A 144,179-nucleotide genomic window follows, 5' to 3' on the forward strand; every position below is an offset into this window, starting at 1 on the left:
CAGCATAACACCCTCAAGGTCCATCCATGTTGCTACACATGGCCAGATTTCATTGTTTCTCACTGCCATGTAGTATTCCATGGTATAGATAAACCACATCTTCTTGATCCATTCATCTGTTGATGGACACTTAGGCTCTTTCCATGTTTTAGCTATTGTGGAGAGTGCTGCTATGAACATTGGGGTACACGTGCTCCTATGCCTCAGCATTTCTGTATCCCTTGGGTAAATTCCTAGCAGTGCTATTGCTGGATCATAGGGGAGTTCTATTGTAAGTTTCCTGAGGAACCTCCACACTGTTTTCCAGAGGGGCTGTACCAGTTTGCATTCCCACCAACAGTGTAGGAGGGTGCCCGTTTCTCCACATCCTCGCCAGCATCTAGAGTTCTCTGATTTGCTCATTTTAGCCACTCTGACTGGTGTCCACACTCATTTTTTAAAAAGAATCTGACGTCTAGAAGTTGATGGTCTGTATAAATCGAAATCGAAAATTAAAAACTACATGAAGAAAGGGGGAAACAAATATACAAGCTGATATATTGTTCGTAAAAGAGCCAGCCACAAAGAAAGCAATTCAGGAAGATAAACTACAATTATCAATATCTACTAATGTCTCAGAAAAAAAAAAAAAGCCCATTCCCATAGTAGTTAACGTCAGCTTCATTGTATTTGATTAAAGATTGGCCTGTACCTTTGAAGGGAAATCATCTAAAGATGCATAAATTTATTCATAACCATCTTGGCAAAAATGGCACTAGATATCAATAGCTGCATAAAGACAATCATTTGGCAAAATCAAAGATGAAAACAAACACAAGGACGCTTGGTCACAAATGCGGAACTTGAAAATCAAGTAGAGTGAAGCAATGGTGAATAAAAAAAGATTTTTTTAAAGCATGGACTTTGAAATCAGACAGACCTGGGTTCACCTTAGTTTAACACTAACCAGCTGTGTCACATAACCTCTGCGTGCTTCAACTTATGCACATTTACATCTTTGAAAGGTTGCTTTGAGAAATTGAGATAGACACCTAAGGAAACTACACCAGTGCCTAGTACAAAGAAGCCATTGGTATTTACTAATGAGCACCTACCTACAATGCTCCAGATACTATTCTAAGTGCTAAAATTACAGTGAGAAATGGGGAGAAATCTATGTTTTAGTGACATGTGTGTTGTGGTGAGGGCAAATAGCCAACAAAGAAGTAAGAGAAGAAGGAAAGGAGGAAGACAGGGAGAGAGGGAGGAAGAGGAAGAGGAGGTGGGAGAGGGATTCAGGGAGTGATATTTCCTATTAAAAAAAATATCAGAATAATTGGGTAGAAGGTATCTTCCAGCAAAGGGTAGTTACTCTACCTAAGTAGTCAGAGAAGGATTCTCTAAAGAGGTGACATTGTCTCTGAGTCTTGGATGGTGAAAAAGGAAGCCAGAGTACGTCAAGATCTTGAGTAAAAGCATTTCAATCATAGGAAATGGCAAAAAGAAAAGGCTGTGAAATAAGAACAAAATTTTGCATTTTCCAGAGACAAATTAAACGCCAACGAATGATGCGACAAGATCAGATCCAAAATGTTGGCGGGACCAGCTCAGGGAGGTCCTTGGGCCCTAACAAAGTTTATATTCTATTTTTAATTATAATCAGAAACTATGGGAGGGATTTAAATGAGAGGGGAATGATATTATTAAGTATAATCTTTAAAAATAAGATTCTGTATGATGTATTAAGAATCAGGTGGACTGTATGTGGGCGGAGAGAGGACGTAAGCAAGCAGACCAGTTAGGAGGCTATTGGAGCAGTTCAGTTAAGACACAGTGGCTCCTTGGGCTAGCCTTGGAGCAGTAAAGGGCATGAGATGTGGTTAGAGTAAGGCTATATTTGGGAGAGAGAGCTGACTTCCAAGGAATTGACGTGAAGGAATGAAAGAGATCTGTGTTGATTCCCAGATACTAGGCTTGAGCTACAGACTGAACAATAATGCCATTATTATGACAGTAAAGAGGAAGGTCAGAGCGGTTGGTGTCAGGATCGTTGGACATATAAGTGGAGATGCCAAGCGGACAAGTAGACACATAGTCTGGAGATCAGGACCACTCCTGGGAGATAACATTTGTACAAAGCATTATGTAAAGTACATTATATAAAGCATCCAATTCAGTTTTGCTAAATTGATAAAAAGAGTTTAATCCTAATAACATGTGCTACTCACTGGTTTTCATGAAATTAGGTCATGACACTTATTTACATGGCTCTTAAGCTACTTTTATTGACACACAAGGGTTGGCTTGGTAAGAACTATCATTTGACTGTGGTCAGCAGAGCGTGATAGAAGCAAGTGAGGATTCCGTTGCAGTATCTGGCACATGGTTTCCATACCAACAAAACCGTACAGCACAGAGCCCTTGATTCTAGATAAAATGCTGCTTCACTGGCTCATATCTTGTGATAGGTGTAGTTAAAATCCTTTCTTCTGGAAGGAAAAAAGAGAGAGAGAAGCACCCAGAGTGCTTTATTTTTCTCGACACACCCAATGCTCTCCAAGCTGGCCTGGCACTGACTATGATAAACTGGTTTTAGTTAGACTCCTCGGTTCTACCCTGGGAGGGTCCTGGTGCTGCCATCAGGGAGCTTCTAGTTCATGAGCGACAAGGTTAACACACATGAGACATAGGCAATGGCAATGTATCTGAGTGAGTGAAAGGGACAATCAAGTGTGTGGTTTTTGATCTGTGTTCTTGGTTGCTTTTCTCCTACATGTTTCCAGCACTGGTGATACCTTCTAGATGAGCTACTATCAGGGGAGAACAAATCATCCAAAATCAAAGAGGCCTGTGAAATTTCTAACCGCGTTTCTTAAATGCAGAGTAGGCACAATCATCTGAAAGCCAAAAGGCTTTTTACTTATAAGAACTAGATTTCTCAAAAAGAAAAAAAAACATACATGGGTTCCATGGAATTCTAAGAGCTAAGCTTTAGTGATCAAGAACCAAGTTTGGTGGACCGAGCACTTAGTTTGGACTTAACTTCCACAGAATAATAAGGAATGCCAGTCCTTTCCATCCAAAAAGGAAATGAAGATTTACCAGTGAGCAAGAGGAGGCGATTCAGAGAGGATAAGACAGGATACTTAATAAGAATCAGGTAGCTGGTGGCAAAATCTGGTCCCTCCTGTGGTCAGACCTTATGTGGAATGTGGTAAGGACATGCAATAGGTTTAGGAGACTTCTAATAGCACCTACTAAGGCAGAGCCCAAGAGGTGAGTCTCATAAAAAGCTTTGATTTTGAAAGGCATTGGAGCAACTTGGCTCTTGGATCTGAATTAGCAATGGCTGAGGGAAGTGGCTAAGCAGACAGGACTCAGCAAAGGCTTGCAAAGCCCTGCATAGCACTGAATAATGAGAAGCAATTGAGAGTTTTGAATACCCGGGCAGGTGTGTGGAGGGAGTACGGAAGCTGGTAATCAGGAGAGGTCTAGGAGCAAGCAGGACAGGAAGACACAGCAGTGTGGGCTCCATGGTTGATGGGGGTCAGGTCAGAGCCCAGAGTCCTCAGCAGCACTGCCAGCCCTCCACATCAACGGCCGGGCAGGAGGGGAGACGCTTTATGGATGCCAGCCACAGTTCTCCAGAGCCCAGAGCATGACTGCACAGTGGCCATCAAAGGCAAAGGACTGCATAAAATCCCAGATTATTATTACTATTACTTTTCATGTTTATTTATCATTGACAGAGACAGAGGGTGAGCAGGGGAGGTGCAGAGAGAGAGGGAGACACAGAAGCTGAAGCAGGCTCTAGGCTCTGAGCTGTCAGCACAGAGCCCGATCTGGGGCTCGAACCCATGAACCGGGAGTGGACCTGAGTCAAAGTTAGATGCTTAACCAACTGAACCACCCAAACGCCCCAAAACCCAGATTATTTCTGAGCCCCCTACATACTGAGGTCACTCCCAGGGGGGAAAACTCTGAATATGACTGCCTCCTTACAAAAAGAGGCAACACTTTAAACTGAAAGTGAGGAGCTATCTTAACGTAAGAGCTTTAGGTTATCCGTTATCAGGAAAAATGAAGTTTACAAATGGAACTGAGCTGCGTTTAATCACAGGAGAATTCAAAATGTCACATTCTTCATATTTGATTTGCGGCTATAAATTTTGAACTGTCTGCGTGACCTGAGTTGTGACATGCCGACAAAAAGCTCCACAGCATTTCAAAGTTGAGCGACAATGAGTGAGGCCAGGAAGGATCTGGTAATGGTTAGGAAGGAGGTGAAATGAGGTGGCCCCCACTGCAGACTGGGCCCTGTCGCGGGGGGGGGGGGGGGAGGGACACTGGGTCAGAGGCAGGGCCAGAGCTGCATAAGCAGAAAACTGCTGGGGAAGACGGGTACCTGCGATCATCAGAAGGCTCCTGTGAAATGAGAAATTGCATGCTGGGAATGGTAAGCTCCACTGCAGAGAAGTTCACAGAGTTACCTTCCTCGCCCCACCCAGGCACCTAGAGAGATTACTCCTAACGTCACTGATGGTGGGTGCCATGGGCCCTGAGCCTGCCTGCCTTCTGATGGCACCCTCAGTTGAATGGACTGAGTGTTATACATACAGAACCCAAACAGGCCAACCTGGAGCCTTTCCCAGGGCTCTGGATTTGGGATACAAGGACTCTAGTTCATTGACTCCCAAATGTTAGTGTACACAAGAATCATGTGAGATTCCCAAGCTCCAAAGCCATATGGCTAGGATTGGAGCTGAAAAATATTTGATCTTCGGGATCTCTGATCTTCAGGATGTATTTGGTGCAGCAGGTTTGAAGTGCAGGATGCTTTTAACAAGTATCCCCAGTGAACCTAAAACAGGAATGCCACTGATCACAAACTGAGAAACAGGCCTCTGGGCTGGGGGGTTCTCTAGAGCTTAAGGTGGCCATTTTTAGCTATATAAATGGTGACGCAGAAGAAGGAAGGTCTGTCTATCGAGAGAAGCAGAAGGCCAACAGCACAGAGAAGTTGTGCAGCAGGTGAAAGCTGCCTAGCCAATCACCCGCCCAACCCTTCCGTCTTGCTCGCCTCACTCTAGTAGAGACTAGAAACTCTAAACACCTGTACCCAGTCTCCTCTGAAACCAGGAAGTCATGGGACATACTTTTGGCCATTGAGAGGTACATGGAAGTCGGCTTTGTAGGGGGAGCACATTTGGGGAAAGCTTTTGCCTTCGTGATGGAAGGTAGCCACAGGGGATAGTTGCCCATCGTTGCTCTTCTTCCTGTATCCATAATCTATGGTGCAAGAGACACAAGCAGCGTCAACACAGTAAGAATACAGAGCAGGAGAAAGGCCTCCCGTCATAGAGTCAATGTGTGTTGAGAACAAGGAGGCGTGTATCAGCTCAGGAGCAACCTCAACAGGGGCAAGGGGCACCTGGGCAGCTCTGTCGGTTGAGTGTCTGGCTTCGGCTCAGGTCATGATTTCACTGTTGGTGGGTTTGAGCCCCATGTTGGGCTCTGAGCCGACAGCTTGGGGCCTGAAGCCTGGAGCCTGATTCTGTGTCTCCCTCTTTCTCTGCCCCTCCCCTGTTCACACTCTGTCTCTCTCTCTCTCTCAAAAATAAATAGACATTTAAAAAAATTGAAACAAAAAACGGGCATTCTCAGATCATTAAAAAGAGAGCCAATCGCCCATCCAAGAAAACAAATCTGATGCATCTTCCTTACTGGTATAATGAACTACTGTTAAGACATATATAATTATCCTATAGATGATGTTACTGCATTATGGCTGTGGGCAATAAGAATTTTAAGTTGCAAAAAAATAAGAAAAGAAAAGGAGAAAGAAGAAAGAAAGAAAGAAAGAAAGAAAGAAAGAAAGAAAGAAAGAAAGAAAGAAAGAAAGAAAGAAAGAAAGAAAAAAAAGAGGGAAGGAAGGTAGGAGGGAAGGAAGAAGGGTAGGAAGGACCCTCCCCCCCCCCCACTAAATTCAGTAGGAAAGGTGATTAAACTCCTCTGACGAAATCAAAAAGCACTGCCACAGAAGGAACTCAGTCTGAACGCTGGCTCAGGTCTGAATCACTGTGGTCTGTACCCCCAGGTTAAAGGACCCACCCAGGTGAAGGAGGTTTCAGCTGATCTGAAACTCTGGGACAGCACAGTTGCCTTTGAAAACCCAGGAAGACAGACTTCTTAAAAACCTTAAAAAATATGGGGCGCCTGGGTGACTCAGTTGGTTAAGCATCCGACTTCAGCTCAGGTCATGATCTCACAGTTCATGGGTTCAAGCCCCGCATTGTGCTCTGTGCTGACAGCTCCGAGCCTGGAGCCTGCTTCAGATTCTGTGTCTCCTTCTCTCTCTGACCCTGCCCTGCTCATGCTGTCTCTCTCTCTCAAATAAATAAAAAAAATTTTTTTAAACTTAAAAAATAAGATTAAGAAGCAACATCAAATCTATTGAACTTTTTAAATCGGGAATAATGAGAAGGTTTTTTAAATAGTTTTAGAACCATACTGACATTTTGTGTTGTTTTGTTTGCTTCCTAAGGTGTTAAATCGGATATTAGTTTCCTGGGCCTGCATGACAAATCACCACAAACTCAGTAGCTTAAAACAACAGAAATGGGTTCGCTCACCGTTCTGGAGGAGGGCAGAAGTCTGAAATCAAGGTCAGGCTGTCTCTAGGACCTCTGCATCCCTTGCCTCCTCCAGCTTCTGGAGTCTACAGGCAATTCTTGACACGTGACCACGTCACTCCAATCTTCACCACTGTGGTCACATTGGCCCCTCCTTTTCTGTGTGTCTGTCCCCTCTCCCACTGTCTTTCTCTTATAAGGACACTTGTGATTGGATTAAGACCCAGCTGGATAATCCAGAATAATCTCCCAGCGTCAAGACGTTCAATTAAATCAGCAAAGATCCTTTTTCCTTGCAAGGTTATATTTAGGTTCTAGGAATTAAGACCTGAAATCTTTGGGTGGTCAAAAATCAGCCTACTACAAAGTTACCAAGAAAATTTGGTATACTTGACATGTGATTATAGATCCGTTTAAGTTTGTAATAAGTGTGCAACAGTTTAGGGAGTTATATTTTTATTTATTTGGTCAGGAAGTATGTGAATATTTAAAGGAATGCTGCTTGTGAATTTCAGGGGAACCTGGGTGGCTCAGTCAGTCGAATGTCCAACTCTTGATTTCAGCTCAGGTCATGATCCCAGGGTCACAGCAGCGAGCCCTGCATTGGGTAGGGTGCTGAGCATGAAGCTTAAGCTTCTCTCCCCACTTGCATTCCCTCTCTCTAAAAAGAAAACAAAGAAGTATTTTAAATAAACAAGATTAATAAATTAGACTTTCAACAAAGTGCAAATGGTAATGAATATTCTTCTCCACACAAAAGTCTCTTGGATTTTATTTTATTTATTTTATTTTATTTTTTTTATATATAGAGAGACAGAGACAGCGTGAGCAGGGGAGGGTCAGAGAGAGAGGGAGTCACAGACTGAAACAGGCTCCAGGCTCTGAGCTGGCAGTCAGCACAGAGCCCGACGCGGGGCTCGAACCCACGAACCATAAGATCATGACCTAAGCGAAAGTCGGACGCTTAACCGACTAAGCCACCCAGGCGCCCCAAAAGTCTCTTGGATTTTAACAAGTATAACATTTTATACTTGGTGTCTCTTTGATTTACTCTGTGTGTGTGTGTGTGTGTGTGTGTGTGTGGAGGGGGTGTTTCAGGAACCCTTCCTAGACTATTCCTCATTACTGACGTAAAACATGAGGAAGAAATTGGAATTCATACACAAAGCAAACATATGTGCACACCCACCTGCTTTCCCCATTCATGATGAGAGCTAGGGAAGCGGGAGCAGGCGCGGAGCACGTGGGTCACTCACAGCAGTGGGCAGTGGGCAGCGGGCCAGCTCCAGCTACACTTATAGCCTCTGAAGTCACCAACTGCTGTTTGCCTCATAATGACTCGTGTCTTGTGCTTGTGGGTTTTGGTTCCTTTACCAGCGGGTCACAGGGCTGCTACAGAACACTGTGTTTTGTTTATTTTCACTTACCATGCTGTGTTCTGGGTTTTAAATCTCCTTTCTGAAGGCTATTTGCTGAGATGCATGTGTACAGTATGTTCGGTCCCAGGGGGCACGCGACTGAGTTCAGGGATTGCCTGCAGTTCATCAAGTTCTGAAGAAAACAAAACAAAACACAACGATTTTGCCCTAAGGCATCAGCTCCTGTCCTCAGCATATTCGATTCCTAAAATCATTTCCCTTCTTGGCACTTCTTTTCCTCCCAAGATTTCCCACCCATGCCTCCTCAAGGTTTTCTGCGTGCCTGAGCAGAGAGCTGGTCCACCTCACAGAACTTGCATAAGTTGGGCAAAGTGGGGCTCTCCGGGGGAAGTGGAGGTTCACAGGTACTTCGAGTGTCTTCCCTGCCGATTACCCTTTTGGTTATTTTGTGTCTACTGAAACCACATCCACCACTGAAGATTTTTCCTTTAGTCCTCTTTCAGTTTGCTATGTGGTCAAAATGTTGGGCCAAAGCTTTATTTCATGTTACTTTCATTTTTGAGAATGACTTTGTTGCAAACAATGCAGGGATGAGTCATAGTAACTCAAGGTCATTAATTCGATAGGTTATACCAAATGCTACAGAGTATTACTAAGTACGTTGTTGCACGGATATGGCTTTTGAGATTCAGGATATGTTATACATAAGAACTCAGTCACTTCCCTTATCACATAATCAATGCAACACGCCAGGCACCCTTTTTTTTTCTTTTCTTTTCTTTTTTTTTTGCAGAGGAAGTTGGAGGAAGATACCTTAAGTGATTTACTCTGGGTCACTAAGGGACATCCTTGTCAGAGAAGAAATATGTTCTTTTATGATGTTTAGATAATGTACAAATCACTTCAAACAGAAAAACACCTAATGCCGAATTCGTGTATTTTTTTTTTTTTTTTTTTAGTAACTAAAGCATTTACTGAATTCTCTGGAAGTTTCCCTGGACATCTTCTACTGGAGTACAAATGGGCCCCAATCCGATTAATTCTTGGAGAAGAAATGAAGTTATGAAAGGAGTACATGGCATATTTGGTTGGTTGGTTGTTTTTATTTCATCAAGAGTGTGTGGATGGATGTGAGACAGAAAGTAGGCAGCCTAGAGCATTCCATAAAATTCAGGGGGATGGGGTGGGGTGGGGGATCAGTTAATCATCAAGACACTTCTAACTGGAAAGTAACAAAATTTGTTTTTTTACTTTTAATAATACGTGTGCTTTCTAATATTAAGCCTTCCAGCTCCTTAATGCAAATGACCATAGCAAGTTGGAGGGGTGTACAGAAATAGCAGAGATTCGCAAGTCTCCGGGGAGTTTCAAGTTCCCGGTTGAGGATTATATTTTAAACACACCTTGACTGCTTAGTCACTCGCGTGCCTGGGCATTGCAGGCTTTTGCCGTCTGGCTGCAGGCTTCCTCTGTGGAAATTTCTTTTAGTGCTCTTGAGAACAATGTATATGAAATCACAAAAGTCAATACAAAGGGTAGTGACTAACTTGAAACGCCTGGAGAGAAAATGGGGAAATTTCACAAAGGTCCCACCAGGGATAGAAACTAATGCGTCTTGCAATTTTGGGAAATGATCCTATAAGCACATAAGATCAATGAAGAGGTAGAATGGGAAATTTCATTTCCCAATGGGTCCTGACAGCAACAATATCAAGTCATCCCAAAGCCAGTGTCACCAACAAATCCCCACAGACCGGACCTGCGTTACCCCGGGAAACATGACACAGGGATCCTCACTTGTGTTTGGCAGAGTGCTCTTCAAAACCATGGTTTTCAGCCAAAATAAAAGTTAGAACTCTCATATAGTAGGGTATACACATACGCATCAGTATAGATATCCTTATAGGATACAGGATAAAGAACATAGAATTATCTAGAGCCAGATCACCCGGATTGAGAACAATGCGGACCTCTGTCCCCCTGGAAATTTTGAGCTTCAGTTTCCTGTTTGTAATGTGGAATAATAATGCTCTCCTTACCGATGTTGTTGTGCAAGTTCAAATGTGGAAATCACTGTGAAAGCACTTTGTAAACTAAATAGCTGTTTATATGGAACTATTATGTCCAGCATTATAAGAAAACTGAGGATAATGGGAAAACCTATATATTCACTGATGCTATGGCCATACTTACAAAACATGCAGAGCAAGACCAAGTCTGGAGTTAGAAGTTAGGGAGTGAGGGTAAGGGGTACCGTCCTACGGGCCTCCTTATGTTATTCTCTTTGCTGGACACCTTAGAATAATGAGGGAGTCATGGGTGATTATCCACATTCCACACCCCACCCCCTTATTCCACCAGAGGTTCCTCTGGGTTAATAATGCCCTTTATAAAAATTCATTCATTCATTCATTCATTTATTTTTGTTCCAGGAGAAGTTTAATTTCATCTGGAAGAATTATATTATGTTCTTTTTTTAAAAATAGTTTATTGTCAAGTTGGTTTCCATGGAGGAGGACTTCTGTGGGGATGAGCACTGGGTGTTATATGGAAACCAATTTGATAATGATGCCCTTTCTTAGATGAAGGTACAGTCTTGATAACTGAGGCGATTAAGCCTGTAGGCATTCGAGTCAGGCTACCTAGGTTCAAATTAGGGCTCTGCCATTACTAGCTGTGTCACCTTTAGAAAATTGCTTGGTCTGTTTGCATCTCATTTTCCCCAGGTATGGAATGGGGATGATAATGGTACCTATATAGAAAATTCTCAGTAAATGTTGCTAAAGCATAGTCTGAATGACCTCAACCAGCTAAGAAGAACAGTAGTGTGTAGGGAATGTTTCCCTTCTGCTTAATACTTGAATAAGCTGATTTTCCTCCCCAGAGCAACACAGCTGCTAGTCCCCACAGTATCCCCAGGCACACCAGGCAAAGGCATCCATTCCTCAGGACACTGTTCTACCCCAGTGGGTGGGGGGAGACTCTAATGACAGTAGTGCAACTGGTATCCCCTAGAACTGAGCAGTGAGCAACCTGTTCAACCTTACGTGACAATCCTTTCTCTGAAACTCCATCTCCTTTTGTGAAAAAAAAAAAAAATCAGTTGTTGGTTTAGAACTTGCCAAACCCCTCCTAATACTGAAATATTAGCATTTTCCCCCTTTCTTTCTCTTCTACATCTTTGGACGGGCTTTGGGTCAGAGACCTCATCCCAGCCTAGGGTCTTGTACTGGACCGAGGAGAAATAATGAACCAGACACAGTGTAATCTCAGGTTCCCGGGGAGGCAGACAGATAACAAAGCACCTGTCAAGCACAGAGCCGGTGAGGCTTGCGCTTTCTGGCCAGGTTAGTACCCTTCCAACCACCTGTCCCCCCAGAGAACCCGCAGCGGGTAACATGCAGCATGAGCATTCTTCACAGAAGAGCCTCCATTTAGAGCAACGATGCTTTTGTCTGCCTCTCATCCCACTAGCAAAAATATAACAATTTGTATACGGTTAAAAACATGACACCTAAAGGCAGAAAAAGCAGTGAGAGGAAGTCCTTCCTAATGGGCAACAGGAGTAAAAAGGGACAAACAGAGCCCAAGCAGCCACACTTCCTTTCCAACCACTTAGCACTCTCAGGACCCCGGCCCAGACCCGCCCACGACACCACCACGGCTCCTCTCCGGCTTCATGTCCTCATCCTCTCTCTGGCTTCCAGCCCCTTCTCTAGCCTCCCGGATGCCCCTTCACCCTGCACTATCATAAAGGAACTGCCTTTTCTGCCCCCAAATCACTGAACAGCAATGGAGCCACCTGCCTTTTGCATGTGTCTTATTGAGGCGACCCCCTGGTTAGCCCCATCATGTACCTCTGGGGGTGGTTTAGCAGTTTACGCCTCAGCAAGAACAGGAACCAAGAAGTTCCCTTCTCACAGGACTTGTAACTTGACCTCCTTCTCAGAACAGAGATAAGAGGGATGTGGTTTTTACTTACAGGCTTAAAGGTACATCATACATTCATTTTACAGATGCCAAGAAATGGAAGCCTCAGAGAGATGGATTTTCTAAGAGCTTTTAGACAGAGAGTCTCCTAGTGTGTCTTCAAACCCAGGGACAAGTGAACTACGCCTGAGTGTCAGGACTGCCAGGAATTTCCCGAGATGTATCAAAGGGATCTCTGCACATAAACCACCCTGGGAAGACTGAGTGTGCAGATGAAGATGATACCTCAGACAAGCAGAGTGCTTTGGTTTACAAAGGACTTTCATTTTTACAGTCTCTTCTGATCTATATAATCTGATGGGGCAGTCAGGCTGTATATGATAATTTCCATTTTAGAGGTGACAAAATGAACGCTCAGGGAAGCACAAAGCGACTTCTGAAATCCCACGGCGAGCCAGGGGTGTGTGGGTAGGTGTCTTTCTGGGCTCCTAATATTCTGCTCTTTCTACAAAAGGAGGAGGGTCCGAGGTGGTGGGGAAGCCAGAGAGCAGAAGAGTGCCGTCCCCCACTCGGCCCAGGGAGTTGCTGCAGCACAGTCGCTCTGGGGACCCAGAACATCTATTAGACCCTTTCTGTTTGCTCAGGTGCACCAGCCTCAGGCCCCTACAATGAGGCTTCCTGACTGCTTTTCTAGAGAGCTCCTCTCTGAGGCAGGAGACAATCAGACATGCCCCAGGGTCCAAGGTACTCCCTCGACATATCACCCTCAGTCCCTCCTCTAGTTCAGCACGTTTATGACCCCTGCAGATATCTGGGAGGGCAATACATGATCCGCTGTCATCCCTTCCTCGGTCACCAGCGGCGTGCTCTGTGCACGCTCTGTGCCAGGCCGTGCCAGGTGCCTGGAACGTAAGACTCAGTAGGGGCGAAGTCATGAGCTCAGTGTGAAGGATGTTAAGATGGAAACAAGCAAGTACAGGTTGTGTATAGAGGACGGCCGGGGGAGGGGTGGCAAAGGAGAATGTCCCAGAGCAAACACATCATCAATTTCCTAAGCTGAGAGCAGGAAGGGGGTAGTATTATGTTTAGGGTGGCTGCCACGTCCATGTCCTGAAGAGCATCACTGCAAGAAGTGTGGGAGCCTCTCGCGGAGGAGCAGTGCCGAGCTGACCGGAAGGCAGCAGGTTCTGGAGCCTGGCACACCCGAGTTCAAACCCGGGCTCCGCAGTGCTCCCTGCACGGGGCTGGCCACAGTCCTGCAAGTCTGGCCTGTGGGCTGGTGCCCACAAAGGGGCCGTAGTAGTGCCCGTGACACAGTGCGCTGGGAGCATTAACTGCCTGGGCTTTAATGCAGGGACCTTCAGGTTTCTAACCCTGGCACCATCCCTAATGCTGGACCCTGGACAAGTTAACTCATTTACAGCTCCAGGGGCTCATCCATAAAAAAAAAAAAAAAAAAGAAGCCAAGAACAGTATCGCCTTCAAGCGTTATTGTGAGGATTAAGTGATCTCATGTGTATAAAGTCCTGGGTACAGGCCCTGGCAAGTAGCAAACACTCAGTGAATCCTAGTCAGCGTCATGCTGTCTGTGCGGCCTCTCACCGTAAGAGCGGAATTCTTCAGGGCAACACCTTCTTTTCCTTTTCACGCTGGAGTTTGCACTTCTCATGTGAACATCAGGGCAAAATAGAACTGTCTTCACGCTGCTCGCCTTCTCCTCAGTGGTACAGGAGATCAGAATACGCCGTCCCCAAATCTACCACTTTGACATCAGGATTATTTTGAGCTGAAGGCTGCTGGGAAGGAGCGGGCACAAGAGAGGCACACGTACCTCACCACAGTTGGCCACCCCTAAAAGACTAAACCCCTTTTCCCACATCCTGTCTCTTCTCTACAAAGTTATTGTTCTTGGGGCACCTGGGTGGCTCAGTTGGTTAAGCGTCTGACTTCGGCTCAGGTCATGATCTCATGGTTTGTGGGTTCGAGCCCCACATCAGGCTCTGTGCTGACAGCTAGCTCAGAGCCTGGAGCCTGCTTCAGATTCTGTGTCTCCCTCTCTCTCTGACCTTCCCCTGCTCATGCTCTCTTTCTTTCTCTCTCTCTCTCTCTCTCTCTCAGAAATAAATAAAACATTAAAAAATAATTTTAAAAAAAGTTATTGTTCTTTATTAAGATGCTAGAGAAGCCCCAATTGTAACCACCCCAGTTACTCACCACTGGTGTTCCCACATGTATACGCCACGCACACATCAATAAACTTTGTTTTTCTCTTAGTGTCAGTCTAATGTGCAGGGTTTCAGTTATAACACCTAGGACTGAGAAAACTCATCCAAGACAACTCTAGTTCTGAACTATTGTCAGGAACCGGATGCTCCCTACACCTGTGGTGGTGTGGGTCCCAAAGGTCGGGAGCATAATGTGTCCAAATCCGGGGCTTCTCTCACCTGTTTGCTTCTACATCTCCTGTGGATTCAGCATGACGCTGTCTAAGGAAGGGTGTTAAACCACAGTGGACACTGGTCTCATGACCGCTTACCAACAGTTGTCACGATCACCAACACCAGTATCACTGCTACCAGTGGGTATCCATGGAGTTTCGTTGAAGATGACCTTGAAGCAAGTTCAGTGTTTGTGAAAATAAGGACCGTGACATTTAGAGTTCTCATGTGAGTTCAAATTTAGTGTTTCTTAAATTTGGCAAGTTCTAAAGACATCGCTCTATGAGGAAGAGACAACTGGAGTCTGCGTTCCCTGGTATACAAAGCAGTGAGCTATGAAGACTGAGTGCACATCAATAGAATTTACAATGTGCCTCAAAAAGAAAAGCAATTTATGATGACTGCAAAACATCAGCAATCCCAACGTAGCTTCAAGAAGACATAGCTTACCCAGTGCCTTTGGGCTGAGGTTATTTTGTATTTGGAGCAGTGGATCAAGAGACCTGAGGTCAAAGAACTATAATATGCATTGGCCCAGGGGTGCCTGGGAGGCGCAGTTGGGTAAGCATCTGACTGAGGCTCAGTTCATGATCTCACGACTCATGAGTTCAAGCCCTACATTGGGCTCTGTACTAACAGCTAAGAACCTGGAGCCTGTTTTTGGATTCTGTGTCTCCCTCTCTCTCTCTCTCTCTGCCCTTCCCCTGCTTGCACTCTGTCTCTCACTCTCAAAAATAAGTAAGCATTTTTAAAAATATGCACTGGCCCAAATTCCAGGAGAATAAGCCAATGTCCAACTAGAATACATTCTCCTGGATCACGGGTCTCCCTCCTTTCCATCTTTGGCTCAGAGAATGGATCCTCATAAATGTTAGAGGATGATGACAGATAGTCCATGATTTAAAATAAGAAAGATTTCTGAATTAATGATTTTCTATGGAGAGATATGTGCATATGTTATATGTATGAACATATGTGGATATAGTCAGTAAATTCATATATATTTTATAAACCAGGACTGAGCTTTCTGGTATAGTGTGAGCTACTGAGAAAGTAGTACTTTTGTGTCTCTCTCTATCATTAATGGTAAGAACCATTAAAAAAAATGTATGAACCATTAGCCACTGACTTCCTCTCAGAATGAGTTCAACATGTATATTCTACATGAAGAGAGAGCCAAGCACTACTTATTTCCAGGATGACTAAGTGTGTATGTGTGTGTGTAAAAGGTTATTTTATAAGGTCACACAATTCATAGGAAATTATATCTAGGTTAATACTGATTATGCTACACTGAAGAATCACTTACTGTCTCAATTATGTATTTCCATTGTCATAGCCTTTTTTTTTTGCTGTCAAATTCTATAAGGGGCTGCTTAGCATGCACAGGTGGACAGAATTGTCTGGGGATGTACTGTCATAACTACTAGCCACAGCCAGAAACTCCTGTCCCTTAGCCACAATGTCTGCCTCACTTGAGAGGAAAAGAAAAAGATACCCTCCATAAACCTTAGAGCCTTCTCAACTCATTGCATTTAAATTCATACTTCATCTGAGTGGTCAAAAATTCATGGAAATTCATACTTCTTGAGAATATAATTTGCCTTTTGAGAATCCATATAATATCAAAATTATTCTTTCACATTTCTTTGGTGTTGGGGCAATAGGAAAGGTGAAAAAAGTTGAAATATTAAAATGCGATTTTCTCTTTTTAAATGTAGAGAAGGTAGAAACTGAGTTATACAGAAGACTGAGCTAATGTTTACTCTTGGCAAACTTCCTAAACCTATTATTAAGCCTGTGGTTTGAAAGCAGATTTTTTTAAATGCAGTTATCCCTAGGGGGCCACTATGGGTTTATAGAAGCATGAAGTCCCAAAATAAAAGTAATACTTTTTTGAGGATGGTTCAGAATGATTGCCTCTCATGCCAATGTATTTATAAGCTCACAGGTGGTGCCCCAGAGAGTGCTTTAGTGGTCCTTGTTCAAGCAATCTTCTCACCTATTTTTTGAGTTCCCCAATTTCTCTCTTCTCCTGGCTCTGTTTTCCAGTGATGATTTCTACTTTTGAGAACCCCAACATCCTATACAAGTGTGATGCTGTTTTGAAGCTATTACATCAATGGGTTTTTCCTTCCCTTTCTCCATATGTCATGCATACAATGACCATTCTGCCATGACAGTCCAGGGGAAGAGGGAGAGAGTGAGTGACACTTCAGAGGGCACAGTGTGGGGGAAGGGTCCATCAGACAGCGAGAGGAAGTAGAATGCCTGTTCATTAGGTCTTGGTGGATGATGGGAAGGAGAAGAGAGACAGAGAAAGGGCAGAAGGTTCAGACTTAGAAGTCAACGCCTTAATGGCAGAAACACCCATATGAGAATAGAAAAGACTGAGATCATTCTAGGCCTGGGATATAGTCATGTCAGCATGGAGAAGGAACCACAGCACAGCACTGGCAGAGGACAGCACTCCAGGTTTCTCATGGACCACCCAAACATGCACTGCAACTAGAAGTTTCCATGTGCCTTCTAGAGGGACACAAAGACCTTTGGTAAGGATGAAGACATAGTATATGCCTGGGTCCACAGTCTCCTGTGAGAAATGCTAGGATGATGGTCAAATGGCCACAGAGACACCATGTGGCCCTCAGATCTTGTCTCTCCACCACCACCAAGTCATATGTGCCTCATCCCCCTCACATCAAGATGCTGTGCTATCAAGATGGCAAGGAGGAATAGGTGGAACATGATGTAAGAAAAGACTGAGCAGCTGCCTAAACCATCCTAAACCAGAAGAAATAGCAATGTCATAAAATGTCAAGCTTAAAGTCAGTTTTCCCTTATGCTAAAAAATTATTTTTAAAAGACAAAACCATGACTCTCCTGTGTTAAAGATCTTATTAACTCAAGTTATGAGGAAACTGGTAAGATTTTACAGCTGATTTAAAGGAGAATTCACACACACAAGAACAGGCCATCAGGAAGACTGATGAATATGAATGAATACCAAATGAAATGAATAACGAAAATTAGTCAAGATCTACAGGGCAATTATCTCCACCAGACACAACTTGCAAGAAACATAAGCATTGTCATCAGTGTTCTACAATTTACCAGAGTTGTAAAATAGCTCGAAGTCAATGAAAGGCAGATGTAACCCAGAAGAGTTTACTAAATAGAACACTTATCTTTTTTTCCCTTTTCAAAGACTTTCACATTTTTTCCTGGAATCTACCACCAAGGAGTGGGGACTCTTGCGAAAGTTCAGATCAGTTATAGAAATTGAAGTTAAGTGTTCCTTGCATATTTTGGAAGTAATGTGTACACTTTGCAACTCTGTGAAGTCACCTTCCAGAGACACTACCACCACTAATGCCACTAATGTCCCTCTGATTTGTCCCTCATCAATGCTCTGTAGAAGTAAAAGTAACAAACTGAGCCATAGTCTCTAAGAACCTTCAGTGTTTGTGTGCAGGGAATGCTGAGCCAGGGTTGCCAGGGTCTGAACTTCGATAAAATGAGAAAAACACTTCTCCCCAACTTGAGTGCCAGCCTTATTTACGTGAAAAGATGCAAAGCCATGCTCTATAGACTTGCATCATCTTGGAGAACTGTCCTTGAGATTTTATTTGGAGCCCCTTTCCCCAGGATGCCTACTAAAGATCTTGTGGCTCAGGCCAAAGGGCTACCTGAGTGATGGAAATGATCATTAGATCTGTATTTTCATTCTTGACAATCTTAAAAGCCTTAAAAGGCATCCTTAAAAGGATCGATACTATCTATCCATCCACCCAGTCTTCCAGTTGTTCATACGAGGCCAGCACTGGGCCAGGCGTATTGCAAATCAGTAGATGTTTCCTAAATCCTATCAACTGATACCTTTCCAGGGAGTTCTGTCTCCTGTTCCAGGAAAATAGCATGACATCTCAGGGAAGCAATAAAGTGCAAGAGTCAAAGAAGTCCCAGCTTATCAGCTTTCTCTCTCTCTCTCTCTTTCTCTCCAAGCAAACTATAATCATCTGTGAAATATGAGGATGTAACTCTCATCACCTCATAACCTGCTAATGTCCATCACGCAGCCAGGTCTCAGGTTCAGGCCAATTGCTGGTAACACCGACTCTTTCTCCCACTTAGGTTCTTATTTTATTTCCACATCAGTCATGCAGATTTTATATTTCAGCTCTTTCTCACTGATTTCCTAGCATAATACTATGCTTTATCTTATTATATATCCTTTATCTCATTAACTAATATAATGTCAAAATCTTGTTAACTTATTTTTAACCTATTAACATGACTGCAGTTGGACTAAAATTCTCTTTTTTTCTTCTATCACTATATACTTGTCATGCATGATTTAATCTGTTCCTTAGTTTCTATCCCTTTCTTCTCAACTCCTGATTGCCTCCTGGATTGTTCTAGTTTGTGATTTATAACTGGGATTACCAATATTACCAAACCCAAACTCTTTGCCCTCCCCCCAGAATCTGCATCTCTTGTTCTAAGCGCCATCTCTATGACTGGTACAGCATCCCAACTTCCCAGCTTATTCATAACCTGGACCTTCTCCAGCTTTCCATTGTTCCACAAACATTGGTTTTGTCAGGTCAGTGCTCAGGGCTAGACATATAAAGCAGAGGGGCACCTAGGTGGCTCAGTTGGCTGACTCTTTTCTTTTTGGCTCAGGTCATGATCTCATAGTTTGTGATATTGAGCCTCATGTCATGCTCTGCACTGACAGTGCATAGATTGCTTAGATTCTCTGTCTCTGTCTCTGTCTCTGTCTCTCTCAAAATAAACAAATAAACATTAAAAGAGAGAGAGATAAAGGAGATAGAATGCCCTCCAGAAGTTGAAAGCCAGTGTATAAGAATTAAAGAGAGACAAATATTTAATTCAAAATATGGAATAACTCTCTTAAAATGTTTATTTCAAAAGTTGAATAGGCTATTCCAGGAAATGGTGAGGTATCTTTTACCGTACTATTTAAGCCCAAACTAAAAGACCATCCTATTGGGGTGGGAGAGGATGGATAAAATAGCTTTTTTTTTGTAAATTTTTTAAAATGTTTTTATGTATTTCTGAGAAAGAATGAGAGAGAGAGAGAGAGAGTAGGGGAGGGTCAGAGGTAGAGGGAGACACAGAATCTGAAGCAGACTCCAGGCTCTGAACTAGGTGTCAGCACAGAGCCTGATGCGGGGCTTGAACCCACAAACCATGAGATCATGACCTGGGTTCAAGTTGGACGCTTAACCAACTGAGCCTCGGGTGCTTCAGGATAAAATAGCTTTTAAGCATTGATGTTTCTGGTTACCTTTTTGGACAATGAAGAACCAAGTCCAGCCAGAATAAGGAGATCAACCCTGCAGCTGCTTTCTCCTCCCTCTCCATCTAAAGAGAGGGACCCTAGGAGTAAGTAGGTGTGTGTGTGTGGGGGGGGGGGAGTCATGGTGACTGGAGAAAGCTGATAAAAGAAGACATTTACTTAATGATTTCTATAGAACTAAAAGAGCCCAGAGTCTCCTGAGTGGCCCAGTCCATTGAGATTCAGACTCTTGATTTTTGCTCAGGTCATGGGATCAAGCCCTGTGTTGGGCTCTGCACTGGGCAACGCACTTGCTTAAGATTCTTTGTCACTCTCTCTCCCCTTCTGCCTCTCTCCCCTACTCATGCTCTTTCTAAAATAAAATAAATAAATAAAAAATAAAATAAAATAACCCAAATGACATTTCTATTTAAGGGCACAGGATTTAATTTGTATTCTTCAGCATTAAACAGATACCAGCCCAGTGCCAGTGATGTGAATTGTTTAGTGTAGACTAAATTGGAGACTGTTTGCAAGGACATAGCACAAAGCAGTATATAAACAATGAAGAGGAGTTCCCTTCTGCCATCAGTGCTGTGTTCTCACTTATTTCACTCAGAAACAGTCTTCCTACATAATTTGAGGATTAGCAAAATCTCAGTCCCTGTCCTTCTCCTTCAGATTTAAATTAAAACCTCATTTGATCTTCAGTGTAGGATGTTAGCATAATAGATTTCTGTAACATCACTCCTGGGTATTCTTTATCTGCAGTTGACAGTTGCCCTTCAGCAGCAAGGCGGTATTTGTGTGTGTTCTCCTGTGTGTTGTAGATATAATATTACTTCCCCGAGGACAAGGATTATCTTCAGATTTGCTTTAAGTCTAGCACAGAGCCAAATATATTAACAGCTTATAAAGATGTTCATAAAAATGACAAAGAGGGGACTTTCCTTTGTGTAATGCTTGTCATTTTCTAGTTTTATTCTAGTTATAGATGAGAAACACAGCATTCAATCAGGTTTTGGTCCAGTTTGTACTAAAGACAAATAGAAATACATGTAGAGACATAAATGTTTGGCTAGTTGTACGTGAAGAACTCTTATCTGGAAAGGAAGATGACAATACTAATGATGAATTCACTGAGGAAATGCATTAGATAAATCAGATTGTCATCTTTTGTTTCAAATTATGCTAAAGGGATTGGGGCATACTCCTAATCATAGTGTGTCAATCAGGAGGGTATTTTACAGGTTCTCAGATATGATAGTAATGATTGTGACTGTTTTCTCAGCAGGCTATAACCACTGATTATTTAAAAAAAAAAAAAAAAAAGATGCCCAATGTAATGATTAATTTATTATATGATCTCCAGGCCCTCGCCTGCCACTGTTTCTTTATGTACAGTACAGTCTTTACAGTCTTTGTGGCTGGCTACCTCCTCAAATGTCACTAAGGTCACTGATAATGACATTAACAAAGGACATCCAACTCTTAGGTGTTCTTCAAAGGAAGGAAGCCTGAGCCATCAGTGATACAACCCAGAAGGTGTTACTGAAGTATCACCACAGAAAAAGAGGCTGTAAACCCAGGACTAAACGAAGCAGATGAAAGAGTCCCATGGGATCAGATGGCTCAGAAGCCCACCTGTAAGTATGAGATACATGAAGCACTGGAGGGTGGCCACTCAAGTTTCTCTTCAGCCCTCCTGGCCATCCCACTGGCTTATAGCTTGACCTCAGGGCCATGAAGGTAGAATAACTCTTCTTGTGGCTCTTCTCATCTTCTCTCTCTGTACCCTTTCCTTCCATTTGGCATCCCTCAACCAGGACCAGATACGTAATTTAGGGGGTCCAATGCAAAATGAAACTACAGTGTCCTTTGTTAAAAAATTATTAAGTATTTCAAGATGGCAACAGCAAAGGATTAAAGCAAGATGGGACCTCTTAAGTGGGGGGGGGACTGTGCAAATGGATTGGTCACATATCCACGAAGCCATCCTTTCTCTCCCCCCCCAACGGACTCCCCACCAGTAGCTTCGGTTTCTTTACACTGCCCTAAGCTTCCTTAAAAAGTCTAGGGGCGCCTGGGTGGCTTAGTCTGTTGAGGGTCCGACTTTCGCTTAGGTCATGATCTCGCAGTTCGTGGGTTCGAGCCCCGCGTCCGGCTCTGTGCTGACTGCCAGCTCAGAGCCTGGAGTCTATCTCAGAGTCTGTATCTCCCTCTCTCTCTGACCCTCCCCTGCTCACGCTCTCTCTCTCTCTCTCCTAGAAATAAATAAAACATTAAAAAAAAAAAAGTCTTACCTTGGCTGCTCCAGGGAACCTGCCTTCCCTTCAGTGCCCCATAGAGATCCCTGTAAGTTATTTCCTTTTTGTAGAACCCTGTTCTCCACCCCTACTCAGCTGAACTTATTTGTGATAAGGTGCTATCACACCTAACAATTAGTAAGGAGTTTGCACTGTAGCTCAGTGCAGTCTCTGGTGGAAGAATGTCAGGTCCTAGGACTCATTTCCAGAGGAAGGTATTGAGGTGTTTTTCAATCACACAGCAGTCTCTTGCTTTTTCTCACTGTAGTTTGTCTACGAGTGTTGGGATGTTTTTAATCCATACACCCATGCCATGTTGATTGAGACCTATCACCTGACACATTGTGCTAGGTTCTGGGAATGCAAGGGTGAATGAGATTTGTTTCCAGCCATTGAAGAACTAACTGCTGCTAGAGTTAGACCCAGATCACAGAGTGGTGACACACATCAGCAAAAGACGGTGGTATATAGCAGTTTAGTGATACTGCAGAATAAAGTACAGGTGGTAAGAGGAACTACATCACAAAGAGTGCTTTGCTTGTTTTATTTTTGACCTTTTAATAGGTAAAAGTGAGCAGTTACAATATGGATATGTGCAAAAACATAACTGATTTCTGAAATTGACTCAATGCTGCCATAAATCTCACATTCTAATTGAAGCAGAGACTTTGTTTCATACTATTCAATGTACTTGAAGGGGATCAGAATACCCCAAAATATCCCACTTTGTCATATTGATTATTTTGAGCTGAAGGCAATTTAGAAACAGCAGATGCAGGAAGGACTCTCTGACCTCCCCTCACCGGGCTAAAATCCAAGTATAATTTTCCAGCAAAAAGGTACTCTTGCTGTACCAGGAAAAGGAGAATATTCTCATGACTGGAGATGGAGAGTCCATGCCAACATGAGTCTGTACAAAAAAACCTAACTAAAATAACCCTTATTTTCTATTAGTTCCCCTCGGATACTTCTTAGTCACTTTCTCACAATTTACTACCCCTAGAAGCTTAAACCTTCTTTCCTTTGCTTTGTCCCATCTCCACACTGTTTACTGTTCTTTGTTAAAATGATATGTAAGTTCCCAGGGGCCTAATTATTTCTCTGGGTCTTCATTTGTCTTCTGTAAAGGCTCCTATGCTACATAAAATTTGCATACTTTTCTTCTCTTGGTGTTTTTTGTTAGCTTAATTTGCAAGAACAGATACAAATCTAAGAGGGTGGAGGAAGAGTCTTTCCTTTTCTACATTTCTCAGCTCAATGCAAGTTTTTTTTCATCCAAATTCACATATTTTACCTCAGTCACTCTCCAGCTCAAACATAACCCTCTTAAGAGTAAGTACATGATGACTTAGAGATTTTTCTCCACATCCCTCTTCACTTACTCTTTTCTAACTTTCCGGGGGAGGGACACGGATCATATATTGTCCTGTATTAGGAAAGGTGAATCTCCTGTCCCCTATGCAGTGTAGACTTACCTGGATCCTCTCCAGATGTAAACCTCTTTACTGGTAGCTTTTGCTGCTGTGCCATGCTCGCAGGGTGCTAAGATCTATGAAGGTAATGGGGTCTGACCTCTTGGGCATTAATCAGACTCCAGCAGCCAACATTTTCAGTGACATCACACTCTTCTACCTTGGAACCTGGGTACTGCTCTCTGACTTTGCCCAAATGGGTAGATCTCAGGGAGGCTGTTATGAGGTCCACTTTCCTCAGCTCTTCTCTCAGTCATCCAGTTATGTAGGTAGAACCTCAGCCTCACTACCTGCTTCTCTGGAAGGTCTGCAGTCTCTCTAGCTATCCCTAGGAAAACAGGGTTCTAGAACATTCTCATGTTCCCTCACAACTGTCTACATTCCCTTACCTCCACTACCACCCCAGATTCTGACCCTGATGCAGAAGCCAGAGGATTCTCCTCTTTCCTGACCTTTTCCCCATTATCCCCCGACCCAACCTCATTAGGATTTTTCTTCTACTGTGAGGAGAAGAAAAACTTATCCTACATTTTCCCCAGATCTATGATCTACTTTGTAGTAAACCCCCTAACTTTGGTTTCTTAACAAGTAGAAATCAAACTGTGGGATTTCTCAGAAAACTCTGTCTCTTGAAAGCCTGATTTCTAAGACCATTGTCTTCTAATCAAGTTTAGCATCTAAACTCAATGCTGAGCAAAGTTTTTATTTATTTTTATTTATATATTTATCTTATTCCAGCTTTTACGTTCTCTTCTTCCTGGGGCTAGGTCTTCAATAATATAAAGGCTACTGAAGAAAAAGTCTGAAATACTGGGAAGGAAAAATAAATCTACTTAAGATGTCATTATGTAAAGGAGCTAGAACTTTATCCTATAAATATTAGATGCCATTGAAAGAAAAGAAACAAACAATGTGACCTTCTGATTATTCCAGATTTTTGCATGGAAGCAATTTCCAAACCATAGGAAGAGGGAATTTAGGCAGTAGTCTCTCTGAACAGAGGAGACAGATGTAGGAGATTGGAAAGACTAAGATATCTGTCAAAGCTCCAGAGAGGAAGAGGTTAAACAAGAGCTTGAAGGATGCCCTTAAGCCTGAATACTACTGAATACCCCTTGTCTGAATACTAATCTATGCAGGGTGGATTGGACTGCTATTAGCACAACTGCCTGAAAGCTACAAACTGAACAATTTCCTGAGCTACTACAGATCTGGTAGAAAGTTGAGTTCTTACCAGCGGGGGTAAAGAGGCCTCATTGAATACCCAGTGCATTCATAGTGGTCATGTCTTGGGAGTAAGGCTAAATTGTCTCTAGATTAAAAACTATTTTATATCCTTTCTAACAAAACACAAAGATAAATCTCTGAAATCAAGTTGATGATGAGTAACTTAATTTTCTACTAAATAATACTCAACATTCTGGGGCGCCTGAGTGACTCATACAGTTAAGCGTCCTACTCCAGCTCAGGTCATGATCTCACAGTTCGTGAGTTTGAGCCCCGTGTCGGGCTCTGTACTGACAGCTCAGAGGCTGCAGCCTGCTTCGGATTCTGTGTCTCCTTCTCTCTGTCCCTCCCCTGCTCACACTCTGTGTGTGTGTGTGTCTCTCTCTCTCGAAAATAAATAAACATTAAAATTAAAAAAAATAATATTCAAGATTCTTTAAAGGAAGACAACAAAATCTAAACACTCAGCAGCACAACATTCATAACCTGTAGCATTCAATGAAAAGTCATTAGATATGCAGAATAAAGCAACAACACCTAATGCCAGGAGGAAAATCAGTCACTAGAAAGAGTCCTCACAGATAACAAAATTAGCATATAAGAATTTTATAACAATGACTTAAATATGTTCATATATTTAAAGGAAAATATAAATGCAACAAGGGTATCAATACTTATACTAAATATAAAGAGTCTCTATTTTGCATTTGGATTCTACATTTTAGATTTATGTACACTCCAATTGAAAGGCAGAGATTGCCAGACTGGATGGAAAGCAAGACCCACTACAAGCTACTATAGGAAATGCCCTAAAATATAAAGACAAGGATAGATTAAAAGTAAAAGGATGGAAAAAAGTATACTAGGTCAATACTAATCACAGTAAAACTAGAGTAACTATATTCAATGTTGGACAAATAGACTTCAGGAAAAGAAATATTATCAGGAGTCAAGAGGGTCATTTGATAAGAATAAGAGGGTCCATCATCAAGGAGACATTAATAATCCTAAAAATAAGTACTTTTACAATAGAGCTTCAAAATATGTGAAAGAATAACTGATGGACTGAGAATTGAAACATTCAAATCCACAATGACAGTTGAAGAGTTCAATACTTCTCTCTTAAATACTTGATAAAGTCAATAGAAAGCATCAACGTTCTAGAAACCTTAATGGTACCATAATCCAACTTGACATAATAGTATGTTACATTGAATAACAACAGAATTCATATACTTTTTCAAGTGCACAAGGAACATTAGTCAATATAGACCGTATGCTAGGCCATAAAACAAATCTCAATATATTTAAAAGACTTTAAATCATACAGACTATGTCCTCTTCTAGTGGAATTAAAATACAAAGCAATATAAAATGATATCTGCAAAATCTCCAAATATTTGGAAATTAAACACATTTTTTAATAACTCATGGTCAAAAGAAATCACAAAGTAAGAACATAGTACAAGCAATCCATACTTTGCACAGGTTCTAATATGCATGGATTTCAGTTACCCCATAAATAATACCAGTCCCCCATCAACATGCTTCAGATTTCAGTTACCACATTTCATTTATCATAGTATATTAACTATAAGTAATTCAATAAACTTCATTGTTAGATCATCAGTCCATGAATCACTATGCAAATAACAGATGCTCATCATTGTCAGTGGCCAATCACATCACTTCTTCCAAAATTCTTTGGTGATTTGTTGCTGTGCCTCTATTACTCAGTTCACACACCTATAATAATGCTGTTTCCTTCTTGGTCTCCCACTGATAAATCACATGACATTTTACAAAAATGGATGACCCAAAGAAGGAACTGGCCAACAGAGATGAAAGTACATCAAACTAATAAAACATGATCATGTTGGAAGAATACTTTGAATCAAATGCAAATGGAAATAGCTAATGTGGGAATCTGAGTATTGTTGCTTTTTGAGAGATTCTAGATTTATAGTCTGAGGAAGGTAGTGAAAGTGACATAAATAAGGAATGTACTTATAATGAAAAGGATGAAGATGCCCCAAAGGAAAGGATACTAGCAAAAAAATGTTACATGAAAGGACTCTTGGATATTTCATACCATTGAATGTGCAAAAGTTCAAACGTTGGGAGCTGAATCAAAGTTAGCAAGTTCTGAATATGACAATTCACAGAGCCAAAGAAAACGTGATCACTCTTCATCATAAATTATACAATGACGAGGCAGCAAGCACTGTTCAAACTCTTTCGATTTGTTTTTCCTTTCAATCATGGTAATACATAAATAATATAAAATTTATCATTTCACACTTTGAAGCAGTCAGTTCTGTGGCATTAGGTATATTCTCATTGCTGTGTAGCTATCACCACCACCCATCTCCAGAACTTTTTTCATTTCCCAAATTGAAACCCTGTATCCATTTTCTAAGTTTTTTACAAAGAAGGAGACCACTTTAATCCTCAAAGTGTTTCACTATACACACTTTAATGCTTCTAAGAGTTTAAATTACAGTGTTCTAAATAAATATTAGTTCCACAATATTTTGTCATTTTCCTACACAGATATAGCAGAGTTTCTAAGGCCATGACAAAAAAATCTTCAAGGTCACAGAACGGTTGTAAGTTTTCCATTGATTATTAAGATCACTTTGCAGAATGTCAGTCTGCATGGCCATTTTTATGGTCCTTCAGTACTGTGTATAGACTAGACTGTCTGTGTATCAACATTTGTGAGGTAAAGTCAAAGTGGTCTCTAAAAGGAAAGTTGTAGTTTTATTTACTTACATTAGAAAATAAGAAAATTCTTTCAATATATCCATGTATCTAATCATCACATCATATACCTTAAAATTGCAATGTTATATATCAATAATATCTCAATAAAGCTTGGGAGGTAGAAAATAAGAAAATTCTCAAGTTCAATTCTCCAAATTTTTACCTTATAAGCTAGGAAATGAAGGGTAAATTGAATCCAAAGTAATTATAAGGAAGGAAATCATAAAGAGCAGAAATTAATGCAATTGAAAACACATAAACAACATAGTAAAATTGGTGAAAACAACCCACGAATATTATTATTATGTATTTATCTAAAAGAAATGAAAATGTTTGTCCACACAGCACCAGAATACTAATATTCATATAGGCTTCATTCACAATAACTCCAAACTGAAAGCAACACAAATGTTCATCAAGAGGTGAATGGATAAATAAATTGTGGTATACCCATTCAATGGGGTATTAGTCTACAGTAAAAAGGAATGAACTACTCATTTATGTAGCAACATGGATCTTAACATGTTAAAAGCATCATGCTATGTAAAAGACATGAAAAGGTACATACGGTACATTCTGTTTATATGGAAATCTAGAATAGGCAAATCTGATTTACATGGACTGAAAGTAGATCAATGGCTGTCTGGTTCTTGGGGTGAAGTGGAGAGATTGACTACAAAAGAGCTTAGAAAATTTTTCAGGGTGATAGAAATGGTCTATATCTTTATATGGTTGTTACTTGGGAGTCTGTATTTGCCAAAATTCATTGAATTCAACACATGTGAATTTTATTGCAAATAAAATAAATAATCATGAGGACTATTAAAGTGTAAGCTTGAAGGACATGTTCATCTAATTTTGGATTTCTATGAATCAAGTGTGTTGATAGTGCTGCAGAGGAGGTAGACACTTTGACAGTGATGCATGTTTGTGTTTATATTTGCATGTGTGTGTGCAGTGATGGTGGCAGTGATGGTGATACAGGTGAATAGTTCATTTTCCTGCCTCCCACCATTCTGGCCCAAAGGAAGTACTCCCTCCCTCACTTTCACTTACTCTTCTAATGCTTATTTTCCAACATCACATACATATTTACAACACAGAAATTCAATCAACGATAAGAAAAATGCAGCCATCTGTGTTCTCCTCTGCATTAAATACCTCTTCCACTATAGAGCTGCAGGAAAGCACATTTTCCACCCATACATAATTCACAGCCTAATGCTTTACTACAAAGTGAGAATTTCTCTCTCCAAGTTCCCAAACAATAAGCTACCTTATTCCTTTTTTTTTTTTTTTCCAGGAACTAGGTCTTTCAGGCATATTGATGGGTAATAACCGCTTCCTCCCCACCCCTCCCCTAACACACACATACACACACACTCAGTGCTGTACTTCCTGGGGGAATTCAGACCCAGTCTGAACTAGTTATGTGTCTGGCAGTTCCTCCACAGCCTGCAGCTAGAATGTAGGGCTGCCACCACCAACCAGAAGCCAGAATGGAGAGCAGAAGGACCTCAAAAACTGTCCCAGATGGTGTCCAGACAGTTTCCTACTTTGAAAGACAGCCCTGTTTTTTTCTGAGTATTGCCCCCATGGCAAAGGATCACAGACTTTATTGCATTTCATTGGTCATCTCTTCTGAGCCTAAACCTTTTGCTCAGCAAACCAATGCCAAGGAGCAGGCTAGGCAGAATCTGTCTGGCAGTTTCCCTGCCAAAGGCAGCGACCAGGCCAGGTTTCTCCAAACGGAAGTTGGTTCATGCCCTATGTTGCTGCAAACATATGCAGGCAGTGGAAGATGTCCTGGGCTCTGCCTCACCAGCAGCCTTTTTGGTTTGCTTCTGTTCATTCTGTGTAAAACCATTTGTAAAACCCAGATGCTACCTACCTCTGCTTCTTAAACATCTTCTCCACAGCCACTTCTTTTAAGTGGTTGTATGTGATATTCCAAGGTTGGATTTACACGGGCTATGTCTTGCTGGACGTTACAAACCACTGAGTGTGGCAGAAATCACAGATCATCATGTTTTTTTAAATGGTCACTTATATACAGATCAAGCACTAGACTAAGACAGACTATATCTACTCCTTTGATCCATAAAATGTTATCATTCAAATAGCAATATTAAGCTTAATCCTAAATATTCAATAATGATTCCCCAAATCAAACAAGCTGGCATGACTTCATTTTTTCCCCCTGTTTCAGATTTTGGGCCAGCATTATGTCATATGAGAAACACTAGTCTCCCCGCCTGAGGCTGAGTCAAGGGTGGGCAGTGTGCCCTTCACAGAGGCAGATAAACAATACAGAGTTCTGGCCTAAGAGGTTTCAGTGCCAGCCTATGGCTTTCAACTGGAGATCTGAACTTGACTTCTGAGACCTCTGACTCACCAATCAAAACTGAGTCCATTTAATCATTTCCAATTCCTTCTCACATGATCTTCTTGAGACTGGTTACAGATGGGCAGACAAATGACCTGTTCATGCTTAGACCCACACATTTGTCTAAAACCTCAAAAATACAAAGTTTAATCTGAAACCCAAGTTCATTTTCTCCTATTGCAGCAGAACTTAGTTTGCTCCTAGAAATGGTGGCCAGAAGATAATCAAGTGCTGAACTGAACCAAAAGTCAGGAACAAATTTTAAAACTATCTGTCAAAAAATAAAAAAGCATCTTGCACTGTTTTGCTTACTTATACTATTGGGTAAGTCTTCACCTGGGAAAACATATAAGTGGTTTCGTTTGTCAGAGCCATATCTTGGATAAAAATCTTGCCTGTTCTGAAAATAACTTACGTCTTCGAAAAACTCCTTGTATTGCCTAAAATAAAGTTTTAGGTTTTAAATACATCAAGCATAAAATGACTTAATTTTGGGGAGGCATCTGATATGAAACCTTAGCTTTGGAATGAAAAAATTTCTATCATCTTATAAGCTACTTAAATAGGTACCATTTCTCATAAACATACATTCCCATGAAGGATGGAGAAATAACTTTTATAACTAAGTAAAATAAGAATAAGTAAATATGTTCACTTCATAAAACCGGAATAATTTCTCCTCTCTGCACAGTCTATTAGGTGCCTTACGGAAGAGTCTCCTTGCCTAGGAAAATTATTAGACTAAACGTGAATGGCACTGAAGTTGGCAGCAGCTGTGAACTTAAAAGGGTTGTTGCCGGCTACTTTTTCTCCAGTGATGTGAAACATTTTCTTAAAAATAAAATATGCATTGATATTACCAGTACCTTCAAACAAGTGTCCTTGAACATCACCCGGACCGTGAGATGGCATCTAGAACTGGAGTAATTGATGGGTTATGAGGAGTGGATGGAGAAGGGAAGAGAACCCCACTCTAATCCCCACCTTTGGAAGCACTAACAACTGGTAGATCTTTCAGATCTCTTGGAAATCTAAAACAGGGGTACTGACAGCAAGAACAAAAATAACAAATAACCAGTCCAGAACTAAAAGAAGTTGCTGTGTGGCAACTCCCCCACTTAAGTGACAAAGCGATTGATAAGGCAAAAGTTCTTAATTAACCAAATGCTAATCTTGACCCATATAAATATGTGTTTGAATACATCGAACATCCATTATTAAAATGGCTCCAGATCATGTCAAATTTCCTACCTCAGAATTGTCACATAATGTTCTTAGAAATGCTACTTTTTGTTTATAAACGTACAAGAGCTTATAGCCAGTTGACAGATAGATACAATTTAGCTTTTGCCAATGATTTTCACAATTTTCATGGGATTGGATTGTCATCTAGATTATAGAAGGAAATCCAAGTAATAGTGTCTTGACTTCTAGCGTAAAACAAGAAACAGACCAGCTACAATCTCTGGGGAGAATGGTTGAATGTCACAACCAGAGCCGTAATATTAAGAATAAGGCTGACTTGAGGGGTGCCTGGGTGGCTCAGCTGGTTAAATATCTGACTTTGACTGAGGTCATGATCTTACACTTCATGGGTTTGAGCCCTACATTGGGCTCTGTGCTGATAACTCAGAGCCTGGAGTCTGCTCTGGATTCCTTCTCTCTCTCTCTCTCTCTCAAATGGATAAACATGAAGAAGAAGAAGAAGAAGAAGGAGGAGGAGGAGGAGGAGGAGGAGGAGGAGGAGGAGGAGGCAGACTTTAGTTATATAATAAATGAAGAAGCTCACAAGATTGATAGCTTGTTATAGAGTCAGTATCACATTCCAAACCAAATCCTGTTTAAGATATGCATGGTTAACTTTCGCTGCTCTGGTGATAGCATGCACTGTTTTTCAGAAATGAAAACAGTTAGGTTATGTATGAGTGTTCCCATGGTGCCAGGGTAAAGAAAAACCTAGACAGGACACTGGTACCTGTCCAGAAATGAAGAGTTGTTAGAATATGGCCAAGGAGGTCAACCAAGATCTCAGGTATATTTTAAACTCATTTATAGGTATACTTTGATGGTAGAAATGGTAGCCTCAGCCAATTCTCAAAGTGAAACAGCTTCAACCCACTCCTTTGATGAATGCCACTGCTGTTTGTTACAGGCAATATCAACAAAACTTAGAAAAGAAATCCCACATTACCAGCGTGCCTTCAGCCCCTAGTGTGATCTAGACAGGGAAACAGGGTGGGAGGGGTGGCAATGGGGTAGAAGTTCCTCTTAAACCCAAACTTCCCAGAAACATTTTGCCTGAAGTTGTAAAAGTATTGGTAAATTTTTAATGAATTTACTCAATGTTTTACAAACATTACTCTTGAGAGCTTTGTCTCCCCAGAAGCAGAAGTGTCCAGTATTGTGGGATAACAAGGCCCCCAGGGTATTTCCAACCAGCAACGAGAAGCAATATAATCATCTAGCAAAGGAAATATCATTCTTGTGCATTACCCAAGAATTGTTGCTTCGCCCAAACAGGCTAACGTAGAGTAAAGAATCTTTATAACAGGTAACTATTTTTTTAAATGTTTTCATTTTATTTTTGAGAGAGAGAGACAGATTATAAGCAGGGGAGGGGCAGAGAGAAAGGGAGACACAGAATCTGAAGCAGGCTCCAGCCTCTGAGCAGTCAGCCCAGAGCCCAACGTGGGGCTCAATCTCATGAACCCTGAGATCATGACCTGAGCCGAAGACAGACACTCAACTGACTGAGCCACCCAGGCACCCCCAGGTAAAGAATCTCTAGAGAGTGATGTCAAGACTGGCCCCCAGACAGACCCTACAAATCAGCACTTACCTTGGAGAACTCACCACTTCCCCAAATCTGGTTCACAATCTTGAGGGGCAGAAATGATGTTGTAAGTGTCCCAGGGTTGGCCAGACTTCAGATGCTGACTCATTTAAACAAAGCCTGGAAGACATGATGTATGAAGCTAGAATGCAAATTTAGAATGTGATATTCATGGTGACCTGAGTAGTCCTCTCTGTCCTTTCTGACAAGCTATAGTAGCACCAGCCAAACTGTTTGGCGAGCATGGACAACAATCAAGGTAATGGGAGCACAATAGCATTGTGTTCTGCAGCCTGTTTTATCCTCCTCCATATTAAAGATACACTTGCCAGACAGACCAAATACATAGTCACGGATAGGACATTCTTCTGGGACACACGCCTTTGCAAGTCTCCTTTTTCTCTGTGTTCATGCTGATTAATGCCTTTTCTCATTGACATTTCTTTTTTCTACTTTCCCTTAAGTTTATCAATAGGCATTCAACAGAGTTACATTCTATGGCTGTGTTGGTCTGGTGTGCTGATTTCTTTCTTTCTTTCTTAATTTTTATTTTTGAGAGAGAGCATGAAAGAGTGAGTGCACATGAGCTGGGGAAGGGGCAGAGACAGACAGGACAGAGGATCTGAAGTGGGTTCTGTGCTGACAGCAGAAGGCCTGAAGCGGGGGTTGAACCCATGAACCATGAGATCATGACCTGAGCCATTGGACGCCTAACTGACTGAGTCCCTCAGATGCCCCTAGAGTGCCAATTTCTTAATTTAAGTCATACAGTGCACTCTCAAGTTGTTGGGGGCACCTACTGAAGTGCCACCTACATTATGAAAGGAAGTATATTGAAGATATTTGATGAAAACTCTAAAACTGAAAGCTCTCCTTGAGAGCTGGTAGCTCATGGAAGGAGGCAGTGTCCAAGAATTAAAACAGAAAAGGTGTTGCCAAGATGACTGTGCATTTGGGGGTTTTTATCCTTAAGGGGATATTGGTTGTAGGGTCACGAAGGTGTGACAATCAAAGGAGGAAGAAGGAAGAGAAAAGATATAAATCAACGCCTGCAGTCTAAAGGTGGGGCAACCATATGGTAGTTCTTACTTGACAGCTTCTGACTCAGGTGCCATCTGTCACCAGACACCTATCACATTCAAGGTGCAGAGGTCTGTGCTACAAAGTTCTCAGAGAAAATGGGGACAACTTGTTACAAATGATCAATGAACTGGGGCACCTGGATGGCTCAGTAGGTTAAGCCTCCGACTTTGGCTCAGGTCATGACCTCATGGTTCATGGGTTCAAGCCCCATGTGGGCCCTGTGCTGACTGTTCAGAGCTTGGAGCCTGCTTTAGATTCTGTGTTGTCTCTCTACCCCTCCCCTACTCATGCTCTGTTTCTGTCTCAGTAATAAATAAACATAATTTTTTTTTTTAAATGATTAACGAACTTTGCTCTTTTTGCCTTGCCGGTAGGTCAGTTTTTTCCTCATTGACCTGGAATATCCAGAGATGAGGAACGCAGCAGGGAAGGGCAAGAGATTACAGAGTTCAGTAGGGAAGGAACTCAAAGAGAGTTAGGATAATAATCACCTTCCAGCCTTCCTCGATAGAGGCTTGCAGTGTAATGTTAGCTTTACAAGCTTGCCTGACATTTTTGAGAAAGAATTATCCCCATGTCTTTACCTGATAGCCCAGTAATGAGCCTGCCTGGCCAACTAGACCCCAGGGTTTTACAGAAAGTACTTCAAAAACAGGAAGTTGGTTAGTGAAGGCCAGTTTGTGTGGCGGGGAAGGGGTCTGTCTCTGACCCCAGAAAAGTGGGAAGAAGAAAGGAGGAAGGAAGGTGTGGGAGGTGGCTAGCCAGATGAATGTCCCATTTGCCCCTCCTGGCTGTGGGCCTGGAGTGGGACTGCATCCAGTCAATTCTCCTCACTCATTAAAATCATCACAAACACTGAATTAGCAAATACTGGACCACTGCTCTCTGGGGACACACATAGTTAGGTTTCTGGTCACATCTTTTTCCCTTTGAAATAGGATTTTTTGTTTGTTTGTTTAGGTGTACAGCAAAGCTGAGCAGAAAGCAGAAAGTACAGAGTGTTCCTATACTCCTCCTGCCCCCACATACTCATAGTCTCCTAGGCTATGACCATCCCCCTCCAAACTGGTATACTTGTTACAATTGATGAAGCTATAGTGACACATCAGAATTATCCAAAGTCCATAGTTTATATGAGTGGACATTCCATGGGTTTTGACAAACAGTGACACATATGCACCACTATAGGATCATACATAAGAGTTTCATTGCCTAAAAATCTCCTGTCCTTCACCTATTCATCTCTCCCTTTCCCTCACCCCCTGGCAACCACCAATCTTCCACTGCCTTCATAGTTCTGCCTTTTCCAGAATCTCATATAGTTGGAATCATGCAGCATGTAGACTTTTCAGATTGGCTTCTTTCACTTAGTGATATATATTTCAGTTCCCCCTCCATCATAGCTTTTCTTGGCTTGAAGCACATTTCTTTTTAATGCTGAATACTATTTTATTGTCTGGATATGCCTCAGTGTAATGGACTGAAGTATGTTCCCCCCGTAAAATTCGTATGTTGAACCTCTAACCCCCAATGTGACCGCATTTGGAGACAAGGCCTTTACAAAGGTGATTAAGGCTAAACAAGGTCATAAGGTCCTAAAGGTGGGGCCCTAATCGATAGGACTGCTGTCCTTATAAGAAGAAGAGACATGCTCACACAAAAGAAGGGCTACGTGAAGACGAAATGAGAAGGTAGCCATCTGCAAGCCAGGAAGAAATCTCTCACCAGTAATCAAATTTTCCAGCACTTTGATCTTGAATTTCTAGCCTCCAGAACTGTGAAAAAAATCTGTGTGTAAGTCAACCCATCCAGGGTATTCTATTATAGCAGCTGGAGCAGACTAATGAATACAGTTTATTTATCTATTCTCCTACTTAAGGACATCTTGGGTGCTTCCAAGTTTTGGTAATTAGGAATAAAGCTGCTAGAAACATCCAATGTGCAGGGTTTTCTGTGGATGTAAGTTTTCAACTCATTTGACTGAATACCAAGGAGTGTAACCACTAGATCATATGGTACAAATACATTTAGCTTTTGAGAAGCTGCCAAGCTGTCTTCCACAGTGGCTGCACCATTTTGCATTTCCACCAGCAGGTGAATGAGAGTTCCTATTGTTCTACATCTTCAGCAGCATTTGGTGGTATCACTGTTGTATATTTGAGCCATTCTAATAGGCATGTGGGAGTACTTCATTGTTGTTTTGGTTTGCATTTTCTTAATGACATATAATGTGGAGTATCTTTCCATATGCTTATTTGCCTTCCACATATCTTCTTTGCTGAGGTGTCCTGATCTTTTGTCCATTTTTAAATCAGGTTGTTCATTCTCTTGTTGTTGGGTTTTAAGAATTTTTGGTATATTTTGGATAACAGTCCTTTATCATTTATCATTATGTCTTCTCATTCTCTCAACAGCATCTATCACGGAGCAGAATTTTTTAATTCATTAAATAATCAATATATAATCCTGGTTTATGTGTATATCTGTTTAAATATACTTTATTTAATAGACACCATTGACTCATTAACACTGAACTCACAGACAACAGGTCTATAAAACATATCTGAAGGAAGCTAATTTAACACATCATTGTCTTAGTCTACTCAGGCTTCTGTAACAAAATAACACAGACTGAGTAGCTTAAACAGCAGAAATTTAATTTCCCACAGTATTGGAAGCAGGAAAGTCTAAGACCAAGGTGATGATAGGTTTCTTGTGGAAGCTTTCTTCCTGGTTTTAGATGGACACTTTGCCCTCACTTAGTCTTTCGCCCAAGTGCAGCGCATGAGAAAGAGCTCTCATCTCTTTTTATAACATTAATCAGGGCCCACGCATAAGACCTCATTTGACTTTGATTACCTTCTTAGATGTCCCATCTTCAAATATAGTCACACTGGAGATGAGGGCTTCAACATATAACTTTTGGAAGACACAAACATTCAGCTCATGTCACATATAATTTCTCCATAAGGCACTTCACAGCCTTCTCGCTCTCAGGAGTGATCAACAACACTTCAGTACCTATACTCAAGGGGCCATTTCCAACAGCAAAATCACCAACACGAAGCACAAAAATATGAAAAGTTGAGCACCAAACAGATCATGTAAGGAATACTTGCTGACAGTGTGAGTCCCGAAATAAGAAGACAGAGTGTCACCTTATTTGACCTCAGCTGAGAACGTGCAAAATGGCAACTCAAATTTCTCACCACTCTGCAAACAACCATGAAAGTGTAAGATGCTGACTTGGGGCTTAAAACAAATTTTAGTGATTAGGCGAATTCACAAATATAAAAGCAGCATATAATGAGAACTGACTATATACATTTTAGATAAATTGAAGATATCATTCAAGGGAAGGAGTGGCGCAACCTGCCCATTTGGATCTGAAGGAGAAGCTTACAGGACAGAAGGCCCATGCCAACATGTCATGGTCATCTAGGTACTTAAGAGGGTAGGAGGTCATGAGTAGACAGTAAAGGTCTAGCTGGCAATCTGGAATCTCCCTTGTTTCTCTTTCCCCACAGGATGCTGACTTTAGAGCCAGAGGATTTGCCACAGGCCTGCTGTGGCAAAGCAAGGTGACCCTCCAGCAAAGGCTGTGAGTAGATAACCAGGCCAAGAAGCTCAAGGAAGAACAGGGCCAATGAGTAAGAAATGTTCTTGAGGGGTGCCTGGGTGGCTTAGTTAAGTGTCCACTCTTGATTTTGGCTCAGGTCATGGTCTCACGTTTTGTGAGTTTAAGCCCTGCATCAGGCTCTGAGCTGACAGCATGGAGCCTCCTTGGGATTCTTTCTCTCCTTCTCTCTCTGCCCCTCCCCTGCTCATGCTTGCATGTGCTCTCTCGCTCTCGCTCTTGCTCTCTCTCTCAAAATAAAAAAATAAACTTAAAAAGTCAGAAAAAAGAAAAAAGAAAAAGAAGGAAGGAAGGATACGTTCTTGAAAAAAATTGCTAGAGCCAGAGTTCTCTAGCTGCAGATTTCAGCCCTGGGCTCAACAGGACTACCTGGACAGAGGTTGTCCCCTGGAGATATGTAGATTCATGAACCCTCATGAGACCAGGGGTTTGTCCATACCCCACAACACAACAGGGAACCAGTAAGCTATCCTCTCTTCCAAGATCACACCTACACTCTACCATTTCAAGTAGATTGTAACACAGCAGGGAAAGCCAGGCTAACTGAGCCACTGGGCAGTGACCTGAGATGGCATAAGGGACTCTTCAAATTACTAGGGTTTTAAATCCCATTGACTAGTCACCTTTTCTCCCACTTACTTACCAATGGGTGGGGACTTGGGAGGAGTGCCAATTCAGTTAAAAGATATTCCTTTTTCTCAGTATAGCTCAGCTGTACTATGAGCTGAAATACATAGTCCAGTTACACACACACACACACACACACACACACAGTTGAGTTTGTTCAATAGTGGTCATACTCTAGTAAGGGAAATAGATAATCCCTCATTCATTAATCATAATGACAAGACAGTTTATGAGCCCTCTAAGTGTTAGTTACATTGACTTCTTTTACCCAGAGGGCAGCAGTGAGCTTTGGCAATGATCTTAGCAAAGGAAGGCATCGGACGGTAGTCTGCAAGCTGATGCTAATGTCCCTGGAAGGCTGCTCCAGGACATTCAAATATGATTGTTGCTGTTTTCAGTCTTGACTGCAACAGATTAACTTTTCCGGTGCACAAACAGCAGAGCTCAGTCATACCATCTTCTTTCCTCCTCATGTGCTCTCTTACTCCACATCCCCTGCTGAGTCCCAGGCACTTGGCCTGGGCCATGTCCTATAACTGATTCTCTTAGTGGTATTGACTGCTTCATTCTGGCCTCACTCCTGCAATTGTCCAGCCATTCTTCATGTCCTTGATCTTGTTCTTGAGATTTAGAACATGCTGATTCTTTTTCACTGCTTCTCCTGCCACCACCATCCATGTACTGCCTCTCTCCCCTCTTCCGTGCCCTTGAAGTCCTGAGAGAATGCATTCAGGATCCCTGCTGCTGGCTTCCAGTTGGATTTCACTTCCTCCCTCCCTGCACCCTCCTTGCTTCCATGCAGAGTCTCTAGCAATTTGCTACATTCCTCTTTGACCACAGCCTCTCCTGGGGGCCCTCCTCATCAGTTCCCATTGCTCAGTGGGATGTAGTGACACCCCCTTGCTCCTCAGCCCACCTGTAGGTGGTAATGGCTTCCCACTGTTGCAAGTCTCTGAGTCCTTTAATACCATTATTTCCCTTCTATCTGCCCATTCCTTCATAATTTCTTCACCGAAATTTTTTCAGTTACAGGAGTTGGATTCTGCTATCTGATACTCTAAGTAACCTCCAGTTTACTATTTGTGAAACTTCCTTGAGTGGTTCACAGTTGAGTCCACAGACCACCTACTTTCAGAATCATTGTGGGTGCTGGCTAAAAATACAAATTCCAGGTACCCATCCCAGCACCCTCCCAGTCAGAATGTTTAGGAGAGCTCTGTGAAGATCAGGCTATCCTCATTTTAACCCACTCCTGGGGAGATTCAGAGCCCCACTGAAACCAAAGACCTTCATGTGAGTCCCCTGTCTGCATGGAATTGGGTAGTACCTGAGTATGTTCTTGGGCCTGTCAGTAGCTTTCAAGAACCCTCAGGTAAAGCCCCTCTTTATTCTTTAAGAATGAATCAAAGATAATTACATGTATTTCAAGTGATTTAAACTTCTAAGGGAAAGAGGTGTCTATAAATAAGATATTTTTGAGCCAAACCCACTACATGTTTGGAGGCTTGCCTACAGTGAATCCCCATCTATACTCTCAGGAACACCCAGAACACACCTGTTAGAAGGGAATTGGAATGTTCAGTCCAGTTTGCTCAGTCACGACATGGTCTCTATTACAAAGCCACCCCTGTTTCTTCTGCACTCACTGTTTGGAATTCTGAGAGAATTCAGAAGAACAGTAAACAGAGCACCCTAGTTACCATCTGGTTCAACTTACAACAAACTTTACAGAAGAGAAACCAAGCTGAAAGGGCTCACCCAAAGTCTCACACCTGAACAGTTTGTTTAGTGGATTTTTTCATAGGTTTTCTTCCTCCAAAACAGACTTCAGGTGTTGCTTACATATAGCTCGTGACAGAGGTGACCTTCTAGGTCAGGTCCTTCCTCTGACAGTTAAATTGGTGATATCAGATTAAAATGTTACTTTTTTTTTTTGAGGCCTGTATTACTTTCCTATTGCTCATAACAAATCATGCAAATTGGTGGCTTCGAACAACATTAGTTATTACCTGTACAGTCTCTGTAGATCAGGAGTCCAGGCCCACTTGAGCTAGGTCTTCTCTGCTCAGGGCTTCACAAACTGAAGTAAAGGATTGGCTAAGATGCATTTCTTCCTGTAGGTCAAGGTCCTTTTCCCAAGTGGATATGAGTGTTGGCAAATTCAGTTCCTTGTGGTTGTAGGACTGAGGCCTCTGTTTTCTTGCTGGCTGGCTGCCAGGGCTATTCTCGGCTCCTAAAGGCTGTCTGTAGTTCTTTGTCATGTGGCCTCCTCCATAGGCCCTCTGTCACCTTGAATTGTTCTGATGTTTGTTTGTTTGTTTGTTTGTTTTTCTTTTTGTTTTGTCTGACTTCTAGACCCAGTTGTAATGGGCCAGTATGATTTAGTCAGGCCCACTGGATAATCTCCTTTTTAGTTAAGTCAAAGTCAGATGATCAGTAACCTCATCATGAGAAGATGCGCTCTCATGTTCTGCCTACACTCAAGGAGAGGGAATTATACAAGAAGTATGTACCAGGGGTGGGAATCTTAGGGCCATCTTAAAATTCTGCTTATCATAAGGTCTTAAAGCAGCAAACATTCATTGAATGCTGAACATGGGTCTAAACTCTGGTAAAAAGTGAACTGGGCATAATAAAAAATTTTTAGGTGTTTATTTAAGCAAAAAATGAATTCCAACTGGGCAGCATCAAACCAGAAGAGTCCAGGAGAAGTCTACAGAGAAGATAGGAAGGGAAAAAAAAAAAAAGACACTATTTGATGCCTGTAGCTTACAGTCCAGCCAACTGCTCGTGGTTGATTGTCCTTAGTATTTCTATTTCCACTTAGTAACCCTGAGGCATTTACAGGGTTAGATTTGGGGTTGTTTATGCAGGCCACCATGGCATTAGAGCCACCGCAGTCTAACGGTCCCCAGTGTAATTAGTTTAACAACTGTATACATGTTGTAATCCAATAATCCTTACAACAGCTCTAAGGAGTAAATACCATTATTATTACCATCTTCTACTTATAGACAACATGTATAAGAGGAAATAAATTTAAGAAGTGTAATTCCCTCTGTTGAAAACAAAGGAAGAGACTCTCCCTCCTCTCCCTTTTCTCTTACAATTTCTTTCTTTGGCCTTTTCAAACATAATGTAAATCATCTTAATAGGCTGCAAACCTCTGGCCCAGTCTCTAGCAGCTCAGGAATGTTTCCTCCAGGATTGAGAGCCATCTCTCTGAAATGGCTCAGAGAAGATAACACCTAATCTCCTACTGTCCTGGGAAGAGAAGGGCCTACTGGTTACCTGATTCCAAATTGCAAAATCCACCTAATGAAATGGATTGGATCCCTTTATTACATGACAGTGGGATTTCTTTCTTTCTTTTTTTTTTTTTTACAAATAGTTTATTGTCAAATTAGTTTCCACATAACACTCAGTGCTCATCCCCAAAGTGCCCTCCTCCATGCCCATCCCCCCCTCCCCCCCACATCCATCAGTCCTCAGTTTTTGTCAGCATTCAAGAGTCTCTCATGGTTTGCCTCTCTCCCTTTCCCCCACCATTTCCACCCTTCTTCTCCCCCTTGTTCCTCAGTTAAGTTCCTCCTAATCCTCCTATACGTGCAAACATATGGTATTTGTCCTTCTCTGCCTGACTTATTTCGCTCAGCATAACACCCTCAAGGTCCATCCATGTTGCTACACATGGCCAGATTTCATTCTTTCTCATTGCCATGTAGTATTCCATGGTATAGATAAACCACATCTTCTTGATCCATTCATCTGTTGATGGACACTTAGGCTCTTTCCATGTTTTAGCTATTGTGGAGAGTGCTGCTATGAACATCGGGGTACATGTGCTCCTATGCCTCAGCATTTCTGTATCCCTTGGGTAAATTCCTAGCAGTGCTATTGCTGGGTCATAGGGGAGTTCTAGTGTTAGTTTCCTGAGGAACCTCCACACTGTTTTCCAGAGGGGCTGTACCCGTTTACGTTCCCACCAACAGTGTAGGAGGGTGCCCGTTTCTCCACATCCTCGCCAGCATCTAGAGTTCTCTGATTTGCTCATTTTAGCCACTCTGACTGGCGTGAGGTGGTATCTCAGTGTGGTTTTGATTTGTATTTCCCTGATGAGGAGGGATGCTGAGCATCGTTTCATGTGTCTGTTGGCCATCTGGATGTCCTCTTTGGAGAAGTGTCTGTTCATGTCTTCTGCCCATTTCTTCACTGGGTTGTTTGTTTTTCGGGCGTGGAGTTTGGTGAGTTCCTTATAGATTTTGGATACTAATCCTTTATCTGATATGTCATTTGCAACTATCTTTTCCCATTCCGTTGGTTGCCTATTAATTTTCTGGGTTGTTTCCTTGGCGGTGCAGAAGCTTTTAATCTTGATGAGGTCCCAACAGTTTATTTTTGCTCTTGATTCCCTTGCTTTTGGGGATGTGTCAAGTAAGAAGTTGCTGCGGTGGAGGTCAAGGAGGTTGTTTCCTGCTTTCTCCTCTAGGGTGTTGATAGTTTCCTGTCTTACGTTCAGGTCCTTTATCCATTTTGAATTGATTTTTGTGCATGGTGTGAGAAAATGATCTAGTTTCATTCTTCTGCATGTTGCTGTCCAGTTCTCCCAACACCATCTGTTAAAAAGGCTGTCTTTTTTCCATTGGATATTCTTTCCTGCTTTGTCAAAGATCAGTTGGCTGTATACTTTTGGGTCCACTTCTGAGTTCTCAATTCTGTTCCATTGGTCTATGTGTCTGTTTTTGTGCCAATACCATACATGACAGTGGGATTTCTTTCTGTCTTTGCAATCTCTTTAACTGATACATCATATTCCAGTTTAGTGTTTACTCAATAATAAAATTATTTATTTATTTTCTACCTTTGTAGTGACATTTTCAGGGTTGGGAGGAGATTAAGAGAAGTTAAGTAACCTGTCGGTGACACCCTCTGCTGAGTGGCAGAGTTTGGGTCATCAGCTCAGGTAGCCCACACATCTACCCACCTCACTGTCCTGCTGTTGTATCACCAACAACAACTTGTGGCTTCTAACCGTTCTTTAGCTAAAGCTTCTCCATATACTGTTCTATGGCCAATGAGGCCTCCATATCTGATCCTTTAGATCAGGGTTCCTCAACCTTAGAAATATGGACCATTTAGGCCATGTAACTCTCTGTTGTAGAAGCTGTCCAGCACATTGTAGGATGTTTAGCATCATACCTGGCCTCTACCCACTAGATGCCATTAGCACACCCGGTTGTGACAATCAAATGTGTCTTCAGACACTGCCAAATACTTGGGGGGATTAGGGGCAAAATCACCCCAGGTTGAGAATCACTCCTTTAATGGAAGAAGTAGGGAAACACACACACACACACACACACACACACACACACACACACCATTTGCTTGGCCAAGAGCTGGGAAGGAACCACAAATGGAAGAAAGGCTTTGACTTTCACAGTTGGGCTAAGGACCACTAGTCTGGTAGTTGGAGCTGCAGCCTTGTAAATCTTGTTCTTTCAGAAACAAAAAGAGACCAGTGTTGGTCCACAGTGTCCTTATTCCTTCATCCCTATTCTTTTTTCTGGTTTGGTTGCAAAAATGCCTGAGAAGAGCAAGTCCCAATAAAAACTCTTCTCCTTACCAAAGATTTTTACAGTTCTAGCTCATTGTGTATTTCTTTATCTTTAGTGAAAACCAAAGCCGCATTAAGTCCCCTAAAGGATCTTTCGGGGAAAAAAAGTTAATGAATTTAGTCCAAAGCTGTGCTTTAGATTTTATACAGCTGCAGACCACAGCACAAAAGTGACTTCATCCTGGAAAATACTCAACTTAAAGCCTGGGAACAATCAAAAAAAATTTTTTTCAGGATTATTTCCTTGCTACATTCAGAAGTTTGTGTCTTTCCTGTATTAACAAGAAACACATATTTCAGAGCAAGAAAACTTATGAACTAAAAATCAACCTAATGTACTTTCACCCTTTGTCTGAACATTCTGTACTTTAAATGTACTTCAGAACCAATGTTGTCTTTGTTCTGTGGTCATTTCCTCCCAAACTGTGTAAAGGACTATTACTTTCTTGTAGTCAGCAAATAATCAGTATGTATCAAAGATCTGCTATCTCACTAGTACTGTAGGAAGGACAAAGAATCATAAGGTCCAGTTTCTCCACTCTCAAGTTTAGGTCATTGCTATGAGAAACCGGTTTTGTATCTGAGATGGAAAAATACTTGCAAACATTTCCAATCTGGGAATTCTACACACAAACAGGGTAGGTTGCAATAGTGGGCTCATCACTTGTTTATGAGTAAAAGGAGACCAAAAGGTGTTTACGGTTGTCTTGCTCCTTGATGTATTTCCACCAGACAGAAGTGGGAATGATTTCTTTCATATTTTAGAATTGGACATAGCCTCTCGGATACATTATGGTTGCATTAGGCATCTTTTGTCTGAAAGAAAACAGCTTCAACTAAAATAGAGATCTATTGAGGAAAATTATATCTCACTTGATGATCTTTCCAAAGTTCTCTGAAACCCCTTTAGCAACCACATTTTAACGTTATGCAGATGCCAACAAATGTTAAATTTATGAAAACCTCAGTCACGTTTTTACCGTGCTTGAATTTGAGGTTATTAAGCCTGCAGTCTAGACTTTGCTTACATTAACCTTAGGGTACTGTGTATCCCTGTCCATGCCTTGACTGGGTAGCCTGGTGGATCCCATTTTATTTCTGCTACTACAAGCCTAACACTGAGCCTTGACACTGATCCTCAGTACTTTCCACTATGTGGCTGCCAAGGACAAAGACTGCCTTCAAAGCCTCTAAGATGGGAATCAGGAAGCTTCTAACCTTGGGAAAATCCCTGCTAAACTGACTATGACATCACGAACATTAGTACAAGGGTAAGCTGACCTGACCTCTCTACTTCTTGAAACCCACATTCCTAGAGGGCATTGTTTGGTGCAGGAGAGGAATAACTTTTCCTCTGCTTTTAGGTTTGCTTCCTGGAGGCTGTGAAATAAACTGATGGAAGGAAGCCAGAATATGTCAGCTTCGAGTGTGGCTGGCCCTCACATTTGCTATACTTGGCCCAACCCACCATGTATATTTCCATTTTATCCATCTCTTATTTGCTCTATTGCTGATTATTGAGGTGTGTACAGATACATCATTTTTCAGAGGTTGTGTGATTCACTCTCTGCCCTTTAGAATATTTCCCTCTATCCGGCAATTCTTCCAATGCTTCCTGGTATGTTTGCCATTTTCAATATATCATGTGTACTTATGTTTTTTGTCACAGTGACACATTTGTGAGATAGTGGTCCTGAAACATTTTGACAACCAAACACCATCCAAAAGCCCAAAACACAGTGACAAAAACTGTACATCGTTGTTGATACCATCTTTTGGTGTAGGTACACATGGAACACATCCTCTCTGGAACAGTTTTAGTCTGTCTAAGTTTAAAAATTATTTAGTTGAAAGAGCATCTGTGGTGTACATTTGGAGGGAGCTTTACCTATAATTCATTGCTTATCTCCTGATAATCTCTTAGAAAGAGAGCAGTGTAAGGGCAACAGAGGTACTTGCCCTATTTCATTGCTCATTTGCCCTCAGACCCAAGTCTCTGGACCTCGATTTGATGCCTTTGAAAGGAAATGGTAGACTAGATTATTTGAATTTTGCATTCCAATGCTTAGGTCCTATAAAAAGCTATTCAAAGAAATGCATTCCTGTTCATTCCAAAAGCTTTTATTGTGGGCGGTGGACAGTGTTAGGTGCATTCTACAAAGGGAATCAGAAAAGTTGCCATTGTTTGAGAGCTAATCCTCTAGAAGAAGACATAAGACAAACACATAAGTAACAATAAACAATGTATGAAATGATAATCACTTTCGGAAAGGAACAGATAAAGCAATGTTTATTTAAAGTTGGTGGTCCATTTTTGGAGAGCCAGTTAAGATATTACTCCCCAGTCAGATTGCTTGTGTAAATGTGATTAAGGGCAGGGGGGGGGGAATGTGATTTAGTTCTCTTTATTTGTTGAAATAATATATTTTTAATATTTATTTTATTTGAGAGAGAGAGTGGGGGAGGGGCGGGAGGGTGAATAGAGGATCTGAAGCAGGCTCTGTGAGGACATCAGAGAGCTTGATGTGGGGCTCTAATTCATGAACCATGAGATCATGACTGAATGGAAGTCAGACGCTTAACTGACTGAGCCACCCAAGCACCCCTGAAATAATACTTTTTATGATTATATTATATAAGAAAATGTGTGTGTGGGGTGCCTGGTAGCTCAGTTAGTTAAGCATTCAACTTCAGCTCAGGTCATGATCTCGCCACTCATGGGATCAAGCCTCCCGTCAGAGCCTGGAGCCTGCTTTGGATTCTGCGTCTCCTTATCTTTCTGCCCCTCGTCCTCTTGCAATCTGCCTCTCTCTCTCTCTCAAAGACAAATAAACATTAAAAATTTTTAAGAAAAGAAAAGAAAATGGAGGTACCCAGGTGGCTTACTCAGTTGATCATCCAAATCTTGATTTTAGCTCAGGTCATGATCCCAGGGTTGTGGAATCGAGCCCCACATCAGGCTCTGTTCTGAGTGTGGAGCCTGCTTGAGATTCTTTCTCTCTCTTTCTCCCTCTGCCCCTCTCCCCCCACTTGCTTCCTCCCTCTCTCTTTCTCTCTAAAGAAAAGTGAGGAGAGGGAGAGGAGAGGAGGGGAGAGGAGAGAAAAGAAAAGAAAAGAAAAGAAAAGAAAAGAAAAGAGAAAACAAGAAAATGGGTGAGAGATTCCAACAGGCGCTCATAAAAGGCCAGTCAACACATGGAAAGTGGTTCATTAGTCAACAGGGAAATGCAATTAACCACCCTGAGATACCACTACACACCCACCCAAAGGGCTAAGATTAAAATTAACATCAAGTGTTCATTAAAATGTGCAACAATGGGAATTCTGCTAAGCTGCTGGTGAGTGTGGACATTCAAACACTCACTTTGGAAAATTGTTTGGCATTACTGCTAAAGCAACTAAATATGTACATACTAGAGGATCCAGATATTCTACTTTTAGATTAAAACCCAACATAAATGTGTGTCCTTGGAAATGAATGAAAAGTCATGGACAAGAATGTTTGTAGCAGCATTATTCATAGCAGCCCCAAACTAAAAACAACCCCAATGCCCATCAGCAGTAAAATGGATACATACGGTAGATTTATGAAGTATATATAACTTCATCTTTTAGGGATACACTGTAAAAACTATGGTATGTTTCTTTATGGTTCTTTTCGTGCATATATAATATTAAGGAAACACACTCTGCATCCTTTCCTTAAAAGTGTAATAAGGATTTCCTCATATGATAAAAATTATTTATAAACATTTTAATATCATGCAAAAGTTAACTTTATTCTTGTTATTATGATATTTAACATGCCTTACGTGTCAAACACTGTGTTAAGTACTTTATATTCTTATCTAGCCTAACCCTCAAGTACTGTGTTCCAACCCAACCCTGAAGTCCTGGTCATTTGCTTCTGGCCCCAGAGCCCCAGCCTCAGGCCTGGGGTGCACCTGCCTTCAGACCATTCCTTTATTTCCTTACCAACTGTCAGCAACCAGGGCCACCACCTTAGACCCTCTGGCTTACATAATTCCAGCTACCAGGGCAACACCAATACTTGTGACAAAGTGGTTCTAGAGCCATACTTGCTACTGGCATGGCTGCTCTCCGGCCCCTCTATTCCTTTCTGACATTTCTAGCATATCACCTCACTCCTGCCCAAACAATCCTGCTTAAAAAACTAAGTTCAAGAGAATCAGAACCCTGACAATAGACTTCTATAATTGTCCTATTCCTTCTTCCTTCCCACAATCCCCTGGGCAGGAAGGCATTGACTTGGCATCTCTTCTCCCTGGCTGGCATTCCTCTTCCTAAGGTAGTAAAACTGTATGGTTTAAGTAGAATAGCCCCAAAGGAAATCTTTTCTATGCTACGATAGGAACTGTATGGTCTGAGTCTAGGCTCAACCCTTGACATGGGATGAGGAGACAACTAGCAATTAGTAAATATCCCACACAAAAATGCATCCTCTACTATCTAAAACTTTAGATCCTCATCTCACAATTATTCTTTTGAGTACAGCATGAATGCTTGCTTCACATGCCTCTCCTGATGTGTAATCATTATTTTTTTTTGAATCACCACATTTACAGACGAAAGAGAGAGAGAGAGAGAAGAAAGTAAAATAATCTTGAGTGATTTTAATTTGAATATTTTAAATTTCTAACATTGAAATGTTTTTCATTTGTTAACAATTTTTATTTCTTTCTAGTTTCATGCAATGTTATATCCTTGTTTTCTTATATTGGAGTTTTTCTCATAGATTTTTATCATTTATTTTGAAAAAAAATCAAATATAACAATTGTTTGTCATATTGGTTGAAAATATATTCCCCAGTTTATTTGCCTTTTAATTTAGTATATGTAGTTGGTTTGAAGTTTTAAAAAAATTTGTTATCAAATTTATCAGTTTTTTCTGTCATTACCTTTAAACTTGAAAAGTCCTTTCATATACAAAGATCTGTTAAATATTTATGTACCTTTTTATAATGTTTATTTATTTATTTTGAGTGAGAGGGAGAGCAGGGGAAGGGCAGAAAGAGTGAGAGAGAATCCCAAGCAGGCTCCACGCTGTAAGCCCAGAGCCCAAGAGGGGCTGGATTCCACGAACTTTAAGATCATGACCTGAGCTAAAATCAAAAGACTGAGCCACCCAGGTGTCCCTATGCACACTTTAGTGTTTATGGTCTGATCTTTTTATAACTAAGGGTTTCAGTGAAGTTAAAAATCCAGTGTTTACATTTATTCTTTAATAAGATAAAATTCTAAACTGGAAACTTCTTTTATTGACTCCCTACTATGTGCCAAATATTTTGTATACGTTTTCATCGACTCTGCTTGAAATGCTTATAGATGGGCATAATTATTTTCCTTTACAAGATATACAATTCAGTATCAGAGATGTCAAGAACACAAGCTGGTCTACAATAAGTGCAGCTAGTGACTGGAGCAACTGGACTTGAACCCAGGGGGACTGACTGTAGACTGGAGCTGGCCCTGCAAGATCTCTCCGCCTGTTGTGGGCATTTGCTAAGCCAAGCAAGAAAGGGCTGAGTCACAGCTGCTAGTATTTAAACGCAGCACATTTCTCCAAGTTTTCTTTTCAGTTTCCAAATTCACCGTGCTGTTCCACGTAGCTTCAGTTAGGGTAAACAGAGAGACTGGGCCGTATTTCTGGGGGGAAATGATGATGTTTTTCTCTTCTTTTCATCTCTAGTCCCCACTCACAAACCATGTTATTAAAAAGCAACACCAGGACCTGAGTGGCTCAGGTGGTTAAGCAACCAACACTTGATTTCGACTCAGGTCATGATCTCATGGTTCATGAGATCAAGCTGCACACTGGGCTCTGCACTGATGGTGCGTACCCTGCTTGGGATACTCTCTCTCCCCTCCCTTCTCTCTGCCCCTCCCCTAATCATGTGCACTCTCTCAACATAAATAAACTTAAAAAAAAAAAAAAAGGCAACACCATCAGTAGACGTCCTGATCGTTGTTCTCCTCTTTCCGTACTATCGTCTTGCCACAGTATGGTCTCTACTCGTCTTGCTCAGTAGAATTTTCTGTGGTGATGTAAATCTATACTCGCAATGCCCAATACAATAACGTGCTGCTGGCCACCCGTGGCTATTGATCACTTACAAATGTGGCTAATATGATTGAATTTTAGTTCTATTTAATTATAATTAGTTTAGGGAGCCACACATGGCAGTGACTACTCTATTGAACAGGGCAAGCCAAAGACTTCTAAACCCCAAACTTTCAATTAAAAATGCTTTCCCATATGAGTCTAGTGTGAGTGAAATACTGTAGCTTACCATTGGGAGCACGTTGCCAGCAGGACATTATTAGTCATGTCAACCAGCAGAGGCACGTCCTGATGGGCTGCTGGAGCTTTGCTGTTTCCAAGGAAGAAAACATACAGACTTTACACAGCATGTGCATGATTTCTGTTAAAATTGCTTGCATTGCATTATCCAAACAAGAAGGATAACAACAGTGTCTACCATCATGCAGTTCTAATCCTATACTGCCTAGCTTTTCCACATCTGTATCCACATCTCCCTGGAATCCTGAACAGAAATGGTGGCTGCCACCAGAAATAACTGAAGGTGTAGAGACTCCCATTTCTCCTTGAACATTCACCAGTGACTTCAAGCTTTAAGCAAGCAAAAATTGTAAAAACCAAAAGTAAGGGGGGGAAGAAACTCTAAATGGCAAGAGTACAGTAAGTTAGCAGAAAAATCTACTTTTCTGAATTGGACCAGTTACTACATCTTTTGGTTCAAAATAGGAAAGGTCCCTCCTTGTCCTCCTTTCCTCCCTTCTCTCCAGGTCTGGATCTCCTGGGACTTGCTCCTTCATTGTATATGGCGAACTGCCCCAGAGCTTTTTAGGCTTGTTCTGGTTCCTGACGGCTTAAGGCACTTTTCTCTAGTTCCCTTTGGCTTCAAACTGTGCCACACTGTTCTGACAGGGCCTTACTTGACTACTTTTCCAGGGTTTCCCACTGTTTGGGGCCTCTAAAATTCTACCTTTATTCCTATCCCATTAATTGTTTCATGTTGGGTGGTTTACCTAGGGCTTGTTTAGCAACCAATTGTAAAAACATGGTCCACTTCTCTGAGGTTGGAAATGAAGTAGCTGTTGAACAAATCTTCTGTTAATGACTCATAACCTGGGAACATTCAAGTTGAAGAATGAATGACCAAGTCTGTCCCAACCAGGGGACTGATGTTGCTATCACTCACTTCATAGTAGTGTCACAACCACCAAAGTACTTTAAACTTCTGTAACAGTGTTAACATTTTTGAGACGTTAAGTCAATATTGTTTTGGTTTCTGGTGATTCCTTTTCCTGAAATGTCTCACAAGTTACTACCCATTGGACCCACTGGATAGAATTCAATGAGAATGAGAGCCACCACTGCACTTTGTTTAAAAATGGATCTTAAAAGATTACAGTTAGACAAATGTCTGGAAAGAAACACTCTGTTTTACGAAAGCTGAGCCTTGCTGAGAAATAAAGTCGGGGTGGGGGGGGTGATTAAAAAGGAAATGTGTGTGGTCTAATGGGCTGGATGTTGGAGGACTGGCTCTAGGGCAGAACGGAGAGATAGGTGGTTCTTAACCCCAAGAAGGGACTAATTCACTAAATTCCACAGCACCCTTCCTGGGCAGAAAGGAGCCGGATGGCCATATGGGAGAGACGGGAGAAGGGCCAGGGCCAGACCTGAGCATAGGTGCAATTAGAGAGGTTTGGGGGGACCCTGGGAACACAGTGTGAGTTTGGAAAACAGCCAGTTCTTGCAGACTTCCAGCAACTTGACCTGAAGGAACGGACTGGCTTGGGGCCGCCCAGGGTTCTGGAAGTTCTCACACACAGCAGCATGGCGCTAAGATGGCAAGAAGAGCATGGGACTGGGGGAGAAGGGAGGATATAGGTGCCCAGGGGACCATCTGATGGATGAGGCCTGAGGACAGAGTAAACAATCCACGGACCCAGGGAGACCATGTGATCAGGTCCCTGCACATCACCTGGGAACAACAGCATGATATCCAAGGAAGATGGGGCTGATCACCTCTCTATGAACAGCGGAACTCAAGGAGCCCACTCCCCAACAGAAGAATAGGCGCTGCAGAGGGCAACTTGGGAGCCCCCTCACCCTTCCACCCCTACATCTCAGTCTAGAGCAAGAGATGAGAGGGAGGGAAGTTCCTCAAACGGGAGAAACTGTCCTGAATGAAGGTTTGAACTTTGAATGGATTCAGTATTTACCCCCAAAGAACCTTTGTTTACCTGGAGAGAACAGAAATTGTCAAGGAAAAGATGCCTATCTTCTCATCAGGATAAACAGGGGCTCTGAGCAAGATGAGCTTGTGAAGAAAGAGAAAGAAAGACGTACACTTTATTTTTATGAATATTTAATTCATTTTGTGTGAATGTTGATCCCACTACAAATACATCAAGCACTTTTCTATCAAGGTTAACAGGTAAATAAAGGCCCCCCATTCCCCAGATTAGAAGCAATGATTACCAGATTGCATCTTAAATCCAGAAAGTTCCCTCACTCAGCATACACTGGCTTCTTGCTATGCACCATGCATTGTGCAAACTCTGTAAGTTCAGATTAAAAATGTAATGTTTAGTTTGGACATTGTGAGCAAATTATCCTCACTGTTAGGGAAAAATGGAACTATTCCTAGAAAAATAATACCTGCATTAGTGATAATATTTTTAATGCCTTCACCCAAGACCTCAAACCAAGGTTATGTGTGTGCTCATTGGTCACCTGCATGTTGTGATTTCATATCTACAGTTAACCCTCCATACCTCTAACTCTTCTTTGTAAGCTATGTATTGATGTTTAAATCGTCCTTGAGCCCTTAAAGTTAAGCAATATCTCTATATGCAAAATTCTATTCCTAAAATCATAATATATCATCACCATTAGCAATAACTTAAGTTTATTATATGAGTTACAGTTTACACATGATTCACATTATTTCACTTGATCTAAATGGAAGGTAGGGCCTTTATTACACCCATTCTACAGATGAGGAAATAAAGGCTTATCTGTTCAATAGTTTTTCTGAACCAGAACAAACCCAGATCTTCAGATTCTGCACCATTCTGCACCACTTCATACCTGCACCACCATTCTACTCAAATATCTATCTGGCTTTTGCCATTCCTAGAATAGCTACTTTGATCTTTGCCACTTACTTATAGCTATATGTTTTTAAAATGTTTCTTTATTTTGAGTGGGGGGAGGGCCAGAGGGAGAAAGAGAGAGAATCGTAAGCAGGATCCATGTTCAGTGCAGAGCCTGACACAGGGCTCAGTCTCAAGACCATGAGATCATGACCTGAGCCAAAATCAATAGTCGGACACTCAACCAACTGAGCCACCCAGGCGCCCCCACTCATAGCTTCAAAGCAGAGTATAGTTCCAGATCCATGGTTGGCACAAACACTTCCCTGACCAACCTTGTCCACACTGACCTCACCTTCCTCTTAACACCCACAGCACAGCTGTCCTCTTGACACTGCCACTTAGTAATTCATCATACACTTCCTTGAGCGCCTCTTTTGCTGCTACTCATTATCAACATATTTACATCTCATTGCCTCAACTAGACCGAGCTCTTGAAAGTTCTTCTCCTATCTGGTCTTTCCATACTCCTTTGCAGGGTACTTAGCGCACCGCGGGTCTGCATATATTTCCAGATTTGTTGATTGACAAAACAGTCGCTTCCTCTCATTAAAAGAAAAAGGGCCTCCTGAGATTTCTGGACCCTGGGACGAGAGAACCACAAAACCAGGCAACCACGCTGAAAGCCAAGGTCCTGCTTCACAGTTTGCTTGTGACCATCCCCACCAACCCCAGCAGTTAATTTATTATTTAATCCAGCCCAGTAAAGATTGGGTGATTTCATCCTTTCAACAGGAGTTCTGTTCTATATGTAATGGCTGAAACATGCATGTGTGGCTGACAAGTGTTATAGCAATGACTTGATGCACAGATCAGTGCATGTCCAGGCTACTGCCCTGCACAGCAGTACCAAATGTAATCGGGCTTTCTAACCTTGTGACACAGCCCATCAGCTAGACTGCCTTATTTCCTTTTCTTAAAAAGTACGTTCAATCTACTCTGGACTTTCCCGTCTGTCAGTGCAGCTTGAGGTGACTTCCTGTTCTGTCAGCTGACCGTGAGTCACGTCACAGCTGCACGTTAGTGAGGCTGCTTCTGCATGTTCAGCAAGCAGGGAGAGAGAGATCAGGCTGAGCTCTCAGACCTCCTCAGATCTCAAACCTCTGGGATCACCTGTTTTCCATGTCATTTAAAACTTCTACAGTTATGAACTTTGCTCTTCAGCTTCTGGCTTTGTGGTGATGCTTCAAAAGACAGGAAAACCAGTTTCCTACTTTCCAGAATGAAAATGACATTTTAAAAACTCCACCTCAGTAGTGAATGAATCATTTATCGGGCAACCCCTTTCTCCAAGAGGGTCCTTCCTTTGAGCCACATTGCGGGGATGTCTTTGGTGAGGTAAATGAGAATGACAGAAGCGCTAGTTCTGGGATTTGCAATGATGCAAGTAGAATTTAAAAGGAATTTCAAAATTACAGGAAAGCAGTTACCAGGGTAGAAAGAGTGGGTGTGTAACATAAACAAGAAAACTTCCTGGATTGAGGACGTTTTGGAGCAAAATCATGGGGAAGTTGGGGGCTTGAGAATAAGAGTAATCTATGGGAAATTAGAGAAATATGGAGACCACTTATGCCTTCTGTAAAAGCTTGCATATTATTTAGCTATTTGGGTTTAAAGTCCTTCTCAATAAGGATGCCTGGGTGGCTCAGTCGGTTGAGCGGCCGGCTTCAGCTCAAGTCATGATATCATGGTCCATGAGTTTGAGCCCCCTGTCGGGCTCTGTGTTGACAGCTCAGAGCCTGGAACCTGCTTCGGATTCTTTGTCTCTTTCTTTCTCTGCCCCTTCCCTGCTCATGCTCTGTTTCTGTCTCTCAAAAATGAATGAACATTAAAAAAACTTTTTAAAAAGTTCTTCTCATTAAAGAAAGATAATAAAATAAAAAATAAAGTCCATCTCATTAAAAGAGGATAAGAGAACAATGACTCTAACTTATCTTGTCTGATGCTTTGGGAAAAAAGCCAATAAAGTATTACTGTAGTGTAATAATGTAAATAAATTAAAATGTAAATAAATTAAACATGCATTTTTCCTAACCAGACCAGTGAAACAATAATCCAGTTACATTGCCATTGCCTCTGATTTATCCAGATTATATGGCTTATTAGCAGTGCCAAGATATTGCCTTGTTCTTTTTGTTTCATTTGTTTCTTTTTTCTTAGGACTGTTGGCATGAAACTATCTGGAAAAGAAAAAAAATGCAGTTAAATTAGAGATGTGGGTAGAAGAGTAAATGTATGCTCTCACAGCTCCTAACAAGAGGTGTGTTTCCTGGGGGATGGGGAGGAACTGGACAGCCAAAGTCTTTTGAGGTTTAAAATAGAGAGGCTCACTGACCCTGACATAGTAAAGCAAGGGAAGATCTGTGAGTCTCTCCCATTAAAATGTTCCATCAACATTCTACATATTTCAGTATCACTATGGATTAAATTACCTATAACCATTCTAACCAAAATGGCACCACCTGAACTACTAACATGTGTGTAGTTTAAACACATAGCAAGCTTCCATTCTGGATTTAGTTCAGTATCATCTCAATTTGAAACATTCCTGTCCATTTGTTGGACCATGCATCAGATCATATTGCCTGATACTGACTTCAGGAAACAAATGTGCCAGGTTTTGTTTTGTTTTTTATCAAGGGAAATCAGTCTGATGTCCATCAAGGGAATTGGTTAAGAATAATGGGAATTGGATATAAATTAACAGTAGCTTAAGAAAAGATAGAAGCTAGAGGTAGGAAGAGTCTTATAGAAGAGTCTAGAGGTAGGAACCTGGGTCTGGTATGGCAGCTCTGATTCCCAAATTTTTTGGAGGCCCAGGTTCCACCCAGCTTTCTCTTCTGCTGTCCCAAAGCTTTGGTTCTGAAGTTCTGGTTCAAGAGGGAGGTACCACTATCAGACCTTCATTATCAGGAGCAAGAGAGAGGAAAGAAGAAGCCTAAAGGGCTTGGAGCATGGATGTCATTGGTTTGTTAGGGAAAGTTCCCAGAAGCTACTACCCACATGGGACTTCCCCTTATATGCCATTAGTCAGAAGTTTATCACTCAGACACACCTAGCTGCAAGGGAGTCTGAGAAATGCGGTCTTTTTCTGCATAGCCATGGACCTAGCCAGAAGTCCATCACTGAGGATGGAGAAAAGCTAGATATTGGGGGTAATTTGCTGTCTCAGCCACAGAACCAAAGAGCATGATATATATATCACTTAACCAGGCTCTAGACACTTCCATGTAATATACTACTAAAGTTATCAGCATTAAGATGAAAGTTAGGCTAGAAACAGAAATAGTAATTTATATTTGATATAACCGGGTGTTATATGGAAACCAACTTGACAATAAATTATTTAAGAAAAAATAAATAAAAATACAAAAAACAAAAAAAAAATAAAAGGAGACTACCTTTTGAAGATAACATATTCTGTAAGGAATTTTTATATGTCCTTAAATAAGACTTTAGAGCTTAGCTCCGGTGACTAAGCTCTGACACCAGGGAAAAGATAAAATTCTGTCCTAACATAAATTCTACTACCTGAGTCACCTACGCCACTTCGGCAGCGTGCTGGATTTTCCTAAAAGGATCCTCAGCCAAGCATTGGGCAGGTTTAGCCATGTTCTCCTATGAAACCAGCTGAGACACAGTCACAGGGACTTCAGCTTAAAGGTTATGTATTGGGCTGGCCCCAACCCTGGTGCAATGCCCTCCATTCGTTACAAAGAAATCGAATCTCTTTAAATATCAAAACTCTGAGTTAAAACATCTATGTTATTTGCTCATGGAAACAGCCCTCCTTTCAGCTCTATCCTATTGTGATAGCTAAGCATGGATCGACTCTGTCCTCTCTTGATGTTTATGGAAAACACGGGTTCATTTTCAGCTGCATTTGTTCATTTGCTTTTAATCATTCTCCTCCCTCTGGCTTGCCTCTAGAATGAAGACTCATTCTCAAAATCACAGACTGTAAGTCAGTGTAAAGCAGCCATCATCTATAGAAGCCTGAGGATCCTTGACTTAAACCATAGTAAGAGCCAGAAGGGCTTTTAAAGATCTAGTCCAAACTCAGTTCAAAGCAGTTAGGGTGCTTACATCAACATTTGCAAGTACATGTCTAATCAGAATTGGGCCCTGAAGGGGCTACCTGGGTAGCTAAGCCTCTAACCTTGGCTCAGGTTATGATCTCATGGTTCATGAGCCCCAGCCCTCTGTCGGGCTCTGTGCTGACAGTGTGGAGCCTGGAGCCCACTTCCAGTTCTGTCTCTCTCTCTCTCTCTCTCTCTCTCTCTCTGCCCCTCCCCATTTCATGTTCTGTCTCTCTCAAAAATAAATAAACATTGAATTTTTTATTTTGGCCCCTGGAAACTATCAATGCCCGTAACTTTGACCCAGACATTACCCATCTAGAAATTTAGTTTACAGATACTCTAAAATATACACAAAGATATTAGTACAAGTGGTTACATTGCAGCATTGTTTGTAGTTGAGAAATACTGGAAACAGCCTATCAATAAAAGGATGTCTATCAATCAAAAGCTGATCATACAAAGTGATGGGGGTAGGTGTAAGTGACTGCATGTGCGTAAGGAGTGACAGAATGCCCACAAACCTGTCTTAATAGTGGTTCCCTCTAAGGGAAAGGCTTGGCTGAGCAACAGAAGATGAAGCTGTTCACATTTTCTGTTATACACTCCTGTTACATGTTTTTATTTTATTATTTTTTAAATGTTTTATTTATTTCTGAGAGAGAGACAGCATGAGAAGGGGAGGGTCAGAGACAGAGGGAGACACAGAATCTGAAACAGGCTCTGAGCTAGCTGTCAGCACAGAGCCTGACGTGGGGCCCGAACCCACAAACCGTGAGATCATGACCTGAGCCGAAGTCAGACGCTTAACCGACTGAGCCACTCAGGCACCCCTGTTACATGTTTTTAAAATGGAGCTGATAAAAGGGCATTTGGGTGTTGCAGTCGGTTAAGCATCTGACTCGTGATCTCAGCTCAAGTCATGATCTCACAGTATGTGAGTTCAAGCCCCACATCAGGCTCTGTGCTGATGGTGTGGAGCCTGATTGGAATTCTGTCTTTCCTTCTCCCTGCCCCTCCCCAGTTTGTGTGCGCGCGCTCTCTCTCTCTCAAAATAAGTAAGCTTAAAAACGTTTTTAAATATATAAACATAAATGAAGTGGAGCTGATACGGGGTAAAAAGAGCACAGGTGTGAATTCCTCTCAGGTGATCACCCTCTCTATTAAAAATGTCAGTGCAAACATTTTCCCGGCTTACTAAAGAGGTTTATCAGTGTGTTCCTTTGCCCGCTATCCAGACAATATAAGATAAACATATTACACATTCTTTTCTGTTGGGTAATTTTGGAAATGTGATTTTTTTAAAAGCTTCAGTACAATGGAAAATGAACCATTTTCCCCACCAATACCTTCTACAGCTTGTGAAGGTCACCTAGGTGATGATATGGGAGTTTTGATAAAACTGTGTACTTTCCTCCCTTACTGTGACACTCCAGTGGACAAACTATGAACGTTTATGAGAATATTTCCCTCTCTGAATCCTGTGCATTGGGATGAGTCCTGGGAATGATAATATTAATACTATAATTCAAGTTTCCTGTGGCCATACCCAACTGTGCAGATGAAAACACCAACTCAAGTTTCCCTGGCTCTTTCATAGCCTGGGAATAGCAGACCTTCAACCCTCTCTGAAAGGCATCTTTCAAGAACTTCTGGAGGTCCTTAGGAGATATCTTCCATGTGTTGGTGAATCAGGTCCCTGCATGAAGCTAGTCGAAGGTCTCTCTCAGCCATTTGATGGCCATCACACTGTCACCTGCTTTGCATTTCCTTCTACTCCTGAAGCTGAGGTCCTGGAAATTGGAGATGTTCAGTTTGCATGACATTCTCTTTTCGATAGGAGGGACGCTTCCTTCCTTCCCCCAACCGAATGCCCAACCCCAGTGAGGGTACCCGGCAGTGTGGCTTCTGGCCCAGTATATGACAGAATTACTGGTGATTCAGAATTTCAGTTTCCCCTTGCATTCTCCTACTGTTCAGAGGACTCAGGCTTTCATCCCTAAATATGTATTGACTCCCTACTCTGTGCAGACACATGTAATATATGTAGTGATGAATGAAACAGCTAAGGATCCTGCTATCATGGGATTTTCAGGCTATTCATGGAGAAAGATAACAGAAAAGTACATAAAATCAAATAAATATATAAATACAAATTGAAACAGATGCAGTGGAGAGGGGTGTGAGAGAAAGTCACAAAGGAGCCACTTCAGATGGTGTAGTCAGGAAAGGCCTCTGAAGTAGTGACAGTTTATATAACAACTACGTCATTGAGAGTCCAGATTTCGGCACAAAGACTAAAGGCACAGCATAGGGAATATGGGCAATGGTGTTATAATAGTGTTGTACGGTGACAGAGGGTAGTTACACTGGTGGTGAGCACAGCATAACGTGTAGACTTGTTGAATCATTATGCTGTACACCTGAAACTAATGTAACTTTGTGTGTCATCTATACTTCAATTAAAAAAAAATTAGACTTGGAAAAAGCAAGGGAAGGAGTTTCTAGAAGAAGAAGATGGGGGAGTGAGGGGGAATAGGAAGAGAGGGGAGAGGAGCTAACATACTTAGTTGCTATGATCTAGGAACATTCTGGGAGCTTCACATATACCTTCTAACGCTAACACAGAGTTCTGTGAAGTAGAACTATTGTTAACTCCCCTTCACAGGTGAGTAAAATGAAATATAGACAGGATAAATAATACCTCTGTCACACAGCTAGCAAGTGATGAAGGCAAACTTGAATCCAGGCAGTTTAAGACCCTAAGGAAGGAAAGATGTTGGGTTATTTCAGTAACTTAAAAGCTAGTGTGTTTGAAATAGAATAACAAAAGGGGAAATCAGTATGAGATGGAGTTGTTGAGGCTGTCAGGGACTAGACCATGCACAGGTTAAGTGGTCATACTTCATCCTCAGAATAATTCATGTTCGATTAACACTACTCCAAAGGAACAATATTGTCCTGAGGAGCTAGGTGGAGTAGTGAAAACAATGATCACTTATATTATTTCTGTAAGCTGAGGTATTAGAAAGTGAGGGTGCTTCCCTCATGAATAAGATAGGAGACCAAGATCCTGGAGACTGAATTACACCTTTTGGCACATATGCTAACGATACATAACTTAGGAAATTGCATCATGTCCAGTGCTTCCCTGTAGTAATCTGCCCCTGTAGCTAAATTAAACAGCATTGTACTTGTGGTTGAATACTGAGTTAATAAATATAGGGACAAGGAAGGAGTTATTATCATAGTCAGCTGGTCCTCTCCAGGCAGCGATGAGTTTGGTCTTGCCAGAAACAGCTCTGGGTGACACCCTTTTCATGGCCATTGGCTATGAACCTGGGACCTCTCTTTATGCTACCTGACTTGAACAGTAAGTTCAAGATGGAGATGAAGAAGCACCAGCATCCGGTAAACCAGTGCAGAATAAGAATGAAAACGGGTGACGTGGCTGCTTTACTTACAACACTGGCAAGTTCTGTGAGCTGAAAGAATGACGAAGTAACAATTTCTTTAAAAAATCCTTAAAGTTGGCTCTCTCCTGAAGCCCTTCAGAGGATTCCTTCAGCTCAGGAAATCTCCAACTCGCCAAAAAATGAGAAAATAAACTCAGTCTAACCACATAAACTGAGTCTAATCTCAGCTCTGGTCACATAAACTAGGAAGAACAGAGAGGGGATTTCCCAAATTCTGTTTGCTTGTAATGGTAAGCCCTTATTGGTTGATGTACTTCTTGCTGAGTAGTGTGGGCATCCATTCTGCGCTTTCTCCTCTCCAGCAGCCCCTCAGTTTCTGTTTGGGGGGCCCTGTGATTCCTGAAAGGCTAATTCCATCTTGGTGGTTTAGCCATCAGCACATGGCTTAGCCAAGGCTAAGCCACCAGCACATCTTTTCTCCTGGCCATCGTGACTGTGACCTAAGCCAGTTACTTCAGAGTGACTCTCAGGACTTTTGCTGAGAATGCAAGATAAACCTTTTCTGCACCCCCTGATGTATTTGAGTGAGAATCCCTGGAGGTAGAGCTATCTGTGGATCACAGGAGGATCCTGACTTAGGAAGAGTAAACACTAAGGAAAACAAAGTAGAACATGGAAACAATGAAGAACTAGGTCCTGGATGACATCACTGAGCTAAAGGACTCCCTCTCACCAGAGACCTGGACTTTTCAGGGATATCAGTTGATGAAATTGAGTTCAACGAATATTGACTGAGTACCTACTTATGTGCCAGATACAGTATCAGGCACTTAGAATACATTAATACATGAAACCGACACAAATCCATAAATCCCTGTCCTTACGGAGAAAGGAGACAAACAATAGACAATAAGTATAACAAGTAAAATGATAGCATTTTGGATGGTGATAAATGCTGTGGGAAAAAGAAAAAGAAGTACAAGGTAAGGAGGTAGAGGATGGGGGAGTAGGAGCTGGGGAACAGGTTCTCTATCATTTAAGCTGATATGAGTTGGTTTCTCTGTTAGTTGCTGTCTATTACTCGCAAATAAAACTACAACACTTTAGAACATTTTCAATATTTGGAACACTCCCACCCCATCCAGAAGCAGAAATTATAATAGATTAAAATACATACATACAAAAATAACAAAGAAGAGGAATGCCAATTAGAATTGTCTAAGATTCAGGAGGAGAAAAATGATGTATTTGAATTCAGGATAAATATTGAACTAATTTATTTTAAAACACAGACCACATTTTTGGGCAGGGTTTGAGCAGACTCTTTAAATGGTTCCATCTAAACCCTATAGCATTTTGGGATGCTGGTGGCTCAGCTGGTTAAGCGTCCTACTTTGGCTCAGGTCATGATCTCATGGTTGGTGAGTTCAAACCTTGTGTCGGGCTCTGTGCTGACAGCTCAGAGCCTGGAGCCTGCTTCCAATTCTGTGTCTCCGTCTCTCTATCTGCCCCTCCCTGCTCGTGCTCTGTTTCTCTCTCTCCCTCAAAAATAAATCATTAAAAAAATAAAAAAATAAAAATACACCCTATAGCATTTTGATATAAATTACAATACTTTCTTGAAGCAATGAGATTCTTTTCCTCCCACTGTCTCTTAAAACTTAAAAATAACCACTTGTCTCTATTTCCAATGCTCAATTTATGGAAAATGCAGAAAATTAATATTGACAATGCTTCATAACTTGAGATGTTAAATTCTGTGACTGATCAGGGTCCAACTGACAAGAACTGTGACACTGTATAACTGAGTTGAATGTCAACAAGCAAGAAAGGTAGGAAGCAAAAAATCAAGGAAGAAAGAGAGAGAGAAAGAGTAAATTAACTTAATACAGAGATGTCTACTCCCAACCACCTTTCTGAGCGTGTGGCTAGTGGCTTCCTGTAAAGGAAACATTTTGTCGACTCTTGTCTCAGTTAGTTAAGACTGGCATTCCCCCCTTTGTACAAATGCACAGTGTTGTGTAAAAGAAGAAACCATCACCATAGAGACTCAGGTCTCTCAAATATTAGGAACGAATGGCTGCAGATATTCTGTCCTTGTCAGAGCATTTACTTTTTAGTGAACATCTGTTCATAAGCTGTGTGTTTTTAGATCTAATTCCAGACCAAAAAAAAAGAAAGCTATACTCTGATAATGCCAGAAAGACATTTATTAATATGACCCAATTAGCCTGGTAGGTGTTCATGCAAATGCATGGTGCCTTGACCAGTTTCAGATCTTGAGTCCAACTTTCCCTAAATGCTCAGAGTCTAGCCTCAGTGAGTCTGCTCCCAATAGGCCGGCAAGAGAGAATGGTAGATCCCAGGAGAGAACAAATGCAGAAGAAGCCTACCCTGTCCCCTCAGAGTCTCCCCCTAAAACCTAGAAGGATGAAGAAGGACCCGACTCACTCTAGGAAGATAAACTAAAGTGAAATAAAATTGGTTTTTGGGTTTTTTAACGTTTATTTAATTATTTTTGAGAGAGAGAGAGCGTGCACAGGAGGGGTGAAGAGAGAGAAACTTAAACAGACTCCGCACTGTCAGAGTGGAGCCCGATGTGGGGCTCAGACTCACAAACCTTGAGATCACGACCTGAGCTGAAACCAAGAGTCGAACACTCAACCAACTGAGCCACCCGGGCGTCCTAAATAAAATTGTTTTTAAATTACTGAAAAGAGATACCTTAAATCATTAGGAAAGAAAAGATTATCTAACAAATCGTGTTGAGACCACGGGTGAGTCCTTTTGGCAAAAGAAGGTCCTTCCCACCTCCTGTTAAATTCTCAATGGTTGAGACCCCAAGACACATGCACATAAAGGTGCACACACAAGTACTTACACAGGCAGGCAAAGGAATCTAACTATATTGGTGAAAGGCACCCTAAGTTTGAGTCATGTAAGAAATCTCAAGGGAAATGATGAGAGCCCTAAGCTCATGAAAACGCTGAACTTAAGGATATGAGATGGAAACACGAACGTCAGAGGAAAACAGGAAAATTTATGATGAATACAATGAGTATAACCTAACTTCTTAAGTTTACTTATTTATTTTGAGAGAGAGAAAGAGACAGAGAGAGAGAGGCAGAGAGGCAGAGAGAGAATCCCAAGAAGGCTCTGCAGCTCTTAGTGCAGAGCCTGACACGGGGCTCAAACTCACGGAACCGTGAGATCATGACCTGAGCCAAAACCAAGAGCCGGATGCTTCATCTTCTGAGACACCCAGGCACCCCATAAGGTAACATCTTTAAAACATAAAAAGCTTTGGGGCTCCTGGGTGGCTCAACTGGTCAAGCATCTGACTTCAGCTCAGGTCAGGATTTCATGGTCTGTGAGATCAAGCCCTGCATCAGGCCCTGTGCTGACAGCTCAGAGCCTGGAGCCTGCTTCAGATTCTGTATCTCCCCCTTTCTCTGCTCCTCCTCTGTTCATGCTCTGTCTCTCTCTCAAAAATAAACATTAAAAAATAATTTAAAACATAAAGAGCTTATAAAAATTGATTAGAAAAACATGAAAACTTCAGAATAAGAATGGGCAAAAGACACCAGATAATTCATAATAGAGCAAATAATAACGAATGTTAAAATAGATGAAAAACATCCATCTCACCACTTAACCACAGCAAAATTGAGGCAAGCAGTAGGGAAGCTTTCTTACTATCAAGTTAGCAAAAATAATTTCTTTTCCTAATAGTGCTGATAAGAGTACAATGCAACAGGAAATCTCACTGCTGGTAGGAGTGTAAAACTTTCTGGAAAGCAATCTGTTGTTTCTCAAGAGGCCTCAAAGATGTTTATATCCTTTGACCTACTAATCCTACTTCCAAGAATTTATCATCAGAAAGTAACTTAAAATTTCCAAAAACATGGACAAATAATTATGCATAAAATCTGCTCATTTCAGCACTGCTTATGAAAACCGGATGTGTCCTAAATGTCCACTACTCATTTCAATATTGCATTGGGTATCCACCATGTGTTAAAAACTGAGCTAGAACGGAAGCCAGATACAACACAGACACAGTCCTTATCCTTCCAGAACTTACAGCTTGGGAGAAGATAAGTAGTTAATCAAGTAACTGTGATGTTTGCTACAGGGAATCTATCAAAGGAAGTGACATTTAAACTGCAATGGGAAAACATTAATCAGAAGGGAAGAGTGTTCCAGCAAAAAGGAACAGTACATGCAAAGACCTGGAGATAAATATCGGCTGGAGAACCTGGAAGTTCATCAGGGCTGGAGCAAGGAGCCAAAAGGAGCCAGGAGCCAAATGGGACAGGCCTGTACGTTGTATTAGAAGTTCAGATTTTACCCTGAGAGCAGTGGTTTGATAAATTATGCCGCATCCACTACATGAAAACACAAGGTACTAGGAGAATAGTTTCAATTTTGTTCTATCATCTGAGAGACTCAAAAGAGTAAAAAAGGTAATTTTACTCTCCTTTTATTTACTCAAGGACATGGAAGTCTACAGATCCAGGCTTTGCTTTCTAACCCCGCTCAGGCAATTCTCACCCTTCCCAACTCTGGTGAGAGTGTCTCTGTATTTCCAAGTGGCATTGAAGAGAGTCAAAGCCTCCACCTGGAAATACACAGACCTGGCAGGCACCAAATTGGAGTTGGCTTCCTGGGAAAGGGGAGATGTTAGGAAATGTCCAGTGCCCCCATTCTCCCCCACCTCCTCTCCTCTTCCCTTCCCTGAGGGAAGTTAAACAGTAGGTACTATGTCTTGAATTCACCAGAAAAGACATGAGAGCCTTCTCATCAGAAGGACAACCCCCCTACTTCTGAATGTACCACAAGGGCAGAGCAGGGAGCTCAGGCCATGGCGGTCAGGTTGGACTGAAGACCAGAAGAACCCATATCTCCAGGTTTAGTTAGTGTCAGGCTCCAGGATGTGTGTGTGTGTGTGTGTGTGTGTGTGTGTGTGTGTGTGTGTGTATTTATATCTCCAAGAGAATGGTAGAGTCATCCCAAAACATGAGTGAGGTTAACTTTTCCAAAGAATCTTAGTGCGGTCAAGATAAACTTTTGACTTAGAAATTAAGAAATCTGTGATCGATGTAAAAAGAGAATATTTGTTACAAAAAAAAAAAAGTGTTATATAACCAATAATAAGTTTATTTATGAAGACTTTGTAAAAACAAAAACTAAGCAAAAGAAAAAGTAAATGATAATTATATAAGTGGTATATTGTCAGCTTTGCTTAAAACACCCACACAAACACAGTCAGCAAAAAGCAACAATATGCTCCACTCTGTTAATGGTGGTTGTCTCTGAGTAACATATTTTTCTCTGTAATAATGCATTTTCAAATAGTTGCATGGGCATATTTTACTTTTGTAAATGCTTATTGTACATTGTCATGTTAACATCTTTTTTTTTTTTTTTTAATTTTAGAAAGAGAGAGAGCATGAGCACAGGAGAGGGACAGAGGAAGAGAGAGAATCTTTAATTGTGCATGGAGCCAATTGTGCACAGGGCTCAATCCCATGACCCTGGGATCATGACCTGCGCTGAAATCAAGAGGTGGTCGCTCAACCGACTGAGTCACCCAGGGGCCCCCAGAACGTTAAAAAGCCTTGGCTTTTTCTCTTAAGATGTTAAAAGTTAAAATTAAGATTTTCTTAAGACTGAAAAAGTTCAAGGTCTAGCACATAGTAGCACTATATAAGTAACATTCACCAGTGAATAAAGTTAGTCTACTTATTTTAAGGGTATACACAAATTGTTAGAGGTATTAAAATGTGTTTGACCTACAAAGTGTGCACAGGTCCTGTTGATTCTGACCAATGACCTACTTGCTGTATTTAGAGTTTTCATATTTTGATGGTTCTCTGCCAGTTAAAATTACACTGACAATTTCTTCTTTCCTTCACTCTTGACAAACAGAGAAAAAAAAAACTAAAGCAGGTATTGCTTTAATGCTTTCAAATCTTTAGTCTTGTATCCACTTATTTTTTTAGGCTTTAGGAAGGGAGACATGTATTTCCCCTTACTTCCTTTTTAAAACGACAAGTCATATGGAAATTTACTTAAATTAATTAAGAATATTCTATCAAATAAACCAACAACTTTACGTCTATGGTCCTCTTAACCTGAGCTAAAGGTAAAAACGCAACAAGAAGGAGCCGTTGTTATCTGGTTAAAATTGGCAACTGCGAGATACATGAATGGCTGTCTACAAGTTTAGAAACAGGAAGCAGGCTTGCTGCACTTGCCAAAGGGCATATAAACTGAGAATGCTGTTATGTAGACAATCAAGATCAGAGCATGAGAGCCAAGACTCAAAGCAGTTTGCGGTGACGAGCAGTGATGTGAGGTTGTGTTTATGTGAACCCGAGCCCTCTCATCCCAAATCTGGTGACTACAGCGTTTTCTTCACCCATAACAAGTCTGTTGTCAAAGGGCACTGGGCTGCAAATTGTGGAATCATGTCTGTCACCATTAACGTATCAAACAGAAGTCTTGATATTATCTGCAGCTGATCAGTTGATTAGGTTTTACCCGCAGGAAGAGCCTGGCTGCGGGATGCCACAGGCCAGCCACGCATGACGTACACAGGAGCTCTTCTTACATAGGGGTGGGAGTGATGCAGGCTCAAAACACACCTGATCCCATCGGCTCTCCATGGCAACAGGGCTGCTTGTCAGGCCAGATAAGGATAATCCATCTTTAGGAAGAGGCTTATCCCATGACAAGAGGGTGTTTTTTTAAAGGTAACATGTCAACAACACCTCAGCAACGCTGTTTGTTATTGTGGTAGATAGGGATACAAAGAGTGTGCAAGGCTGCTAGCATAGCTTACATGTGGAACAGAAGATTCCCACCCTGGAAGAAGGAAGAGTACTGTCATCCCTCTTGTCCACTGGGGATCCATTCCAAGATCCCCCTAGTGGATGACTGAAACTGTGGAGAGTACGGAATCCCACATATAACGGTGTCTGTCCTCTATATACATACCTATGATAAAGTTTAATTTATATATTAGGCACCAGAAGAGATGAACATCGAACACCAACAGAGGCACGTGGGTGGCTCAATCGGTGAAGCATCCAACTTTGGGTCATGATCTCGTGGTTCGTGGGTTTGAGCCCCATGACAGGCTGTGTGCTGACAGCTCAGAGCCTGGAGTCTGCTTCAGATTCGTGTCTCCCTCTCTCTGCCCCACCCTGCTCACGCTCTGTCTCTCTCTCTCTCTCTCTCTCTCTCAAAAATAAATAAACATTTTAAAAAAAATTTTAAATCACCAACAGTAAGATAGCAATTATAACGATGTACTGTATTGAAGTTATGTAAATATGGTTTCTCGCTCTGTCTCTCTCTAAAAATATTATACTGTACTCACATTTCTTCCTCACTGATGATGTGAGATGATAAAAGGACTCTATGATGAGACGAAATGAGGTGAACGACGTAGGCACTGTGACGCAGCGTTTGGGAGTAGAGACCTGATCCTACGTCAGGGGGATTATCTGTTTCCAGACCACAGTTAACTGCAGGTACCTGAAACCCTGGAAAGCGAACCTTGGATAAGGAGGAACTTAGATATAAATGTTCTCTATTTCCTGGTGGGGGAGGAGGGAAGCAGATAAGCATGTGCTGAGTTGGAGCCTCTATTCATCCATAAGCTATTTATTAATGAGCAGAACATCTTCCTCCTGAACAACCCAACACCTTGTATAGAGAACTTCAAATGTCTGCCACCTGGGCTTGTGAGTTGTAAGTAGAAGTCAAGAAACTAACAGAAACTACGTGAGAGAGGAAGGGAGTCATGGCGCTGTGGATCTAGGCAAGGTGGGCCCCTGCCCACCTTGACTTTCACCACTTTCATTTGGACTTTACCAGAGGCTGTTTGGGATCTTGTTGGCTTGTTTGCTTGGGTGTCTATTGAGGACAGGATCACAATCTCCTGTTCATTTTTGTATCCATAGTACCTGGCACACAAGAGAAGCTCAATCAATATTTACCAGCCGCCAGTGGTGATGGTGACGGTAGTTGTGTAGGAAGCAGGATGGACAGAAGTACAGCTCACTGGTGGGACATTCTCTTTCTAGGCCTCAGGCAGTTGTGGAGGTCCCTGGGACGTTCCAGTACAGATCCTGGAGGAGGCGCTCTAGCGAGTCTACTCAAGGGTGGGGCTTCTCCTGGTGTCCTCTCCAAGAGAGGCAGGACAGCATAACCGTTGAGAACATGGGTTTTGAAGCCAGATAACCCAGATTAGAATCCTGTCTTTACTCCAAGCTGTGTGTCGGCAATTTACTTACCTTCCCTGTGCCTCTGTGAGGGTGAAACGAGTTCATTAGAATGGCGTCTGGCACCCCACAAAGCTCTCTAAAGTTTAATGATCACTTTTCCAGCATTGCTGCTCCATTTAGGGAGAAGGAAAGTCCAGGTGATGAGAGTCTTTTGGCTCAAGTTTTGAGTCTCACATTTATCTTTGTCGTCTTACTCCCTAGGAGCCCCTGCCTGGCTGAAAGATGAATCTGGTAGCTGCACTTTCACCTTAAAGCTATTATTTAGAGCACTGCCAGCCTCTAAGAGCATTTCTATTTCCTCACTTACTTCTCCAAATGTACAGTTAAACCACATGATAAGAAAAGATAAATGGTCCAAAACTGGCACCAAAGGATAAATAGTACCTGCATACGCGGTATTTAGTTTGCCCTTGAATTATTAGTTTCGTTTCCAGGTATGATTGCTACTTCTTATTTTGAACCTTGCCAGGTACTATGATAGGGGTCATGGACAGTTGATAATAAAGGCTGAGAAGACCTAAAAAGGCAAGTTAGGAAAACGACATCAATATTAGGTAATTAATATTAATAAATGTACATAACCAGGGAGTGATTGAGTTGTTCACCCGGCGCACGCGCGCGCACACACACACACACACACACACACAGTGAGCCCACAGTGTTCCAAGGACTCATTAAAACTCAAGTGAATATGGAGGTTTTGATAAAGCTCTTTTTTTTTAATGTTAATTTTTTTTTTTTTATTTTAAGAGAGAGAGAGAGCAGTGTGAGCAGGAGGGAGCAGACACAAAGAAAGAAAGAGAATCCCAAGCAGGCCCTGCACTGTTAGCGCAGAGCCCAACATGGGTTTCGAACTCACAAACCATGAGATCATGACCTGGCAATGCAGATCTCAATACGGGGCTCCATCTCAGGAACCATGAAATCATAACCTGCGGTGAGCCACGTAGGAACCAGCAGCAAAATATTGCCTGGAGGACTCTGCTTTATCCAGACTACCTTGAGCAGATGCTGTTAGAACAGCAAAAAAAAAAAAAAAAAAAAAAAAAAAAGGAAGAGGGAGAGAGAACCATCGAAATGGTTTCCAGGTAACTATATCCAAAATGCTGATAATTTCTACTAAGAGTTGTAAATCATTACAACAGGTGACTTTCTTATCTCGGATTATATTCCCAGTACATGGCTGCAGAATAATAAAGAGGAGTCAGTTACCTTGTCTGTTAGCTGCAAATATGTTGATATATGTGTGTGTATGTATGTGTTTATTATATATGTATATACACGTATATTTAAAGTGAAGCTCTAAAAATCATTTTAAAGTCATACAACTATAAATAAAAGGAAGCAAAGGCCTGTTATATACTTCATCAAGAACAGGGATTCATTCAACTAAAAATCATTTACCTTTCCTTAGTGCTTTTCAAAGACAAAAACTCTACACCTGCCATCAGGAATGGTTTGCATTAGAATAGCCAGGCAGCCCCCAACTCCCTGCCTTGCTTTAATAAATAAACTCTGTTTATCTTAGAGCAGTTTTAGATTTACAGAACTATCATAATTAGCACAGTAATATTATGGAGAATTCCCATCCACACCACACCCAGGTTCCCCTACTGTTACCATATTACATAGGTATGGTACGTTTGTCACAACCGATGAACCAACATGGATACATTCTTTTCTCAATTGTTCCCCAGTGTCTTTGTTCGGTCCCAGGATCCTGCCCAAGATAATCACATTACAATTAGTAGCCACATCTACTTATGCTTCTTTTGGCTATTAGAGGTTTTCAGACTTCCTTGTTTATGATCACCTTGACAGTTTGGAGGATTACTGGTCAGATATGTTTTTGAATGTCCTTCAGTGGGTATTTGACGTTTCTCTCTTGATCAGACTAAGTGAATGTGCTTTCGCAAGGAAGCCCATGGAGGGAAGGCGCCACCATCATGTCACATTAAGAGTGCACGCTGCGAACTGACTTGTCGTTGTCAGGAGTCTTTTTTTTTTTTTTAATTTTTTAAATGCTTATTTATTTGAGAGAGAGAGAGAGAGCATGAATGGGGAGGGGCAGAGAAAGAGAGGGAGACACAGGCTCCAGGCTCTGAGCTGTCAGCACAGAGCCCTACGCGGGGCTTCAACCCACGGACCGTGAGATCATGACCTGAGCTGATGTTGAATGTGTAACCCACTGAGCCACCCAGCCTCCCCAGGAGGTTCTTTTTCATGTCTAAAGTAAAATCTTTTGTATAATAATAATAAATTAAAAAGAAAAATAAAGTAAATGCCTTTTGTTAGAGCAATGGTTGTCAAAGCGTGGTCCCAGATCAGCAACATCAGCATCACGTGGAACTTATTAAAAATGCAAATTTTGGGTCCGGTGGTCACAGAGCCACTGAATCAGAAACTCTGGGGGTGGGGTTCAGCAATCTGTGTTTGAACACGTCTTCCAGGAGATTCTGATGCACTTGCAGTTTAAGAACCACAGAGTCCAAGGTTGTCTAACATGTTTGGCCTCAATGTATACAGAACATTTCTCACTGGTAAGCCACTAACCATTGGCTGTCAGCCTTGCTGTGCTGTATAAATACCTAGCTCTAGACACCATCCCCGGAGACTCTGATTTAATTGGTTTGGGGAGGGGTCAGTTATTAAAAAGTTCCCAGGTAATTCTAAGCCTTGACAGGGTTCAAGGCTCCTGCATCTGGTCCCACACTAAGAGAAGCCCTGCCTCCTCTACTCACACTTTCCATGCCTCTCACACTCCCCTTCCTTCCACCTCAGACTTCGGAAGAATGCATCAATCGGTAACCTGATTTCTTAGAAAACATCAAACAAGATTTAATACTATAGAATTTCAGAGTTGTAATAGCCATAAAGGTCAACTAGTTAAGTGGTTTTAAAATGTTGTGTTTTTTTTTTTTTTTTTTTTGAGCAGATTTCCTTCAAAGGAAATCTCGTGGGAAAGCCCAATATAGAAAAAGAGAAAAAGCAGAGCTGCTCTGACTGAAGGGTGAGGGGCTTGATGGTGCTTCTGGTCACCCTGGCACAGGTGGGCCCTCACTGGCCTTGTTTTCCAATCCGAGTCCTTGACTGTCCACCTTCTCCTTTATTACCTACTGTGATCAAAGCTTCTTTATCACTGAGCCACTTTGATTTTCAGAACAGCTCAAAGCCTTCATTCTTCTTTCCTTGGAGCCCAAATCTATCTCCGTATCCCTTCCTACCACTGATATGAAGTCTTTGCTTGACACCAGGGAGGACACCAACACACCTTCCCCTTCCAAACCTCTCCTCATTTCATGTTCGGACCTGCTGTCCCGTGAATAGGGGGTTTCAGCTTGACTGTGCATTAGAATCACCCACAGAGATTTTTAAAACATCTGATGTCCAAATTGCCTTCTGAATCAGTAATTCAGTATCTCCTTGGGTGTGACCAGGGAGGGGGACTTTTTAAACTGTCACAGGCAGAGTCAGTGGGCAGAGAGCAAGCTGAGAGTGAGCAAGAGCCTCTCCTGCCCAGGCCAACATGAACCTCTTCTACCTGTTCCTGAGCTGACACCATACGGAACCTTCTTGCTGCCTTCTCTGTTTTTTTTTTTTTTAGAACACTCCACTGTCCAGATCCCAACACAGGTCCTAACAATAGAGTTTGGACAAGCTGTTTTTGTAGACTGAATGCAAAAACTGTAAGTGCTGAGTTGGTATAATACCATATTCTTCCCTTCCCATGGTAATTAAAATGAAAAGTATCTATTATTTCACAACTCAACCATTTAAGTACCTACCCACCTGCTTCCCCTTCCTCTGTCTAGGAAAGATCATACAAACCCTCCTTGCTTTCTCTAAACAGATTTGGCTTTGGTCAAAGGGAGAAGCCTTTACCTTCACAGCTAGTGTCTTTCCCCTGCCCTGGTTCTATGAGAGGTGGATGGTATGATTTTTTTTGATGAATGACCCAAGCAACTCCACCCAAATGGCCCAGTTCTTTAGTGAGGATTCCTCTCTCCTCCTCTACCCCCTCCACCTATTAGTCAGCAAACAATTGAGCTGTGCAAAACACAGGCTGCCTAGGTTGTTAAGTTCACCAGTCTCCCAGTGGCTCCTCCTGAATCTTCTTAACCAGTATTTCCTGAATGAAGTTAAGATCATACAGGCCAGAAGCCAAGTAGTTTTGCTGGAGAGGGTGGGGTAGAACACACCTCAGTGAAGCTTTGAAGTATCTCAGCTACTCAAGAGCCAATGATAATTACTTGTCTCCATCAGGCTGAAGAACACATTTCAGTTATTTCCATTTCCTTTCATTAACTTGTCCCTTCTTTATCAGATGGCTCATAGCCATGAAGTCCGAGGGAACACCAAAGGGATAATGTATGCTGAGATTCTAAGACGAGGTAAAATCCACCAGCTAGCTACTCTGGGCTACAGAGCATTGCTGAAGCAAACACAGTAATTGTACTGAGTTTCACCCTGAACTCACGTAGTCTGCCTTCACTTGGAGCCTCAACTCCCCCTTATAATTATGTTATGTTTTCTTACTTAACTTGCTCCCCTGTGCTCCACAACAGTGTCTCAGAAACTTCTTCCAGAGCCCAGCTATCTCATCTCTATAATGGGGATAATCATAGCATCTGCTTGGATAGTTTGTTTTGAGTTTTAAATAAAATAATGGCATAAGGTTATAACACATGGCATCATATGCTATTATCATTATGATGATGATGATGATGTGGATGTAATATATTATACATGCTATTATTATTATGTGACAGATAACAAAATAATAACTCTTATTTTCTAATCATCTCAGAGTCGCAAATCATTTTTTATGCCAATTATATGCATTATTGTGACAAGCACTGAAATTTTTAAAAATTAATAAGACATGGGGGCACCTGGGTGGCTCAGTCGATTAAGCACCGGACTTCGGCTCAGGTCATGATCTCACAGCTCCAGAGTTCAAGCCCTGCATTGGGCTCTGTGCTGGCAGCTTAGAGCCTGGAGCCTGCTTTGGATTCTGTGTCTCCCTCTCTTGCTGCTCCTCCCCCGCTGACACTCTGTCTCTCTCTCAAAAATAAATAAACACTAAAAAAATTTTTTAATTAATAAGACATAGTCTTTGTCACACAGGGCAAAAGAGGTATGGAATGCTTTAAAGTTGACACAGCACTTTGACTAATACCGTCTGAAGATCCCAGCTCCCTCCCTCCCTCTTATTTTCCCTCATCTCATGACCTTTCCTTTCTTATTAAGGACAGGGCAAGTCAATGGAAGCCCTTCAGTGTTCCCTTTTAACTCAATATTTCTTCCTCTTGTCACAGAAGACTATGTCTGCTCCACTCTGTGGCCCTGGCCATCCCCTCCTTCCTGTGGTGTCCTGGAGAGGATTCCCCTTAGCCTCTGCTGTAAGCTCTGAGCACCGCAGCCCACAGGTTTAAAACTGAGTCCTTGGTCTTGAAGGCATTAGAACAGACTTGAGGTAACAGGATAAAAGAAGAAGAAGAAGACTCCCCCCAAAAAACCAAAAGCCAAAACCTACAGTATGGCTCATAGCAAGTGCCATGAGTCATTCAGGGGGAAAAAAATGCCACAACTTTCAGCAGAAGAGAGCCATTGAGCTCCGTTGAAAAATACACTTTTCCCAATAGGAATAAAGTTAAGTCAAAAAACTTTGTGATCATATTATTATTATTATTAAGCATGTTAATAATAACCTAATATGCTACAGGTTTTATAATTTCACAAGAATTGTTTCCTTTAAGCTACTCAACTCAGTGGTGATGGTTAAGGAATATTTTGCCTATTTTACAAATGAGGAAACTGAGGCTAAGAGGGGGGAGGGTAGGAGAATTCCCAAGTAGGCAGCTAGGAAACGCTGAAGTCAGGACTTCAGGATGGGTCTCGGAAGTCCCCTCCCCTGCTTTTTCCCCTAGGACTTTAACTTCTGTTAACTTACTACGTGCCAACATTATGGTGGGAACTTCGTGTGATGGTTTCTTACCCACCCTTTACAACTCTGGAAGGTAAGTCTTATGACCCGCAGTTTACAGATGAAGATGACCTCATCAGGAGGAGTTGGCAAGGGAGCAAGCCTGTAGAGTAACTTGCCCACATCCCACTGTCAGGAAGCTACAGAGTTGGCACAAAAATCCAGGCTCACAAAACCTGGATTCTATATTCCTTACATGTTAACAACTTTTGCTCTTACGAGACAATACAAAAAAAGTGAAAGCTAACTTAAGAACAGGTGGCAGTGACAGCAGCTAAAACTGAGCCACAGATGCAGAATGGAGAGGAGAAGTCCCTCCTAGGTAAGGGTAAATGGTAAATACTCAGCTATGTTTATGAACATTAATTAATTTTTTTATTTTTTTAAGTGGGCTTCATGCTCAGTGCAGAGCCCAACACACTTGAACTCACAACCCTGAGATCAAGACCTGAGCTGAGATCAAGAGTCAGATGCTTAGCCAACTGAGCCACTCAGGTGCCCCCTGGTTATTTTTAAAAGAAAATGATTTCATTTGATCATCCTTTGGTTTTCATTGTTCTCTCTGAGAACATGAGATCCCCTTCCAGGAATTCTTCAGTGACTGAGGTATATGGCAGTGATCTCTATGCCCATTCAGATCCACTGCTTACCTAGATAGCCTCTAGCAAATGATTTGATGGCTTATGTTTTTCAAATAAATTCAATTCTTTGTATTACATTGGACACATAGACATATTTTTAAAGTAACTTAATTTTTTTTGAGAGAGTAAGAGTGAGCAGGGGAGGGACAGAGAGAGAGGGGGAGGGAGAATCTTAAGCAGGCTCCATGCTCAGTGTGGAGTCCCGACATGGGGCTCAATCCCATGACCCTGGGATCATGACCTGAACCAAAATCAAGAGTCAGACACTTAACCGACTACACCATTCAGGTGCCCCATAAAGTACCTTAACTAATTTGAAGCTTAAGATGTTAGCAAAAATCTGCTTCAAAGGAAAACATCAAGGAAGACATTCTGAACAAATTTAAAGAATATGTGTTCAACAAAATATTTAAAAAAATAACATTGTTTAATATAGTGTAAGAACGCTTATGGCAGATACTTGATGTGACAGCCTCTTTGGAATTTTCAAATTGGAAATATTTCAATGGGTTGGAGCTCAAAATTCTAAAGCATGACTGAATAATTTTCTACTAGGTATACTGGAGTTTCACTAGGAATTCATCCTGTTTTTTTTTTCTTTTTGTGTTCAGAGTGACTCGGTTGACAACGATGACTCAGATGACAGACTCACTAGTTGTGGTTTGAAGGGCATCACTTCAGAATTCTAATCTCTTTTGTCATGGACCATCCCTGGGGATTCCAAAGTACCACTAGCCCTGAAGGAACTCCCCTTCCTCAATAACCACGCTCCCAAAAAGAAACGAGCAACTTCTGAGAGTGAAAAGGGGACATTTTAGAAGTATTCACTAATACTAAAACCAAGTCAAGAAAACTCTCTCTGAAACCCACTATTTACCTTATTAGGAAAAGATGCATGGAAGACAGACAAAAGCTTCATAAGAAGTAAACTGGATTAATTATATGAAAAGTTTATCAACTGAAGATTATTGTTGTAATTGCTTTCAGCAATTAAATATTAGAGAAGAAAGAGAAGTTAAGTTATAACCTACATAGGACTGATTACCCCACTTTTTCAGATCAGAGAAAGCAATCATTCCTAGGATTTCCTTAATCAAATTCAAATCTGATCAACATTTGCAAATGTCTACTTTGTGCCACCCTTTGTTACAGGCACTGGGGAGTTAGTAATGCAAGGTCTTTCCTTTCAAGGAGCTCACTGTCCAGTAGAGGAATTCATACTATATTCACAAACCTTTTCATATTTATTATCAGAGTTAGTAGGTATTGCTACCTACTAAGTGCCTTGCTCTGTCCTCAGTATGAAGAAAGAAGAGGAACCGGGACACATGAAGGCCTCACACAATCTCAGTTCAACATGCCTCCTCATTATAGACTTCCATTTGTGGGCTTATAGTTATTTTTCTTAATCCGTGTCATGTAGGACATATTCACATATTAATAATAGTGTAAGTACATTGCGTGCATCTCAGAAAATACAACATATTTATTTTCAACCCAGAAACTTAACTCTTACATAGTAAGAGCAATCAGTCAAACAGGGGCCTATCTACAAATTAGAAGGGGTGTGGTAAAAAAAATCTCCAGAGGACCAAAGTCATAGTTAATCTGAGTCAAGGACTGCCTGGATGTGCTTTGGTGTCAATATACTATTTGCACAGATTGAAAGGGTATAGGGATTTGTGCAAATACTTTTCTAAAAAGAGTATATCATACATAAAATACTTCAGCTTTCCAGATTCAAAATTCCCAAGTGGAAAAGGAATTAGGGACTTTTTCAAGGGAGTAAATGACTCAGCCTGACTATCTGACTTCATTCAGTGAGTGTTTAAAACAAACAAACAAACAAAACACACACACACACACACACACACACACAACTAGCCCAATTATGTAGTTGGGTAATATACTCAAAATACCCACAAAGGTTTTAAATTTGTAAATTATATCAAGTAGAGGGATGTAGAGTTTGATTCTGAATTTTCTATTTCCTTTAACTCCCCCCACATTAATAAGCAGAGTGTCATTTCACATTCATATTTAGTGATATACCTTTTGAATGAAAGAACAGACGAATGAATGACTCACTCAATGCTTCGGCAGGCACAAATGTATCTGTGGGTGGAAGGGTGTGAGGATTTGTGGATTTTTTACCTTCTAAATTCCACATCAGAAAATTATAATGAGCCCCAATTCAATATTTTCTAAACTTGTCTGCTTATAAGAATCACAGGAACCATATGTTGTAGGTGTTGATTTGTAGGCCTCTGTCCTGGAGACTGAGTTAAAAGGACCTAAATCTCCACTGTTAACAAGTAGCTCTTGGTGATTCTTGTTATTGAGCAAGTGTAGAGATTACCAAACTAATGGATTCACACTGCTCTGTATATAACCTTTCGTTTGTTTGAGGGTGTTTGTTTGTTTGTTTGTTTGTTTTCAATGGTCCTTTCTGTAGTTGCCACTTCTGCTTCCCTACATTTTCCACTCCTGGAGTTTTATCTACTCCCTTAAAGGGCAGCCGTGCATGGCCCGATCCATACCCCTAGCCTGGATATCTTGTCCCCTCCCACTTCATAGTCATCATTGATAAATACTTCATTAGAATCCTAGTGGTTAGGGGTACTTGGGTGGCTTAGTCGGTTAAGCAACCCGACTTCAGCTCAGGTCATGATCTCGCGGTTCATGGGTTCGAGCCCTGCATTGGGCTCTGTGCTGACAGCTAGCTCAGAGCCTGGAGCCTGTTTCAGATTCTGTGTCTCCCTCTCTGACCCTCCCCTGTTCATGCTCTCGTGTGCTCTCTCTCTCTCTCAGAAATAAACATTAAAAAAATTTTTTTTAAAGAATCCTAATGGTTAGAGTAATACACGTGCACTTCAAGAACTTTTAGAATGCTTTGAGAGATGAAATAATTTTTATCATTTAATGGACTTTAGGAAAAAATGAGGGGAAAAAACCCAATAACTTGAGGAACTGAAAATGTCTGAGGCCTGAAGTCAGGAAATTTACCAAAGGACCAAAGACCCAAATCTCTTGTTCATACTTCCTTCAGACTCACTTATAATTTATTTGCACTTCAAATGAATTATTATTATTTCTACTTCAAAGGAGGTCACTTTCTGCTTTGACCCAAGTTTTCAGATATTGGAGATGATATTCATGTACTTATATCATAACTGGCTCACTAGTGCATGTCTCACTCCCATTAATGTGGAGCGTGTCCTCACACTAATGAACAGAAATGCCTATCCATTCATTTTTCATTTATTCAATAACCTGCAAAGCTCAAATGTCTACTTTGTGCCATGTGCTATTCTTTGAGCTAGTATACAAAGACTCCTAAGAGATCATCTTTAACTAACTCACAATTAATTGCCAAATAGACATACAAGCAAGTAATTATGCTACAATATGACTGCTATATTAAGGTGAAGTGTAAGATGCTACAAGGACATATAAAAATATATTGTGGGTATGGGGAAGGGTCAGCTTTAGAGAGGAGGTGATAAATTTCTTTTGTAGTTAGCTATTGCTAAGGCTATTTTAAAATTGTATACATAGTACAATAATGTTAAGGAGAACTTTTCTTCCTATCACTTTGTGTGTTAACAAATTTCCTTTTCCTATGTTCACATTCAGTTTTTACCTGCATGTAAATATATATGCATATTATGCATATATAAGTATACATAATGTGTATATATAAGAATATGTAGCATGTATGAATAATAACATACATAAGTAAAAACTCTATATATGTATATAATATTCGTATGTTAGAATATATAATTAGAAAGTCAAAGTCATACTATCTACACCTGTGTGTTCCAAAAGTCTCCATACAATTGGCTGTTTGAAACTTGAAATATGTTCTCCGATAAAAAGAAAATTATTAAAGGTTGTTAGCTTTCCCAGAATAGTCTGTTTAATACATACCACTCTTGCTCTTCTGTGGTCACACAGTGATAGAGTAATTGTGTAGTAATTAGAAGAAAATACTGTTTTCCTAATTAATTCCCTTAGTAAAAATTGATTTTTCAGTATTTTTTAAGTACTTTTAGAATGTACTTCAAATGTTCGTCCTGGAGGTAGGCTAATAGCTCCTTGCCAGGTAAGGGAGAGATGTCAGCCCGCTGCCAGTGGGATGGACAATTCTGCTTCCCTTCGATAACGTTACGCATGGAGGGTAAGAGTGCTGCAGCCCAGAGCTACTAGAAGAGAGCAGGAGCACAGCGTGCTTTTCTAACTGAGAAATGGATCCTGTCCTGTGATAGGGGCAAAGCTGAGCACATATGGATCAAGGTCAGCCAACGGCTAACTGGGAAAACTAGCATCCTGAAAAGGTGCGCCATGTGTTTGGCAAAGTGGGGAGAGAAAAAGAAAGGCAAGGGATAGGGCCCACGTTCCAGAAGGCTTGCTGGCACAAGAAGCTGTTCGCTCTGTCTCCTAAGACTTGGCATGTATAGAAGAAAGAGGTGGAATGACTGAAGGCAAGGTGTCCCCTATAGTTTGGATCCTGGACCCTGGATCCCAAAATCCACTGGTTTTGGAAAACAGTAGCCCAGCAACAAATTGGCTGGGCAGTAATGGTCATTGTTGTGGTAGTTTCTAGGCACCAGAAGAACGGTGTACGTGGACGCCTGAGGGGACATTAGTCTTCCAGTATCAGAGTTAAGTATATCTTAAGGAACTTCAATTGTGCTATGGGATAATTGTAAATGTGGTGTTTCCAATACAGGGAAAACCTATATATGTAGTTTGGGTTTATTTTTCTGAGCTATATATGTGCGAATAAAGTTCACTGAAGCTCAAAGCTTTAAGATTGTTAAATTAGAAGGCATCTCTTTATTCCAAAAATTTCCTACTATCCCAGTGCAACCATGAGTCAAATGTGTGTGTGTGTGTGTGTGTTTGTGTGTGTGTGTGTGTGTGTGTGTAAAAGCATATATAATAATCCATTTGGCTAGCACATAGGGTGCATGAAGAATGAGGGTGGAAAGTTAGGTTGGGATTATATTGTGGATAGATGTGAAGGTTTAGTAGAGAAGCTTGTAAACTGATTTGGTAAGCGATAAGAGAAATTTCAAATTAGACTTTTATAAAAATCCTAATACTAAGTCATGACTATGGACCAAAACCCAAATAGTATTCTTTTTTATTAACCATTCAGGATGTTTTCTGTGCAATCACAGTTTTTTGAGCAGAGGCTTAAGGCATTACAGAAAGATTGCTTTAGAGACAACATGAAGGCTGGATTCCAGAGGAAAAGGAAGAACCGAGATTGAGGGCAGAGATCTTACAATGGGAGAACTGGCAAGACTTGGTGGCAGAATGCCAAGAGGTGCCAGGGAGCATGAGCAGAGCCAACTCCCAGGATGCAAGTCGATGTTAATGAGGGACCCTGCTCACATCGACTGAAATATGGAACCCATAAAGAGGGAAGTTTATAGTTTTATTTTTGAATTGTAAATTTGGGGTTACCAGTAAAACCCTCATTTGGGAATATACAGGCCAACTTTCCAGACCATCAACCTGTAGAGGATAAAAATGCAGGCTACCAGCTCATTCACCTGGAGATCACAGTTGAAATCTCTGGAATGAGTTGTGTAGTCTGAAAAGACTACTTCCCAGTAAACAAATAAGAAATTGCGTAAAGGAAGAAGAACCAGAGAAAGAGACAAAGAAGGAATGACCAGAGGTCTAGCAGAAAAACCTGTTTATTAGTATATTCTCCCAGGAACCAATAATGAAGAGAATTTCAAGGAAGGTTTATCAAATGCTTACAGAAATGCCAAAGCCACAGGGTTTGGTAATGAAGGGGTCACTGACAAACTTTGGAAGAGCAATTTCAATAGAGCCATGGACTAGAAACCAGAATGGGTTGGAAAGAGCATAGGAAGTACAAAATTCAAAGTGGTTTGGCAGTGAAGACAGCCATTTCATTCATTCATTCATTTATTCATTCATACATTAATGTATCCAACAGATAAATAAACTGGGCCTGGACACAAGGCAGTGTGCTAAACATTTGGAATAGGTCCTAGCCTTCATTCTAGTGAAAAATATGTATACATATGAGTTAGAAAAATAAAATAATACTATTGTAATAAGTGCAATTAAGAGAATAATTAAGTATGAGAGCAGTGCCTGGGTGGCTCAGTTGGTTGAGCATCCAACTGTTGATTTCGGCTCAGGGCATGATCTCAGAGTTGTGAGATTGAGCCCTGAATCAGGATCTGTGCTAGATGTGGAGCCTTCTTGAGATTCTCTCTCTCCTTCTGTCCCTCCATGATTCTTTTCCTCTTTCTCTCTCTCTCTCAAAAAAAAAAAAAATTAAGAATGAGAAAGTGAAGTCAGTGCTGGGAGTGGGGGGGAAATTCCCATAGACAGGATGATCAGGGCAGGAGCTGAGGGAAGATAGTTTGTTTTGTTTGAACAGGAGATAGCCAATTTGTAGGCTAGTAAGAAAGTCAAAATAGGAAACAAAACAAATGGAAAGATGGAGGAGGAATAATTTATGGAGCAAAGTACAGGAAAAATGGCACTGTGATCCAAGGCACCAGGGTTGAGGTGAACCTTGGAAAGGACCAAGGATACTTCTTCCTCAAAACAGGACTGAGGAAAGAGAGGGGGCATAATGAATTTTCTCTGGAGGGGCACCTGGGTGACTCAGTTGGTTAAGCATCCGACTTCGGCTCAGGTCATGATCTGATCTGTGCTGACAGCTCAGAGCCTGGAATCTGCTTTGGATACTGTGTTTTTTCCTCTCTGCTCCTCCCCTGCTCATGCTCTGCCTTGTCTGTCTCTCACTCTCAAGAATAAATAAACATTAAAAAAAGAAGAAGAAGAATTTTTTCTGGAAGGAAGGAAGAAGATGGATATTGAAGGGTTCCACGTGAAGAGAAGTAAGGTGGACCATAAGACCATTTGCCAAGACAGAGAGGTCATCCTTTGGTGTGGGAACCTCCTCTGAGTTGCCATTTCAGGACAGGCACTGTGCTGCGTGCAAAGTGGAGCAATGTCATTCCTGTCTTCACAGAGCTTGGAAGCATTTTGAAGAATAGAGTTTTGAAGACAGACTATTGGGACCAAGTACAGTAAGTGCTCTGATAGAAAGGGGCACCAGGTAGAGTGGGGCCATGGTCGAAGGAGGGCTCAGGACTGCTGGAGGAGGGAACGAAAGGGGTTCAGGGACTGGTGAGCTGAAATCTCAAAAGATATCAAGGATGTGGGAAGTAACCTGGGTGGGAAAGATAATCTGGACAGAAGTGCACCATGTCCCGAGGCATGCGCTAGCATGGTGGGTTACAGGAAGAAAGGCAAGTCTGAATGGACAGAATGTAAGGTTTAAAAAGTGGAAAGGGGGCAGGAGAAGGAAATGGCATTCCTGAGCAGGAAGGTGGTGAGGTGGGCAGAGGCCACAGACGGCTCTGTTTTGTATATAAAGATGTTGGACTTTCCTCCTATAGATGATGGGAGTTATTGGAGAGTTTTTTAAAAAGCAATGACTGGGGCGCCTGGATGGCTTAGTCGGTTAAGCGTCCGACTTTCGCTTGGGTCATGATCTCGCGGTTCGTGGGTTCGAGTCCCGCGTTGGGCTCTGTGCTGACTGCCAGCTCAGAGCCTGGAGCCTGTTTCAGTCTGTGACTCCCTCTCTCTCTGACCCTCCCCTGCTCACGCTGTCTCTCTCTCTCTCTCTCCTAGAAATAAATAAAACATTTAAAAAATAAATTAAAAAAATAAAAAGCAATGACAAGGTTAGATATCATGCTGGAGGCCATGTGGAAGAGTGACTGAAGTGTTCCAGATGAGTGGCAAGAAAACTGATAGTCAGGATTTGGGACATAGCTACTGGGACAGAGAGAGGGAAATGAAAAAGAGAGGCTACCTTAGTACAACTGATGGGGTTCAGCCATTGTCTGAATGTGTAAGTGAGGAAAGAAAAGTCCAGAAGATGCCCAGCGTCCTGGCATGGGTGTCAATCCCTGGGACAGGAGGTAAATGTGGAAGAGCAGGTTTGGGGGGTGGGGGTTAGGGCAACAAAGTTTGAAAGTGGTTAGGAGGAATGAAATAAGCAGTCAACTAAAAATAGTTACCAAATGGCATGAGGGTCGAGGGGAAGCTAGTACCATGAATCAGTAGCAAAATCTGTAGTAAAGCTGAGTTTCCCAGCAAAACTCAAGGCAGGAACAAGGAAAACAGGCTCATTGGTACTCTGGAAGGAAGTGGGGGTGGGGGTGGGGTGGAATGTGAGGAAGAGGAAGACAGGAGGCCAAGCAGAAAGAGAGTGCTCAGGTACTTCAGGCAGGGCTAGGTTGAAGGTGCTTGAGCTTGAGCTCTGTGCTGCGCTGTCAGATGCGAAGTCAAAGTCAAAGAGGAACCCAGCGTGTGAGCTGGGAGGGGCCGGAATGGACCGGGGAAGGGAGCAGAAGGTGCTCTGGGGTCAAAGAGCAGTTCAAGGGGGGAGATGAAGGCATAAGCGACTGTGGTCACAGGGACCATTTCAGCATTTATGATAATAAAGATGGAGCCCCTTGGGTTGACTCTAACACCCAAGGCGTGGCCATGCTCAGCTGCAGCTTATGCCCACGGACACTGACGTGACGCAGTTCGCACGAGGACTGATGTTAAGTGTGGATGTTGACTGTGACTGGTGGCAGGCAAAGAGAGAGGGCACAATCAGGAAGGTGGAGAAGGGTCACAAAAGCCTTCCGGTAGCTCACAAGGCCCAGCCCGCTGCGGCCTCCCTCCCGCTCCTCCCTCCTGCTCCTCCCCATGCTGCTGGGGCTGCGCTCCGCCACTCCAGCCCAGCTGGCCTTCTTTCAGTTCCTTGAATGCTCTTGGACTCTGTTTCACCTCAGAGCCCTCACAAATACAATTTCCTCTTCTTAGAATTTCTAACCCACTCCAGCTTCAACTCTCCCTTCCTCCATTCCAACCAGATTTCACTGTGAATGTCACTTCCCCAGAGAGACTTTCCCCAAATCCTCAGGCTGCAGTAGAACCTTCGGTTAGACTTCCCCATAGTACCTCGTATTTCTTAGCATTTACCACAATCGTAACCAACTCTTTCTGAAATGATTTGCTTCCAGCCAATCTCTCCCAACGGATAAGCTTTCTGAGGGCAAACCCTATCTGTTTTGTCTACTGAGACAACTCTCTGTCCCTCCCCGTTTCTGTATTTTTACTTAGTCTTGGTCCAAAGGACCGGATGTGGTACATTTCTTTTTTTTTAATTTTTTATATGTTTTTATTTATTTTTGAGAGAAAGAGAGACAGAGCATGAGTGGGGGAGGGGCAGAGAGAGAGGGAGACACAGAATGCAAAACAGGCTCCAGGTTCTGAGCTGTCAGCACAGAGCCCGAAGTGGGGCTCGAACTCACGAACCGCGAGATCATGCCCTGAGCTGAAGTTGGATGCTTAACCAACTGAGCCACCCAGGTGTCCTTGTCCGGAGTATTTCTATACAAAATATTGAAACAATATTACATTGCATAAGATTAAAATATTAGACTAAATGTCTAAATGAATGTGAAGGTAAACTGTTCACTAGTTCGAGAAATGATCTCCTGAATTAAGATAATATAGTGTAGAAAAATATAAGAAGCTTTCACCCAAATGACTAGCTCTCACTGTCTCACGGAGTACCCCACTGCAAAAATCAATCTTCTTTAAACAGTATGCTTATCCCAGAATCTCCCTGCTGAAAGTTTTCCGCGTGTCCCCTTCTCTTTCCTGAGCAAAGCTAAAGAAAGTCCTTTGGTGACCTCTGCTCTGTTTTCAAGCCGTCTTTTTCCTCAAGGCAGGCGAATTTTTTCACTCCCTCGCTAACTTGCTGTGCTCATTTCCCACCTCAGTGACTCGGCCCACATAACTTCCCTATCCTGGAAGGCCCTTGTCTTTCTCCAGAACCCATCTGACATTGTCCCTGTCATTTAAAACCCGTCTCCACTCTTGGCTCCTCCACGGACCTTCAAGCTCTGGCCATTTCTCACCTTGTTAAAATATAAATTCCTACAGCGTTTAACAAATGGAACCTTAAAATAGTACTTAATTGTCTATTGTCCTGGATTGCTCAGTACAGATTCTTAGGACCCACATATATCTCAATATCTCCTAATAAATAATAAATTCCTCATCTAACCAAAGGGAACCAAAGCTTAAAATAACCTAAATTACCTTTGAATTCCCCCAGACTATGATGCTGGTCAGGTTATCTATTTATTGAATGTCTAAATATTCATAGAAATTATTTTGCCTCAAAAATTTATTTTCAAACTTAAAATGGTTTTAGAAAATGTCGTTTCGTCCCCTATTTTTGTTACCCCCCCCCCCCCCCCCCGCCCCGGTCTCATGTAAGCAAATAGTAATGGACATTTGGGGTTGGTTTATGAACAATCTCTTTCTAGAACATGAAATCAACACTTTAGTGGCATCTTTCTCCAGTCACTTACTAAGGGTCATATGGTATTTATGAGTGAGGCTGGGGTGGGGATAGGAATTCCTGGTATTCCGTGTATTTTTCTGATTCCACAGACTCCCATAAGATATTAAGAAATTGTTACGAAGTATGTTTACAGCAATTCAGGACTTTTTCTGTGACTCTTGCTTCATTCATTAAACAACTCTTTTCAATGATTTTCTTGGCTGTATATTTCATAGAGATTAGGCAAACTCTACCCTTTAGTCACTGAAGACGTATTTCTTAAAAAAAAATCAAATACATTCCATTCAAAAACTTCAAGTATTAAATCAATAAAAAAGAAAACTGAAAATAAGTTTACATTACAAATGCCAAGTAGTTATGTGTCTGTGTGAAGTCATGACATTAATGACTATCATTATATTAATAAAAATATTATTATTGTTACCCATTATGTTGTATAATAAAAAATTACATATGTTAAGATGTGACATATCTGTTACTCTACTAAACAAGGAAAAGGCACATAATCACTAATCAATTGGAAGGATTCCTTAAAGAATTTAGAGAATTTGAGATTGTTTTGCTTAACTGTGAAAGTTATACTAGGTAATACTCAAAGCTTATGAATACAGTTTTTTTATAACCATAATAAAGATATACAGTGCATATATCTTTTTTTTAAATCCTTTGAGAAAAGATAAGAACATTTCCAGGGTCAGTGTTCCTCTCACAAATTAAAAAGAAAAAGAAAAATGTGGTAGAGGCAATTCTGGAATATCCAGGAAATCTGATCTCACTAATGAGGAAACTACCAAATACGAGCACACTCAGTGAGATAATTTTCCAGTGCAAATTCTCTGAGGTATATTGAGTTGGGAATACCCTTATTAAAAATTCCTTTTCCACACTGAATCTAAAATGATCTGCTCAATTATTAGAATATAGCTGATGGGAAAAACAATAGTCATGATGTGGGGAATCACCCAAAGTTTTCTATAGACTCATAGGATCCAAGTAATCAGGGGCACTAATTTCAGGAGACCTGGTTCAAGTGACATTTCCTTCTGATCCATAATGGGCATCTTTCTGTTTCATATTGCCTATGCGCAGTCAACAGATGAGGCCAAGGTCATCACCCACACAGAAAACAGACAAAAATATCTATGCCACCCCCACCTGCATCTGAAAATGAATCTACATCAAGACATAGAGTATAGTCTGAACTCGCACTGTCTGGTGTATGAATTAGGGCAGAACTCTGGTTTGAGTGGTTAGTAAATGTGAAATACAAAGACAAAAAGAACTATTTCCATTTCCATATGAATCAGATTGCTATCTGTCATAACTGAGTGGCATAAAAGAACTGCAAATCCTCAGGGCCCCATTTGCTCCCAGAGAGAATATCCCCTACCCTGCAGTCCCCTCGGCCAGCCAGACTAATTTATCTAGAGAGTCTAGAGAGCCTTAGGTGAAAATTTCCAGGGTGGTGATTAAGAACAAGAACGCTGGAGCCAAACTGTGCCACCATTTAAAGAAAGGGTAGCCTTGGGCATGATACCCTCTCAATGCCTCAGTTTCCTTATCTGTGTAATGGGTATAATAACAGTGCCTGCTTTATAAAGAGATTATGAGAATGAACTTGATTACTGCTTATAAAACACTAGAACATTACCAAGCACATGGTAAGTGCTGTGGGTACCAGCTCCAACATTTCTCGTCTCTGTAGCCTCCCATATAACATTGAACTTGATCCTCAGGTTTCGAATCTGAAAAGTGGATCGAAAAACATCTACCTTTAAAGATTACTTAGAGGTATAGGGATACTATCTATAGTGGACCCATCACAGTGACAGCCACATAGCAAGCATTTAAAACACTGAAACTGAATGGTAGGCCAAACATGCTCTGGGCATTTGGAGCATGTGATCTTTCTAATTAAGAGTCTACCATGGAAACTGAGGAAACTGGCAAAACTTTTCAATGTGTTTGATCAAGAACAAAGACCATTTCGGTGTATGCTGTAGATCGAGTGTTTGGGTCCCCACCAAATGCACATGGTAAACTTAATCCCCCATGTGGTGGTATTTGGAGGTGGACCCTTTGGGATGGGATTGGGTTATGAAGGTGGAGCTCCCATGAATGGGATTAGTGCCCTTATGAAAGAGATCCCCGGGGGCTCTCTCACCTTCTTCCCTCACCTGAGAACACAGTAAAAAGATGGCCATCCATGAACGGGGACGCGAGCTCTCACCAGACACAGGCCAGCAACTTTATCTTGGACTTTCCAGCTTCAAGAACCTTCAAGAACCATAAGAAATAAATTTCTGTTGTTTATAAGCAACCCAGTCCTTGGTACCTTTGTTAAAGCAGCCTGAATGGGCTAAGACAGTGTGTTTGATCAAAAGTGAAGACCTAATAATAATGTAAAGCTGTCCAAGAATGAGTAAGGAACTACTTGCCTTCTGTTCACCCTCCTAATTTCCTCCACCTGGGCCTTTGACCGCCACCTGCACGCCACAACCTCAGCCAGTGTTCAGGTGACTCAACATCAAGTCAGCCCCACTCAAGGACCTGTTCACACCACGGGTTCTACATTCAGAAACTGGGTGCCTGCCTTATGCCTCAGATGTTCACTCACCAAATACTTTTCTGAGTGTCTTCTGTGTGCTAAGCAGAGGACCTCCTGAAGACAATACAGCAGTGAGAAAGACAGACAAACAGTTCTTAGGAACAAGATTTCCCCTCACATCCTGCTGAGTCTGTCCTTTCCCTGAGTATCTGCCTTGCAAAAACACCAAAATACTCCACTTCCTCCTAAGTCCCAGACTTGCTCTGACGTCTCGCCCTGCCAAGATCTCATGCCAGTGCTGTAACTATGTGGGTCTCCACATCCCTCTGTTCCCAGGCTCTCCCTGTGGGACCTCATTGATGGTGACCTTCCAAATGCCTGCCCCCACTCTCAGTGGTGGTCCACAGGCTCCATGCCCTCCACGTCTGATTGGAACCTCCTCTGTCACAGAGCGTCCCTTTGGGTGCGTTAGTGACAATCCCTCATTCTTTACCACGACAGGCTTCACCAGCTTGCGTGGAAACAAGCCCAAACTAATCGCATCAGTGGAAACTATAAAAGGAACTCTGACTTTGTTCATTCACCTTTTTTGATCATGGGATAGTCCTTATGTTTTGTGACTCATGCTGTAATGCCTTGAGCATTCTCTTCCTTGGGCAGTTTCCCCTGATTCATTGCCCACATGCTTTTTCCCCTGGCGAGTAAGCAGCTCACTGGATCACCTTCCATATTTGCTGAAATATTTATCAGAGGTTGGATAAGTTACCTGGGAAAGACCCAGTGGAGATGTGACACAAATAAGTTTTCTATCAAATCAAGGCATTAAAAAATGAAGACAAATAATTGAATAGAGCGCTCCTCTGATATCGTTGCTAGGGCACATTCAGATCACACGAAAATGTACATCTTGTTCCCTGAAAGCAAATGCAGCTGAAAAAACAGTTAATTTCCCCAGGATTTTCTCAGGTTGATTTTCAAGAAGGACCAGGAACTGTAACCCTCAGTGGAGGTATAATTTTAGTTAAGAAAAAGAATACTGACCTAACAATTCCTTGCATGACAATGCTACCCTACTGTTCCAGATGAAGGAGCAGCTCTGATGTGCAAACAGCATTTCAACTTTCTTACAGTTGCTATTATTTAATTTGCTTAACAAATGCTAACTTAAGCATTGTGGTTAGTATCACAGACTCTAGAAAGAAGCCAATCTCTAGGAGAGGTTTTGTGAGTTTCTAGATCTGTGACTTTAACCCTCAGTTATTTTATCTGTAAAATGGGATAATGATACCTATTTGTGAAGAAATTAAAAGTGAGAAGGCAACTAAAACATTTGGTTCAATACTGAGCATACAGCGAGTGTGCTACAAGGGTATATAAAATACAAGGATACGGGGCACTGAATGTCAGAGGATGATAAGCCAGATTCTCCATCTGATTGACAACCAAGCAATCCTTTTTTTTTTTTTTTTTAAGTTTATTTATTTGAGAGAGAGAGAGAGAGCGCTGGGGAACGGTGGAGAGACAGAATCTCAAGCAGGCTCTGCACTGTCAGCATGGAGCCTGATGCAGACCTCGAACTCACAAACTGTGAGATCATGATTTGAGCCAAAACCAAGAGTTGGATGCTTAACCCGACTGAGCCGCCTAGGGCTTCCCAACAACCAACCAATCTTAATCAACCCTCTTCCCACTATCCTATGGAAGGGGAGTCTCTACCTTCAAAACATAAATAAAATAGCTTTAAAATGTATAAAGTATCTAGCAATATTTTCTTCATTCTGTCCACGGTTGTCAAAAGATGTGAAGCATAAGGTCCACCCAGTCACCTCCTTCTGGGTGCTGTTGAGACGCTCCTTGGAGACGCAAAGCGACCACACCTGCTTAACTCTCAAGTCCAACAAGGATGCCACAGATGCCTCTCGTGGGATGTCTGGGTCTCCTTGCTACACCTGTCACAAAGGTGAGTAGGGCATAGGGAAGAGTGGCAAAGAGAGGAAAATAGTTTCTATTTCAGTGTAGAGCCAAGTATGAGTCATAATCATGTAAATTTCCAATTATTGAAAGACTGATTTATCTTCTTGGTTTAGTCACACACATTCTAGGATAGAAAAATAAGGTGTGCATTTGTCCTACGTTAGAAGTTTTAAGCATGGTTGGGGGCCACGTACTATACATTCTCTTCATTTAATTCTTACCATAGCTCTTTGAGTACTATTTTTATCCCTCTTCATATTATCTTCACTTTATGACACGTGTATATGCAAACTTCTACCAAGGGACACAAAAATAGTTAAATGAAAAGGCATATTCTAAATAAAAATGTTCAACATCATAAATATACAGTCTTCCTTAAAAGTTATAAATTTCATGCACTCCATCCCCCCCAAAAAGGTAGTCAATTTTGTTGGAGGGGTTGGGACTAGATAAGGGAATTATTTATATGAAAAAGTAAACAAGCAAGATTAGCCAGAAAAATTCTTGAAAAAATTAGAAACAGATATCCTATCAGATATTTTCGAAAGTATATTTTAACACTCAAATGATTAAAATGATGTTTTCTTTCAATAATCTGAAATTTACATGATTGTGACTCATACTTGGCTCTACACTGAAATAGAAACTATTTTCCTGATTAAAAATCAGTAGAACAGTGTGGAAAGCCTAACAATATATCAAAATATGCAAAGTTGTTAAAAATTCTGCTTGAGGGACACCTGGGTGGCTCAGTTGGTTAAGCATCGGACTCGATTTTGGCTCAGGTCATGATCTCGCAGTTTGTGAGATCGAGCCCGATGCCTGGGCTCTTCACTGAGAGGGTGGAGGCTGCTTGGGATTCTCTCTCTCCCTCACTCTCTGTCCCTCCCCTGCTGGTGCATGTGCTCTCTCTTACTCTCTCTCTCTCAAAATAAAGAACCGTTTAAAAAAATTGGCTTGAAAAAGTAAACAAAGTTAAAGGACAAAAACATGTGTTTGTGTTTGTGTGTGTGTTTGCAATTCACACAACTAAAAGCTAAATTTCCATGTGCATAAAGAGTTCTTACACTTTGATAAGAAAAAGGCCAACACCAAAGGACAAAATGCACACGTGGCGTGAGCAGTTACAGAAAGGAAAATAAGAACACCTCTTTACAACATGAAAGGATGCTCACCCTTCCTCAGGACAAGAGCAGTGAGCAGTAAACTACAATGAGAAGTCCTTTCCAGCAAACAGTTTAGCAAAGATTTCTGGGAGGAAACAGCCCTCCCAGGAACTGCTGGCAAGAATATAAAGAGATAACCACAATGCAGGGCCACGTGGCACTATCTACCAACTTTCAAATACAAAGATTTTCTTTCACCTAGCAATTCTACTTACAAGGGTATACCTCACAGAGACGCCTCCCCAGGTACCTTCCCACCCACATTATAGCATTGCCTCTTAGAGCCAAAAACTGGAAGCAGCCTAAATAACCATTAACAGTGAAATAATAGTACAGCTATATAATGGAATACGGTGCAGCCATTAAAAAATAATAATAAAGTATGGGGCGCCTGTGTGGCTCAGTCAGTTAAGTGTCCGACTCTTGATTTCACAAGAAATCAAGACCTGGCTCAGGTCATGATCTCACAGTCATGAAATCAAGCCCCACCTAGGGCTCTGCGTTGAGCCTGGAGGCTGCTTGGGATTCTCTCTCTCTCCCTCTCTCTCTGCCCCTGCCCCACCTATGTTCTCTCTCAAAATAAACGGTTTTTAAAAATGAAAATAAAAATACAAAAATAATAAAGTAGATCACATGTGCTAATATGGCACAGCTCCAAGACATTTTAGGTGAAAAAACAGTAAGCCTGAGGAAAGAGGCTTCAAGTTAAATAGCTTGCCTAAAATAACCTTGCTGTTAAGTAAGGTCGTTAGTGGTAGAACTCAGCTCTTTCTGAGTATAAAACTCTGCTTGAATGGGTATTGGCACTGCTATTCTCCTACCGTGGAAAAGTCATGGCGCTGGTAAGATGGGAAGGGTCAATGGGAATCTCTGGATCCACTGGTTCTTTGGGCAGTTTTTGAAGGAGTGGGGGACAGGGTGTGGGTTAACTGTAAGACTTTGATCTGGTTAATTATTTCTTGAGCCACGTATTATAGCTTTCCCCCTTAATATCCATCACACATATCCAGCACTAGCAGAGAAGGTATGGCTTATTGATTCCTGTCTGGGCATCTGGAGCAGACTTGAAGCTGAAAGATCTAGTTCTGGGAAATGTAAAATTATGCTCCCTAACCCTGCTGCTCCTTGGGAAGATTTTTGTACCCAAAGGAAAGCCAGGTACTTAGGGTGACTTTTTTTTTTTTTTTTTTTTTTGGCATTCAAAAGGGGAAAGCATTCAGCAAACTAGGGCATTAACAGTTGTTGAAAGACATGTGCCAACAACACAATTCAGTCCATCAGAGGAAGTGAGGGCAGAGTTCTTATCTAATTAAAACAGCTTGGGGAAAGAAAAGTGGGCAAAGGATAATTACCTAGTTTGGCATTTGGCCTGGAAAAGAAAGGTAACTATTTCTTCTCTTGCAAAAACTGTCAGGAAACTTCACAAATTATAATGCTTGCCTTACAGCTGTAGGGAGTTTTTCATCCTGAATCCCATGGTGCTTGATACACATGAATAATTTGTTCCTTGGGATGCTTCATTTAAAAAGCAATTATTTATTTCTGCATAGAAAATCAAATTTAGGTGCTGAAGATCTTACAAAACAATCTGAAGGCCCAACCTGGCATCTTACTTAACTTCTGAATGCTAGTTCTCTTGGTTTAGTCTTGATTGCTTTCATCAGGTAGAATAAACCCCACTTGGCAAAAATATGTTGGTGTTTCCTAAAGACACTTTGGGGTTTTTTGGGTGTTGGTGTCTGGGAGTTTGTTTGTTTTTACTTTAACCTGTTTGAAAGTTTCCACGGCAGCATGGTGTTGAATGTGGTTGATTGGGCAGTCAGAAATCTAGGCTTTATTTCTGGTCTGCCATTTGCCTGCTATGTGTCCTTGGCCATATCTGAGGCTCAGTTTCTTCATCAGTAAAATGAGGAAATTTGTGTTAAATCATAAAATTCTTACCTGGAATTGCAAGTATGTAAAGGAGTATGTAAAGAGCCACTCCAGTAGAATCAGGTGGCAGAGCATGGAGACCCATCTGTCTGTACCCATCCTGCATGGCTTTGAGAATTACCTTCATATCATTTCCAAGGAAATCTGATCCCCACCTAGAGGGAGATACTGGTCAAAGGAGGTACAAACTTTCAGTTATAAGATTAATATGTTCTGGGTATCTAATGACTAACATGGTGACCTACTGGCGCTGGGAGGTGAGGAAAATGAGATTATGGTCAAAAAGTTCAAAGTTGCAATTATATAGGATGAATAAGTCTAGAGATACAAAGTACATCATGATGATTATGGGTTATAATACTATATGGCACATCGGAAACTTGCTAAAAGAGTAGATTTCAGGTGCTCTCACCACACACACACACACACACACACACACACACACACACACACAAATGGTAACTATGTGAGGAGATTGGTATGTCAATTAGCTTGACTGTAATCATTTTACTATGTATATGTATACCAAAACACCTTGTTGTACACCTTAACTGTATATAACTTTCATCTTATTGAAAATAAGCATATAGGAACTAAAATTAGTTGCTGTGCTATTTTTTTAATGAAACAAAAAATGTAAACGTTCTATGAAAAATAATAATGCTATATTGAAATTTGCTAAGAGTGGATCTTAAGTATTCTCACCGCACACATTCCAAATAGTAAATATGTGAGATGATGGGTGTGTTAATTAGGTTGGTATGATAATCATTTCACAACGTGTACATGTACCAAATCAGCACATTGTATACTGTAAATGTATACAATTTTTGTCAATTATACCTCAATAAAGCTGGAAAAATGTTTATTAAAAGAACTAAAATATTGTCATAAAGAAAAAAGAAGAAAAAAGAATCATCAGTCTTAACGGTTTCTATAGCCCATTCACATTTTAACATCCTATAGTTCTAGAATTCTGTATTTGTAAAAAAAAAAAAAAAAAAAAGTAAATGTATAAAGGAATTGAACTCTTTTGCAAAATAAAGGTAATACTCTTATCCAGTGATATGAAAAACAACCATGAAATGCTCTGTATGATTAATTCCAAGCAAACCTTGAAATAAAAAGATTTGTCCTGTCACTAAAATGAACAAATAATGATAATTAACATTACTATGTGCCAATCACTGCTCTAAGCACATCACGTGTGTTAATCCTCCTAATAACCGTATATCCTCTTATTATCTCCATTTTTCAATCACAGAACTAAAAGCAGAGAGCCAAAGTAACTTGCCCAAGGTCACCTAGCCAGTAAGTGGCAGAGCTGAGCTTTGAACCTAACAGTATGATTTAGACCCTGTACTCCAGATTTCTGTATTAAACATAGCTACTGAAATATTAATCCATCTGCAATGTTCTTAATAGAACTATAGAAGGATAAAATGTTGGAGCTGGAATGACTCTTGGGAATCCATCTATTCCAAATCTTTCATTTTATAAGTAAAACCAATTTTAAAAGGAAAAAATAATATCTTGGCCCGGCTGTAAGTTTTACCAATTCCCCTAAAGTTTCTCAAAATGATTTCTAGCAGAATTTTCAACTTGAAGATTTACGTTTCTTTTTTAAAAGTAAAACAAGCATTAACTCAGAAAATATCAGACAAATAGAAGCTTTCAAACTTAGAGTAAATGATCATTAACTTGGGAGATTGTTTACATTTTGTTGTGGTATGTTTTCCATTTGAGTCATCTGATTATCAAAACAAAAACAAAAACAAAACCCTACTGTAGTTAGGGAATAAGACATAACAGGTTGTACATTTCTGAGCGATTACTGTTAAAATGCCCAGGGCCAAGAATTTTTCAGCCACCCAAGCAGTACAGTAATTTTCCTGGAGTTCAAAGCCAGGAATATACATATGAATTAAGTTCTTTCATTAAAATAATTTTTTTAAGCTCTCATTTGTTCAAGTTTGGGTGTCTGACATCATTAAGAACCAACCAAAGAATAAGTGTTTGGGTCAACCCGAAGAGTCGAGAGCCTGAAGAATCAAGGCATTTCTTCTTAAGGTTTTATTTCAGAGCCGACATGTAACAAGTTGAATTTTGGGGAGTGCTTCTATGACATATCATTGTTTCCATAGAAAACTGCATTTCATTCTGCAGATAAAACATGATGCCTATGGATTATTTTTTCTGGAGAGCTGAAATTGTCTCAGGACAGATTCAGCAGATTGATTTCAAGTGTGAAAAACCCAGGCAACCCCAGGCACTTGTTTTTCCAACAGCCTTCAGCTCAAAATCATCAGTACTACAAAGGGCATATTTTGGGACTGACGGATTGACATGCCTTGAATTCCTTCAACTGTCACCATCCATGTTTGGATCTAAGGCTTCTTGTAGTTTTATGATTCTTCCGAGCTGATTTTGGCCCTTAACCATTATGCCCTGAGGTGCTAAGACAGGCTGTCTTGAATAAGCTGGTTCCTTCCTCTGCTGGCTTCTTTAGAGTGTTAGGATTGACCATGAAATATTGTCCTTTAAACTTCTCTTAAAGTTCATCTAGAAATGAGAGTCCTTTAAGATATTCTTTTCAGGGACAGGTGCCTATTCTAGCTTTGGGAAGGAATTTGGAATTGTCTAAGCCTTCAGTCTCCAGGCATGGTCTATATATTCATTACACACTTAAACAGCTTTATCTCTATGTGGGGACCTTTCTTCATAGGTCCCAAAAGGCCACTGGATTTCTGCTTTACCAGAAATAACCAAAGAGCAATCAATCATCTCTCTAATGATGAGCATTTGCTTCTCTTAGAACATTTTCATGTGATTTTGTTCTGTGTTTTTCTATTTCAGCTTCAATACAACATCTTAATGTATCTTGTAAAGATATTTTATTTAACTAATGGGAATCCAAATTTAAGTTAAAATGAGCTTCTTGCTGAGCTGGAAACACAACACAACAGGGGTGAATTTTGCCCTTCCTTCCTTCCTTCCTCCCTCCCTCCCTCCCTTCCTTTCTTCTGATTAAGTTCAGGACATGCGACCCCAAAATACACACTTTGGTACACTGAAATTGTTGAGCTAAAGGCACTTGAAAGACAGAAAATGCAGGAACAGGCTTTCTTGGATCTTCCCTTATCCACCTAAGGACAGAACCTCCAAAATGAACTCAACTGTTATGGATCCCATCCCAGGAGCTTTATCAACCATTGACTCATCACAGGAGAACAGACTAGATATTGCCACCACACCCAAACTTTGTCACAAACTGTCACATCGCCTATTCTATTCATCCCATTCATCTTCCTTAAAAACCATCTGCTCTCCCTTAAATTGCCTAAATCCCTCCCTCCCTTCCCCTACACAAGCTGTCAAATCTCACCACTGTTTGGGGTATACACTGTTTTCCTATGATGCCACTATATATGTAATATTAAAGATTAACAAATTTGTATACATTTTCTTCTGTTAATCTGACTGCTGTCAGTTTACTTCATAGACCCGGCTGTCAAATCTAGGAGAGAAGAGGAAAAATCTTTTCTTCCCTACACAGAGAGGAAGAAAGAGGAATATGATGACATCAATAAATGTGCCCCATTGCCAGTGAGTAAAAGAGCGGACACGTGTATGTGAGGTTGCTTTGCCCACCCACCACATTATTAAGTCCATGGTGTATCTTATAACTGTGGACTCTTGAATCCTGGAGATATAACAGCTTCTTCTCCAGCCTGCTAAAGTGCTTGGAATTTCTGCCATTTAAGCTCTGGGAAGTTCTGGTTTCAACAGGAATGTTTCTCAAGAAATATAACAGAATAACACATCGCCATCTTGTTTTGAAAATGAACATGATATACCTTAGATTAGCCAGTCCCCAAAAACAGGCCCCTGAAAAAGTGAAAACCAAAATCCTTTTTTATGGAGATGGGGGGAGGGACGTAGGGGAGGGGTAAAGAGGGAGAGGAGGCAAGATTGGAAGGAGACGAAATTATGGGCACCCCAAACACGATTGAGGGAATTCAGGCTCAAAGGAAGAGAAGAAAGGAGTAGCAAAGGCCAATCTTCACAATGGTAATACTATTCCAAAACAAAGCTAATTTATTTCAGTTAACAGCCTGCTTACTGCTAAACCCAATGCTGCTACCATTGGGTTGTAAGCAGCACTTATTTCAGATTCATCATGGGTCATATCTGGTTATCAACAGCAGCTTCCACAGAAACAGACATGAAGCCAAGAATTGAATATTTATATTCATAATGTAAAAGAAATCATTTTTCCCAGGGTTTCAGCCAGGTATTGACAGGAAATTAAACCAGAATTCATGGGGGAATGAATTTTCCGGCAAGTTTTAGAGTTCGGCATCCCATAGTTTCAGGAAAAATGGAATAAAAAAAAAGCTGTTCTTGGCATTAAACTAACTCCCTCCCTTCCACTGGAAGGTCTTTGTTTCTGTTAGAAGTGACTCATTGGATTACCTCAGTTAAGTCCCCTTACCCACGTGGGTCTTTGTTTCTCTACTCACCCCCAGATAATACCTACAAAGGTAGGTTCCTAGATAAGAAAGTAGCATTTCAGGAGAATTTGGCATTTGTATCATGATGAAATCTATGACATCATCATCACAATTTTCCTTGTCATTACAGCCCACAAAGAGCCTCCATTGTCTTCTCAGAACTAGCCTTTGAAAGTGGGAACATCATTCTTCAGTAATCTCGAAGTTCAGTCAAAGGTTATTAAAATTTGAAGCAGGAGGGGCACCTAGAGCTCTCAGTCGCTGGAACGTCTGACTTCGGCTCAGGTCATGATCTTATGGTCCTTGAGTTCCAGCCCCATGTCGGGCTCTGTGCTGACAGCTCAGAGCCTGGAGCCTGCTTTGGATTCTGTGCCTCCCTCTCTCTCTCTGCCCCTCCCCCAAGCATGTTCTGTCTGTCTCTCTCTCTCTCTCAAAAATAAACATTAAAAAAAATATTTTTTTAAATTTGCAGTAGGATTCAAAGCTACCCTGCTACACTGCCATACTTAAAAAGGCTCTTTCAAGGTACTTTTAATATAGATCCTCCTTTGCAACAGAACACAGTCCCGGAGAAAAAGGAAGAATGGTGCAATGCATACAAAATGTCTGATTTTCGTTTGACACATGATTGCCAAGCCCTAGAATTCCACACACTCTCATAAATACACATGGCTGTATCTTGATTAAGAAAGGCTTGTGAACCACAGTTTGTGCTGAGTCGGGTTCCCTTCCTAACCGTCATATCTGCCTCTCTTTCATCTGGTCTCTTTTGCTCCCTGCCCCCCTCCATCTTGGGACGCCCATATTTTTCATTACATGGCATAAGCATACAGACTGCAGACACAGGTGTGCAGGCTAACTCCAAGAGGTCACATGTGCTTATCACCTGTGTGATCTGTGACCTGTGAATTCGGGCACCACAGTGAAAATGGCATGTAATTTGAGAATTCTTCTAAGCATTCCGCATAATCAGAGCTCAGCTTTCCCCTAAGAAAACATGTTTTTTCCTCCTATGTGTCCCATGGACGTTAATAACCATACTTTCTCCTTTACAGAGTTCTATTCATCATGACAAAGTCTCTCATGTAAACTAAAGTCTCTTGCAAGACTTTGGGGCATTCAAACTTTGGGCTTCAGTGCATTCCACCAATCTCTCCAAATGTTATATCTTTTTTCTGTTCCCCTTCTACCCTTTCCTTCTAACGTAGTGCCAAGAAAAATTCCTATTGGTTTTGCCCACGTGCTAAATATCAGAAAGGAAAATGCCGGAGCCCTGACTCTGAAGACAAAAAGGACAGTAAACACTGGGGGAGACCGCAGGACCGAGTATGACTTCTCGACAGAGACGGTCAGTCCACCAGAACGGAAACACGACGACAGAGCAAAACTGAGGGCTACAGACCACTCCTGCATCTGACTGCTCACTTGTCACAAATCCCGGCAGGCAGGTGGCATAGCTTCCTTGGGACACTCGGAAGGGGCAGATATGGTCATGGTCTTATTACTCCTGCTATTGCATTACTAGCTCATCAAACCAGGCAGTGAACACGGACCCAAAGGCACAATGGCAGCTACGGGAGGGGTTGGGGGGCCAGAGCCAGACAGACATGAGAGAGAGAGCAGGTACATTCTGTTTCCCAAGGAGCCCAAAGGGAGCGTGGTCTAAGGACTGAGGATGGCCATTCACATACACCGTCTTTTATCATGTCACCTAGCCCAGGAAGTTCCCTGAGGATGAAACCAGGCCTGTCTGGCTCCCAAGACCACATTCTGTCGCTGCCCAGTGTCCACAGTTGGACTAAATAACTGCCAGGTGTTTGGGAGGCTGGGGGCCAGGCTAGAAACAGGGGTCTTGGGATTTCAAACTTTGGGGGATCTTTTCTGAGAGTAATAGTTAAGACTTAACAGCGTGTACCTTGTAGTAAACAGGCCCAGGCCCAGTCGCCGCTCTGCCACTGGCCGACTGTGTAGACTTCAGGCAAATGGCTTACGCTTCTTACATTTCAATTTCTTCAGCTTCAAGGTGGAGTTGTTGTGAGGTTTAAATGGCAGAGTGCACTTCAAACACTTAGTCTGGAGAATGGCACCTAGGAAGGGCTTCATAAACATTATCACATGTGCTATCCATTGTTTGAGAGTTGGCAGCTAAAACCATTTGTGAATAAGGAATTTATGCCAGGAGGTGTAAGAAGACACACCATGAGGTCTGGGGTTGTCAAATGTCCCAGCCATCGATTTCAAACAGCTAGTGCCCCCAGCCTTGGAACGCTGGTCACCACTGACTCTCTACTCTGTCTCCTTTTGCCAAAAAAGTGCCACCTTCCCTCCAGCCCCCATCCCAGTCTCTGCAGGTCCTCACTGGAGATGGAAGCATACTTTTCTAATTCCAAAACTGGGATACGTAGCCTGACAAGTATAGTTAAGTCTAGAAGGGGACAAGGCACAGAATATCTCAGTCTGGTTCTAGTTTTAGCTATTCTAGGAAATGGGCCAAAGGGGACCCCCATGCAGTAAACGTACCTAATGCCTCTCCCTCCACAGTGCATGCACCTCCACCGTCCAGGCAGCTGACATCTATTCCCACATGACATCGTTTGGGTAAAGGTGGTAAGTCACCCCACTATTTAAAAAGGGTTGGGGTGGGTAAAAAGTATTTGTCAGCCATCGGCACCTTGGCACGAACTAATCGTCAGGATCTAAAAAAAACACCTAATAAGGTCTTAGGGGGCCATGGCAAGGAGAGTAATGGACTAGAAGTGATTTCTAAACTGCAATCCTACCTGAACGCGGCATCACCTGAGCACTGGTGTGCAGACCCGGAGAAGGGGCAATCAATTAAGTGCAGGGCAGGGTTGATAGTTGCTCTGATTCTGAACGTCACCTAAGACTGGTTTTGCCCCTGCAAATGTCAAGGCGCTGGGGCCTTAGACGTCACTTCGGACCTGCATCCCATCAGGTGGGGTCCGGTGGCAGGAACGCTGGCGTGGGGGCCGAGGACCGTGACCTCTTCATGTTCTCGAAATCCCCGCAGGGGCCCAGAGCAGGGCGCTCGCGTACGAGCTCATCACGTGCGCAGCCCCAGCTTTTCAAACCCGACCGAAGCCTGCAGTCCCGGACGCCGGGGTGGTTTTTAGGGTTTTCTTTCTTTATGATTTCCCTTCTTGTTCTCCACAGTTGGTGATTTTCTGCAGAAAAACGGCTGAGAAAAAAGAACCGATTTCATTTCCAGTTCCCATCACCACGATTTCCACATGGATGTGACGTTGGGCCAGCTTCCGAAATGCCCAGGTGACTCACACGGGGAGACCCGGGGGCGGGGCGAGGAGTTTCTCGCGTGGGGGGCGGGGCGCGGCGGGGCGGAGCGGGGCGGGGCGGGGCGCCGCTCGCCTCCGGCGCCAGCTGCCCCTCCCGCGCGTCCCGCGCCTCCCGCGCGTCCCGCGCCCTCTGAGCCCCTGCGCCCCCTGGCGGCCGGCGACGCGCGGCTCTCGGCGCCGGGCCGGGCGTCACGTGACTGGAAAGTCCCTGGGTGGAAATCCCCCGGCTCTCCGCCGGCGGTAAAACAGAAAGGGAAAAAGAGAACTGGCAGTCTTCAGCCTTCACAGCGGGCCAAGTGCAGCGAGCTCGGAGCCCGCGGGGGCGGAGCGGTGACAGCAGCCGCCGGGAGAAGTGCGGCGGCGGCGGCGGCGGCGGCGGCAGCGGGCGCGATCCACACCCCCGGCCAGCTAGCGAGCGCCCGGCTCCGGCGTCCATGGGGCGCCTCCTCCGCGCGGCTTCGATCCCCGCCTGCGGCGCGCGCCTGCCCTGACCTGGACTTGGGACTTAGGAAGAGGATCGCGCGGCCGGGACAGGTAACCACCGCGTCCCGGTGCCGCCTGCCGCCGGCTCCGCGGGGCCGGGGCTGCGAGTGCGTAACTGCCCGCGACTCGCGGGCTGGCCTCGTCTAGCCGGCATGGGCTTTGCAGGGGCGCTTGCAGGGGAGTTTGTTGGCCGTGTGTGCCCGTTGTCGTTTTTGAAATGCTACGAGTTGAGGTCGCCGCGCCAGATGTTGGGGTGACAGCTCTGGATTCGTCCAGCCAACCGGTCCTTTTAAATACTGCAAAAACACTTAAGCTGCAGCTGACTGGTCGCCTCCGGACTGCTAGTTAGATCGGTGGTCATTGGTGCTTTGCTCCTTTTCGTGCCTTTATTTTTAAATCAAGCTCTGCGTGCTTTGGGACACGTAGACCTTGCAGAACCGCTGTGGCTTCTTTCCAGATTGTGCCGAACCAGCCCGCCGCCGGGTGGGATGTCGCAAAGGCGACAAAACCGGGCGGGGGTGGGGGACTCAGCCAGCCTGCCTGTCCAGGGACAGCTTGCAGACACTCGAGTTGAGTGCGGGGAGGTGGGGGGTGGGGGGTGGGGGTCAAGGACAGGGGTTCATCTTTTTCTGTTGCAGCAGCAGCAGCGTTAAGACGAGCGTGCGCGTTGAAGTGTGTGGTTGGCCTGCTTTTCGGGGGCTCCGGTTTACAGCGTTGTGCAGGCGCCTGCCCCAGCCCCTACCCCACAGTCAGACAGTCTTTGTCAGCCCGGGTCGTCCCACATCCTGCCACCTGGCCTCTCAGGAAAGCAGTGGTATTAAGTAAGGAAGGAGCTCAGCTCTTTTGAGACCGCTTTGTTTTCAGTTCTCCCTGCCTCTGATCTTGGAAAGCTGGTCTCGTCTAGTGTCTGGGGGCAGCAATGGGAGAGAACCATTGTTCATTAAGCAGACCACAGCCCTACTGTCCCCCAGATACTGAGCAGCCAGTTACTGCTCCCTTCTCGCGGTCTAAGGTGCTTCTTTGACTTTTACAATTCCTTGTGCAACTTTTGAAGTTTCAGTGGAATTCTTTTCCCAAAATTCGGGTGAGGCATTTGCTGATAAGTCAGAGAGGTAACAAACGTAAAAGTGATGTTAAGGGTAATAGCATATGTCAGTCACAGGTCAGGAAAATTTATGCTTTAATTTTAAACATGGAGAAGTCCAAGAACTGGGAGCTTGGACGGTGCATTTTGATTCTTTTAAGGAGGCAATTCTGCAGGCTGTGCAAAGCTAACCCTATGAATGAGATGACCTTGAGCCATCCAGTATTGACATTTGCGTGTCTTGCCTATGGTTTACAGCTCTCACTATTCGAGGTCTTTGCTGAGTTTTTAAGTCAGAAGAGAATAACAGAAGACTCGGAGAAACAAAAAGGCAGCACTTAGCTTGTTTCAAATCTTCTTCCTTCGCGCCTCTTCCCCCTCAGAGCAGCAGGCACTTGTGGGAACAACTTGTGTTGTGGGAATAGCGAGGAGCAGGTGTTGGAAGTTGTGGCATCTAGGCAGAGCTCTCTGCCCTGGATGGCCTGTAGCCCGAGGGGGGCCCGCATTTCTGTTGACCTGGCTGCAGACAGAGAATGGGGTCAGCTTTGATTATTTTAGATCCAGCATCAAAGCGTGGCACTTGACCTTCAGCAGGTGGTCAGGCAGCACTTCTTGAGTGATGAACAGATGAATGAGTGACATCATGAGACTTTTGCCAGGCCACAAAGCAGAAATGTGTGTAATGTTTTTGTTCCTTCGTGGTGCTTGGGGTCCTGTTATAATTTTGCCCATTTCCACCTTCAGCAAATGTCTGAGGTCAAAAGGAAAGGTTATCAACTGACCCAGAGAATAACGTCTCCCTGGCCTCACTGGCAATCGGAATAGGAATCCCGATCCAAAACTATCACCAGAAAACTGCTTGGGAGCAACGTCAGGGTCCTCTAGTCCAAGCTTTCTGTTTAGAGTGGGCCACAAGAATTTCAACCATCTATCAAGCCATCTATCAATGGCTTTAAGAGAGCCTAGTCCTACCCAAGAGTGGCTTCCCTAAAATCTAGGTTTCTTCTCACTCAGAGACAGGCTTAAGGTCTTTCTCAACTAAACACTTGCCTTGTCAAATGCTACAATACAGGAGTGAGCTTAACAATCCCCATGCAACTTCCTAGGGAATATCTTCATGCTCTAAGACCATCTTTGTCTCATCTTGGAAACCAAGAAGTATTGTGAGGCAGCCCTCGAGGCTTAGGAATGAGAGCTGGCTTTCCAAACAGCCACACACTGCAAAGACCCCAGGTTGCATCAATTCACCACATCCCATGCTGTTGGCATGGGTTGTAGATGCTGGGGTTTGCCGCGTCGTCTTTCATCTGCCCTGAGTGTCCCCCTGGCTGAAACATCTTTCCTTATCTGCTTCCAGACTTTCATTTCTTTCCACCAGTGAGTTATGCTTAAAGATTTCAGGGTGAAGACAGGGCGGGAAGTGCATCCGAGTGTTGGTTGGTCCCTGGAGGATGACCATAAATCCGGTTGGCAGTTGGAATAATTGAGCACCAGTGCTTGCTCTTCTATTATTGTTATTATTCTACTTCTTATTCTGATGCTGTAAAGTTCAACGGAGAGGTTCTGAAAGATCGCATGTTGTTTGCTCTTAAAGTTACAAAGCATCTCACTAGAAATAGGCTTTTTTCATTGGTTATAACGTAGTCAGTTTTGACTCTATAGCTATTATAATACATTTTATAAATAAGCTCTTTATAAATATTTCACGTTGGGGCTAAAGAGGAAACTAATCAGCAGCCTGTGTGACAACATAACATTTCAAGAGGGCTTACAAGGGATGAATCAGGGCTTTGCTAAGAGCAAGGGTTGCTCAGCAGTGGTCTTAGGGGAGGAGCCACGGACTTGTCAGGACTACCTCGTGCCTGGCACTGGCATTCAGGGCTCCTGAGATCCAGTGGCTGTGTCAGAGTGGCATCAGAATGAGACGGGGGCTCATCGGTTATGAGGTACAGTACCTGTTGCTGACAGACGGGCTTGGCTCCCTGACAGACGTTACTGAAAACACGGGTTATTCCCCTCCTCCTCAGTACCCACTCTCCGCCTTCCTTCTCTTGTTTAGACTAATCTTTAAAAGTGATGTAACTTAAAACAGTCCAGTGTGAGTTAATCTTGGGGGCCAGCGAGTATCCTGGGACTAGAGGTGACTAAGATCTTTTGCCTACAGATCAGGGTACCGACAAGATCAAACACAGGGGTTTCCTGCAGCCAGGTATATAGGAGTGGTATCAAAGTTGGACTAACAGAATGGGTTTTCCCCCCTCCTCTTCAGGTATTGCGGAGCACAATGGCTGAACAACTCCTTCCCCAGGCTTTGTACCTGAGCAACATGCGGAAAGCTGTGAAGATACGAGAGAGAACTCCAGAAGATATATTTAAGCCTACCAATGGGATCATTCACCATTTCAAATCCATGCACCGATACACACTAGAAATGTTCAGAACTTGCCAGTTTTGCCCGCAGTTTCGAGAGATCATCCACAAAGCTCTCATTGACAAAAACATCCAGGCCTCCCTCGAAAGCCAGAAGAAGCTGAACTGGTGTCGAGAAGTCAGGAAGCTGGTGGCGCTGAAAACAAATGGTAAGTAGCTCGGTCTAGGGGTCAGCTGCCATGGTGCTGGGTCCCCGTTCATTAAAGTCTGGTAGCACGAGCCCAAACTCAAGTCTCTTGAGACTGTAGACACTTCAGTGTAGGAACTCTATAATAGGCATGTGCTAAAAGCAAGCTTGCTTTGCCACTGTTTTTATTAAGGATAGTTTGTAGTTGCGTGTGTTAGAGAGCACAGCCACTGAGGCTTGAGGAATGCGTTTCTGAACACCATGGCTCCCATTAGATGACTTACATACATAATTCTTGTGGCTGTCTGTCTAATCGTTTGTAAAATACCCTTCCCTGGCCAGTAATGGAAACCTTGAAAGGCTTGAAGTTCAAAAGGAAAGCATGGTGTGAAAACTAGTATTACTCTTGTTGTCTCCCACTGTCATTAGAAGATGCTTGTGATGATGACCTTCCACTTCTTGAATTGATGGCATTGTATGGCTTAACCAGTGAATGGCTACTGAGAACAGGAGGGACCCCTTTGTGTCTGCTCTACCCTTACCTAGGTTCTGTTGGCTTTGGTCCCATGATGTGAGATAGATCCTTGGGATTTTTAGCCCAGACTTTAGACCTCTACTTCATTATTTTCAAGGATTCCTAGTTCTGAATTTCTTGCAGCCTGTGTGTATCTGCCCAATGGCCCTTTACCACTAGTAGCTGTTTCCTGTTCTAAGCCTTACTGTTTTGTGTTTCGATTATTTCCTTTGAGGAAGAGTGGGTGTATCATGGAAACGTCCAAGCGCACTGTTTCTTGCAGATACAAAATCCTACATTATCCTATAGCTAACTGTCACAAGAAGCAAATAGACTGTTCACAATCTATTAAACGCTCACAGTCCAAGTGAGACAGGAATCTTAGGTTCTTACATCAGCAACGGTCATTCTTCAGGACCACCTCCATCCAAATAATACGTTCAAGCAGAGGAGATCTTGTTGACAAGGAGATAAGAGTATTAACTTAATTAACTTAGTTGGTGCATTATCTTTGGCTGTTTTGGAGTTGGGTAACGCGGAGTGATTGGAGGTAATGTATTTTGCTGTGTCCTGGGTAGTCTTGTGCATTACTTCAACATGTTGTCTATACTTTTGAAGCATAGATTCTTAGAGACAAAGGTAGAACGAATACTGGGAATAGCCAGTGTTTACATTGTTCTTGGCCTTAAATCAAGTGATGCATAGAAGTGGGTAATTATGTTAAGTCATCATCAAGGGGTTTATATTCCTGACAGTTTGTGGTTTTAACTCTTTCTCCTGTTTTGTTACCAAAAATGAGACACAGTGAACTTTGGGAGAGTTGGAAACAGAGAGATTCTGCCAAATTGGAAATGTGGTCGGAAGAGGAAAACCATCTTATCCTTAACAGAGTAAACTGACAATTTAGGTTGACTTTACTCCTTAAGAAAACAAATGTATATAAATAGTAAACACTTGCCTTGCAAAGATAGGTCACTAAAGTCAGCAAAGGCTCATGCCACAAATAAAGCTGCAAAAGCAAGTGCATTTTGATACCATTTTCTGGGAAATAGGGATTTGGGGCCTCAGATCCTTGTATTTCCCCAGGTTCAAGAAAATTCCTTAAAATTCTGGACAAGAAAAGATATTTAGGGGAAGAGAGGGAAACAAAGTGACTTTTACTCTGGTTTTTATTAGCACCTTAAAAAAAAAAAAAAAAAAAAAAAACACCTATCCCCTGTAGGAGGGTTCTACAAAGTGAATGGCCTGTTTGGGGAGGGGGTGATTCACAAGTTTGCATTTGAGGATATGAGACTGTGGTGAATGAGGAAGGGAGTAGGTGGCATAAAATTGAAACTTCATGTGAAAAATTCCAGCGTCTATTGGCTACAGCGATTTCACTTGTATAATGAGTAGCCTGATTCCAGCTCACCCTGACCACACCCACTTGGAAAGTCCAGGGTGCACTTGGCTGTTTAAATGTCTACACACCAGAACAAAAAGTACAATAGCTGTTGCTCAATTGCTAGTCAAATAACTTCACGCTGGGGAATTCCAGATGTTACTTAGGGAATTTTGTACTGGTGCATCTCAATAAAGAACTGAAAGTAAGCGCAAGAAGAAGAAAAAAAAAAAGCCTTATCTTTGCTCTAGATTTTGCAAAGGGGAAATTTCAACAGAATGCAATGGTTGCCACACTTCTGCCAAGACAAAAGACTGAGCGATCTTTTTTTTTGCTCATTTGTCTGATTATTTTATTTCATCGCAGGGACGTTGGCTGTGGATATGTATGTGTGAGGGGTTTTCTTCATTGTTTTGTTGTGTTATTTTTTGTTTTATTTTGTTAAAATCTGATAGAAAAATTTTTAAAGCTTTTATAGCTCTACTTGTGGAGTAATATAAGAAAGCAGGTGAACTTTTCTTTATAAAAACAACTGTGCACTTGCCTAACAAGAGTAAGGAGTTAACTTTTTTGGTATTGAACATTCCCCACCAAATGTTTATTGTTTGGGGGTTGGGAAAAAGGCAGTCACTTGAATTGTGGGTTTTCACCTGTGAAAGTAACAAATTAATGGAATAGAGTTAGACCTGTCTTTTTCTCAAAATGCTCAAAGGTGGATGGGTAATTCGATGTTCTCAATCCCACTTTATAAACCCAGGGAGGAAACTCCCAGGCCCCAAAGTCTTCAGTGGAATGGTCAAGTCATTTACCACTGAGTCATAGCCAGACCATCCCCATCTAGTACACAGAGCCAGGCCAGCTTCCTGATTTGTGCATATTACCCAGTGTGTTCTCTCTAGAGCCAGAGAGCGATAGTGCTAGTGTCTTAGCCAAAAGATCAAGGAACGCTAGGAAAGGACGGATTTTAGAGATTATAATCCAATGCTCTCCTTTCACAAAGAGAAAAAATACTCAGAAGCTGAGGAATTTCCCCCAAGGTCACACCTAAACCAGTTAGGGCAGAGCTAGGCTAGAATCAAGGTCCCCTGATAATCAGTCCCTGGCTGCTTTACTAGGTTGGTGTCGTCATTAAAAATAAGGGTGAAAAGAATGGCTTTTTTCCTGAAAGCTGTCAGCAGCTTGGGAAGTGTTCTCAGCGAGTCCTTTGACTAAGAAATTAAGCCATTTGCATTTCTCATGGGCCTGCCCTATGCAGCGCCCAGGCTAGTGCTTGTAGGTCTTTAATGTGTGTTGCTTCTGTCCTCAGGTGATGGAAACTGCCTCATGCACGCTGCTTCTCAGTACATGTGGGGTGTTCAGGACACAGACTTGGTCCTGAGAAAGGCACTCTTCAGCACCCTCAAGGAGACAGATACGCGCAACTTTAAATTCCGCTGGCAGCTCGAGTCTCTGAAATCTCAGGAGTTTGTGGAAACAGGGCTTTGCTACGACACTCGGGTATGTTTTGTCCCCCCCTTAAGTATCTGTTGATAGAGCTCCTTGGTGGGAAAGGTTCCCTCAGGCCAGTGCCCTGCTCTCAGTCAAGGAGCTTATGATTTACAAGGTCACATGCACTGGACTAAGTAAAGCACGGCCCATGGAAAACACCAGAAACCTCCTATGGGATGAACCTGAGGCTGTTGTCACCACAGAGGGACTTCTGGACAGCAGATGCCCAGTTGTGGTATCTCTGCCTTCTAGCAGGAGGGGTTCTGTTCATGGCCTTGCCTGTGGCGTTTTCGGTCGCTTTCCAATTTGCCCCTCTGCATGCTATACTGAGCCTGCCGATCAAATTCAGATGTGGGCCTCGCGGTTCTCAGTTCCCAGGCCTGGAAGTTTTGCGTACATTTGGATAAGGGGCTTTGGTGCTGCGCCTTATGAGGGAATTCTTTTTGAGAACAAGTGCTGTCCCTGTCCTCCCCCACTTTTTAAGTTTGCCTTCTAGTGGAAAAAAGTAAAGGAAGAACACCAAAATGGGGAAAAAAGGGTGATCATTTGAATGATGATTTCCAGAAAGGGGAAAGCAAGCTGAATTACGTAAATGAATAAGTTGAGAGCAAAGTCAGACTGCATTTTTAATGCATAGAGCATTCATTCAATCGTGATTTTTCCTTTACCCCTTCTCCTTAGAATTGGACCGATGAGTGGGACAGCCTCATCAAAATGGCATCCACAGACACACCTGTGGCCCGAGGTGGACTTCAGTATAACTCATTGGAGGAAATACACATCTTTGTCCTCTGCAACATACTCAGAAGGCCAATCATTGTCATTTCTGGTGAGATGCCTTCAGATCGCATATTTGTATTTGAGTGCTTTTCAAAGCTTTAATGCTTTAGCTCTTAGGAAAAAGCCATGCTACCTAAGTCACAGGCAATGGCCGCTGAAGAGAATTTGGTGAAAATCATCGGAGGGCCTTACTTCTCTTTCTCTTTCCCTACACAGACAAAATGCTGAGAAGCTTGGAATCGGGTTCCAATTTTGCTCCTTTGAAGGTGGGCGGGATTTACTTGCCTCTCCACTGGCCAGCCCAGGAATGTTACCGATATCCCATCATTCTCGGCTACGACAGCCAGCACTTTGTACCCCTGGTGACCCTGAGGGACAGCGGACCTGGTGAGAAAACAGAGCATGAATTCACACTTGTAACCGCTGATAGATATTAGGACACCCTGTTCCCACTGAGCACCAGACTCTTTTGGGCCTTATTATAATCGCCTCCTTTACCTTTATTATGTTTATTTGAATACAGTGTTCTGTTTTGTGCCTGATTAGCAACAGTCATGCAATAGCAGTAATCATAACACCCGCTATCTTTGTGTTTGGCGTGGAAAGTACTTTCAAGTAGGAGATATTTGTATCATATTACTACTGCCATTGATACATGACAAAGTAAGGCACAAAGCCCTGGCATGGAGCAGGTAAATGTCTGTCAGGTTAGCTGTTATTATTAAAGCTTCCAGTGGAAGAGGCAGTGTGCTGAATGTGTTAGGGACATTATTTTATTTCATTTCATCCTCACTGCGTCCTGATGGGCTGTAAGCATTGGTAGCCTTATTTTACAGATGAGAAGCTCAGAGAGGTTAAATAACTTGCCTCATGTCACCAAGGATTCAAACTTGGATCAGTCTGATTTTGAATTGTGGGAACAAAGGATTCAAACTCAGATCAGTCTGATTCTGAACTGTGGGGATTTAACCCGTGAGATCTACTGCCTCTGGGCTGCTGGATAATCCCTGAATTTCCTGAATAAAGCATTGGATGCTAGAGTTTAGTATAGTGCATCCTACCATCTGCGTTTGACCGTGGCTAGTTCGCACTTTTCCACTCTTTAATTGTATCCTTTCTGTGTTTTCAAAATGTAATCATTACCTACGCAGACTCACACGTAATCTCATTTAGCGGAATCACGTGTTGCTGACGCATTATTTCCTTCCTCCAGAAATCCGAGCTGTTCCACTTGTTAACAGAGAGCGAGGAAGATTTGAAGACTTAAAAGTTCACTTTTTGACAGATCCTGAAAACGAGATGAAGGAAAAGCTCTTGAAAGAGTACTTGATGGTGATCGAAATCCCTGTCCAAGGCTGGGACCACGGCACCACCCATTTGATCAATGCTGCAAAGTAAGAGTTTATGCTTAGCTCTGTCCTCTGTTATTCTTAGCCGTTTGTACTTCAGCTGATGCCTCCCCAGAGCGTAACAATAAAGCTTTTGAAGCCAGTTTCTTCCAATGCGAAACAAATCCAGAGTTGTGTCCATGAGTCAGAGAGGGTGACTGGAGGCAGTACTACCTTTGGTTTCACGTGGGTATCCGTAACGATTTTCCTGCCTATCTGGATGCCGGTGGTCAGAACAGTGGCTTTTAAGTGTATTAAACCAAGGATGGTTTTGTTTTGTTTCATTTAATCGCCCTAGAAGTAAGCAAGTAAGTGAAAATTCTTGGAAACAGAAGCCTTTTTCTCTTGGCTTCTGGGTCAAGACAGACACATCAGACACAAACTGGGCTGTAGATTGTGATTATGCCAACGTGGAATGGAGGAGAGACACAGAGTGCACACTGTGCCCATATCCAAACCTTAAACACGGGTCGCCTTTATGTTAGAGAGAGGCCTGCTTCTTAGGATTTGCAGTGTACAAGAGAGGACCATGAAGGCATGTGAGAATCAGTGTCTCCAAGTGGAGATGAACAGATTACAGAGGATCAGAAGTCAGCAGCGGATAGTGCCCTGGGGGCGTGTCTGCTGCTCTGTGACCAAGAGAAGCAGTTAATGCTGGTAGAGACCAGGCACAAGTTTAAGATTAATAACAGCAACACACAGGACACAAAGTCCCAAAGTAGACTGAGCTGTAGAGTAGACTAGTCCCAAATGGATACCCTGAGTAATGTTTTGCTAGAAATTTGATCTCTGAGGAGTTAAAAAGTAAAAGTGACTTTTTAGAAGAGGATCAGAGTAATTCAGTATAAGAGGCAGCCCCAGAATAGCCCTTTCTTTAGAATTATCTGTAACTGGGGGTGGCACAAGACTGGTTAAATAAGGCTATGGTTCCTGAAATAATAGAGCCTCCCTAGCAGTACTGGACTATATTAGAGGTGCAGACCCTTCATCACAGGCCTGCATTTCGGCAAAGGGTTATCATGTTATTACTGTAATCCCCATGCTAAAAGTTTTGCCCTATGAGCTCACGATGTGAAGTCGTGTGTGTCTGTGTGTGTCTGTGGGTGTGCACATCATCTCACATTTTGCCTTTTGGTCTTTAGGCTGGATGAAGCTAACTTACCAAAAGAAATAAACTTGGTAGATGACTACTTCGAACTGGTCCAGCACGAATACAAGAAATGGCAGGAGAACAGTGAGCAAGAGCGGAGAGAGACGCATGCCCAGAACCCTCTGGACCCTTCCGTGCCCCAGCTTTCTCTCATGGACGTAAAATGTGAAACGCCCAACTGCCCTTTCTTCATGTCCGTGAACACCCAGCCTTTGTGCCACGAGTGCTCCGAGAGGCGGCAGAAGAACCAAACCAAGTCCGCAAAGCTGCACTCCAAGCCAGGCCCCGAGGTGCTCCCCGGCATGGCGCCCGGCGCCTCCCGGGGTGAGGCCTATGAGCCCGTGGGCTGGAGCCCCGAGGAGCCCACTGGGGGGCCGCATTCGGCCCCTCCGACGGCGCCCAGCCTTTTCCTGTTCAGTGAGACCACCGCCATGAAGTGCAGGAGCCCCGGCTGCCCTTTCACGCTGAACGTGCAGCACAACGGATTCTGCGAGCGCTGCCACCATGCCCGGCAAATTAACGCAGGCCACACCTCGGACAACACGAGGCACTTAGACCCCGGGAAGTGCCGGGCCTGCCTGCAGGACGTCACCAGGACGTTTAATGGGATCTGCAGTACTTGTTTCAAAAGGACTACGGCGGAGCCCTCCTTGGGCCCCAGCTCCAGCGTCCCTCCTTCCTGTCACCAGAGGTCCAAGTCGGACCCCTCGCAGCTCATCCAGAGTCTCTCCCCACATTCTTGCCGCAGGGCCGGGACCGAGGCCCCCCCTGCCTGCCTCTCTCAGGCCCCACGGACTCCAGGGGACAGGACAGGGACGAGCAAGTGCAGAAAAGCCGGCTGCATGTACTTCGGGACTCCAGAAAACAAAGGCTTCTGTACGCTGTGTTTCATCGAGTACAGAGAAAACAAACGTGAGTGAAATGATTGATTCCCTAACCCTCGTTTCCAAAACCCCTGTCTAGAAGTTTGTTCCTGAACTTCAGGAAGGCAGCCCCTCTGGGCGATGGGGTCAGGTGCGGCCTGCACAGAGGGACAGTCACTGTGGCTGTGCCAGCCCTCCGTGGAGGCGAGAGGCACAGAAAACCACCTTCCAAAACCCGATAGTGCCTCGTAGGTAGCATCGGTAGAATTTGTTTTCCCAGAAGCCCATTCAATGTCTGGCATTTATTTATAAGGTCGAGTTTAAACAAGACTTCTCTGGAAACTTAGATGTAATAGAGAAAACTCAAAATCTGAGGAGCAGTCGCTGGAGAGAGGGAAGTCTCCACTGACGTGATGAAAATCTAATTGGAAAGCAGGATGGGCACTTAATGCCTCTGCACAGTGACTGTGCCCGGCCAGTGCAGCATGTTCAAAAGTGAGAGATTTAATAAGTCAAAGATGGTTCAATAATGGCATCATGACTGGTTTTGACCTTGTGGCATCTGTAAAAGGCCGCACTCCTGGACACACTGCAGGCTGCCCGCATCTGTGTCCAAAACGTGTTTGTTTCTCTAACGGCAGCGCCTCTCTCTGCTTGGAGACCACCCATGAGGCACTGATTGGCACCAACTCTCTTTTAGATTTTGTCACTGCCACCTCGAAGGCCGGTCCCACGGCCTCCCGGTTCCAGAATGGCGTCCCCTGCCTGGGGAGGGAATGTGGCACTCTCGGAAGCACCGTGTTTGAGGGATACTGTCAGAAGTGTTTCATTGAAGCGCAGAGCCAGAGATTTCACGCGGCGAAAAGGACCGAAGACCAACTGGTAAGATGTTTTGAGGTCCTTCCCCCTCCCCGGAGGGCCAGCCCTCCTTGCTGCTCCCCTGAGACCAGCAGACTTTGCTCCCTATTCCAGGAGAAGAATGGGAGGGGAGTGGTGTCTCTGCCCCCCTCCCCCCCACACACACACCCTGGGGTTGGAAGTGCAGTAGCAACTCTTGATTTCCACGGCTGAAGTATACTTTAGAATTCATTTAAAAAGTAAATAGGGGCGCCTGGGCGTCTCCATCTCTAAAGCACCCAACTCTTGCTTTCTATGCCGGTCAGGATCTCACAGTTTCCCGAGTTTGACCCCGCATTGGGTTCTGCACTGATAGTGCGGAGCCAGCTTGGGATTCTCTCTCCACCTCTCTCTGCCCCTCCCCCACTCGCGCTGTCTCTGTCTCTCTCAAAATAAATAAATAAAAACTTTTAATAAACAAATCAAATAAAAAAGTAAATAAAGCCAGCCATAGATTAAAACCTCGTAAAGCCTCCAAACATCCAGATGCCGACCAGAGACTTCTTGCATTTGTAGCAGAAGCACAGGCATCTAAGAGGCTAGCCGACTTCCTCCAGTAATCCTTTACCAGGAGACACGGGAGGAGGCAGAGTGTCCCGGGCGCCCCCGCACGATGGCATGTAAGAAAAGCAAGCTCTGGCCAATGGATGCCTCTCCTGTTTGTAGAATAGCAGGGAGTTTATCTAAATAAGGGCAGCTTATTCTTCATCCCGGCAGAGGCGAGCTGGGCCAGCGCTCGCAGGCCTCGGGGCGAGGCTTGGGGGTTCCACTCGGCCTCCCCGGGGCCAGACCCACTTTTGTGGGACCAAAAGGAAGCGTCCACGGACGGCGCCTGACCACAGACTGCACTCGGAACTCTGGTTCCCTGGGTCGGGACGCTGCTCTTGGCCCCGTAGAGATCTCCGTAGAACCCATGCTGTCCCATGAGATTGCCCCTTGCTGTTTCCGAGCAACAGGACCAACCGTTCCCTCTGTTCTTCCCACTCAGAGAACGAGCCAGCGCAGAGAGGCGCCTCGAACCGCCCCGAGCGCCTCCAGGCCCAAGTGTGCTCGCGCGTCCTGCAAGAACATCCTGGCGTGCCGCAGCGAGGAGCTGTGCATGGAGTGCCAGCACCTCGGGCAGCGAGCGGGCCCCGGGGCGCACCGGGGCGAGCCAGCCCCCGAGGAGCCGCCCAAGCAGCGCTGCCGCGCCCCCGCCTGCGACCACTTCGGCAACGCCAAGTGCAACGGCTACTGCAACGAGTGCTTCCAGTTCAAGCAGCTGTACGGCTGACGGCAGCGGTGGCCAGCCCGGCCACAGGGGGCCTCGAGCCACTAGCCAGCATGGCACTGTCCCCGCCGGAGGGCCGTCCCTGCGGCAGTGAGCTCCGGAGGGGCCTTCATGCCGGGGAGGGAAGATAAGGTCGCGGTCCCAGTTCCAGGGAGCGTTCCCAGGTGGCTTTTGAGCAAAGCTAGTGACTGGCGGTGGATGGTGTCTGTCCTGCCCAGGGCTGCTCCCCCTCACCCACCATGCAGAAGGCGGGAGCATTATGGACTGGGAATGTGTGCCAGGACCGCTCCGTGGTCCCAGGAGAAAAGGGAGAAGACACACGGCCAGGCGGCCGGGGAGCCAGAACCATTCCGCCTGGCCGGCCCCCCGAGGGCATTGCTCAGAGACTGGAAGCTGAACCCTCACGGCCTGCGGGCCCTCTGCCAGAAGGTCAGGAAGCTCAGGGAGAATGGAAATGTTCAGCGTGTCAGTAGTTAGTGGTTTTTCTCTACCTGCCTCGTTCCTTTCCCACGGACTGGGCAGAAACAGAACCATCCACAGACTGTCATTCTGAGGCTGCTGCGACTGAATACGTTCACACTGAAAAGCAAACCAGCTGCTCTTTACAGTATGCACCTTTGAAAAAATTAGAACATTTTAATAGCAGGAAGACGTGTGACTCTCTCGGTTATCACTGTCTTCTCTTCGAAGTTAGCCCGGACTGAGATGTGCATAAGCGTGTGTATATATATATAATATAATGTGCCCTTATATTATGTATGAGGGAATTTTTTATTATTATGTTTGAAATACTGCCCTCAAAGTTTAAGTAGGAGGACTGAATAATAACCTATTTTCTGGTTGTTGTCAGGGGCGCCATCTGTATACAGCTTGCGTGAATTCCACCGGCTGCCTTGTTAAAGGGAGCTCTCTATTGTGTGTATGTAATTCACTTTATTTATTTTATTACAAACTTCAAGATTATTTAAATGAAGACATTTCTTCTGTCCTGGGGAAAATGCTTGCTGTAGTGTCTTGAAATAACAGATTCATAGTGGTTCGCTTTACCGGCAACTTCCTGACTACATTGAGGATTTGGCCTCTTTGATGGACTTTGGTTGCTTATGCCTCTCAGTATCCTACCTCCTTAGAGATAAGATTGGGAAGGAACAGGGATGAGATTGGAGAAGGTCATGGGGAAGATGTGGCCTTTAATGATGGTTTTATTTGCTGTGTTAATGCTTTGTCCACTGGTGCCGCCAGTGACCTCACATCCAGTGGCACCTTAGCGTTGGGACAGCAAAGCCCTGTGACCATGAACTAGCTTAAGGAAATTTCTTTCTGTCCTTGGCGCGCAGTTTCTCTATATGCTTTGTGTTACTGTCGTACTTGTTCTAGGAATAAAGGGGGAAACACGTAGCTCCCAGAGGTAAAGGCTGCCTTTTTTTTTTTTTTTTTTTTTGGTCTGGAAATTATGACCTGAAAATATTAGCAATCTATAACTCTACGTAGCCTTTACTTGTGTTCCATGACATATTTGCCACTTGGAACTCCATAAGTCTCTTACCTAGAAATAAATCATAATAATTTTTTTCCTAAAGATTTTAAACAAATTTCAGTGTTCATCTAGTTCTTCTACAGTTGGTATTTTAATATTTTGTGTTTATCAATATTTTCATTTTAATGTGAAAAAATGGAATTATTTATACTTAATATAGAAAGCATTTGAAATTTGCACATTTAGTTGTCCCTAATAGTGGTTTACTCGGTTGTATTTCTTCAAGATTTCCTAAATAAGTGTAACTTTTTACAAAAGTCACTATTAAAAAATAAATTATTTAAGAACAGATTTTGATGTTTTTTGGTTTACAAATGATGAAAGAAGAGACCCAAACATGAAGGCCTTGTTTCCTAAACAGCTTCATTTCGAGGTACACCTGGCCAGGGGACACATGTCCTGCCCCTGGGTGGTAAGAGAGCTCTGTGAACATTATTAACTGCATGAGGATAGAGCATCATTCAACAGTGAGGGCGCTGAGGCTCAGACAGGAGTGGGAAGGGTCCACCTGTACCCATTCCCAAGAGACATAAGGTCCCTGTGCTGCTCCAAAGGCTCCTGCCCTTGACTTTAATGTGATACAGAAAAGGAAAGCAAGAGAGCCGAGCACAGAGAGAGACGGGAAGGACGGAGACACAGGAGGGAGGAGGGAAGCCTGGTGGAAGATCTCCTGGGTCAGACTTTGGAAGAGGTGACCTGTGTTGCTGTGGTGGCTACAAGGCCTGGCAGCCAGAGTCCTGGGAAATTGTAAAATGACACATTCTTTCACCCAGTGCAAACATACCCACAGAAGATTGATTCAAGAGGACTGCAGCTCACAGAATCTATTTTAAAAAATTTTTTTAATCTTTATTTTTGAGAGACAGAGTGTGAGTGGGGGAGGGGCAGAGAGAGAGAGGGAGACAGAATCTGAAGCAGGCTCCAGGCTCTGAGCTGTCAGCACAGAGCCCGACGTGGGGCTCAAACCCACTAACCGTGAGATCATGACCTGAGCCGTAGTCGGAAGGTTAACTGACTGAGCCACCCAGGTGGCTCTAAATCTATTTTTTTAATGCTCCCCAGGAGATTCTGATCATCAGCCAGATTTTGGAACTGTGCTTTTAACAAATTAATTGTGATCTTTTCTTATACTTTCTGAGGCAGGGGTGCCTGGGTGGCTCAGTTGGTTGAGGGTCAGACTTCAGCTAAGGTCATGATCTCGCAACTCCTGAGTTCAAGCCCTGCATTGGGCTCAGTGCTGACAGCTCAGAGCCTGGAGCCTGCCTTGGGTCTGTGTCTCCCTCTCTCTCTGCCCTTCCCTCACTTGCATTCTGTCTCCATCTCTCAAAAAATGAAAAATTAATTTTTTGTGGGAAATGTTAACACACAGGAAAGTAAGAATATAAGGAGCCCCCATGTATCCATTATCTGATTTCAACAATTATTAACATTTTGCCAGATTTGTTTTATCTATCACTCCCTCCTTATTTCTAGATTATTTCAAAGCAAATCCCAGACATCCGTGTCCTCACACCCACAAATACATCAGGGTGCATCTCTAATTGATAATTCTTTTCCTACAACCACCATTTTCATACCTACCTAAATTATTTTTAGTGTCATCCAATGCTAAGTACATATTCTAACTTCTCAGATTGTCCACTATACATAGTCCTATTGCTTTGGATCGCTCCCACTGCTTAAGCCTCTTTTATCCCATAACATTCCTTTTAATTTTTTGTGCTATTAATATGTCGGGCCAATTGGGTCATTTGTTCTGTAGAAGGGCCCACATTCTGGATTTGGCCGATTGCTTTAAATGGTGCCATTTAATTTGTTTTTCTTGGGCCACCTGGGTGGCTCAGTTGGTTAAGCATCCAACATCGGGTCAGGTCATGATCTCAGCTTGTGGGCTTGACCCCCGCATTGGACTCCGTGCTGACAGCTTAGAGCCTGGAGCCTGCTTGGGATTCTGTGGCTTCCTCTCTCTGTGCCCCTCCTCTGCTCGTGCACTGTCTCTCTCTGTCTCTCTGTGTCTCTCTCAAAAATAAACATTAAAAAAATCTTAACTTGTTTTTCTGTCTTGTATTTTGTATTCCACTCTGGTGCAATGAGGCAAGAATCACACACAGGTGGTGCGGTGTGTCCTACTGAGTCCCATCCTCTATGAGCTCTGTGAATGCCCACCCAGAGGAATCATAAAGCCTCAAATTCACTTCTTTTTATCCATCCTTCCTCCCATCTCTCACCCCGTTTTAAAAATACAGTTCTTTAGTCAGCACGATGAACATAAGCATTTGACCATAAGTCATCAGGGTTTCTAAAATAGGAAGTGATTTATAATTAGCAAATTATCTCTGATTCAGAAGGATGGCACATAGACAAGGAAATAGGGCAGGTTTGGAGAACAGCAAGGGACCCAATCAGGGCAGGGCTCTGCTCTGTAGTTGTGGGTGGACCTCTGTGGGTCGGGGGCCCGGTAAAGCATACGCACAGTTTTACATCGAGGTGTGTACATTACTTTTCTGAAGTGGGGCCACTCAGTGGCTTTCTTCAGAGTGTCAAAGAAATGGATGATTTTCCAAAAAAGGCAAAAAAGCTTCATCATAAATAGGACTGAGAAATAAGACAGGAGGAATTGGCTTTGCTTCAGCTTGCCCAGATCTTCACTTCCAGTGCTGTGAAATGTCACCTTCATAACACACGGGGGTGGAAGTTCATATAATCCAAAACTGAACTCATAATCCCTACCTCCTTCCTCTCATACTCAGGGAAGGACATTATCTTCCACTCCAGATATTTCCCCTCTCATTCCATATCCAAACTTTGTGAAGTGTATCTTCAAACTGCCCCTCCAACCCACCCCTCCCCTCTATCCTTGCACACTCTGGTCTGGGCCCTAGCCTCCCTCTGTCTTTTGCCTCCACTGTCCCCTTTCTGGCCCTCCCTGTAACTTTACTGGTCTCCTACACTTGTAAACCGGAGACCTGGTAATACTTCTCCAATTAAAACTTCCTGTTGCCTTTCTACTGCTCCCAAAGCTGAGTGCACACAACACGAGTTGCAGGAAGAAAATAGAAAAACTCTGAGTTCATTGTGTGAGTATTTGATACACGAATTACTACTGGTGTTCTTCCTTTATCGGCATCAGAAGTCATCTATGAGTTGCTCAGCTCAGAGTGAGTAGTAGTGGCACCTTCATTCATTCGCTCCCTGCATGTTGAGACAAATTCCATTTGAATTCTCCCACGTTACGTGATTTTATGGCCAAAAGTGATGTGGGTGTGCCACCTGTGAACTTTCCCATCTGTACACTTAAACTTGAAGTCATAATTTTTAGTCTGTTTAAAAATTATCCAGGGGCGCCTGAGTGGCCCAGTCAGTTAAGCACCCAACTTCTGCTCAGGTCACAATCTCATGGTTCGTGAGTTCCAGTCCCAGGTCGGACTCTGTGCTGACAGCTCAGAGGATGTATTCTTGCAATTCTGTGTCTCCCTCTCGCCCTGCCCCTCCCCCACTCACAGTCTGTCTCTTTGTCTCTCAAAAATAAACATTAAAAAAAAGAATAAAAGTTATCCAAATGGGGGCTTCTGCATGGCTCAGTCGGGTAAGCGTCCCACTCTTGGTTTTGGCTCAGGTCATGAACTATGAGATCGAGCCCCACTGCCAATGCAGAGCTTGTTTGGGATTCTCTCTCTCTCTCTCTGCCTCCTCCACTCTATCAAAATAAATAAATAAACTTAAAATAATCACCGAAATGAAGAGTTTCAGGGGATTTTGGACCCATTTGCTGGAAATATCAACATAGCTTTATACCTTTCCAACTAGTTGACATCGAAGATTGAAATATACTAGCCGAGTTTCAACAAAAACCATTGCATAGTTGATAGTTGGAATGAAATGTAACTTATCCTAAATAAGGAGGCACAATAACTTTTTTCTTTTTATTCTGCTTTCTATTGTTTTTCTATCCTCTATAAGGTGTCCTTTCCAGCTCTGGCAGTCATTAACATTAAGGACCACAATACAGTGAACTTAGACTTTGTTATGGCTTTATTATAAAGTGATAAAAAATGACTTTAATAAAATAATGAAGTATAAAGTATATTTATTAACTTTATTAGTTCTCACTGAGAGCAAAAGGTGTTTTACCATTAATAAAAAGTAATTATTTTACAATATTACTTCATTTGTATGAAATCCCTACATTTTGTGATTCTCAATTTGTTTTTTATTTTTTTAATGTTTATCTATTTTTGAGAGAGAGAGACAGAATGTGAGCAGGGAAGGCCAGAGAGAGAGGGAGGCACAGAATCCAAAGCAGGTTCCAGGCTCTGAGCTATCCGCACAGAGCCTGATGTAAGGCTCTAACTCAGGAGCCACAAGATCATGACCTGAGCCGAAGTTGGACACTTAACTGACTGAGCCACCCAGGTACCCCTTTTGTGATTCTTAATGTTTTATATAACAGTATATTTTCATTGTTTTAAAATAATACATATATTGTGAATGCACTCTCAAAAATATTTTTAGGGATGGTATGAGATCAAAAGAGTTTGGAGTTGAATTTCCAACATCTTATGCAAATCAGTTTATAGTTTGAACCAATTTAAATACTCATTTTTGCCTACAGTCACTGTAGTATCTCATGACCTTCTCTACGTACTCTATACTCTCTAGAATAGGACACCATTTGGACTCAGGACCCCTTCACACTCTTAAAAATTGTTAAAGATTTCAGAGAGCTTCTGTGTACATGTATCTATTTATATTACCATTTAGAAATTAAAACAAAAACAATACCAAGCACACAATATATAAGCAAACTTTGCATTAGCCTCCAAAATGATGATATCTTTACATGTCATGGAGCCTCTAGAAAAGTCCACTGCACACTTATAAAAGACTGAGAACAAGAAAGGCAAATTACACCTGAGTATTATCATAAACATAATTTTTGATCTCGTGGAGTCCCTGGCAAAGTCATCAGGACCCCTAGAGATCTCCAGATGTGAGCACTTTAAGAACCTCTGCTCTAAAATAAGGATTCTTTTTTTTTAATTTTTGTTTAACATTTATTTATTTTTGAGAGACAGAGAGAGATAGATCATGAGCAGTGGAGGGGCAGAGAGAGAGAGAGGAACACACAGAATCGGAAGCAGGCTCCAGGCTCCAAGCTGCCAGCACAGAGCCCGATGCGGGGCTCGAACCTACGAACTGTGAGATCATGACCTGAGCCGAAGTCGGAAGCTCAACCAACTGAGCCACCCAGACACCCGTAAAATAAGGATTCTTAACCAAAGTTTGCCGTCACCACACCAATAACACCTGAAGAATGTTTTGATAATATTTAGTGTCTGTGCCCTGCGTGTGGCCAGGAATTCAGTGCCTTTTGCTGGGTGGGGGCCTGGGCTGGTGCAACTGCACTCGGCCCTAGTGGAGATGTCTGAACAATAGACTCCAGGGTTTTTTGACGGTGTGTTCCTACCAGTATGCACTTTTTGATCAGGTACTCCCATTTTCCATGTATTTATTTCTTGATAAATTATGTACATATATACCATATCAATGTATCCTGCACTTTGTAAAACATGCAAAAAAAAAAAAAAAAGAGATAAAACCAAGTCAAAAATATCCTACCGTCTTTCTGCCTTGCCCCAGTAAGTGTTTAATTTTTTTAAGTTTATTTATTTATTTTGAGAGAGAGGGAGAGCCAGTGGGGAGGAGCAGAGAGAAAAAGGGAGAGAGAGGGGGAGAGAGAATCCCAAGCAGGGTCTACACCGTCAGTACTGAGCCCGATGTGGGGCTCGAACCCACAAACTGTGAGATCATGACCTGAGCCGAAGTCAGACACTTAACTGACTGAGCCACCCAGGGACCCCTGCCTGCGTGACTCTTATGCACACACTTTGGAGACAGCTATAGAGAACATTCTGCAAATTTCTCTACCTCTTGGCTTTTCTTAGGAAGTCTTTCTGGATGCCCTTTCTGCCTTCCTTTCCCCTCTTTCCTCTCCTTTCACCAAAATGTAGAAGAACTCCTTTCTTACGTTCTGCATTCTCCCAGATATCATAGAAAGAACCTGATATTTTGTAAAAAGAAATTTTAGATTCAAGCCCTGGCTCCGTTGCCTGTCAGTTAGTCAGATTTGAGCAAATTGCCTCATGTCTCTGAGTCTCAGTTTCCTCAACTGTAAAACGCTCCTTAAATGTTTTATAAAATATATTACAGAACTTCTTCCCTCATCCTGCCAGAAAATGTTCTTTTCTGTCAGTAACTGAGCTAATAGTCCTCATCCCTGAGGACATACTCGAATCACCCAGAGGTCTTTGAAACCATGCCAAGGTCCAGAGATTTCCACTTTCATTTGGCCTGAGATGGCACTCTTGGGTATTGGATTGTTTACATTCAGGTGAATCTGATACGTAGCCAGGAGCTGGAATCAGTAGTAGCCGAAAGAGCACTATGTTCACAGAGGCCATGAAGGGAGAGAGAACACAGTGTGCACCTGGGTATTTGAGGAAGGCAGGTGTCTTCCTTCAGGTGGTGCCTCCTGACGGTGACCTGCTTGTCATCTGCAACCCCTCTAGGTGGCATTGAGGATCACAACAGGCCTTTTTCAGCAAAAAAGCTCCATCTTCCAGAGGCAATATAATATTAACCCAGAGTAGAGATATACTGGTGTGTTGGTCATTTACATGAGATCAGTTTACTACCAAAGAGGTACAAACACTTGCACGGTCTGGTCGGTGCGCCACTCCGCAGAGGCTCACTCCATGAGACTCCACATTATCAGGATGCCTGGCAAGCCGGGTCAGATCGGGGGAAGCTAGTGACTGAGTTCATGGGACAGATGCAGCCTTCTGTGTGGTGGGACATGCCCTCTCCAGGTATCAGTGCTCAAGTCTTCTTTTCCTATAAGCCCGAGTCCAGGAAGTGTCCCCTGCCCATGGGATTTAGATGGACCATGTCTGTCTGTGAGACCCTGTCTGTTCTTTGTGTCACTACCCCACCTTCTGATGGGCCCACTTCCTCTAATCATGTCAACATCTTCAAGTAGGCCACGGTCTGTCTCTTCTGATAACTCTGTACACTTCTGAACTGGTTTATTATTTAACTCTCAGAGGAGCATCCCATTTCCAAGCGACACCCCCATCCAGTTATTACCTAAGAATCTTGAGTTACATACAGTAATTGGGGAAATCCTTAGAATCCTTAGTTCATTAGAATAAGATTCAACATGATATTTTAAATTTTACTATAATAATGCTTTATTATATTTAAAATGCCATCCAGCTGTCAGTCTACACAAGAATCACATTATTTACAGCATGAGGAATCATAGCAAACACAAGGATACATTTGCTAATATTAAGAAACTTGGAGGGGTGCCTGGGAGGCTCAGTCCGTTAAGTGCCCGATTCTTGGTTTTGGCTCAGGTCATGATCTCATGGTTCATGACTTCGAGCCCTGCATCAGGCTCTGCACTAACAGCTGCAGAGCCTGCTTGGGATTCTCTATCTCCCTCTCTCTCTGTCCTTCCCTGCTCTCTCTCTCTCTCTCTCTCTCTCTGTTTCTCTCCCTCCCTCCCTCTCTCTCTCTCTCAAAAATAAATAAACATTAAAAAAAAAACTTGGAGTCCTGAAATGACTAAGGAAAGTCATGGACTAAATCCCTCTCTTGATGTGCTCACCCATCCCCACCACTCTTACCTACCCCTTGCCTTTAAAATAATACTGATCTATTCATCTTCAGGTCCTATGATTCAGTGCAATGCTACTCAGGGTTCAAGGAGCCAGACTTCACACAAGTCCTTGCTCCCCCAAATCTCCAGATCCCGGGTGTCCCATGTCCTCTTTCAACAGGTTTTGTGAGAGTGAAATGAGTTAACATGTTGGTTGAATGCTGAACATAGTTCACAGGTCAGTAATGCTTCTCTGTGAATTCCAGTTTTATAGTTAGATTTTCCAGTAGAGTAATGCTTCAGAAAATAGGAAGTAGCTAGCACTTCACACTTTTCACAATCATCTTTAAAAAACTTAGACTAAATACAACTTAAACTTAAGTTTTAGAAAACTTAAAATGACCAGATTGAAGCCTGGTGATTGTTGTTTATTTTCCTCAGGATTTAAACACATCAGATTTGTGGTTTTTAAGCAGGTGCTTTAAAGTAAAAATAATTATCATGTTACTAGCTGTTTCTCAGTTTCAAAATATTACAATTTCTCACTCATGTCTGAAATTACTTTTGACTCAAGACACCATATTCCAAGTGGAAAAAATTTCAAATATTCAATATTTGAAGACCTAAAATGGCTACTGCTTTTCTTCTCTGAAACGGAAACCTCTGGCTTTCCAATAGCCAAAACAGACCAGAAGGGAAAGCGTACAAAATTTACTGCTGGTAAAAAAGAAAATAACAGCATTTAATAAATGGATATTTAGAAAGAGTAGTCTTTTTCACAGTGAAAAATAAAAACACAAGTAGTTTTGCAGAGTGGAGAGGAAGTTGTTTCCACAGAAGCTTCTAGATTCACAGAAGGATTAGCCCTGTTGGCCTAGCACAAGCTACACAGGGCCCTTGAGGCAGCAGAGTAGTTTGTTGGCCTGTGGGAAATGTACTAGGATTATTCTTAACCACAGAGTTTAGAAACATATCGCTTAAACTGACTTTATGCTTCTTTTATTGTCTACATGGGATTTTGTATTTTTGAAGGAAGGACAACTTGATATTCCAGGTTTAAGTAAATCCACTAATGTCTCTTCCATCCTCACATTCAATATCATACTTGATTGTCAGAGAATTTGCTAACAATGTCATAATAATTAGTACGTATATATTCCAAACCATCGGGTAAATAGAGAATTACATTACACAATATTATTTAATACAAATGAAATTAAATAAAGGTAACCCGAAAATTTTTCAATGAAAAAAAGTTTTTCAAAGAAGATAGGAGAGGTGCCTGGGTGGCTCAGTTGGTTAAGTGCCCGACTTCCATTCAGGTCATGATCTTGCAGTTCACGAGTTCTAGCCCCACATCGGGCTCCTTGCTGATAGCCTGGAGACTGCTTTGGATTCCGTGTCTCCCTCTCTCTCTGCCCCTCCACCACTCATACTGTCACTCTCTCTTTCAAAAATAAATAAAACATTTTTAAAAAGAAATTAAATTTTTTTTAATAGATAGGAGGAAAAAGGTCAAAATCTATTCATTCAGAATCTACTGATTAGCTCTTTCAGGCTTCCATATCATCAACCAGATTGCTTCTCACCTAGACCACTACCCCAGCTTGTTAACTGGTCCTCTTGCTTTCAGTTATGATCTCTGCAAGCCGTCCTTTATAGGGTAGCCAGTAGGATCTTTTTAAATGTCCATCTAATCATGCTCCCTGTCTTGAACCCGTGGGACACCATAGAACAAGACTTCAAGGTCAAGGACTTGAATGAAGGTAATGATCCCAGACCTCTGAGCAGAATTCACTGTAACACAGGACTGATTTTTAGTGGCCTCCATGAACGTTCAGCTAAGTCCAAGCCCCTAAGTGTGGCCCACAAGGCTCTCTGTGATGTGGGCCTGTGGTCGTCTCTATACATGCACACCCACACAGAATCTAGGCACACCGTGAGCTTACAACCGGACCCCACCTCTGCCATTCCCATTTTTATTCTGCACCACCTTTATTCAGCAGCTGACTCCAAAATAGCCCTCAGGAGTCAACTGCAGTCCCCCAATCTGAGAAACACCATCTGTCTAGATAGGGGCTTTTCCTACCTGCTCCCATTAAACTGTAACTTTCCAGTCACTATTTTGTAATTATTGGTTAACTTGTTTATCATCAATGTGAATTTCTTAAACTAGAGAAACTTATTTGTTTTGTGTCCCAAATACTTAACCTGACACCATTTGACACAGCTTAGATTTTGTCTGGAAGCAAAAGCAAAACATATTTGAGATCTAATATGTTTTTTTTGTTTTTTTTTTACAAATAGTTTATTGTCAAATTAGTTTCCACATAACACTCAGTGCTCATCCCCACAAGTGTCCTCCTCCATGCCCATCCCCCCCTCCCCCCCACATCCATCAGTCCTCAGTTTTTGTCAACATTCAAGAGTCTCTCATAGTTTGCCTCTCTCCCTTTCCCCCACCAGTTCTGCCCTTCTTCTCCCCCTTGTTCCTCCGTCAAGTTCCTCCTAATCCTCCTATACGTGCAAACATATGATATTTGTCCTTCTCTGCCTGACTTATTTTGCTCAGCATAACACCCTCAAGGTCCATCCATGTTGCTGCACATGGCCAGAGTTCATTCTTTCTCATTGCCATGTAGTATTCCATGGTATAGATAAACCACATCTTCTTGATCCATTGGTCAGGTGATGGACACTTAGGCTCTTTCCATGATTTGGCTATTGTGGAGAGTGCTGCTATGAACATTGGGGTACATGTGCTCCTATGCCTCAGCATTTCTGTATCCCTTGGGTAAATTCCTAGCAGTGCTATTGCTGGGTCATAGGGGAGTTCTATTGTTAGTTTCCTGAGGAACCTCCACACTGTTTTCCAGAGGGGCTGTACCAGTTTACATTCCCACCAACAGTGTAGGAGGGTGCCCGTTTCTCCACATCCTCACCAGCATCTAGAGTTCTCTGATTTGCTCATTTTAGCCACTCTGACTGGCGTGAGGTGGTATTGAGATCTAATATGTTTAATAGGGATCAGAATTTCATTTTTGCTCTGGTAAGTGCTCTCTACTTCCAGCCATGGGCCCAAACTGGACAATATGTATGTAGTTTCTTTCACAGTGATCACTGCTAATGAACTTCAATGAGAAGTCATATCACCATTGAATTTAACCCTAACAGGAATCTCACTGCTAATTTTCATTAGCTAACTGGAGTTCATTAGCTAACTAGAGTTAGACATGAAAAGTCTGCGAAAAACTTGGCAAAGGGGAGAGGAGGATAGGAAAGGAAGCCAGACTGATGGGGGACTAACCTGGCTTATAGAACAGGGTCCTAAAATTGGCAGCCAGATTTTCAAGTTATAGTGTCCAAACGTTATAGTAAACTCAATATGGTGTCAGTATCTAAGAGGTCTGATTTGGGGCAAAACAGAATTGTCCAGGTAGCGGTGATTTTCAGAATCAGGCACTTGGCAGGTTTACCTGAGGTCTGTTTTGAAATGATATCTTGGTAGCAGATCAAAGCCCAGGTGGTAGTATCCCCCACCTAGTAGCCTGATGTGGAGGGGCAATCAATATATTTTTATTGACTTGATCTTCTGACTAACAGAGTAAATGAATAAATATCTGGTGATAAGAGAGTATGTTGTTAAGGCCTCAGAAAGGCTGAATAAAGTTTTACAACCTGGCTGCAGGCACATATGGAGGATTTTAGTATTAATCAGGATAAAAAAAAAACAACCCAGTGACACGGGTTGTGCTCAGCACAACTCAATGGGATAAAGAGATAAAAACCCACCCCATGCTAAAACAGTACTAAGAGTAAAGTTTACAGCAATACAATCCTCCCTCAAAAAAAAAAAAAAAAAACAAAAAACAAGAAAAATCTCAAATAAACAATCTAATTTTACACTCCAATGAACTATAAAAGGAGGAAAAAAATGAAGCCCTAAATTAGTGGAAGGAAGGAAATAATAAAGAATAGAGTAGAAAAAAATAGAAGACACTAAAAAGACAATAGAAAAGATCAATGAAACTAAGAACAAGTTCTTTAAAAAGATAAACAAAATTGATAAAACTTTAGCTAGATTCTCTAAGAGAAAAAGAGAGGGCTCAAATAAATAAAATCAGAAATGAAAGAAGAAGGAGTAAAACTGATACCTAAGACATACAAAGTATCATAAGAGACTACTATGAAAAATTATGTGCCAACAAATTGGATTACCTAGGAGAAGTGGAGAAATTCCTAAAAACACATAATCTTCCAAGACTGAATCCTGAAGAAATAGAAAAGCTGAATAAATCAATTACTAGAAAGAAGACTAAATCAAAAACCTCCAACAAACAGAAGTCCAGAACCAGATGGATTTTCAGGTGACTTCTACCAAACATTCAAAGAAAATGTAATACCTATCCTTCTTAAACTCTTGCAAAACAACTGAAGAGGATGGAATGCTTCCTAATTCATTTTACAAGGCCAGCATTACCCTGATACAAAAACCAGACAAAGACATCACAGAAGGAAAGAAAGAAAGAAAGAAAGAAAGAAAGAAAGAAAGAAAGAAAGAAAGAAAGAAAGAAAGAAAGGGAGGGGAGGGAGGAAGGGAAGGAAGAAGGGAGGGAAGGGTGAAGGAGGAAAAAAGGAAAAGAAAATTACAGGCCAACATCCCTGATGAACAAAGATGCAAAAGTCCTCAGCAAAATATAAGCAAATCAAACTCAACAGTACAATAAAAGAATCATATACCTTGATTAAGTAGGATTTATTCCAGAGATCCAACGATGATTCAATGCCTCAAATCAATCAATATACACCACATTAACCAAATGAAAGATAAAGCTCGTATAATCATCTCAATAGATGCAGAAAAAGTATTTGACAAAATTGAATATTCATTTGTGATATAAAGCTGCAACAAAGTGAATATAGAAGGGACTTAGCTCAAAATAATAAAAGTCATATATGATAAATTCACTGCTAGCATCATACTCAATAGTGAAAAGCTAAAAGCTTTTCCTGAAAGATCAGGAAAGAGACAAAGTTCTCTGCTCTGATCACTTTTTTTCAATATAAGATTAGAAGTTTCAGCCTGAGAAATTAGGCAAGAAAAAGAAATAAAAGCCATCCAATCTGGAAAGGAAAGAGTAAAATTGTCACTATGTGTGGGGGACATAATTTTCTAAATAGAAAAACATAAAGGCTCCATCAAAAAACTGTTAGAGCTAATAAATTCAGTAAAGTTGCAGGATACAAAATCAACATACAAAAATCTGTTGCACTTTTTATATAATGAACTATCAGAAAGAGAAATTAAGAAAATAACCCAATGTACACTTTCATCAAAAAGAATAAATGGAAATAAATTTAACCAAGGAGAGAAAAGACCTATACACTGGAATCCATAAGACAAAAAACAAGTGTTGATGAAGATGTGGAAAAAAAGGGGACCCTTGTGCACTGTTGGTGAGAATGTAAATTGGTGTGGCCACTATGATAAACAGTATAGAGTTTCCTCAAAAAACTAAAAGTAGAAGTACCATATCATCTAGCAATTCCACTTCTGGCTATTTATTTGGAGAAAATGAAAATGCTAATTGGAAAGGATATATGCACCCCTATGTTCATTCCACCATTATTCACAATCAGCATGATATGGAAATAGCCAAAATGTCTATAGATGGAAAAATGGGTAAAGCAGGTATACACACAACCACACACACACACACACACACACACACACACACACACACACACGAATACTACTCAGCCATAAAAAAAGAATGAAACCTTGCCATTTGTGACAATATTTGTGACAATATTGATTGACCTTGAGGGTACTATGCTAAGAGAAATAAGTTAGACAGAGAAAAACAAATACTGTATGATTTCAGCAACACGTGGAATCTAAAAGACAAAACAAATGAATACATAAAACAAAACAAAACTCAGAACAGATTGGTTGTTACCAGAGGGGAAGGGGACTAACAGGTGGGTGAAATGGGAGAAGGGGGTCAAGAGGTACAAACTGACAGTCATAAAATAAATGATTGAGTGGGGATGTAATATAAAGTATGGTGACTATAGTCAATAATATGGTATTATCTATCATGTAACTTAATACGGTGACAGGGTGAAATTGGACTTATGGTGGTCATCATTTTGCAATGTATACAAACCTCAAGTGATTATGCTGTACACTTAAAATTGATATAAGGTTACATTTCAATTATATCTCAATTTTTCTTTCTTAAAACATCCCTCTTACTAGCCCAACAATTTATAGAGAAAGAATATTCCACAGTGCAGTCTATGAATGCTCTATGACCTTGCCACCAAAATTAGACAAAGAATAGAATGAGAAATAGAAATTTTGGGCCCAGTGTAACCATCAATACAGGTACATGAATGTAAAACAAACTGTTAGAAAACCAAATCTAAACATGTACAGAAAGATAACACACCATGAATAGCTGGATTTGTCCTAGAAGGATAATTTACAGAAAATACTACACTTTGACATGGGCACAGCAATAAACAAATTTTCAATGGAACAGAATGGAGATGTCAATCCAGATGGCCAACAGACACATGAAACGATGCTCAGCATCCCTCCTCATCAGGGAAATACAAATCAAAACCACACTGAGATACCACCTCATGCCAGCCAGTGTGGCTAATATGAGCAAATCGGAGGACTCTAGATGCTGGCGAGGATGTGGAGAAACGGGCACCCTCCTACACTGTTGGTGGGAATGTAAACTGGTGCAGCCCCTCTGGAAAACAGTGTGGAGGTTCCTCAAAAAATTAACAGTAGAACTCCCCTATGACCCAGCAATAGCACTGCTAGGAATTTACCCAAGGGATATAGGAGTGCTGATGCATAGGGGCACATGTACCCCAATGTTCATAGCAGCACTCTCAACAATAGCCGAAACATGGAAAGAGCCTAAGTGTCCATCAACTGATGAATGGATCAAGAAGATGTGGTTTATCTCTATGATGGAATACTACGTGGCAATGAAAAAGAATGAAATCTGGCCAAGTGTAGCAACATGGATGGACCTTGAGGGTGTTATGCTGAGCGAAATAAGTCAGGCAGAGAAGGACAAATACCATAAGTTTGCACATATAGGAGGATTAGGAGGAACTTAACAAAGGACCATGGGGGGAGAAGAAGGGGAAAAATAGTGGTGGAAAGGGAGGGAAGCAAACCATGAGAGATTCTTGAATGCCAAGAACAAACTGAGGGCAGATGGGGGGGGGGAGGGAAAAGGGGCTGATAGCCATGGAGGAGGGCACTTGTGGGGATGAGCACTGGGTGTTATATGGAAACCAACTTGAAAATAAACTATTTTAAAAAATAAAAAAAATTTAAAAAATAAAAAAAAGAATAGAGATGTCAATTAAACAGGTATAAAATGATATCTCAGTAGTCTTGATTTGCATTTCCTTGATCATCAGTGAGGTTAAGTATTACTTCCTATGACATGTGGGGGATGCATGGACATTGTCACATGGGGATGACATAGCAGAGCAATAAGGAATGGAATCTTTATTAAATATACCTGGAAAACTGGTTATAATTATGGACCAAACTGAAATTGGGAATCCTGGTTCATACCTCACACAGATATCTATTCTAGATAGACCAAAATTTTATATGTCAAAAGTCAAACTTTAAATCTCTGGGAAGAAAATACAGGTGAATAGTTTTCTGGTCTGAGGATAGAAAAGAATTTCTTAAGATAAATCCAAATATGCTGTCCTAAAATAAAAGCTTAATAAATTTGATAGGCAATTTTACACTCTGACGGAGCTCCTCCTTTCAAAGTTTTAAACCCAGACCCCATCATGCTCTTCAACAAAATAAAAATGCCTGCTGTTGCCAGCATTCATCCTTCTGGAAAGTTATAAATAACAGCAAACTCTGGCAGGGTGTCTATTTTTAAATGCAATATTAAATCGTAAGAATTTTCTGTCCATTTACTCCAGTTCAGGGAAAGCTGTGGGAAAGAATCAAATGGATAAAGGTTAAATCTCAATTTTCCTCTTCAAGTAAATGTTAACGTTGTTAAGAAAAAGTTGGGACCAATTTTCTACCAGAAGGAAGATACTTTTAATTGGAAAACTGAGTCAATATTCAAGTATTTTACATGTAGCTTATGGAAAATGTATGTAATGGATAGGATCATATTGATTTGTGATGTCAAAATCCAGTGCAGAGTTTTCCCAAAGGTGGGAAGTGGGGGGAGGGAGGAGATGAAATAACTTCTCACTTCTGCTCTGGGTACTGAGGCCTGAGCTCTCCTCCAAAGAGGATGACAATTGTCCAAACACCTTTCAGCTCCAAGTTATTATCTAGGGTTCCTTATTCCTTTGTGTGTGAGCAGCCTTTGGGCTCTCTCTAGAATGTTCTATCATGTGCCGGAGAAGAATAATAGTGAATTTTGAGTGGTCCTGGAGAGTTGTGTTTGAGGATTATCTCATGCTCTGCTTGGGTTCACAACCATCTCGTTAATTGTGGATACAGCTGTATTGTCAATGCAATAATTCACTCTCTCCAGGTTAGGGAATCCTCCAAGGTTTTAGCATAAAATATGTGTCAAATTTACTCTGGTGGGCCAGAAGAGTTCACACAGCCTGTTAGAGGGAAGTTTGCCCACCATAGGTGAATCTCCCAAAGAGATCATCCCAAGAATGCCTGCCGGGGACTGAGAAATCAGGGCCAGCGGAGCGTCTCTGAGTTCTCAGTCCCACTGCAGGTGAACAGCAGCTCTTCTGGAATGGGATATTACTATCGGCAAGTCCTTCTGGTTTTGAAAACCCAGAAAGCAGAGGAGGGGACTCAAAATTAAATTTATTCTTAGACCTGTATCTTAAAAATGTGTAGAGCAAGAAAGTCAGCACAGTGCCCTGGAATTCCCATCTGGTCTGTGGATTATTGGGGGGCACGTCCCGGGAGGTTCAGGTACCATAGATACCCCTTCAGGGCCGCAGTGGAAAAACTCTTGCTGCTATTCTTATGTCCAAGGGGTGATGCCGGCGGTACCTATGGTACCTCAATCACACACAGTTGCTCATTCCAGGCCCAGATAAGGCAGTTACATTGAAACTATTGCATCACCTTGCTGCAGTCATGCATGATTAAATAGATATGCTGGAAAGAGAGAGGAAGGAGGCCGATTACAGAGTTGAAGGAGTGTCATTTATGGTAAAACAGATTTTTCCTTTAGTGTTATAGTAAAATCAATCATAGGTACTGATAATTGCCACCCCACACTTCTAGTATGGGTTTGATTTCTACATTTCTAATGTTTCCCATTTGTTTTTGGGACTTTTTGGTGTTTTTGTTTGTTTGTTTGTTTTGTTTGTTTTGTTTTTAAGCGGGCCCCAAAGCAATATAAGATTAAGTTTTGTCCGAGGGCGGGTGACGGGGACGTGGAGTATGATAGTCACTTTTGTTCCAGTGTTAATTTTCAAAAACTCCGGATGTCTAATACTGAAAGCCAGTCCAGAGCGCGTAGAGTTAAAGAACTTGCTACATACCCCTCCTCCGGGCTGCAGGGCTGAATCACCCCGGGGAAGGAAAGTCTGTCTCACAGAATTATTAATTCACTACTGTGATTTCTTTCTCTGTTGCTAAAGGGGAGCCGGGGGAGGGGGTGTGGTAAGTCGAGTGGGCAGCCAGGAAATGTGATCTTTGTCTTGGTTCCTTGCGATTGGAGGAAATTCTGTCTTCTTTTGATTCAGAAACTTTAGCACTGTAACTTTTTCTTTTTTTTAAGTAGTTTGACTTTTGTCTGTGGAAGCTACCCCAAGCCCACCTCTCTGGGGCTGTAAAACCAATTGGCTTTGATGTAATTTTATCAAATGATGTCATGCCCATGAAGTACACACACAAAACCTAACCTTCTAGGGGCTCCCTGCCTACCTCTCACTCCTAGTCATCTCTAAAGAGGCACTTCTCAGCCAACACTGCTTGGACCTGTCGCCTTCAGTTTCCGCTTTGAACTTCATGTCACTTTTCCCCTTTACCTTCTTTTGAAGGGAAGTGAGCATTAACATGAAGTGAGCATTAACAGGGTGTGACAAAGTTTAGATGATGTGCGGCAGTTACTTTGAGTTATTCTGATAAAACATATTCCCCAAATTTGGGAGCAATATTATAAATAACCTTCAGTATATTTAATATAACTTCAGTATATTTTATTTCAAAAGACTCTTAATTAGTATTTCTGTTTATTTTGAAAGAACTCTCCACAATTGTAGTATGATATTTTAATAACAATAATTTTTAAATTGCATATTTATTACATGATGGTCCATGAGCTGGGTTTAAAAAAAAGATCTTATTCAATTATAACACATCATGAGCTCAGTATTATCCCCGTTTGACAAACGAGAGCACTGAGGCTCGGGAATTTCGTACAGCCGAGATTAAATATGCTGTTTGTCTAGCTCGAAAGCCCATACTACACAAAGAGAAAAATGTTGACACTGTTCAAACTAACTCTAATAAAGTTTTCTCCCATTTTGAATGTTTTTATAATTTTTTAAAAAACTGTAAAGTGAAAATTTAATACAAAAAAGTATATTTTTAACATATGTGTAAAGTCCAAAAAATAGGGGCACTTGGGTGGGTCAGTCGGCTAAGCGTCCAACTTCAGTTCAGGTCATGATCTCATGGTTCGTGGGTTCGAGCCCCGCGTGGGGCTCTGTGCTGACAGCTAGCTCAGAGCCTGGAGCCTGTTTCAGATTCTGTGTCTCCCTCTCTCTCTGACCTTCCCCTGCTCACACACACTCTCTCTCTCTCAGAAATAAATAAAACATTTAAAAAAATGTTAAGTCTAAAAAATAATAATAATGTGATGGATACTTGGATGCCCACCACTGAGCTTAAGAACTTAGACAACACTTTGTGGGGTGCCTGGGTGGCTCAGCCATTTATGTGACTGACTTCAGGTCATGATCTCAAAGCATGAGTTTGAGCTACGTGTCAGGCTCTGTGCTGATGGCTCAGAGCCTGGAGCCTGTTTTGGATTCTGTGTCTCCCTCACTCTCTGTCCCTCCCCTGCTTGTACTCTGTCTCTCTCTTTCTCTCAAAAATAAATTAACATTAAAAAATTAAAAAAAAAAAAAAGAACTTAGACAACACTTTTGAAAACCCATGGACCTTTACCGAATCCTATTCTTCATCATTCCAGAAACCTGTGATTTAGTGGATGAGGGTAAGTGATCTCTTTGGTTAGTAAGTAGGCTTCTTGAGAAAAGGACTGTTTTTTGTTACAGGTTCATGATTCTTTTGTTTTTCTTCATAGTTTTACCACGTGGGGGCATTTATCCCTAAACAATATTGTTTTATTTTGCTCAGGTTTGAGCTTAATATAATTTTCTTTTGTGACTTGCTCTTTTCAATCAAAATTATTTGTGCTGATGAGAATAGTGGGTACCTTCGTCTGTACTATTACATAGTATTCGACTGTATGAATATACCACATTTATTCATCCATTCTCTCCTTTATCTGCATCTGTTTCTGATCCTACTGTTACAAAAAAAAATGAACATTCTCACCAAGCTAAAATTTACCTTGAGTATATTTCCATGAGTAAAATTGGCAAGTTGGAGGGTACGTGAATGTTCAACTTTACAAGGTGATGCCAATCACTTTTTAAAAATACTTTGAAAGAAAATGTTTTACATTTCTGCTTACAGTATTTTAGATGTTTCACTGTTGCACATTCTCATCAACACTTGAAGTTGTTCAAAGAACTTTTGATTTTTGCTGGTCTGGCAGACATGAAACGGAATCTCATTTTGAGTTTGGTATAAATCTCCTTGATTACTAATGAGCTTGAAATTCTTTTCGTGATTATTGATCACTTGGGTTTGCTCTTCTATGACAAATCTGCTCATATTTTCACTTATTCTCCATTGTTTTTCTGTTCTGTTTGCCATTTTTTAATTAATTTGTAGACTGCCTTTCTTATTATTGTTTTTTTACTAGACCTATATGTGGCAAATACCTTCTCCAAATTTTTGCCCACATTTTCACAAACAGAAAGTCTTGGTTTTAATGTTATCAAATTTTTTTTTTTCCTTTATAAGCAAAATTCTTATTTCAGAAATCTTTTCCTTCTTAGAGGTCATAAAAATGTTACCCTCTATTCTCATCTAAGCTTTCATTAAGTTTTGTTTTCCATATTTAAATCTTTAATATCTCTGAAATTGATTTGGGGATATTGGAGAGAATAGTGAGGAATTTGATTTTATTTTTCTACTGTGAATTCGGGGAGGCACACGATCTGAAGCCAGACCACCTGGGTTCAATAATTAAAATGTTAAAACATTCTCCATAACATTGTTGCTTTTCTTTTGAAAAGAGTATTTCTTTCTTTTTTTTAATTTTTTAAATGTTTATTTATTTCTGAGGGACATGAGCAGGGGAGGCGCAGTGAAAGAGGGAAACATACAATTTGAAGCAGGCTCCAGGCTCTGAGCTAGCTGTCAGCACAGAGCCAAACATGGGACTTGAACCCACAAACCGTGAGATCATGACCTGAGCCGAAGTCGGACGCTCAACCGACTGAGCCACCCAGGTGCCCTGAAAAGAATATTTCTGTGTACCTTATGTTCATATTGCTTTTATGACTACTGAGTTTTTTTTAAACTTTGGTTATTTTTTTAACTTATATGCTATTATATAAAAATAAAAAAAATACAATTGAGGGGTGCCTGGATGGCTCAGTGAGTAGTGTCCCACTCTTGATTTTGGCTCAGGTCATGATTTCATGGTTTCATGAGTTGGAGCCCCGCCTCGGGCTGTGCGCTGACAGTCTGGAACCTGCTTGGGATTCTCTGTCTTCCTCTTTCTCTGCTCCTCCTCCACTTGCTCCGTCTCCGCCTCTCTCAAAATAGATAAATAAACTTTGAGAAAAAATACAATCGACTTTTATGTATAGAGTTTGTTTTTTAATAAACTATGGATTCTTTCCGATTCTCTGTGAACACAGTTATATCATGGGAAGTGTGATTTCCAAGTTTTGTGTCTGTGTATTTGTGTTTGTGCGTGCACATGGGTATAAAGACACACTAAAGACTAAAAAGGTATCCATTATTCTGTTATTTTATAAACAAAAATTAGCTTCGTTGTATATTTATTTTATTCTTTGTCCATATACATGAATTTTTTATATTATAATTTTGATGTGTCTTCTCATCTTAAAATAATATATGTTAATTGTGGAAACCTGACAAAAAGGCCTAACAAGAAAATCAAAATCACACATAATTTCATCACGCAAGTTATACCATGTATCCAAACTCAGCTATCTGTTCCTTATTTTCAAAAGTTGCAGTTTCTAGTGAATAATTATGTTTTGATGTTATACTCATTTGGTCTTTTTTTTTTTTAATAATAAACACATATTTCTAACACAAATGAGGTAATGTACATTCAATTATGTAACCTATTTTTCATAAACAATATATGTAGCCATTTGTTCACATTACTGGAAATTCTTCTGCAACAGTATTTTTGATGAATACATAGTATAGTCCATTGTATGTCGAATTATATATGTGTGTGTATTATAGTTAATTACTTTATTTTGTTACATACAGACAGTATTCAATTTTTTTCCTACTATAAATAGTTATAGCTTTTTATCCATCCCTGACAATTTCCTCAGGGAAAATTTCTGGAGTACAAGATTCTAAGTTTTAAGAAACATGACATGCTGGGTGCCTGGGTGGCTCAGGCAGTTAAGCATCCTACTCAGCTCAGGTCGTGATCTCGTGGTTTGTGAGTTTGAGCCCTGCATGGGGCTGTGTGCTGACAGCTCAGAGCCTGGAGCCTGCTTGGGATTCTGAGTCTCCCTCTCTCTCTCTGCCCCTTCTCCACTCACACTTTGTCTCTCAAAAGTGAATGAACATTTTTAAAAAAAATTAAAAATTAAAAACATGGCATGCCAAACTGCCTTCCCGTGATTTTATTCTAATATTAAATTCTACCAACTATGTGTCTGATCTACTCTGTAATCCTCTCTCTCTCTCTCTCTCACACACACACACACACACACACACACACACCCCGAGACTCTAAACTTGAATCATTAAATGGAACCAAAAAACTTCCTAAAAGTTTCACTAAAACTACCTGGGAAAACTTTCTGCAAAATTACCCACCCTAGAAATTGGCATGCTTTCTCCCATGGAGCTTAAAAAAAATGTGTTGTCTCTGGGCACTTTTCAACAAGATAATTATAGTATAAAACTTAGTTTCTTTCTAAGGTGGAAAAGAAGCTTTTTATTTTAATTTTATTGTGTCTGATGGAATTCCTTCATGCATTTATTGCTTTGTTTCTAAATATAAGTATGACAAGATCAGTGGTGGCTGTGGTCACAGAGGGGTTTTTGGAAACAATTTTAACTTCGGGCATACCCCTGAACGTGGGCAGCGCCTACACATTGTCATCTCAGCCTTCTCTTACCCTTTTGGGAAGTCCTGATACCTTCCAGAGGAGATTTTTTTTTCTGCTTTATTTTACCATTCTCAACTCAGTGGGGGGTTTCCTTACACCCCCAGCCTAACTTAAACTTGCACAATTTTAAAAGGCATTACTATATTGAGAATACAAATGCTAGAATATTGTTTCTCACCTCTGGCTACACGTTAAAATCGCTTAGGGAGGTTTTTGTTTGTTTGTTTGTTTTTCTTAATGGCCCATATCTGAGCCCCATCCTGATACTCAGATTTAATTTGCCTGAAGTGCCAACCCCAGTCACGGGTGTTCTCCTGTGGACTCTGTCCCCAACCTTCTGTGAATGAAGTTAGAAAAAGGTAAAAGGATACAAGAGAGAAGATACTCATAAGTCAGGAGTTGAAGTCTCTCTGTTGTAGTAAAACAAGGTTACAAAGTAGAAGATTTTAATTCATACTGGTTTGGGAAAATTTGATAATGTAAGAATTGTATCCTTTCTTCATTGTGTTTAGAACATCCATTTCAACTCAGTAATCGGCTTCCTACATCATAAGTATCTTCAAAAGGTGTCATTTCATGGTTAATTACTTCTCATTTCCCTTCAAGCAAGGAGGCCAGGACAGGAGATTAGAGATGGGTAAGGGGAAGGACAGGGATGGAGGAATGACACAAAAGTATGTGAAGGACAAAAATAAGGAAAAGGAGAGGAAGCATGAGTGAAATGAAGGAAGAGAGCAGAAACAGCAGATCCGTGGCAGGGAGGGGGTGTCCTGGAGGGACAGGCAGGGACACTCAGGAAACATGTGTCCAGTGAAAAAATTGACAGGAAATAAAGAAGTCATAGTAGAAGACTGATGGAAAAGGAGGAAACGGCATTTGGCACACCAATGCCTGGGACTCGCCTCAGCCAGAAAGCTGAGGAACCCAGCCTTCCCATTCGTTCATATGCTCCTACTCCGACAGTACAGGGGAGTCCCAAGTGTAGGTAGTTCAACCCCACCTCTTCAATAAGACGGCAGTTACTTATAACATCATACATGGGGATGGTATAAGTTTCCTCGGTGATCTGTTTATCTTACAATTGTATATTCCTCAGTTCTGTTCTTGAATAATGTCTATGCATTCACAAATTAGAAATAAACATGGTGTTTATCTTTCATACAGCATCAGCATATATATATATGGGGTCAAGGTGAGAAAATCATGTTTCTACTAACCAGCATCTTCTGTAATTCTTCTATTTGAATTAAGAATGCTAGGGGTCGCCTGGGTGGCTCAGTCGGTTAACCATCCAACTTCAGCTCAGGTCATGATCTCATGGTTTGTGGGTTGGAGCCCTGCATTGGGCTCTGTGCTGACAGCTCAGAACCTAGAGCCCATTTCAGATTCTGTGTCTTCTCTCTCTCTGCCCCTCCCCATTCAGACTCTGTATCTCTCTCTCTCTCTCAAAAATAAATAAACATGAAAATAAATGAATGCTAGGAATGGCATATACCCATGTTTTTAGTTGTATTGTTTACAAGAAGCCTGAAGGCAAGCACTTCTGGTTATCATTAAGTGACTCAACAACTGTGATGTTTCCAAGCCGGGTGTCTTTGTGCCCAGTCAACCTCAAGGTATTGTATTTGTCCTTATGGTTTGCTTCCTGGTTTGTAAGACTTTGTCCTCAGTTCAGCATCTCAAGCAGGAATCAGGGGCAAGGGAAAGTTTCTGTACTCTTAATCAGAAAGCGAAATATTTTTTCTCAAAAGTCCCTCTGCAAATCTACTTAATGCCTTTTTCACCAGAAATCAGTCAAATGGCCACCCTTACTCCAAGAGAGTATGGGAAAGAGACCCTGTGGCTCTTTAGGTTTCATAATAGGAAAAGGGACAAGAGAAAGGGGCTGAGATTAGTTTAAGAAAACCCAACCCACAGGGACTTCCATACCTTCTTCCCTTTCTTGACTGGGATCCTTCTCTGTGCTCCTCTCCTTCTTCATGCCCTCAAACACCATTTTCAAACTATATTCTTTTTATGCAAACACAAGCCTGAGGAGTTTCCCACCAATTAAAATAAAGCCCAGCACATGCACATGTGTTTTTGAAACACTGTTTTTTTATAATACCCATATTTCCCCCCTGGGGGCATTACTTAGCTAATAGATTCTCTGGGTCCTTTGACTCTTCTTGGCATCTACCATCTTTAAAATTTCTGACTTCAAGTATAACATAGCTATAGCTACTCTTGCAGCAGCTGTGAACAAGTCAGAGGGTTATTTATTGCTTTCACCAGTTAAGCTACATGTCCACTGTTTAAAAAAAGAAAAAACAGGTTCAAAATAGAGTTACTTGCCCCCACAACAGCAAACCAAGACTTAACTGCAGAAATATGACTTTCACTGTCAATCTGGAATTTCCTGATCAACACTAGTGAGGTCATCTGCATAATAAACCCCTGCCTTTCCCCTAAAGGAAGGTGACCTTGCCTAAAACAATCCTTTCTTTTCTTTTGCTTATCACTTGTCCAGCTCCATTTCTGCCTTAAAAAGTCTTCCATTTTATACAGCTCCTTGAAGCTCCTGTCTGATTGCCAGCTAAGATTCTGCCCAATTCATCAATCTTTGAACAAAGTCAATTACATCTTCAAATTTACACATTTAAAATTGTTTTTAACAGATTTGGTGGCAGCGGTGGGATCTGATGCAAACTTCTGATGGCATTTGGGGACAAGAAACATACATGGTACCCTGTGAACTTTTTCGGGTTCTCTGTCTTTCTCACCATTTCTGAGGGCTGTGGATAAGTTCCTCTCACTTCTTAGCTCCCCTTTGCCTTGCGCTCCTAATCTATCAATTAGATCTATCCATCTACTGATTGGTTTTCCACTTTTCCTTATTTGGTTGGAAATTTCAGCCCTGTTTTTTTTTTTCCCAGATCCCTAGTTTCCATGGTGCTGGTAGCAGCTGCAGTTCTCTATTTGTTTGACATCAGTCCGTGGTCCCCGTTCCTTGAGGTCTACTGTTTCATTGTTTTCCCCAATTCCCAGATTGCACATTGGGAGCAGTTTGTGGTTACCTGCTAGAGTTGGACTGAATGTAGTAAGTAAAAGCTAATACTAATGGGAATCTCAACAGCCAAAAAGAAAAAAGAAAGAAAAGAAAAGAAAAGAAAAGAAAAGAAAAGAAAAGGCCACAGAATTTCTGGGTATGCATTAAACATTTAAAAGATGTTAGTGTGTTGCCAGTCTATCTATTATAGCCACTAACTTAGGAAACAAAAGATGAAACCTGGCACAGCCCTGCTGTGGCCCAACTGCTCTGTCCTGGGGATCCCGAGGGGCTGGACAAAGCATAGCTCCTGACTGGGTTTGCCAACACCATTGCCAAACAAACTCAGATAAACTTGTCACAAGAGAAGTCAGTGACTTAAGAGACTAGGGTTTGGAGAAAAGGAGAAATTTATTTTGGGAGCCAGCAGCTGGCAGAGGTAGTTGGCTCAAATCTTAACAAGTGACTTCTCTACCTGCAAGATGAACACCTAGAGTTTTATGGAGATATGTTCAAGGGGGTACAAGCAAGAGAGCAGGCAGGAGCCTATGATCATGGACGGGAGTCAGTACTTCATGGGCATGGAGGGGGGTGGGGTGTGAGGTACGGTCTTCCAGGCATTCTATTGCTCTCAGGGCTTTTCTGGCTTGGCGGTTGGAATGTTCCAGTCATTGCAAAACATCTTCATCTGTGTGTCAAGAAAGTTCAATAAAAAATAACTATTGGAGGGGTGCCTGAATGGCTCAGTCAGTTAAGCATTGGACTCTTCAGCTCAAGTCATGATCTCATGGTTTGTGAATTCAAACCCCACGTTCAACTCTGTGCTGACAGTATGGAAGCTGCTTGGCATTCTCTCTCACTCCACCCCTCCCCCTCCCCCACTCTCTCTTTCAAAATAAATAAGTAAGCCTTTGAAAATAAAAGAAATAACTGTTGGGGTCTATGGTTGAGCAAGAGAGTTCACTGACAAGAGGACTCATCACCCAACTGAAAGATTCTCCGGTTAGAATAACTTGGTCACAAAATGAGTTAGATTAACTCTAGTCACCCATCAACCTCAAGAAAATGTCCATGCAGTGGGGCGCACTGTAAAATATCACATAATCCCCAACCCTGCAGCGTATCCCTTTTGCCTCTGAGAGACTCAAGCAAGGTTAACTAAAAGAAATACAATCTTTTTTAAAAAAATGTTTAACATTTATTCATATTTGACAGACAGAGACAGCGGGAGTGGGGGGAGGGGCAGAGAGAACGGGAGACAGGATCCCAAGCAGGCTCCAGGCTCAGAGCTGTCAGCGCAGTGACCGACACGGGGCTCGAACCCACAAACTGTGTGATCATGGCCTGAGCTGAAGTGACACTTAACCAACTGAGCCTCTCAGGCACCCCAGGAATAGGACCTTTTAATTAATTTATTTTATTTTTAATTTTTATTAATGTTTATTTTAGAGAGACATAGTGTGAGTGGGGGAAGTGCAGAGAGAGAGAGAGATGGAGACACAGAATCTGAAGCAGGCTCCAGGCTTCGAGCTGTCAGCACAGAGCGCGACATGGGGCTTGAACTCACAAACTGAGGGATCATGACCTAAGCCAAAGTCAGACGCTTAACCAACTGAACCACCGGAGAGCCCTGTGGGTCATTTAACCTAAGAGTTACTGCACCACTTTCTGGCACACTTGCTTATTTTATGTCTAAAAACTGTAGTCCCAGGAGCTACAGGTAACTACAAAAATGGCAAAATCTCACTAATTAATCTTTTGAGTTAAACAAATAGAATGGGGCACCTGTTTTAATTGGTATCCAGAAGCTCCCAAAGGGCTTCGAGTTACCGAAATAGCGTCATTAAAAGATTTGTTACAAAAGTCTAACGAAAAAGTAAAGACACAGAAGTACCAAAAACAGAAGCTGGTAAGATTGGTGTGATTCCTACTGCTCCTTTTTCCCTTCCTTTACCTGCACACTCACACTTTACTCTGTCTGAGCCGCCTTTCCACTCCGGAGAGACTATTAAACAGTTACCTTTTATTTTTTATCTTTTATTTTTTGTGTGTGTCCTCAAGAAGTTTATTAATCACAAGAGAAAACAGATACAGAAGCAAAAATGTCATAGTAATATGCTAAATGCTAAAATTGAGATATAGAAGCACAAAGAAATAGCACAGAGCCCTGATTGGGAGTTCAGTTACATTTTACTGAAGGAGATGTGCCCAAAATAGATCTTAATAGACAAGTTAAATATAGGAAGGGGGGAAATGAAGAGTTTTCCAGGCAAGGGGAAGAATAGGAGCAAAGGCACAAGGGTGTGTAATAGCATAGCAGGGTTTGCCCTTGATCTCCACAAGTGATTGTAATACATGAAATGGTTAGTGATGCCTGGGGAAGAAAGCTAAGTGATTTTCATCTGGGCTTTTTTTTTTTTTTTTTAACAAATAGTTTATTGTCAAGTTGATTACCATATAACACCCAGTGCTCATCCCCATAAGTG

The 144,179-nt window shown here is 42.0% G+C and overlaps 1 protein-coding gene and 1 long non-coding RNA gene across 3 annotated transcripts; one reads left to right on the forward strand and one right to left on the reverse strand.

Annotated features, from left to right (window-relative positions):
• Window positions 1–7,060: 7,060 nt before the first annotated feature.
• Window positions 7,061–101,125, reverse strand: LOC120239367. 2 transcript variants are annotated; one of them, XR_005530417.1, is made up of 5 exons: window positions 100,602–101,125; window positions 99,737–99,918; window positions 32,660–32,773; window positions 8,039–8,162; window positions 7,061–7,272 (listed from the first exon to the last, which is right to left on the reverse strand). It is a non-coding gene; the product is annotated as an uncharacterized LOC120239367 (long non-coding RNA). The 2 variants fall into 2 exon arrangements; XR_005530418.1 differs by lacking the exons at window positions 32,660–32,773; window positions 99,737–99,918; window positions 100,602–101,125 and adding an exon at window positions 13,523–13,709.
• Window positions 101,126–101,429: 304 nt separating this feature from the next.
• TNFAIP3 (TNF alpha induced protein 3) lies at window positions 101,430–116,447 on the forward strand. Its single transcript, XM_039243583.1, has 9 exons — window positions 101,430–101,669; window positions 104,972–105,281; window positions 108,461–108,651; window positions 109,324–109,471; window positions 109,639–109,809; window positions 110,636–110,816; window positions 111,953–112,872; window positions 113,524–113,705; window positions 114,709–116,447. The coding sequence occupies exons 2-9, from the start codon at window positions 104,987–104,989 to the stop codon at window positions 114,991–114,993; spliced, it is 2,373 nt and encodes a 790-aa protein (XP_039099514.1). The 5' UTR covers window positions 101,430–101,669; window positions 104,972–104,986; the 3' UTR covers window positions 114,994–116,447.
• Window positions 116,448–144,179: the final 27,732 nt, after the last annotated feature.

This window comes from Hyaena hyaena, unplaced genomic scaffold (assembly GCF_003009895.1).
Source record: "Hyaena hyaena isolate Hyena2069 unplaced genomic scaffold, ASM300989v1 scaffold_229, whole genome shotgun sequence".
Taxonomy (NCBI): domain Eukaryota; kingdom Metazoa; phylum Chordata; class Mammalia; order Carnivora; family Hyaenidae; genus Hyaena; species Hyaena hyaena.

Coding starts and splice junctions, on each gene's coding strand:
- TNFAIP3 (XM_039243583.1), top strand. CDS start 104,987: ATGGCTGAACAACTCCTTCCCCAGGCTTTGTACCTGAGCAACATGCGG. Junction 112,873..113,523: donor CGAGTACAGAGAAAACAAAC/GTGAGTGAAATG, acceptor ACTCTCTTTTAG/ATTTTGTCACTGCCACCTCG. Junction 113,706..114,708: donor AAAGGACCGAAGACCAACTG/GTAAGATGTTTT, acceptor CTTCCCACTCAG/AGAACGAGCCAGCGCAGAGA.